This window comes from Aotus nancymaae, unplaced genomic scaffold, assembly GCF_030222135.1.
Source record: "Aotus nancymaae isolate 86718 unplaced genomic scaffold, 86718_ANA_hifiasm-v0.15.2.pri h1tg000036l, whole genome shotgun sequence".
Lineage (NCBI taxonomy): Eukaryota > Metazoa > Chordata > Mammalia > Primates > Aotidae > Aotus > Aotus nancymaae.
Window position 1 is genome coordinate 11,323,804 of NW_026988450.1, and position 144,179 is coordinate 11,467,982.

The following is a 144,179-nucleotide window of genomic DNA, read 5'->3' on the forward strand; positions in this document are numbered from 1 at the left end:
TCTCGTGGGTTTGCCCTGAGTCTCGCGAGAGCCAGCATCGCCCTGCCACTGGATGGGCTCCTGCTTCCCAGCCTCTCAGCGTCTCAGGGTCCCAGCGTCCCAGCGCCTCTATTCAACCAGCTCCTCTTGCCAGCTGGCCCTGTGCCACCGCCTCTCCCTTGCCCTCCAAATGCCTTTCTCCAAAGCCCTCTTAGATTGGTCTCACACTGCATGGATAAGACTGCATGGGCCTGGAGAAGATGGAGCCCTACGGGGTTACAGGATGCCAGAAAGAGCTGAGGACAGCCCTGGGTGGGGTACCTAACTCATGCAACCTCTTAGAGAACGCTTAGAAACCAGAAGTACGGTCAGAAGCTAACGGGACAACCACATATCCGTTAGGTTTTGTCAAGAAGACACTCCCATCCTGAGTGTATGACCTCAACAGCTGTGTTGTTTGCAAGTTGGAAAGAAAGAGGGTGCTACGGCTTTAGGATCATATTAAAGGTCATGAAGCCACTGAGTACTTTCCAGATTACAAGCATTTGTAGCGTGAAATGATGGATTCAGCAATGGCTGCTGAGAAAAGATGGGAAAATGCAGACACAGAGACAGGTCATAGTTTACACTTCCAGAAAATAAGTACATTTGTATTTAGTTGTTACTGAGGTTTGTTTGTGTCTGGTAATAAGTTCAGAATCTTTTATCTCATTAGGAAATCTGTCAGGCAACAAAGGTGTATGGGGAAACCATATGCTGTGCGAATTACCAAAGAAATCAAAAGCACAGTGCTTGAGATGCTTAAGCACTACCTGAAGGGATCAGGACATGCTCATAAAGTTTTTAAAGGACAGTTTACAAGCAGGATTTTTAAAGATTAGAAGATGTTTTCTATTTCTTGGAGCCTAAAGAGAAATGAAAAAAATGCAAATAACTAAATAATTCTCCCGAAAAAGTAAGCTGAGAATCAGCAGCTTACTCACATCTGGACTTACCTGTTAGAGGAGTGACTTAGAAGAAAGGCTTGGGATGAAGGGAAGGAGGCAGCCTCATACACCAGCTCTCGGCCCTGGAAATGGAGCAGGCACTGTCCTACCTTGTCTGTTTCTTCCATTTCACTTCCACCTGCCCACACACCTCCGGGAGTTAGAATTGCCTGTCTTCCATTTTTCCCCATTGCAGTCCACCATGAATAATATGTGGGGCTAAATTCCAGAAAACAACAATTCTGTGTTAAAAATTTTTCCAGGTCTTATCAGTGCTTTTATTTGAGGTTAAATGGCAGGGTCTTATTTTTCCTCTAATATCTCCAGTGTCTATTACAGTGTCTGCTACTTAAGTGCTCAGTCTTTAACTTGTAAATGGATCCATTATCTTCTATAGGTAGGTGAAGGTCCAATTTCATAATTTAGTTCTCAAAGCACCCAGTTTGATTCCTTCATCCTGTCTTTTATTGTTACCTCTCTCCACCTTCTTGTATATATTTAGAATCAGGCCATCTACCAAGTCTCTATTGGTTCTCCTGTCTCCCCCTCACACCTTTCCTCCAGTTAGTCTACACACATGAATCCCTTCTCCTCGCCTGCCCTCGCCAAACTTCAAGTCATATGTCACCTCCTCATGAAACCTTCTCTGATCACCTCTGCATATTCTTTGTTCTTTTTTGAACCCACAACGTGTGCGGTCCACATGGCTTCTACAAGATACTCTGAATTATAATTAGGTGTGTGTAAAGCAAGGATTGCATTTTCCTTAGCACCAATGCAGTAATTACACACATTAAGAATTCAATAGCATTTGTTTAATAAACACATGACACCGTGGCTTCCTGTCCCCCTCCCTGCTAAGAAAGAAATATCAGAATGTTAGCAGTCATGTGTAACTTACAGCAATAGAAAAGGAAGAAGAGAAACAAGTCAGATGGGGAGTTTAATGGCTGCACTTGGCTTTACCCACCTTTTCCATACCAGCCACAGCCATCCCTCACATAGCCTTCTCCTGTCCAACAGCCCCTGCACTGGTGGATACAGACACCTGCTGACCAGATATAAAATGCGCCCCAGGATATGCATCATATTAAAGACAACAACAAAGTTTATGGCAAGCACTAAGAGACAGTTTAGCTCAATAATAGTTTAGCTCATCCTAATGGGTTTTCTGATCCCAGGCAGCCTGCAAACCTGATTTTATTCTATCTTTTGCCTCTAAGTGAGCTCACCATTATTCCAGGAGGCATCTCAGTAAGCAACAATGCTTACACGCTTGCACTTAGGGACACCCAATAGTGGGAATATTCTTCAGAAATCTCAGAATTTCTAAAAAAAAAAAAAAAGGAATACATTGATTCGATGCATTTTTAAAAATATATTCTTCAGGAATTGTTTCTATTATTATATTGGGACATTTGTTGAGGATTTCTCATGGATTGAAATTGAAAGGCAAAGAATATATTACTACCAAAAAAAAAAATAAATTGCACTGGTCCTGACTGGAGGCTGGGTATGGAAATAACTGGAAGGTGTACACTGAGAAAACATCAGTGGTAACTAAATTGGGTTTTGTGGCGTAAGTGTATAAAGGAACATAAAAGAAGGCAGTGGTCCAATAGGGTGGTAGGAATAGAATTAAATTGGACTACTGCTAACTCACACTTATGTTCTGGATCACCTCCCACAAACCGACATCCTGTCCAAGAAAGAACTTGTTCATTGTGTAAGTGAATGAGAGTTTTAGTCCCTCAGTGACCCTCAAGTCTCCTTGTCACTTAATTCTGTACTCAATGTGCCGCTAGAAGAACCCTGCCCATTTCCTAACTGTGCAATTCAATCATACAGTAATTGTTGATTTTTTTAAGCAGTGAAAGAACCTTGTCTAAAACCTAGTTTAAACAAAGCTATTTGCATTTTAATATATTAATACTGGAACTAGATCAAATTCATTAGTCTATGGTTTATATGAATCAAAAGACCATCTATTTATCTGCTTGAGATTCTCTTGCTAGAGCGTTGTTATGTAGCTATGATATGATTCCAAACACTAATATTGCTCTGTGAATGATGTATGTTTTGCTGTTAAGAACTTGGAATGTATTCCCTCCTCCCTTTGAGAATGTGACCTCTTATCAGATCCCATATGTGAGAACTTGGAATGAAATCCCCCTTCTCCTCAGGACTACGACTTCAGACCTTATCAGATCTCACATATGAGTTATTGACCCTGAACCACTAATTAGATTTCACTTTCCACAGAAGTCTGCTTATATCCTAATTGAGCAACTTGACTTATTAAGTTTGAAGCCCACATCTATCCAGTGTGTTCCGGGTGAGGTTTCTTCATGTTATTCTCCCTCTCTTTAAGCATTGCAAACCTAAGAAAAAAGTTTTTCTTTGACCAGATACTATGTGATTCATGAAATCATATCATATCTTAATCATCTCCTTATTTTCACCATACAGACCAAGTGTTTTCAAGCAGAAACTCTGAAAGGTTCTGTTAATGTCATATATTTGCTTGGCGGCCAAAGGGCAGCTGAAAATCTGGCTGCGTGTGGGTTTAAGAGGTTTTTCGTACACACCAAGATGAAGCAAGTGGCCCAGGCATTGTCTCTGCTTGTCTTTGCAGCTCCATTATTATATATAAACAACAACAACGACTAATTTACAAAGGTACACAGGCAATTGAGGAGCTTCCTTTCATTCAGTCATCCGGCCCTAAGAGATACCTCTTTACTGTGGGCAATGAACAGGCCACAGATGAGGTCTAAATGCTAACTCTTCACAGGAGGCAAAAGCAATGAGTGTTGATATTTGGTCAACATAGGAAATCCACAATAGCAACAACTCCATTTATCTCCACAGTGTTTTCAACTCCTTATCTAAGTGTGTCATGGAAACTAAATATTCTTTCTATTCCCATTAAAGATAGGAAAAGCTAGGAATCCTTAATAATAAATGTTTTCAACTTGAGATTGGGGGTACATGTGCGGGTCTGTTACATGAGTATAAGGTGGGATGCTGAGTTTGGGATACAAATGATCCCGTCACCTAGGTGATGAGCACGGTACCTAACAGGAAGCTTTTCAGCCATTGTTCCCCTTCCTGCCTCCCCCTTCTTGTAGTCCCCAGTGTCTTTTGTTCCCATCTTTATGACTGTATATATGCAGCATTTAGCTCCTGCTTAGAAGTGAGGACATGCAGTATTTGCTTTTCTGTTTCAGCATCGATTTGCATAGGATAATGACCTCCAACTGCATCCATGTTTCTGCAAATAACATGATTTCTTTTTTTTTTTTAAACTTAACCCAGTAATTCTATAACATGTACAATATTTGGAATTAATTGATTAAAAAAGAGCTCACATCACCCATCCAGATTTCATGTTATTGCACAGGAAGTCCTGTGTGTTGTGAGGGGATGTGGGAGATTATTCCAGTCAGATCCAAGCAGAAAATAACACTTTCTGATCAAACAGGTGATCAGTGTTTCATCATTTATCATTGCATTGTAAAGAAGGCTGATGTCACTGCGGAGAAAGAAGCTGCTATAGAGAGCAGTGAGGCAGCCACAGGACAGAGAGAGGCAGAGAGCAGGGCGTCCAGGAGCCATTTTCATCAACAAGTCCGTGAGGCACCACCATCTCACAGAACATTCTGGAGGAAAGAAGTCTCCTGGAGAAATCTCCTGAAAAAGACTTAGGACTTCAAGAGTGCACTTTGGGGCAAGTACATAAGCAGAGACCAAAGAATTATCTGTGACAAGAAAGACATTATCACGAGGAAAAAAGCAGAATAGTTGGCTTGGAAGAGAACAATGTGCAGCACAAGGAAGGGACCCAGAGGAGGTGCATGTGTTCTCCTTGCCACGTGGCTCAGGGCTAATGACACTGCCTTCGTGAGGAAAGCTGCAGATGTGCATCCAAACCCACTGCATCTTCTTTAGTTTGTTGTTTGTAAATAATGGATATGACTTCCTTTACCAGTTCATGCATCAAAAATGGTCACGAAGCTCTGACTTTTTGAATGAAGCACTTGTACCTCCAAATATCCTCTTTCTCAATTTTTAAGAGACAGAGTCACTCTGTTACCCAGTCTGAAGTGCAGTGGTTCCATCATAGCTCACTGATGTCTCAGACTTTGCTCAAGTGATCCCCTCACCTCATCCTCCCAAGTAGCTAGGACTACAGGAATGTGCCACCATACCCAACCAATTTTATTTTATTTTATATAGAGATGGAGTTGCCCTATGCTGCCCAGGCTGGTCCCAAACTCCTGGCCTCAAGTGATCCTCCTGCTTCAGTCTCCCAAAGTGCCGGATTAATGTGCCTGGCACACTTACTCTTATTAACAGGAGGTTTAAGCACCCTCTTGGGGAGTCTTTCTCCCCAAGCTGTCCCCAGTCCCCTCTCCTGCCCCAGAGGACCTGCCCCTTCCTGTGAGTGCATTGCTTTGTCATGCCTTTCCCAAATAGTGAACTCCCAAGGTTTTACTCATCCTTCATGAATTGTTTCATCTTCCTTCAAGAATTCTGATATCCAGGCACCTATTCTAGGTTTATCCTTCCTAAGCAATGCAGTTACTTTTAATGCCTAGTGTGCAAAAAGAAAAAAAAGGGTTGAGGGGGTGAGAGACACCTCAAGTGGCTCGGCCTTGAGGACTGTGATATTTCTCTCCTGGTACTTGAGCATGTACCAATACAGTCATAGGCTGCAGAGAGTGATCCATGACTGTCTGTGCAGAGGGCTCTTGTGGAGCAGATGGGCCCTGGACTGATAATCCTTGCAAAAAGAAAACATGAGTGAGAAAGAAGAGAAGCAAGATAGTGGTTGTATCAGTGGGACCTTGGGCAGTCTTGATCCAGCAACCCAGGGCTCTTAGCCACTTGCACGTGGCAGCGCTTCCTTTATCCCTGACATGTGGGCCTGCCAACCATCACTAGGAGAGCACAGACCCACAAGGTTGGTCCCTGCCATGCTCATGACAGAATTAATACAGGTCATAAAAGGTGAGGTAATGAAAGAACCACAAACTTCCCCAGTCTTCAGGTCTTACTTAAGGTCATGAGTCTTTCATGTCTGCTGTTTTGTCATGTCACTATTAAAAATCAGAGAAAATTCACCGTTTGGTGTTCTGACTGAAGAATGAGAAGCTATAATTAGAGGTCATCCTTGTCAATCATCTTGGGTAGGAAATGAGATCTGGGAAGATAAAAGGGATTATGCCCTTTGGTGCAGTGGAGCCTGGGATGCTGATAGGCTAAAGACAGAAGTATGTACACTGTAAAGTTTCCAGGAAGAGTGCAGAATGGGTTGATGAGCTTTGGTCATCCAGGTAGCCTACCTACTTAAAAGTCTATCAACCCCGTGAGGGTAGAGATTGTGTCTGTCCCATTCATCCCTGTTACTGTTTCCTAGCACAGTACTCAATAAGCAGTTGTGGAATCAGTACTTCTGTAAACTACTAAAGCATAACTGTAGGGTAAAAGAGCTTTTCTAATGTTTTAGAGATTCCTACGGGCGATGGAGTAATAATAGCAAACACTTAGTCAAATGTATTCCCATGAGCACTAAAATAAAAACTAACATCTTAAGATTCACGTCTTGAGGTTAAAGATGAAGAAACTGAGGCCCAATGAAATTAAGTACATTGCCCAAGGCACACATTGCTGGGAGGACTCAGAGCCAGGATTTAAAGCAAGGAGTCTGGCTGTAATCTATGCCCTGAACCTCTATCTTGCCTGCCCATAGGACCGTATAACATGATGTGACTGCATGACTGTATTACCTGGAGTTAGACTGTGTCCAGAGAACAGTGTTACAAATATCGACTGGATTCATCTGAAGTACTGATCTGTATCTTCCCCAATTGTTACTCCACTGGGGATCTGGCTGCATTGAAATATTCCTTTTGTGACATCTCTCATTAGTCATGAATCTTTAATTTCTGCACCTACACCAGGCACATTCTCTTATAATACACCAGCTCCTGCTTAGAGGCACTCTTTGCCCTCCACTTGGTTGTGCTGAGGCACCCCTTTCACATTTCAGCTGGAGATGTGCCACAGCCACAACTTCCTGTTACTGGTTTTCCTGCCTCTCAAGGTGATGGGGGAACTGGTGATACTGGGGCAAGTTTTTTTTATAAAAACAGTATTGTGCAAGTCATAGGAAAGATCCTAAATGAATTCAAAATCTAAACAATTGTTCTTTCACCACAGACTCATTTAACATATTTTTCTTTCTGGTCCAAAGAAGTAGAAGATTTCCTTTGGCTAAACTAGAGGGAGTACAGAATTAAGAAATCCATATATCCATTAAAGAAATGCAAATCAATACCACAATGAGATACCATCCCACACCAGTCAGAATGGCTATTATTAAAAAGCCAAAAACAGATACTGACGAGGTTGTGGAGAAAAAGGAATGATTTTACACTGTTGGTGGAAGTGTATCTTAACCATTGTGGAAGACAGTGTGGCAATTCCTCAAAGACCTAGAGGTAGAAATACCATTTGACCCAGCAATCCCATTACTGGGTATATATCCAAAGGAATATAAATCATTCTATTATAAAGATACACATACATGTATGCGTGTTCATTGCAGCACTATTCACAATAGCAAAGACATAGAATCAACCTAAACATCCATCAATGATAGACTGGATAAAGAAAATGTGGTACATATACACCACAGAATACTATTCAGTCATAAAAAGGAATGAGATCATGTCCTCTGCAGGGACACAGATGGAGTCAGAAGCAATTATCCTCAGCAAACGCACACAGGAACGGAAAACCAAACACCACATGTTCTTACTTACAAGTGGGAGCTAAATGATGAGAACACATGGACACAAGGGTGAGGAACAACACACACGGGGGCCTGTGGGCACGTGGGGAGAACATCAGGAAGAACAGCTAACGGTTGTGGGGCTTCATAACTAGGTGATGCCATGATCTGTACAGCAAACCACCATGGCACACATTTACCTATGCAACAAACCTGCACTTCCTGCATACGTATCCCTGAACTTAAAAGTTGAAGAAAAGAAACCCCAGATATCAATTCTGTCATCTTATCTGGCCAGTTTTTAAAAGATAAGTTAGAAAGAAAAAAAATCTGGCTCAAACATTGTCTATCTCCTTTGAACTCGTTTCTACAATGCAATGATTCAATAATAAGCATGTATTTGACAAATACAAATGCATGTGATGGTAAACATAAATAAGACCTCCGAGGGTGGTACTGAAAATATGTGTTGTCTTGCCAAAGATGTGTAAGTTAGCAAAGGACTTAATAGTTTTCTCAGGGAAGCTGCGATAACAGAGGAACACAAGGCTGGAGCCAGAGGGTCGGAACTGCATTGAGAAATAACAAGTGTAATCAATATCCATAATACATAGTTTTTTGCAAGCACTACCAGTAATAACAGTTCTAATGTAGGTGAGATGTACTCTTCCTTGGAGTTAACTGCTCACCTGCTACTTGTTTTTCCAGCAGAGTGCCACTTAGGACATTACCTTATACTTGTATATATGAGAAAGCCAGCCACGGATGGTGGCTCACACCTGTAATCCCAGCAATTTGGAAGACTGGAGAGGGAGGATTACTTGAGGCCAGGAGTTCAAGACCAGCCTGGGCAACACAGTAATACCCTGTTCCTAAAAAAAACTTTTAAAAATGTAGCCAGGTGTGGTAACACATGACTATAGCCCCAGCCACTTGGGAAGCTGAGGTGAAGGATCTCTTGAACCCAGGCTGCCATGAGCTATGACTGTACCACTACACTCTAGTGTGGGAGATAAAGCAAGATACCAATTCTAAAAATAAAAACTCAAAAAAAGAGAAAACAATCTCCTTGTACACTAGAAGCATTAATTCCTCTTCCTGGGAAGACCAATTTACCCACAAGAACCGTGCTCACATTTCCTTTCTGTGGACTTAGAAAATAATCTTTGGAATTACAGGCTTCATACTTGCTTCCTCCCTGTTTTTCTTAAACTTCTTCCTGTTTCTGAGTATGTACGGGGCTGAGCTTGGCCATCACAACTACTGACTACACGACTACTCCTAAAGACGGAGGCAGTTCCCTTTCTGCAAAACCATCATAAAAGACTCCACTAGACTTGAGTGTAATTTTTTTTAAATAGAGTTCCGAATATTTTTCTTGAGTATCTGGAAGTATTTCATATGAAGATAATTTCCATAAGTAAGCAGAAAAATGAAAAAGAAATCATATATATTATAGTTTTATGTTAATAGATTATTTCATTAAATTGAGATTTGTTCAAAAAGCATTTGCAAGAAAATTTATTTAATATGACTAAAATTGCAAGGAGTCAGCTTTCATCCCAATCTTGTGCTATAATAATACAATAGATTTCCTATATGCCATAAAGAAGTATCTTCATGTTATAAAAGACAAAATGTTTTCATGCAATGTATAGACTTCGATCTGCATTTCTGAAAAGTCCTTTGGGCCAGATTCTAATATACTTTCACAGGAAAATTCCCATTGAGGCTGACTGAATTCCAGTATAATTTGAAAGCAATTAAAGTCCATCAAAGGAATGGCAGTACAGTTATCCTGGAAATGAATCCGATCCAAAGAGTGTAAAACAAGCTGGTCTATATCTCTGGAGTAGCTCTAAGAATTTTCTTAAGTTCTACCAACTCACTACAGCCACTGTTCCAGTGCAGGAAAAAGCTGTATCGCAGCCTCCACTCGAGTTTCAGAAATGGAAAAGTTTCTTCAAATTCAATAGCATCCTTTCCAAATGGGCATTCCTATATAACATGAAGAGCAAACCGCTAGTATGCTTTATTAAAACATGATCTAAATCTGACATAGCACAAGATTTCCAATTAAAACCTTTGCTTCTGTGTTGTTTTTGCTTCCTAAAAATGTTTGAAGGGTCAATCACGTCTCACCACCTCACATCCTCAGTGAGTGCCAGGTAAGAGTTTCATACAAAAGTACTACAGGAAAACAGCTTCACACAAAGGAAGGAAACATAAAAAAAAGGAAAGACCATTTCCTTGTACATATCCTTAGGTCTGCATTACGTAATTGGTGGATAATGCATCATCTTCTTCATAATACTTTATGACCCAAGATTATAAACTATATTTAATAGCCTGCTTTTCATCAATCAATATTTGCTATATTAATATGTTTTAACAGAAATAAGTGGACAGCATTATAAAGAAAATGAGGTTTTTCTGTGTGTCTATTTATACCTATGCCATCTTGGAGTTGTTTGTGAAGACTTAAAAATCATTAATTAGCACATTCTAATTATTTTTTTTAATTAGTTACAATATAGAAATAAAATTTTAAAGTAATTAACTCAGTAAGTTGATGACTAATATTAGGTTATGTCAACTTCATTTTCATATTAAGAAACATTCCCTTTTAAACTTTAAGCTATGAAAAAGCATGAGCCTACCCTTAATTATAATGATATGTTACAAAATGTTGAGAAATATGCTTACTCAATAGAAAATTCCAAAAAAGGACTGAGAGCCTGACATTTTGAGTAATGTACTATCTTAAATGACAGAAAATTACATCCAGGATAGCTGTGTGAAGATATCCACAGACCTGTTCCCCAGTGAAAAAAAAACTGTAACTCACAGAAATTAAAAAAAAAAAAAGTGTATGAAAACTTTCCTAAGGGTATACAGCAAATGGAGAAACATTTACTCAAGAAAATCTACTAAATCTCAGTAGGAATATTGAGAATATTTGATTTGAAATTTGAGCCACAAATTCACTGCCCCCCTTCTTCTACCCCAGTTTAGCATGATTAAAATTCCACTCTTTAGGAAGTATGATCAAGAAGATGGGATTCCCTCTTCCCTCAGCTCCCAGTCAAGGGATATCAATAGGTTGCAGAGACTAAATCTCCTGGGGCTATGAGAGAGAGGTCATGATCCCCTTTCCTTTATCCAGTCCCCACTAACGAAGCAGAAGTTCTAGGTCTAATCCTGCAAAAGGACCCAAATATAATTGAATCAGATGTGGGGCAATTTATGTCTCAAAACATTGCCAAAAACAATCAGCTAGCAATTAGTGGAACCTAAGAAGTAATACCAATGGAAGCAAAGAGCTCAGCAGAGAAATCAAGGACAGAGATAAAGGGAATCCTTAGCTTACCCTCATCCCAGAGTGACTTTGCAGAGCAGGCTAAGAATATTGGGACATTGATCACCCTGACCCTGACTAACCCATATGGTGGAGGATCCATACTGGGAGAGGCAAACTATGAAGATCCAAGATGGTAGATACTCAGAGCCCTATCTGCAGAGAATAATGTCATTTCATGAGAATTAAGCCACTATTCCAACCACATCTCTCAAGGGGTGGCTCAAAGATTTTGCCAAGGACAAGAGGCAAACAATAAAAAAGAGCACCAAAGCTCTATCCAAAAGAACTGACTTTATTAGTAATAGAGAATGGAACGTTTAAGTCCATGGGTGCTCTGGAAAACAATGAGGATTTCTGAGGCAAGTAATTAAGAAGAGGCTATTAGGTATAAGAGCAACAAGTTAAACTGTAGGCCAGGTAGTTTATCAGAGATAACTAAGGAAAGCTCCCCCTAGGGTCAGAATAAACCTTAAAGATTAGTCTCAAAACTAATCCTGCAGAAAAGCCCAAGTATTACCGAATCAGTTGTGCGTGATTCATGTCCCAAGGCATTGCCAAAAACAATAATTAGCTAACAACTAGTGAAACCTAACAGGTAGGTGTAATATCAGCAGAAGCAAAGAGGCAGAGAAATCAAGGAAAGAGAAAGAGAGAGCCCCATTACTGTCATCCCAGAGTGACCACACATGCCCAAGGCAGTGCTCTCTTGAGGAACCACATTATAGGGTTCACACTACAAGAGTAACAGACTCAATTAAAATAGTACAGCCAAGTCACTGAACAAATAAACAATCAAACAACAACAAAAGCCCCAGAGGGGTGGTATAAGATGGGGCAAAAATGAGCAGAATATCTGAGAAATATGAGACTCTATTAAGTGCATTAATATATGCATAATGGGAGTACCAGAAGAAAAGAAGAGAGAGAAAGAAGTGGAAATGAATATTCAAGGAAATAATGGCTCAAACATCTGAAATTTAGTTTTTTCTAAAAAAAGAGAAAAACATTTATCTACATACTCAAGAAGCTCAACAAATTCCAAGCAGAATAAACACAAACTCACACCCAGATACATCATAGTACAAATTCTGGGGAGAAAAAATTTTTTTTGAAAGCAGAAACAGAAAAAAGAATTTGTCTTATAGTAGGAAACCTCATTAAGCCTGAATGTCATAGCCCAAATGCTGGAAAAACAAAAACGGGAACTTTAACCAGGAGTTTTATATTTAGCAAAATTATCTCAAATATAGGTGAAATAAAGATAGTCCGTACAAACAAAAACTAAAGATTTGTTCATATCAGATTTGCCTTATATAAAAATATACTAAAAACTGGAGTATACTTTCACTCCAGTCACTTGACTGGAGCCAAGTGACCTCAGATACTAATTTGAATCCATTCCAAAAAAACAAAGGCTACTGGTAAATGTAATTGTGTAATTATAAAAGACAGTATAAATACATATTTCTTCCTTCTCTCAACTTATTTAAAGAGCAATTGTATAAAATATCATGTAATTGCACTATAGACCCAAAACATATACAAATGTGCCATATTTGAAATGACAACACAAAGGAGATGAATAAGAACAAAAAAGTACTGGAGTAAGAAATGACACCAGATGGTAACTCAAATTTACAGGACAAAATGAACAGAACCAGAAATGGTAAATTAAAACCTTACTAGAAGAAACTCTATAAATACAATTTGTTCTCCTTTCTTCACTTGCTTCTTTAATATACACACAATTATATAAAGTAAAAACCATAACAATGTATTGTTGGGCTTATAGCATGTACAGATGTAAAATGTTTAACAATAATCACACAAAAAGGGAGAAGAGAGTTCAGAGCTATTTACTAGTAACTAAATAACTCACTATAATAAAGTTATAAATATGAAATACTCTGATAAATTAACAAGCATATGATATGCACTTTAGCAACCACTAAGAAAATAAACTCAAAAAAGTGAAAAAAATCATTAAAGCAATTGAAATATACTAGAAAATGTTCACTTAATTCAAAAGAAAGCAATAGAGGAGGAATAGAGGAACGACAACAAAAAGACACAAGACACACAGGAAACAAAAAGTAAAATGGCAGACATAAATCCAGCTACGTCAACAATAGCATTAAATGCAAATGGGTTAAATCACCCAATTAACAGGCAGAGAGACCGTCAGGCTGGATTTCAAAAAAACAAAAAGAGCCAACTCTAAGCTGTCTACAGAAGACACATTTTAGATTCAATAATACAAATAAGTTGAAAGTGAAAAGACAGGAAAAGATACATCATACCAACAGCAACTATAAGAAAGCTGGAGTAGCTAAGCTGATCTCTAACAAAGTATAATAGATTAAAATAAAAAATGTTACTAGAGATATAGGAGGACAAAAGTCCCAAAGTTAATGTAGAAAAAAACTGACAGAATTGAAGACATCATTCAACAATATTCAGAGAATTCAATACACTACTTTCATAATAGACAGAAATAGGCAGATCAACAAGGAAACAGAAGACTTGAACAACACTATTTGCCAGCACTATAGACCTAACAGCCATCTACAGCACACATCATCCAACAACAGTACAATACATATTCTTAAGTACACATGAAATATTCTGCAGGATAAACCATATGCTAAGCCAGAAAGCAAGCCTCAATAACTTTAAGACTGAGATAATGTAAAGTGTGTTTTCTGACCACAAGAGAAAAAATTACAAATGAGTAACAAACTTGGGAATTCATAAATATGTGGAAATTAAACAATGCACTCCTAAATAACCATTGCATCAAAAAGTAATTACAAGGCAAAGTATTTTCTAATACTTTGAGATGAATGAAAACAAAAACATGGTATACCAAAACTTATTAGATACAGCTAAAGCAATGCTCAGAGGAAAATTTATAACAGTTAATGCCTTTATTCAAAACCAAATTCAAATCAATAACCTAACCTTCCACCTTGTGATACGGAAGGGACATAAACTAAATAGAAAGCAAGCAGAAGTTAGAAAATAATAAGATTAGAGAAGAGATTAATGACACAGAGATTAGAAACACAATAGAGAAAACCCAAAATTCCACTTTGGTTCCTTGAAAAGGTCAATAAAATTGACAACTCTTTTAGCTAAACTGACGAACCAAAAAAAAGAGTAGACTTGAATTATCTTAATTGGCAAACCTTCTGACAACAGTATTACTTTACACACCATAGGTACATTCGTTACCATGAATCAGAGGCACTTACATGTGTATAAGCACATGAAAAAGCATTTCACTCTAAATTAAATTTCAAGATCTATGAAATTTGTTAATTATTCCCTGCTTTTCCTTTTGGGAGACTCCTTCCCCAATTGCAGGGTTCATCACATAGGTTTTACTTTTCTGTCTTATCACACCATCAAAACAGATTTGGGATTAGTTGTTGTACTTTTGTTTACCGACAAACTACCTTTCAAATTCATTCCTACAAAAGCATCCTATAAACAGTATTCATATTCTGAATCTGAGGTAACTAGCTGTGGAATGAAAGGATTTTCCATATATAGAATATTAAGCCTCCACACAATCTCACCAATGAACACCATGATCTTAACCAAGTAGGTCATTTCAGTTTTTTCACTCAGAAAATATACAGTAAATAAATTCAAATTGCTTCAATATACAGACATAAGCACACACACACAAATTCTCTCACCCACACACACAAACCTGTGAAGGGTGAAATTTGAACAACTAGATGTTTTCCTGAAAGTCATTTAATTACTATTTGTTATCATATTTGTTTATGTGTGTATTTCAGGGGAAGATGAAAGGAGACTGCAAGAAGCAACAGGTTAGTCCAAGAACAATCCCTGACTGTTCAGCACCAGCCCAGTCAGGAGTGGAGAGGCTGGGGATCTGTGCAGTGCTTTGTTCCAGGAATGCCATATGAATAGCCCTCATTCATGGAAGGCTTCAGATCTAGTCTTTTGATGTTAATTAAAAATAAGGCTACTCCTGTGCAGCCAATGTTTGGCATATGAATGGTAACAGTGCTAGATGTAAATATTTTTGTCACAGTTTTGTAACCACACTTTGCCATTTCCTCACTGTTGGACACCAGAAACTATTATACACAAGGGAAGTATCCAGGACCTCTCTCCACTTTCAGAGGCATTCCCTGGTGCTGTCCCCATGTGATCCAGGGCTACCAATAGATCTCAACCTTTAGCAAGCCCCCACTTTTCCTCGCACTGCCTAGCCCTAGTCCTTTCCCTCACTGCCCAAGACTAGACAACGAACCTTCTTTGCTACCATTTCAGGGATATCTGGTGTGATTTTCATTTGTATTTAATGCTTCCATTATTACCACCTTTACTCAACACATCTAAAAACTCCGAACATATACTTATTCCACCTGTCTTCCATTTCTATAACTTATTCTGCATCACAAAATCCCTCCAAACTGGGACTATGTCATTGAAGTCATTCATTTTACAATTATAACAACAATCACATTTATTATTTGCTTTGTGCCAGGCACTCTACTGCTTTACATAAATGATCTCATTCTGTCACAACTAACTGCAACTAAGTATCTGCTTACATTTGCTAGTAGCACTTAAATAAGGATATTGTTGGTGATTTTTGAAAGAAATGTCTTAACATATCAAAGAAGTGGAATCAACAGAATAATATATTTTTAAGTCTTACAAAGTGTACAACACTAAAGTAATATAGGATACCATTAAATTTCTATTTATGGGAAGTAAAGCTATTCCTGGTACATGGTGCTGATCTTTTTATCCTATTTCTTATACCTTTCTCAAATTCCTATAAACCACAGCTTTGAATATGTCAAATAAATATAACTTGAACCATACATTCAGTTAAATCCTTTAACTATGTAGTAATATATAAAGTACTATGTTGCTGCATTCATGCCAAAAATGTTTTCCATGGCAATCCAGCCTAACAATAACTGTGGTATGGGTGCTGAAAAAAATGAGACATAATTTTACTCATCATTCACTTTGCGTTTTGAAGCTCAATGCTGTTCTTAATCAAAACTCTTATTTTATTATCAAGAATTACACTAGTCTCTAAAACGAGTGAATTTTCTGTTGGAAACAGGAAATGAAGAACTACTAACACTGGGAACGTGTTTTCCTTTCTCAGTATTAATACATGATATATATTCATATTAATAACAACTCTGGAAGCTAGTTTCATTCCCTCTACACATAAGCAATAAACAGCACGTGCAAATATGAATCCTAGCAGCAGTAATGTAGATATACAATATAGGGTTTCTTTGGAATACACAGCCATTTCTAATATTTCATTTCAGCAAGTGTATAGGCAACCATCACAGATGTCCATCAAGGCTGGATTAGATGAAGACAAACAATGCAGGCTTTGAGGATAAACTGAAGCTGCAGCTCAAAAGTTTCCTTTTCTCATCCACAGGCACCATAGGACCATTATCTTCCTCCTTTAGGCAAAAAGAATGAATCAATTATGTTACTGATATTCTTCCACAGCAGACTGAAAAGTCTTCTTACAGTACAAGAGATAGTAAAAACTAAAAATTTCATAAGAAAACATGGAAATTTCAAAAATTTCTTCATGCTCAAGTTTGTTATTTCTGCAATTTTTCCACAAAGTCTACCATAATTTTATTTCTATGGCAGAACCTATTAATGCAAAATTTCACATAAATAAATACTTTCAGCTGAAATAAATAATGCTTGAACTATTTTACAAACAAAAAAATTTGTACATCATGTCAAATAATAAATAAAAATAAAGCTTTAAGTTCCTGTCGTCATTTCAAGTATAATAATCACAGATGGATGGTAACTTAAGAGCACACAGATCCCTTACTCCTAATTCCCAAATGACTTACAATTCTGTTAAATAGATAAGTAATGCAGAACATATATATGACAATAGTACTTTTTTGAGATAACAAATAATGTGCTTCTCATAGAGGAAAACAACATCAGCTAAGATTTAATTCAATGATACTGAACTTTTTGACGTTGAACTAGCATTTGCAGCAATGGCAGTAGGAAACTGCCCGTCTCATTAGTTGCCTAAGGTAGGTAATAAATATCTATTAAAATTTAGAATGCATATACTTCTTGACCTGGAATTATACTTCTAAGAACTTACAATAGACACATAATTATCCAATCATACAAAGAGCCTAGTATAAGGATATTCACTGCAAAGAGAAACTGGCAACAAACTAAATGGCCTCCTTCTGGGCAATGTCCTTTGGAAAAAACAACAAAATAAATGGCCTCCTTTCCTTAATAAATTATATTACAATGGAATATTTCAGAATTATTCATATATAGTATGTACATATCTGTAGATTTACCTGCACACACATATATATACATATACATGTCTACATATGCATACATATAAACATAGATACATATATAGAATGTCTGGAACAATTTATTAGAAAATACTTATAATGCCGGGTGATACATTTCCAAACTATATACATATATATATATATATATATTTTTTTTTTCCTCCTACTCTTCCAGGACCAAACTACATTTCCAATATGATAGTCACAATAAAGTATTTTCAAATTTTTTCATTTTTTTAAATTGACAGATAAAATTGTAGATATTTATCATGTCAACAAAATGTTTTAAAATATATACACATTGTGCAAAGGCTAAATCAAGCTAATTAACATGTGTATTACCTCACATAGCTAAAAATCTACTCTTTCAGCACTTTTCAAGAAAATGACGTGAAACTGATGATCAAACTAGAAAATCACAGCAATTCAGATTTAATGGGGCCTACAGGTGACAATGCATGAATTTTCTGCAAAAGGAAACAACCTGGGGTCCAGTGTTTCCCAAGCTGTGTTCCATAAAACACTACAAGCTGGTTGAAAAAATGAATCCATGTTAAAAAACTATTGTATCAACTCTGTTAAACTATGGTTCTTTAATTCAAAACCATCTAAGAGGCTCTCATATGCTGATGTGCACTGCAAATCTCCAAAAAGAGAATATTACATCCAGAATTCTCCAGATATATGTGAACAGTCACCTCTTAATTTAACACACATTTTGGAGGACCAGTGCACTGCAGAACTCAATTGAAAAAGGTTAGTCTTAGAGTTTGAAATTTCATTATAAGATATAGCCAACCTCCTAAATATCAAGCTGCCACGGTCCAAAACATCAAATAAAAGATGGGTAGGCAAATACACAGTCATTCTAATCATATGAGGTCAGCTCTCAAGTCAAAGCAGATCCCTTTCAATATTTAGCATACATCCACAGTGCAACAGATGCACATACATGTTGGTGTCCTATCCATTTTTGAAACTCTCAGGGCATGATTCAGAGGGTTCTTGGTATATGCTGAATGAATTCTAATTTACCTATGCGTAGAATATCCTGGTGAATTTGCACACTCACTCAGCTAAAATCTCCCTCAGGGGAAACTCAACACCCTGTGCTATTGAGCTTTTCTTCCTTATATATTTTTCAAAGAAATGACACCTCCCTCCTGTGCCAAGGCTCTCTAAAGATGATCTTTAAAGTAGCTTTCCCAGCCTCAAAAATGTACACTTGATCTTATTGACTGCAAATACCAGATTAACTGAAAAAAAAAAAACTTTCAATCAATCACAACCTCGGGTTTGGATTTGGAATGAAGGATACCCTAGTCCAAATCCCACCTCTTCTACCCAATTTCTGTAAGATTTTAGGCAACTTACTTGCCTCTTCTGAGACTCAGATGATAATATCTACTTATTAGGGAACGTGTGGGACTGTAATGATGGCAGATATCATGTGCTGAGCATAGTACTAGGAGTAATAATTTTGGGTGATTTTAAAAACATCTCACTAGCTGAAAATTAAACTACAATACTGTGCCCCAACATAAATGTGAAGTATGGCCCATAATTTTCATAGAATGTGTCAGAAATTTACTTTTCAGTATTTTAGAGAAAGTTTTCATAGGATAAAGTCATGCTTGGTCTCATTTGTTCTGCATTCCTAAGCTCCAGCCATACACCTGACCCAAAGCACTCAGAAAATGTGTGTGTGCATGCATAAGAAAGTGAAAAATGACAGTAGCAATTGCTAATTCTATTTGTATCAAAATTATGCATGCATATAAAGACTTAAAGTTTTTAAATGTTATGAAACTATCTGTCGCTTGTCACCAATTTTCTTCTCCTTAACTTTTTTAGCTGATTATTTTAACACTAAAGAGCTAAATGGCATGATTGTATTGCTACCTTTCAATTTTCTGCTTCAGTATTATGTATCAATTTTTTCCTGTGCAGAATGAAGATTTGACCCTCTTTCCTCCTGTCAACATCATGCACACAGACATGCATGTGTGCAAACACACACACAACCACCCCAAATGAACCCTTCCCATCTTCCCATCACCCCATCCTCCAAATATGGCTATACAGTAAATTTAGTTGGATCAATATGCAGTTTCTATTACTGTAATAATGTAAAAGTATTCAGAGGAGAACTACATGTGTTAATTTTTCTTTCCTGCACAACATTTTGTTGTCTCTGGAATGATAAATACCTTGGGTTTTTCCACCTAAGTGTTCTGTGTGCTCATAACCAATTCAATGCACAAATACCTACCCATTGCCTAACTCTCCTCTCAAGAAGGCAAGAAGGGAAGATGTGAATTATCAACTTCACCGTTCCTGAAGAAAGCTCATCTAGAACCTTCTCACCTGCTAACATCTGGACTGACTGCCTGGTTTGCCTATGAACTCATTCCACTGCCATTCTGGGCATCCATTCATTCCTCTGGTTTTTCTGTTTTGCTGGCTCTCCTATTTCCTGGATCCCACATCTTTTTTCCTTGGCTTACTCCCTTTTGGTGTGGCATATCAAGTAGCTTCTGGGAAATAAATTTTTGATGGTTTTGATATCTAAAAATGACTACTGTACCCACACATTGGGTAAAACGTTTGACGAGGTGAGGATTTTGGTGGGTTATAATTTTCCCTCAGAGTTTTGAAGATCATGCTCACTGCTTTAGCTTCCAGTGTTGCTTTTGAGAAGTCTGATGTTAGAATTCCAGATTCCTTGATTTTGACCTGTTTGTTGTTTTAGTTTTTGCCACTCTGGAATTTCTCCCTCCATGTTCTGAAGTTTCACAATGATGGTGTCTTGGTGTGTGTTTTGATCTACTGTGCTGGGAATTCAGTGGGTTCTTTCATTTTGTAACTTATGCTCATGAGTTCTAGGGAAATGCTTTGGGTAATTTTGTTGCCTAATTCCTCTCCTCCACTTTCTCTGTTCTCTCTCTAGCTTATCATGTGGATGATGGACATCTTAGACTGGTTCTCTAATTTGCTTACATTATTGTATTTTTCATCAGTTTCCCTTTTACTCTAATTTCTGAGCAATTTCTTCAATTCTGCCTTTTGATTCTTCTGTAGAAGTTCTCATTCCTGCTATCATGTTTTCAGTTTACAAAAGCTCTTCGTTTTCTAAATATTCCTTTTCTTAATATCACCTTGTTTTTTTGTGGATGCAATTTATTTCCTTACCTCTCCAAATACATGAATGACAACGTTTTTACAGTTTTTCTCTTTTACAAAGTATTTATATCTTTTAACTCACCTTATTGTCTGTTTTGGGGTTCTTTCATTTATAGTTCTTCTTCAAATATCTTTAATTGTTCATATCTAGGACTGGCAAACAACCACAACAACAAAACCAGAGTGGAGGCTGAAGGCACAGTGGAGGCCTCTTTATTATACCCTCACCACCGGATGAGCCCACTGGTCCACTTCTGCAGAGAAGTCACCTGTGCTTGTGAGACCCTTCCCAGAAGACACTTCCAGCTTCATCTGGAGAATAGGCGCCTTTCTGCCAGTATATGGGAAGATTACATGAGGTCTGAGGATGTTATTTACTCACTCAATTGTGTCTATTTCCCCTAGTACTGAGTCTCTCTCTTCATTATCTCCAGAAGACAAATATCTCCAGTCCACCAAAGCTTTGGAGAGGACTCAGAGATAAGTGCTTCTCAAATAGCTTTCAACCAACACAGATGACTTCCGCTTCCTTTTACTCCACCTTCCAGATGATATCTGTTGCCAGCTATTCCTGGGAATTTGAGAGATTCTTTTATGTAAATGGGTTTGTTCCTCACATCTGCTAAATCTGTTACAAGACCATCTGCTTCCAGCTTCCAAACTATTGTGGCTGTTGTCTCCTCTCTTGCTTTCTGTATCCTTGTGAGTCAATGCACTTAAAAAGAATCTCTTTCCTGTTATTTTAATGCAGTCTGTGGTAGAAAAAAAATTAATTGCCTATCTTCAATTGATGGTCATTATTTGAAATAAAAGTTCATTTTTATGTCTTTGTGTATTTTCTAAAGTTCCTACAGTAACTATATTACTTAGTAATCAGAATATAAATTTATTTGGTAAAACAATCTAAAGAAGCAGCACTTTGAAAATATAAAGGTAAGGCTGAACTTCTCCCACTGGAATTTTCTCTAAATACTCATTTATTTACATTTAAATAATAAGGTAGCTTACTCATAAAGAGAAATTTTCTATTATACAGTGATCACTGTTCATAATGATGACCTCAAAGTATGGCCATGTCCTAAGGAGTTTTCTAAATAGTCAGCTATTTCAATATAATTATAGCAGATGCTATCTTTCACATGACTTTTTCTGAACCTTGAATTATCTTTTATGAAGAGGCCCAAGGGAGTGAGTGCAAAACAAATCACTACTGGAGAATTTCCTGAAAAGCTACCAAAAATAAAAAAGCACGTGTACACACACATCTTACTCCTCAGAGGCCCCTGCAGGTCACAGTGCAGATGTAAGTTCCAGTGATTTTGGCTCAGCTCATTGGTAACTCACCAAAGTGAGCTATCAATCTTTATCCCTCGTTAAGTAAAATAATTCAGTGTAAAATCTCCAAAATAGGGCCTTTTAAGAAACAGCAATATGCCAGAAATAAGAACTCTCTTCTTCAAAGGGGGCTCTTTCTCCTGTAAACAAGTGGAACACTTCCTCAGGCAGTTTGCACATGCTGCTCTGACCTGGAGTTAGCTGTGTGCCTGATTTACCCCTGACAACAGGCTGTGAGCTGTTTCAGGGGAGAGCTGACCTCTGGTTATGTTTATATTTTCACTTAGCCCCTAGAATACTGCCATACACCAAACAGAAGGTTAAAAATAAATGCCCTTCCATTACAAGCAAGGGCATATAGACACCTTCTTTTTCAACCTTCTCACTCATGACAGCATTAGGTCATGAGAAGAAAATAGAGAACGGACAAAGAGGAAGAGGTCAGGAGGATCAAACACTTTCGAGATCCAAAAGAGAAAAGAGAAACACGCCACTGGATTTGGAAATAGAAATCCAAGCATATCAGACATTTGTAAAAGGGTGCCAGATATCCCTGTTAATTATTTAACACTATTCTGGAGTACTAGATAACGTAATGAAATAAGAATTAAAATCAGAAAGAAGATAAAACTGTCACTATTGATGGATGTTATCAATGTCTATCGAGAAAACTCTAAATCAGTGGAAATCTTATTGAAAACTATCTAAAGGTTAATAAGCAAGCCATTATTTTATCAGTTAAATGAAAAACTGACCAATGGAAAAATACAATGGAAAAATCTATAACTAGTCAAAATCTATAATGATAATAATAGCAATTGCTCACATTTAATGCTAATCCTCTACAAAGCACCGTGATGCACATTTTACCATAGCTCATGAAATCCTTACAGCATCCCTGGGGGATTATAACTCAGTATATCCACTTCATGGATGAGGAAACTAGGGCTGAAAGAGAATCAACAGTTTGCCCAAGTTGTGGAGCAGCAAACAGAGGTGCTGTGTTCCCATCAAGCCATACTCCAGCTGACTCCAGAGCCCAAATATGCAACTTGGAGTAAATACTGTGAGAAGAGAGAATTATATGTATGGCAGATGTAAAAAACTTTAATAAGCATAGACACATGCATTTTTCCTTAATACACAGATTCAATATTGCAAGGAATTAATTCTCCTTAATCACTCTATAAATAAAATGCAAATTAAAAATCCTAATAGGATTCCTTTTCCTCTTTTCTATATTTTTGTCTTTCATTTTCTTTTTTTCAACCTCTCTTTATTTTGCTCTTTATTTCCATTCTCCTGATAAAAAGATTTTATGGTTTATCTGGAAAATTTACCATGTAAAAACAGCCAGAAAAATCCTGCACAAGACATTCGTAAATGTCTTCTGACCAAACACTGAAATATACACTAATGCCACCTACATTGTGGTTGATGCACATGAATAGACAGATTAATGGAACAGAATAGGGAAATCAGGAATAAAATCAAGTATTTAAAGAATGTGAAACAATGGAAGGAGCCATTTTTAATGAGATTGTCAAGGATGAAAAATTTTAAATATTCAACACTGGTGAGGGTGAAAGGTAGAGTCTGACACATAGCTACTGGGAACATAAACATACAGTTCTTGGGAAAAGCAATCTGCATATGTATTACAATAAAACTCTTTGACCCAGTAATGTCATTTCTAAGAAATTTTTAAGGAAATAGGTAAGTTAACCACAATATTATTGATTACAGCTCATCAAAGTTTGGTATATAGTTAAAAGCAATGTATGTAAAACCTTTTTTTTTTTTTTGAGACAGAGTCTCACTCTTTCACCAGGCACCAGGCTGGAGTGCAGTGGTGTGATCTCAGCTCACTGCAACCTCTACCTCCCAGATTCAAGCAATTCTCCTGACTCAGCCTCCCAAGTAGCGGGACTACAGACGCACACGCCACCACACCCAGATAATTTTTGTATTTTAGTAGAGACGGGTTTCACTATGTTGGCCAGGATGATCTCAATCTCTTGACCTCATAATCTGCCGGCCTCAGCTTCCCAAAGTGCTGGGATTATAGGCATGAGCCACCGTGCCCAGCCATAAAACCATTTTAAAAATAACTATTCAATGACATGAAAAGATATATCATCAAGCTGACTGAAAAACAGCATGCATAGCATAATCTCATAAGGAACATCACATATCTACATAAACACATGAGACACATATATAAAGAGACATCAGTGGACAACCATAAGGATAAAGGTAACATTTTTGAATTCCTACATTGTGAACAAAAAACAAATGTTAATTAAGCTCTTTAATTGCATTATCTCATTGTTACTGTCACAACCACCCTATGAGGTAAATACCATTATAGCCTTAAGTGATGAAACAAGAGACAGATATCAGTTAACCTATTCAAGATCACACAACTAATTACTGGTGGAGTCAGAATGGAACCTCGCCATCCCCCCTGAGCTCCAGGGCCTCCATATCCACCACAACTCCCAGTGCTGGGGATGCTATCACTAAGAGGAGAGTTTGAGAGATGTTTGCTGCTGCTCCATTTTATTCTACACTGTTTGAATATTCTACTATGAACATGTGCTATTGTGGAGACAAGGAAATAAAAAGCAAATAGAGAAGTCAAAGGTGACCTTTGCCATGGCCATTTCAATAGGCAGAAGGAGATGAACACATTTCAATAAACTGAAAAGTAAAAAGATGAGAAAGAGGTGCAGAGTATATTGAACGATTGATAAAAAATGGCAAAAATACCATCTATAAAACACCCAATCAACAGCGCAAGCATAAATCAGCATAACCCTTGTAGAGGGTACTTCAGCAATATGTTACCAAAATATGAAAACGTATGTGTTCTTTCTTCCCAGGAATGTCATTCCCAGGGATTTATCTACAAGAGATAAGAAAGCAACAATAAACAAAGTACATAATGTTCTGCACTTTGCTGTTATGAAACGTGGTGTAGTGAAGAGCCCAGCGTTGGGAGTGGGGCTCACTTGGGTCTGAATTCTTGCTCTGCACTTTATTGGCTGTGACCTTCAGCAAGTCACTCCATGCCTCTCAGCCTCAGTTTCTTTATCTCTAAAATGAAAATAAAAATAGGGGCCTCACAGGACTGTTGTGAGGATTAAATGAGACAAAATACAGCATCATGTCTGAAATATAAGAAAGCATTTGTTCTTTTTGTCTCATCACTCACTAATATGTGTAACTTAGAATGAATAAATAAGCTTTGATCAAAACTCAAGGATAAGTCATAGAAGTTTGTAATATTATAAAACACTAAACTTAGCTTTTAAAGTTATTCAGAAGTAAACCTGTGTTATGATACTTTGACACTTTCTCCATCTCAATAAGCACTAAACTAATTAGGAAAACTGTTTTACACACTACAGTGAGTCACATTTTTCTTCCTTCTTCTCTAATCCCTGGTGTGTTGTAAGGGTGATTGACTATCTAATTACTTCTTAATTGAATGCACATATTATACATTTTTCACTAGTTCAAGCTTAATGTTTTTACTCCAGAAATCAAAGTCAATGAAATTAAGTTGAATTGGGATTTGGGCAACTATTATAATGAGAGGAGGTTTGTATTATATCTAATTATAAGTAAATGTGTGTTTTAGCCTGATTTCCTATGGAAATATTTCAGGTACAGGAATGTTCCACACACAACCAATTTAGATGATTAATAACACTGTTATTCTTATTTACCATCCTTTATTCCTCGTTACATTGATTTTATTGCTAAGATTCACTAAATATAATCATTCTTTAAAGAAAAGATGTGCCTTTAGAGAACCATTGTTTGTACCCATACTAAAATCCAAATGAACATTCTTATCTGCAAAAAACTGCCTAAGTTTCTCTGCAACATAAAGGCTGTACGAATTTTCACAGGCTGCTAACAAAAGGAAAACAAAAATCTTGGAATGCTGCATATACAATCAGTTATATTCATGAAAAAATATTTATTTACAAAAAAACTAAAAATATTACCAACAAAATAGTATTCCAATTCAGTTAACACTCTACAGGTAGAATATCTCATAAAGATTTTTTTTCCCTTTGGGCATTATGCAGGAGAAAACAATGCTGAAGGAGATATTATCAGACAACAAAGGCTTATTGCTTCAGTTTTTTTCTAGGTATGTGGAGTAACCATCTGGAATAATTTAGTTGAAGATCTCTTCAGGCAAAAACTAGATTAAAGAACTTCTTGAGATACAATTCAACTCCATGCTCCTAAGATGTCTCTGAAAATATGTTCTCTGGACAAGCCCTAAAGACATTTATGAGTTTCTAATAAAACTCATAAAAGAATGAGCAATAAGAATTCAGAGCAATAAAAGCAGTAAGATCTCAGAAATTCTGAAGGGGTTTTAAGAAGCACTGAAATGGAGAACAGATCCATCTGAAACCAATGCAGTTTGATAGTTTTAACAATTAATTTATTACCTGGTGTTACCTGGTGGCAAACTTCTTGATTGGAGAAGCTTCCATATTATCCAACAAATATTTCATATTCTGGACATTACCTAGATTATTTTAGATAATCTCGGCATTATCTAGATTATTTTAGCTTTGTATCTAATGAAAACAAGTTTTAACTGCAACGTTTGAGTAAAACTGAAGTAGTCCAAAGGATGAGGCCAACCTATATGTACCAACATAAAAATATCCCAAAGACCTTTAGTTAAAGTGAAATTTTTTGTTCTTAGTATATTTTTGTTAAGAATATTTTAAAATAGCATGTTTCTCACCCTTCTGAGGGTTGTCAGTGTTTACCTTTCTCTTACATGGTTTCTTCTCTAACCAAAACTCCTACATTGAAATCTTAACCACTAAGGTGATGAGGTGAGGCCTTAGAGAGGTGATTAGATTGATCATGTGGGCAGAACCCTTGTGATTGGGATTACTGCCCTTATAAAAGAGACCCCAGAAAACTAGAGGGCCTCTTCTACCATGTGAGGACACAGTGAGAAGGCACCATTCTACAAACCAAGAAGGGGGCCCTCACCAGACAGCAAACCTGCTGGTGCCTCAATCTTGGACTTCCTAGCCTCTAGAACTGTGAGAAACAAATTTCTGTTGTTTAGATGTTAGTTTATGGCATTTTGTTATAGAAGCCCAAATGGAAGACATGTGACCCTTTCCCTTCTTCGGGAGATGGCTTCCATCCCAAATAAGGGGCTCAGGGTAAATTACTCTACACTATCATAATCCTTTCCTCACCCTTATGCAATTTCATTTCCATGCTGAGATTTTAAATTCTCTAGCTTTTGCTGTATGTAAGCAATCTGCTATACATGAGCATCAGAACCATAACCTATATGTAAATGAGACAAAAATATTAACAAGAAGGAAAATCAGGAGATGTCAGTAATTTTATCATGTTTCTGTGTTTCCTTGATAATTGCTAACACCTAGCTACATGTCAGTAAATCTAATGTAGATCAATGTTCCAGGGCCCATTTTTAAAAGACTTCATACTAAATAGCTCAGATATTTAAATCAAATGCCAATAATACTACCTTATTTTGTGAATGACGATAACAAACCACAACACTCCTTCCCATCAATCACATCACTCATACTGTGCTCAGATGTGGATTCAAAATCCTTCTCAACACTCTCCGGACAGCCGGTACCAATCAACCAGAGCTGGTATGCAAGTTTGAGGGCTGTATGCCATCTTGTCTTTTATTTTATTATTTTATATTATTTTGTATTTTATAAATCTTGCCATAACAGTCCTATGTAGAAGAGAGGGGAGATGTTCTCGCAACAATCAAGAGGCGATGATGCTAACTTTATGGGTTGTGATGACAAAGATGGAAACACATAGATGGCTTTGAGAGCTATCAGAAGCCAATCCTCAGAACTGGATGATAAATTGGAAATATGGGGTTAGGTAAAGAAGAGAAGTGTCATGCATGACTCAGGTTTCAAAGAAAACTGAAAGAGGCAGATCTGTGAAGGAAGACCATAAACTCAATCTTGTATATGTTGGGTTTGAGATGTCTTTGACACATCCAAAAGGCAAGTTCTACAGACAGTTGGTCATTCGACTCTAGGAGTAAATTGAGAGACCTAGTCCAGGAATGTAAATGAATCGTGTAGTTAGTGGTGACAAGCTGTGAGTATGGATGAGTTCACCTCCAGAGACAGCCCCAAAGGCTGAAACGTGAGGACTCCAACATTAAGTAGCCTCCCAAAAGGACATTCATGCAGCATGCAGAGGTTGAAAGGTGGTGCAGGTAGAAAGAAAACTGTGTATACAGACACCAAAATAAGAGTATGGCAAGAAGCCAGGCAGTTTCAGAAGATGCTGAGAGATCCAGTAAAATGAGCTCTGAAAATGCCCCTTAAAACTTACTACCCTTCAAAAAGTTATCATTTTTTGGTGAGAAAAAAAAATAAACATTCCTTTTGTCGCATCATTAAATAACAATAAAATATCTAAAATATGTAAAAGACAACATACGAACAGTCACACTTTCATAATTTCCAAATAATTCCAAGCTAAATCTGAAGTTCACAGAAGTAAATACTTTCATTTAATTGACAAATATTTATTTGTAAGATACCAGATGAGGCTCTAGATTGGTCAACTAGGTTTACTTCATTATTTTCAACCTAGAAGTTTTAAATTTCATCTTGTACTTTAATGCAATTACAATCATCTCCTTGAAAGCTAAAAGCTGTTCAGAATCAGAATTGACTGATAAAACAAAATAAATATCTGCCTAAATTTTTAAGGGCATTACTTTTAGATGACTATTTCCATCAGTTTCATTGGTTGCATGGTTTAATAGCTTTATATACTTGGGGAAGACAAAATTTCTGGGACTCAGTTTCTTTATTGATAAAATTTTCAAAAAGCAATGTCCATCTTGAAGAGCTGTTCTGAGGTGAAATGAGACATACATGAACCGCCTGTCATAGTGCTTGACACAGACGACTACAATTTATTAAAAACAAATTATTATTACTACTGGAGAGTTTCCACGAAGGGTTCATCAGGCTTTAACTCAAATATAAGATTTTAAAAATATATTTTAATTTATTCTTACTTCATGCTGTATGTAAGATAGCTTAACAAGATCTCAGGACACATCCAGGATCTGGCCTTCCATCCCTAAATAGCATGTGGAGGAGAGGCTGGGGCATCTGTGGGCTCTGGTCCCTATCAGTAGGCTCTATCATATTCCCTATTTCAGGTAGATCCAAGATCACAACGAATGCTTTGAATCATTCCAAAGCACTTACCAAAACATATTCTGCAGTCTCGTACTGTTCTCTGGTTAAATAAATTTGTGAAATGCTGCATACTATACCATACCCTCTTGGAGATTCACATAGAACCTTCATATTAAAGGTTCTCAGAAGCCTTGCATGAAGAAAACCTGTTTAATGCAGTATGTTACAAACTTATTTGACTCTACTACATACACATTTATAGTCTGGTGGAGTAAGTGAAACTAACACTGCTAGGTGCATTAGAAAACAAAAAATAATTAAAAAACTAAACTAACATGGTACTAAACTCAGAAAGCAAAGAAACATTAGTAAGGCCAGAAAAAGACTTCATGGAGGTAAACCCTGGTCTTCAAATATCAACAGCATTTAAATAGAGACCAGAGAGAAAAACATTGTAGACTTTAAGTTGGTAGATTTCTAGGAGAGATCTAAAAAAGGCAGAAAGCTAAAACAAATTGTCTAAGATTAGAGATATAAAAAAGAAAAATGAGATGCTTACAAACAGCAAGCTGAAGGTCAGGTAAAATTTTACTGAAAGAAAAGGATAATTTCCGTGATCGTCGCTACTCTTACACAGTCTAACATGAACTCTTTGTATCTACCTAGTAACAATCTAGTTTTTAACACAGGCTCAATTCCTTAATCTCTTATTTTAATCTGACTGAGGCAGATTTGTAGGCAATTTTCTGAGTTTTTTCCAATTAAAAAAATATTAATCTCAGTATAAATCCTATTTTGATTCTATTTTTCCTCTATTTTTAAGACTTTTAATCATAATGAAATGCTGACATAAAAGTTTTATTTGATACTATTGCTTCTATAATACCCTCTTTTATGAGGTACAGAAAATATAAAAACAAATTTATTCAATGCTTTTTTTAAAGTATCTCCTTATACTCCTGATAAAAGTATAGATCATTTCCAATTATTTCTGCACTTGGGTTTTTTCAGCATTTTTAGTAATTTCCACGGATAAATTTTTAAGCTTTATGTTTCCAGTTGGAGGTTTACTAACAAAACCTCATTTATAAAGAAGCATTCATTTCATTTTCCTCATTTACCTGCTGCCTGTTCTCTCTTTTCCATGAAAAAGTTAATAGAGACTTAGGAAAGCATAATCATCATAAAACCAGAGAACTATAATATCCAGTGCTCGAAGACACCTTGTGAGGTCTATTGGAACATTTTCCCAACCCCAGTCCAGGCAGGTTCCTACCTAAACCACCTAGGAACCCCAAGTTTAATGCCTCAGTCTTCCTTGAAAACTCACTCCAAGACTTAAACTACCTACCTACAGGAAGTCTTTCTTGTAGCCTCTAGAAATAAATTCTTCCTGAGCTAATCCAAAGCCTTTTGCTGATACTTAAAAGACATTTTTTTATGTCCGCTTCCACATTTTGAGCATCCATGAGGTAAAAGGCATGAAACACAAGTTTAGATGACAAACTGGTCATAGTGATTTCCTTATGGAAAAATATATTCTTTAGGTTTAAAATCATGAAATCTACTCTATTTAGGGTGTCAGAACATACTAACATTCAACATACGAGTTGGCTCATGACCACAAAGCATTCTTCCTCCCAAACACAATTGTGTTTGAATTCACAGTGGGAGGAAAAAATCATTCTAAAATTTTTATGTATGATAAATTATTAACATTTCTAAAACATAAAAAAGAAAAGAGACATTTTGAAGCAGGAATTATTCTCATTCAGTAATCTTGACGAGAGCTCACACAGCTCTTGTGTTTTTCATTAGCGGGTTAATTTTTATATCACATAATCAAAACGTAAAAGATATTTTGAGCATCCTTGGTGTTTTGGCATTTTACTGAAATCATTTTGAGATCTGGTAGGAAATCCATTCCAGTTGGAGGAAATTCTATGAGATATAATAAATAGAAAACAGCTGTATCTACAGAGCCTTCAATTCTCACCCTAATGCTGTGTACCATGTTAAATTATCAGAGTGAGGAGAGTCCAAGTTCTACTGGCTGAAAATATGGCTTTGAGCTTTCCATTTAATCTGGAAGGATAATAGCTTTCACCTACTTGATCATTCAGAGTCAACATTCTCACGTCCCCCGCACAAGCACCAGCTTCTCTATAATGCCTTATCCTTTTCTAACCTATAACTCTTTTAGGTTATCAAAGAAGACTGATATGAAATTGATACTAGCTACAGTTTTATTAAAGCTAAGAAGACAATATTACTAACTGCAAAAGTACAAGTAGGGAAGAGTTCGACAGAGTCAAGGATAATATCAAAGATCCCCCCAAAAAATAAAAGCAAGTTTGACAATGGGACTATTTGGAGATGCCTGCTGAATAACCCCATTTTTCTGGCATTGTTTCTTTCCTAATCTATTTAGGGCATACTTATTTGTCCACCGCTAAGGGGGAAACAAAGAGAAACTATTTAAAGAGCCATGTGACATTGCTTCTTATAGAAAATAATTCTAATTCCTTATAGTTACTGTAAACATGTATACAGCTTAACAATATGTAGGTCACAGGCAAGACACTCTTTGGGCAGTCAGAATAGCCTTTTAAAAATGGGCTAACACTTAATGAAATAAAAAGGCCAATAATCATATAATCACTTTGTTGGAAAAGTAGTACCAATGTCATGATAACAAAAGCAACAAGTAAACTGACCTTAAACTTGTCATATTATTTGTTCATTGTTATCAAAATACATTTAGTTCTCTGCATCATATAGAAAATTCAATGAGTACATGATCATTTAATATCCATAGGCCCCCATAAATCTGAACAAGCACCACTGAACCACAGAATTTCCAGCACCTGGGTGAGTTACATGCTAATTCTTTAAACAAGTGTAATACAAAATCATAGTTCATACTTCTGAAATGGTAATATAAAAAGTCACAGATTACTCATGGGAATAATAAGGCTTGGCTATCAAAGTCTTCCAGGTGCCCAGATATGTCATTTTTCAAAAATTTGTCATTTTAAGTCCAAAAACTAGTTATTTCAGTAAAACATAACTGAAATAAATGTGAATTATTTTAAACATTTTTTAGAGAACAACTAACTACCAGAGAAATGTCTTTTCCTTTTTAGTTCCAAGAGCTTAAATGAAACATTCATGCATTAAATTCAAAGTCTGACTGTCAAATCATTTCACTTTAATAAAAATTTGAATTACATGCCTTAGGGCATTATTAAATATCAAATAAAAAGTACACACACATAAGCCTGATTCCCAATATAAATTTTATATGGAACTCTGAGTAGATTTGTATTACACATTTCAAGATAAAAGGATAAGAAATGTATTCATAAAAAAATGAAATCAGAATTAGAGTCACCTTAGAATTCCTGTACCATTCTTAGGAATTTGGAAGCAAATTACCCCCTTTAAGAAATCTCAGCCACCAAGATGAGAAGACAAAAAGAACATAAATCCATCTTCCTTTTAAAAATAGTGCCTAAATGAACTCAAAATTTTGAAAAACTACACAATATTCAGCTATCATATAAAGAATATGAAGTATGTGAAATATGCAAAATCTCATAAACAACATTTCTCTCTCTCTCTGTGTGTGTGCATGTGTGTGTGTGTGTATGCATAAGAAAAAGAAAATAATAATAATTGCTATTTAGATATTTAGAGAATGGCAACTCTAGTCTAGGACCAGATACAAACCAAACATTCAAGGGAATAATATTCCTTCATTAAAAGTGTCATTTACAGTTATTGACATTCACAGGGAATATACTAATTAAACCTATACTGTAGAAATGCATAAATTCACGCTTCGCAACCCTCATCCCACCCCCGCTGCCTCTTGGCTTCTCCTCTGAATCCATCCTTCCCCTTCCCTCTGCTCCTATGCCATCTTCCCTGCTGCCCTCCCCCTCCTAGTTCCTGCCCCATTCATCATTAAATGATAAGAGCAAGTCATGGGTATACAGCAGCTCTAAATCGCCACCTCCTTCTTTCTTCCTTCCCATTGCAGCACAAAGAGTGCCGATCCTCTCAGCAAAAGCCAGTCTCCCTGTGTGCTTAGGATTTCATCCCTTTCAACTTTTTAGACTTCACTGCTCCAGCTCCTCCCAGAAGCAGCACCTTCAGCCTCTCTCCATCTACTTGCTCCTTCCCCACGCTCCAGTATATAGACAAGTTAAAAATCTGGAGACAATAGATGCCAGAGAGGATGTGGAGAAATAGGAACACTTTTACACTATTGATGGGAGTGTAAATTAGTTCAACCATTGTGGAAGACAGTGTGGCGATTCCTCAAGGACCTAGAAATAGAAATTCCATTTGACTCAGCAATCCCATTACTGGGTATATACCCAAAAGATTATAAATCGTTCTATTATAAAGACACATGCACATATATGTTCATTGAGGCACTGTTTACAATAGCAAAGACCTGGAACCAACCCAAATGTCTGTCAGTGATAGACTGGACAAAGAAAATGTGGCACATATACACCATGGAATACTATGCAGCCATAAAAAACGGTAAGTTTGTGTCCTTTGTAGGGGCATGGATGAATCTGGAAACCATCATTCTCAGCAAACTGACATAAGAACAGAAAACCAAACACCACATGTTCTCACTCATAGGTGGGTGTTGTACAGTGAGAACACACAGGCACAGGGAAGGGAACATCACACACTGGGGTCTGTTGGGAGGGGGGAGCTAGGGGAGGGACAGCAGAGGGTAGGGAAGTTGGGGAGGGATAACACTGGGAGAAACGCCTGATGTAAGTGACGGGGGGGATGGAGACAGCAAACCACATGGCACGTAGGTACCTATGCAACAATCCTGCAAGATCTGCACATGTACCCCAGAACTTAAAGTACAATTAAAGCAAAAAAAAAGATAGGAAAAAAAAGATTTCCTCAATCCTACCCACTCTCTGCTGCTGAGGCCTCCTGCCCCACCCCAGTCCAGCCCATCAAGGTGGCTGTGACCTGGAGTCTCCAGCTCCTGCTTTCCTATGGTCTTCGGCCTGCTGCAACTGCGTCCCTCCTTGATGTACCACTTGACCACCAGTGTAGCGACTCTCTTTAACCTCTGCCCATATCATGGTAAAGAAAAGGAGCTCTGCCAGTCAAGCTGCCTGGATCTTTCAGCTCTGCTGCTCAGTAACTGCATTACATTGGGCAGTGACCTAACTTCTCTCTGTCTTGCCTAACTTGTATGTAAAACCTCCCACAAGATTTCATGCACACTTAGTGAAGTCAGAACATTATATGAACATGTACATATACAATGTCTATGTCCAATACTCCCATATTTCAACCCATCCTGTTTTATGATCTCCACTCTTGAAATTCTAATGACTTTCATGACCAGAGTCCACTACTGGAGTTTGTGGTTGACAGGCATCTCTCACTCCCTGTGCTACAGCTCAACTCTTTATCTTCAACCAAACAGGGCCTCCCCACAGCCTTCCTACTGCCACTCAGTGGCATTCCATCTAGGGTTTCCAAAGCGTAAATCCCCGGAAGTTATCTTTCACACTTCCATCTCCCTCTATCCCTCATCTAATTCATCATTAGCTATAACCTGCAATTTCTATTTCATACACATCAGCTTCTCTCCACCTCCACTGCTCCTATTCTAGTGTCCAAGACTCCACGTCTATCACCTTGGTTACCCAGCAGACTTCTTCGTTTTTCCATTTTGTTTTATTTTGTTTGAGACAAGGTCTGACTCTGTCACCCAGGCTGGAGTACAGTGGTGCAATTTCAGCTGACTGCAGCCTCCACCTTCTGGGCTCAAGTGATCCTCCCATCTCAGCCTCCTGAATAGCTGGGACTACAAGTAGATGCCACCATGCCCAGCTAATTTTTAAATTGTCTACAGAGAAGAGATTTCACTGCTTCCCTAGGATCTATTCCAACAGATGCTTTCCCCTTGGGAAGCTGTGGTTTGCCAGTGATGTACAATGACCGATGTACTCTTTGGCAACTGACAAGGTAAAGAAATAATCCAATATATAGTCGTTTTTATATTTTATCTCTTCCACGTGTGTGATATTTTATTTTGTTAGATCCTTAAGAGTAAGGAATACATACAGTGAATTTGATATATTAAAATACATAGATTATGTTTCACCATATTCAGATGATTAATAAGTGCTTCTCACTTTATCAAATAAACAACGCTTCCATAGAACAAGTATTTCGATGCAGGCCAGATAGGCTCCCTACCCTGAGAAACAAGAGAATCAATTCTGCAGAAGACAAGTAGGGTCCGCAGTGAGGCTCACACGCTCCCCAAGCCCCTTCCTGTGTGCTCCTTGGTCACTGGGACATGACTGGTGCTGCTTCAAAGGGACAACACGGTAAGTTACTAAAGAGGTCCTTGCACGTCACTTTTTCTGGGTCTCAGGGTGTCTTTCCTTATGAAAGCCAGCAAAATTTGGAATTTAGGGCTACTCTGATAGGAAAATATAATCATAGTTTTTCTTTAATACTGCATAAAATTAAAATAACTACCTGACCTATAATTAACAGAGCTCAAGAATGTGTCATAAATTTTATCAAGATGAAGTACATGTGCTTTATTATTAAATTACCAGGATCACCATAAGTGTACCTTTGGTATGCTAGGTTTAAGTAGCTGTGTACCTAATTTTCCTTACGTAATCTGGACATACCCTCATAAAGACAGACTTGTTCCTGTCCTCTTTGGCTACTGAAATGCAGCTCTAATGACTCTGTCACTAAGAGGCTGAGTGGGTCGAAAGTTGTCTCCCAAAATCCCATCACAGCCTTCCACAAGTTCTGCCCCCTTAACATGCGTCCTCAGCCTTCGAAATTCTTCTATCTGAAAATAAAAGCAGAAGAAAATAGATTAATACATTAAAAAGATTGGAGTTTCGTAAAGGACATGCATAAAATATGTATAAATTACAATTTAAAAAGAGAAAATTAAAATTAAGCTTCAAAAAGAAAAAAAGCAGACTTCATTCTTCCAGACCTAAGACATTAGACAGGATACTTTCAAGAGATGACAGCAGAAGCAGACACATCAAGGTCTCTGAACAACTTGAACAGACACAGAAATCTGCTGCATTTGTTGATGTAAAAATGATACACACCTCTCTCAAAAAGGTCTTATGCCTATCTATAACATAGTAAGAGTGAACAAATGAATGTGTTCTTCTTTTTATTTTTTTTTTTGAGACGGAGTTTCGCTCTTGTTACCCAGGCTGGAGTGCAATGGCGTGATCTCAGCTCACTGCAACCTCCGCCTCCTGGGTTCAGGCAATTCTCCTGCCTCAGCCTCCTGAGTAGGTGGGATTACAGGCATGCGCCACCATGACCAGCTAATTTTTTGTATTTTTAGTAGAGACGGGGTTTCACCATGTTGACCAGGATGGTCTCAATCTCTTGACCTCGTGATCTACCCGCCTCGGCCTCCCAAAGTGCTGGATGAATGTGTTCTTAAATGCTTCCCAAGTATACTTTAATTAACAGATTCTTATGTTACTGTATGTAAACACTGATTAAATCTTAGATTTATTAGGTGGATTCAAGGTTTCCCTTCATCAAAAGACTTTTGCCACTTTTTCAGCCCTCTGGAGAGCATGGGTCTAAAAAATATCTATGATTTTCCAAAAGTCTGAGTCCAACTTCTGGTCTTCACAATACTGATTTTCAAGTTCATTTCCCTTTCTTGGGTGGCCTCTCCAGGTCCCATGGCTTCCCCACTATAACTGAAGAGGTTCTCAGAGTCCTCAGGGACCTTGCCCACAAGCCTCCCTGCAGTTTCTCTAAGAACCCAGAGCCTGCCAGACGTGACTCTCTGGGAAGTATTAATATTTAAGCAACAAGCAAAGGTGATGAGCATTCCCCAGGCTCATTCCCATCTATGAACTGATTTACCTATAGGGTTCATCATCTATTAATTCATTTAAGTACCACATAGTCACATGACACATTCTCCATTCCTTATACAGAAGAGGAAACTGAGACTGGAACAGTTTTAAAGTTTCCATATTAGCTAGTGGAGAAGTCTGACAATTCCAAGTCTATCTGCTCTATTCTCATTTCCACAGCCACCTCTTCAGGAAATCTAGTCAACTCAGTATAATCTATCTCCTGCATATATCCCAGGGTATTGAGCAAATGTGATTTAGGCAACATCAATCCACCAAAAGTTCACCATCTGTGTATCAAGGGATTATATCTACAAAGATCCTTAATTTGACCCAGCCATAGAATTCTGCCATTCATAAAGAGAAATGAAATGCAAGACAGCAACTAATTCAGGAGTTCCAGCAAAAGTCATGAAACACCTAGAGACTTAGGGGGCCCATGAAAGCCCTGAATGATACACAAATGTTTACATGTGAATTTTTCTCAGAAGAGGCTCCCTGACTCCAAGAGTCGAATCCCACAACATTCTAATTCAATACACTCATACACAGAGTTGGAGAAAAATTAAACGGCTAGTTCAATTAGAACCCGGGTCAGAAAGCCAGCTTCCTTTTTGCTGGTTTTTGGGGTTTTTTTTTCTCTGCACTCATATGCATGCAAAGAAAGATGACTTCAAATGTCTTATTTTTTCCATGTCCATGTCGCTGAACACTGATTGATTTCCCTTAATGAGATTAAGCCTGACCCAACTGGGATTGTCCTGTTTAGTTTTTTATAATATCTATATGTTGTATTTACATAGAGGAGCCAGTCAGAAAAGCAATCAGTTGTTTAATCTGCTTGATGGTTTTTCACTAGATCTTCTTCAGGTGTTAGAATGAAAATACGAGTAGCACCTACTGCTTGTTGCATCTGAAAAACTTCTAGAGCTGAAGATGCATGAGAATCTCTTATTATTTGCTTTCACCTTAAAGTTTTCCCTAAGTACAGAGTGAAAAGAAAACTGGTCAGTTTGAGAGAATCTTATGCTTTTTCAAAAAGAAGAATATAACAGTGACAGCACTGGACTCTGCACCCAAAGGCCAATTCCTGCCTGCTTTGCCACCTAAGACCCAAACGACCAAAGGACTTCACTTCTTCAAGCCTCAGTTTCCACATGTATATAACAGAGATGATAACAGTATTCACAAGGATAGTCTAAGAAATAAGAAAGAATATTCTTGAAAATCACTCAGCATAGTTCCAGGCCAATAGGAAGTGTCTGACAAATACTAGCATTTCTATTTCACAACTTCTTTTGAAGTCAAACCTTTAGCATTTTGAGATAAATATTTAGCTACAGTTTTATATGCAGAAAGTATTTATAATAAACCAAAAATTCACTGAGGAAATTTAAAGTCATCTCTCCTAGCATTTATTTTCCGTGTAATCATAATTAATACCTGCAACCTGAGCCTATGAGGCATGCACAGGTCACCGAGGAGCAATGTGGGCTAGAAACTTTACTGCCTCAACATATGAAAGACTCCATTTTTTATTGGCTTTGAAGATTATTTTAAAGCTGGGTTAATTTTATATTTATGCATTCTGAACTGGAGACAAACCTTTCAAGCCCCAGGCCTCACCCTGAAGCACATTCTGTGAAAACAACTTCTTCCAGAAGAGATGATCTGAATCAACAGCCAGCCAGTCCCAAATGACTACACTCTCAGAGAAAACTATTTCACAAGCAATGTTTTTCTCTGATCACAGCAGTGCTTTGAAGAATTCAAACATCAACAGAGATGGAGGGGAACATGTGTCTTTCTGAAGCGCCAATTTTCCTAAAGCAACCACCCCCAAAACCCTTTAGTCACTTCAAATGGTTTCAAGTGCATACTAAATCAGCCACACTGAAATGAGAGATTGTGATACATGAACAGAATAATATTTCGGGACAGAAATCTTTAACAAAACTCCAATGTCAGGGCCTTCCAGAAACCATTATTATCACATATATCTGCAGGTATAAGTGAATCCACCGTTAGTGCCATTCCACTTTAACATAGTATTGATTTTTAACCAATTTAAGAGAAAACTGAATGCGGGGCACTGACATTGAACATTTCATGGATAAGTCTCCGTCTTCTGAAGGTATTAGATTGAAAAGCCACTGTCCTTTGAACTGGAGATGCACTGCAATTGGTCTAAGACATTTATTCCAGTCTTCACTGCCTCGCAAACCAAATTATCCACTAGAAGTTCAGCTTTAAAACTGCTTCTTTACTAATGCATTCAAAGCGCTAATTTCCAGGGTTTGCAGTTTAGTGCTATGTAACTTTCAGGGGTCCCCAAGTTCTAATAGATTTTTTTTTTACTTACATTTCATGTGTCATCATGTTAAAAGAGAAATACAATACATAAAGGTCAGTATGCTCTCCCCAGCAACCCATCCGTGGCACTTATGTTTTCCCTGTCTTGACTGTAATGAACATGGGAGTGCAGATATCTTTTCAAGACACTGACTTCAACTCCTTTCAGTCTATATCCAGAAGACGAAATCCGCCAGACATGAAAACATAAGTATGGTATGAACTCACTCATATGTGGAATCTAAAATGGTCGAACTCTTAGAAGCAGAGAGAAGAATGGCAGCTGCCAAGAGCTGGCAGGAAGCAGAAATGGGGATGTAATGGTTAAAGGGTACAAAGTTGCAGTTATGCAAGATAAATAAGTCCTCGAGGTCTCCTATACCGCACGGTGCCTACAGTTAACAACACTGCATTGTATACTTTAAATTGCTAAGATGGTAGATCTTATGTTAAGTGTTCTTAGCCCACAAAATATTACAACAACAAAGGACATGGGAGGAAGATTTGGGAGGTGACAGATATTTTACGGTTTGATAAAACAGTTCTTTATAAAAGTGGTGCTTTCCTTTTCTTTTATTATCAATAACAATACAAGAGTAAGAATAATATGATTCCTTATGATACTAATCAAATTAATAAGTAAAAAGCAAATTGTACTTAAACACTCCATACATGTATACAGAGAGAGGTACAGACAAACACAGAGACAGGACTCTGCACCTTTCACATACTGCAGCCTTGTTCTTGCCTCATTTCTCTTTGACCCCATTATATAATGTTCATATAAAACCAATGCTTCCTCTTCCTTACTGACCTCTCATTTATGAACCAGCTCTCACTCTTCGTGACTCCTTAATCTGATCTTTTTAATTTTTTTGAGGCAGAGAGTAGGAAGAACACTCACTCCCCAGTAACACCGATGTCAACGGTCCTGATGCCATCCCCAGCCTCAAGGAACCCCAGCCCCAGACGGTGTCTGCTCTCATAACCTCAAGAGAGTTTTTGAGCCACACAGATTTAAACATACTCAAGAATTACAGATTAGAGAGCTCACAATCACAGGGAAAGTGCTGTCTATCACTAAAGACACTAAGAAAATACATATAAAAATCTCTACAAGCAATTTAAAATAACACATTTTAAGAAAGTGAAGAAACAGTCTCCCCAGAAAGAAGATCCTTGATTTATACTGTTCAGGATGGCAGCCACTAGGCCCACGTGGCCACCAAGCATTTGAAATGTGGCCTGTCCAATTTGAGATGTGCTGGAAGTGCAGAATACACACTGCAAGCCAAAGACTCAGTATAAAATAAGAATGGAAGAAATCTCATCATTGACTTTTTACCTTGACTACACGCTTAAATGATAGTATTTTACACATATTGGGTTAAATACACTATTTGAATTAGTTTCTTAACTTTATCTGTTTCTTTTGTTTTTTTTTTTTTTTTTTTTTGCCATGGCTACTAGAAAGTTTAATATGTGGATCACATCATGTTTCCACTGGATAGGACTCACCTAGCACTGCCATTCACACTCACCTTCAGGACCTCAGCATTCTCGGGTTAGAGCACTGATCTCAATTACATGTAGAGACGAATGCAGGTAGATACGAAACAGTGGTTCTCAAAGTATCCTCCCAGAATAAAAGTGTAAGTTGTCAGCAACTACCCCAGGCCTACAGAATCAGCAACTCAGGGGTGGAACCCGGCAATCCCTTTAACAAGCCCTCAGGGGATTCTGACACACGCTCAAGTCTGAGAACCACGGATGTCTTCCTCTGTTTTGTGCTGCTATAACAGAATAGCTGAAACTGGATAATTTATAAAGAACAGAAATGTATTTTCTCACAGTTCTGGAGGCTGGAAGCTCAAGATCAAAGCGTCTGGCATTCGGCGAGGGGATTCTTGATGCGTCCTCATGTGGCAGAAGGCAGGAGGGCAAGCGAGCCAACAAGGGAATGCTATGTGAAGCCTCTTTCTTAAGGGTCTTAATCCATTAACAAGGGAAGGGCCCTCATGGCCTAAACACCTCTTAATGGTCCCACCTTTTAATACATCACATTGGCAACACCTGAGTTTTGGAGGGGACGCGTTCAAACCATAGAGATGGGCATAGAAGAAAATCTACAACAAATGTTCCCAATCATTTGAAATTAGTTTCAAACATGACCATGCTGTGGCCCTACAGCAACCTGGACTTTAGGGAAACAGCTCCTCCAATTCCCTATGGAGCATGAAGACCTCTGAGAAAGGCCTGCTGCTTTGTGGGTGAGGTCAGACTTCCTCAGTTATCCAGGGCCAGATGTGCTCTAGATCCCATAGGCTGAGCACATGCCAGGCACTAACTCGGGCTGTCAGGATGTAAAGAGTCCTACTTTCCAACCCACAGGAAACATGGAATGCAGAAGGAATGAAGAGGAGGCAAGACTGAAGAAAAGAACATTTAAAACAGTTTTCAGTGTTCTAGAAGACATGTCATGTAACCACAGGGTGAATGAACAATAAGCACATTCACATTCCTTCATTTCACCGGTGTTACTTTGAGTTGAAAGAGAAAGGAAAAAACAAAGACATTTAACATGAGAATGTAGATAAGCTAAGAAAGAGATAAGCAGGAAGGGAATGCAGAAAAAGAAGGAAGAAAAGGTAGGAAAAGGAGAGTAAAACTTAATTATCAACCCATTTCTGTATGTGTACACACACACTTGCACAGATGCCACTATACCATAATATCCTGTTTTGTCAATTCTAAGATTAATACGCATTCACATTTTAATGACTCTGTGAAATCAGAATATGTCTTACAATTTCTGGTGTTAGATTTGCTAAAGTTTTGGTATTTGTATTCTGTTCTTGGAATCTCGTTTCCAAACACAACAATCCAGCTGAAAAAATTTTTTTTTTTTACTTTGGTAACCTAATGCTTAGACCATCATTTATATTAAAGTTATGTAATGGTGAAAATGTCCATAATCAACAAGTGGATAAAGAAACCGTGGTGTGTGTGTGTGTGTGTGAATACACACACACTCACATGATGGAATACTACTCAGCCATAAAGAGGAATAAACTGATAGCATTCGCAGCAACCTGGATGGAATTGGGAACTATTATTCTAAGTGAAGTAACTCAGGAATGGGAAACCAAACATTGTATGTTCTCCCTCATAAGCAGTAGCTAAGAGATGAGGATTCAAAGGCGTAAGAATGACAAAATAAACTTTAGGGACTCAGGGTGAAAGTGTGGGAAGGGGGTGAGGGATAAAAGATGACAAATTGGGTTCAGTGTATACTGCTCGGGTGATGGGTCCACCAAAATCTCACAAATCACCACTGAAGAACTTACTTGTGTAACCAAATACCACCTGTTCCCTAAAAACCTATGGAAATTTTGAAAAAAGTAATAAAAATAAGGTAATTTAATGATTAGAGATCATTTTTTAAAGAGAAAATTATACTCATTCAGATCCATCCAATTGTGTTTTATCTCCCTACATAAGGCATGCTGATCAGGAATAATATAAAAAATTCAGCTAAGAAGAGGCTTCCAGACCCATATTCTAGAATTCTTATTAATAGCACTCAAGACAATGTATGATGGGCTTAACAGTCCACACTATACTTCAGCTGAAGTCTACCCCCTGAATCACAGCTATTATGCATTTAATAGGAAACCATTATGATTAAGAACTTCTTCAATGTTACTAGTGCCAATATTATTATCCTACAGCAGGTGATACATGTCAAAATACCAATTCTTTCCATAATAATATTCAGCAGCTTAATTACATATATAAACTTTATGATATAGAAGGAAACAATGTTCTTTAATTGAATGCAAATTTGCAAATTTCTCAATATAATCAGCTAAGTGGAAACGCCACCTGTCATTCATTATTCCTTTTGCTATTTTATACGTCAAGCATCTCTCTCCTCCACTTCTCAATTTTTGAGACTTCTCGATTTTTCTTGGTCTAACTCATAGAATCACATCCTCTTCCTTTGACTCCTCTCACTTTTGTTGCCTTATTTGGACCTTTTCCATTTTTTGCTCTGCTTCCCGTGAAATTCTATGAGCAGCACCAAGTAAAACATTCAAGGACAGACTGATTTACATTCTTCTAAGATTATAATTTTTTTCTAAATCACTCTAAATTGCATTTTAATATACATAAATGTGTATCTTCGCGTGTCTACATTTTAACTCTGCTGCCCTCTGAACAGATGGTGTGATGGAGCTCCATGCTAATAGCACCTAAATCTTTTCCTTGAGAAGTACAACTAATCAAAAAGTCATCTATTTTCAAGGGCAGTTGAGATTATTCCTTCCAATATGCATTCCTCCAGCTTCGGCTTTCATGTAGGAAGATATGGTTTTACCTCCCAATAATCAGGGAGCATGACTTTAGTAGGTTAGAATTAGACTTTGCCACTGGCCTATTTCAAGGAAAAATACAAAGCTAGGTTCCCTTTGAAGCCAGAGAGCCTAAGGCACAATGATCTCTCTCTGGATCTTAACATAACACACTGGCCTGTATAGTAGTACAATATTATATATCTAGAGGATCAGTTAACACTCTCAATATAGATCAGCATTAAGATGGCAAATGCTGGCAATGGAATCCTTAAAGGAATTCTAGGTGGAAATGAGAATTTGGAGCACATAACAAGGCTACACCTTTCAATAAATTAAAATTTGCTGTGATTATAAAGAAAGAAAAATTTTTTGTGAGATGGAGTTTTGTTCCTGTTGCCCAGGCTGGAGTACAATGGCTCAATCTCGGCTCACTGCAATCTCCGCCACCCAGGTTCAAAGCAATTCTCCTGCCTTGGCCTTCCAAGCAGCTGGGATCACAAGAGCCCACCACCAGGCCCAGCTAATTTTTGTATTTTTTAGGAGAGACAGGGGTTTCACCACGTTGGCCAGGCTGGTCTAGAACTCCTGACCTCAGGTGATCTGTCCACCTCAGCTTCCCAAAGTACTCAGATTACAGGCAGGAACCACTGCACCCGGCGAAGAAAAAAATGTTCACTAAAAGATCTGATGTACTTTTAGGAAATTACCCCTCAATAAAGTAATGCTGAACAAATGTGACTATGGACATTCAGCTCATCTACTTCGTTCTCAAGTCTATAATCTCTCCTTGTGGCTAAATCCAGTTAATACTTTTTAGTCCTTAACTGAATGTGTGTGCAGAATCTGACACTCATGATCTCTCCACTCCTTCTTGAAACTCGCCTCTCCCATAGCTTCTCTAACCATCACATGAGTCTCCTGCGTTTTTCCACTTGTCAAGCCATTCTCTGGGGACACTCTTACAGTGTACACCCCTGGTTAGAGGCCACTCCCTCGTCCTCTGAAGGAGCTCCTCTTCTACACTAACTGCTTCACCCACCACTTGTATACCATACCCCTTTCTTGGATGTCTTAAAGGTATCTCAAACTCTCCATATTTGCAACCATAAACTTGGCATCTTCTCCGTGAAGGCTGCTCTTCCGTCTTGATTCCTTATCATGGTAGAAAGCAACAGCTTACATGTGCCAGTCAACCGAGCCAAATCCAGGGAGGTCCAGTGACAAGGGGGTCTTTCCTCCTCAAATCCTTCCTATGTCATCAGCCACAAGGTTCTGCTTCAACTTCCTTATTATTTCTAAAGTCACTCCCTTTCCTCTGTCTCACTGCCACATGATCCACATCTTCACACTGCAGCTACAGAGTATGTTTCTTGAATTCAAACTTGGTCATATCTCTCTCCTCCTTACGACATTCTTGTGATTCTCTGCCACCTTCAGGAGAAAACCCAAACCCCATGGCACAGCCCTGAGGCTCACTGATTCTCCACCACCTTCAGAAGAAAACCCAACCCCCGTGGCACAGCCCTGAGGCTCACTGAGGAAGGCGCCTGCTCCCCTCTCCGACCCCCTCACATCACAGGCTCTCCACGCTTACTGCAAGCGTTTCCAAAACGCACTCTGTGTTCTCTGGTCTCCCTGCCAGACACAAGCATACAGACACTTTTCCCCTATTGGCAATTCTCACAAATACTCAGGCAACATCTCCTTACTTGGCTTAGGGAAGACCTCTAGATAACTAACTCTCATCCAGACACCTTTCTTATGTGCCACCGCAAGACTATGTCCATACGTCCCACAGTGCTGGACTGGATTTTTCTTTTAATGTACACCTGTGCATCAGCTGGCCTTTCCCCCTAGATGGTGAATTCTTTTGGGAGTATCTTATTGATCTCCCCTTGTCAGTACTGATTACAGTAACTGGAACAGAGCAAATGTCAAATAATTGACAAATAAATGAAGGAATGCATGAATCAGTGAATAAGGTATCCAAATCAGTCTCAAAGGAGCAATTTCACATGCTAACAACTGCCTACGAGAAGGATAAAGAAATGGAAGCTAGAACTATGACATAATTACCTTACTATATCGATAAATTGCTTTTATTAACAGGGTCGATGACAAGTAAAGGCAAATGAATGTGTCCTAGTATCATAAAACATGCTGTATGTTAAGCCTCGGGGCTTTGAAATTTGGGTATCTATGATTTTGGGCTATCTGCAACACCAACAAAGAAATGTGTATGTATCCTTGAGTCAAATTGTAGGAAAATTAAATGTAGAAGGAAGTCTGATGTTTTACACATGTCATTCATAGAACGACAGCACCTGTATGACCCAAGGCCCCTGCACGGGTTGCAGTCCCTGAGTCTGACCTGGATGTGGTGGCTGGCAGTGACCACGGCCCTCACATGCCTGCAAATTCCAGATTCCTTCTCTGCTTCAGAAATACAAAGTCAGCAAGAGAAGTGACCTGGAGTGACCAGATGGCAAACAGGAGTGAATTACACGGGGTCCTACTAGTTTAGAAGAGTTTTAGGAAGGATACCTCAGGAAGTATCAGCCTCAGGAAAGTGTCCCAGAGTGTCTCCTCCCATCCTCACTACGTGACTTTTCTCTGTCCATATTCTTTTCTTGGGTGTCTCATTTGTTTTGTTATTCCGCTCTTTTTCTGATGCTAAGGATCCCTAAATCTGCACGTCAGGCCTCAGCTGCTGAAGTTCTTGTTATGTGTTTCCAACTGTCTGAGGGAAAGAAAACTCCTCCAACTGGGGATACAGAACATAACACAGGAAAAGGCAGAAACCTCTGTAACACTGCTGGGGACTTCCTAACAAGGCCTCATGTAGAAAGAAGGTCTCAAAGGAAGTGCAATGTTGAAAAGGGCACACCAAAAGGGGGCAGCAGTTAAGCACCCAGCACTGACATCACACATGACTGGCTGGAGCTCCAAATCTACCCTTACTGCCTGTTTCCTGCAGGCAAAGGTTTCTTAATTTCCCTAGGCCTCAATCACCTCATCTGAAACCTGGGAATGATAATAGAAGTCACCATATCATGGGATCGACTGTTCTATTCACAGATTATTTTCAATATGCCTACAAAACCTCTAGTGTTTCCTAAATCTTAACTTAAAAAAAAAAAAGAAAAAAAAAGAAAAAACACTTGACTATTCTCTAAACGTTGTCCCTAAATCCCTCCTTTGCTTTCCCATTCAATTTCTAGAAAGATGGTCTATATATGGTCCATGCTTATGCTTGGTCCCTCTACGTTCAGCTCAACACTCTACGGAAACATCTCCTTTGGGTTAATAATGGCCTAACTGGTGATTACAGCTCTTGTTCATGCATCTTGTTTGCAACAATGAGGCAAATCAGAAAAGAAAAGAAGGCCTTCACCATGGTAGGAGCCTAAAAGCAAACTGCTTGGATGGGCTAAAGTGTTTCCTTACCTGGAGAAACCAGAAACAGTGCAGTGGAAGGGATGGAGGAAGAATGGTATTGGAGAAGGGAAGCCAAAGGTCCGCCAGAGAGGAGGATATTAAAACCAGAATCAAGCAGTGAGCATGTCTGGCCAGGGAAAACATTAGGTATCAAAGGACAAGAACAAGTCAAGATCCAGAATTTAAGCCAGATGAAAGCCAGAAGTTCAGAGTCAAGGAACTCCAATCACCTGGGCCCATTTTTAAAAGGTGCTGTAGTTATTTGATGCTTGGGTGGGCAGCACTTGTCCTACTGAAATTCTCCACAGCATTTCTCGGTATTAACCCCCTCCTCCTCCACATCTTGGCAACCCTCCCTCCCTGTTCTTCTCAAGACCCTTGGTCCTCAGTTCCTAAGGAGGCATCATCTCCCCCATCCTCACTGCAGTGTCGCACTCAGCGGGGACTATCTTCTTGTCTTCCTACTCAGCGTAAGCTATGGTGCCAGGAATTGCTAGCTCATCTGATCACTGAATCTGTTTTCTTCTTCTTCTTGGGCATGAAGCTAGAATGCACTTCCCACCTTCCCCTGCAGTTAGGGTAGTCATGTGACCAGTTGTAGCCAGCAGAAAGTGAGTATAAGTGGAGCTCACTGTTTCCACCACTGGACCTCAAAAGATCCCTGTAGAGAACCTTCGTACTATTCTCACCGAGGGTGACTGTGGGAGGAAGGCAGTGCAGAAGGAAGCATTTCTTTCAACCTGGTTCCCTGAAAGACTACACAGAGAAAAGCCTTCACTGTGAACCAGAAACACATATGTTGGATTTTATATGACTATGAAATAAATTTCTACTGTGTTAAGTCACTGACATTTTGAGGTTCATCTGGTGTAGCAGCCATCATCTTCACCGTTAAGTCGCAAATCTAGATATCTTGAGTCCAAAACTCTAGGTTTAACATTAGACCCAAATTTCTAATTTCTTTCCTCTCCTTCACCAGACTGACTTCTAATATTTTGCAGGAATTATTCCCTACACCTCTTGGACTTGGTTGGGTTTCTTCCATATGTGTTTCCAGAGCACCTTATTTATTATCATTTTAATTGTCTAGTCATCTGCCTCTCCAACTCTATGGTGAACTTTTTGAGGGTAAAGACTGTGTTTTACTCTTGTCAACCTCTGTGTCCAGTTGGCATTCAGGAAGGGTTCCTTTGTGTCCTTCATTTTTAAATTAAAAGCAATGTGTATTTAGTGGTACTAAAAAAACCAGAACACTTGACCAGTGATAAGTGGTGTTGGCAGCATATACCCCTTTTGATGTGATGAGAAGAGCCCTTCACCGCCACAGTTGTTTTTCTCAAACCCGTATCCCAAGTCTAACCATGTGAAGCATAGTCTCCTATAAGAACAAATAGATGAATGACTTAATGTAGGAACTAGGATTTGTCATATAAAAATATGAAGGTTCAAAGGTGATATGATCAGAGTTCATAAGATAATAAGGGCTATGGGGAGGAGAGGCTGAGTGGGAAGATTTTTAAATCAATCCCTAGCAAAATGGAAATTAAGAGAAATTATTTAATGTTGGAAGAAAGATTTTTTTAATATTTAAGGACAAACTAAAGAAAGCTTTACTGAGAAGTAAGAAATAATGGGGAATATTTAAAAGCTACCAAAGAAAACTTGGTTTGCTGAGAGTATTTCCCAAGCCTTTTGAGTTCAATCATGAAAGGACAATATAGCTCTCTAGAATGTATCCATGCCTTAGAGAGATACCTGAAAGACAGGAGATATTTAAAGCCCCTTTTGTGATATCAAAATCATGGTTTAAATACGTTAGAATGATGCTGCCTCATGCTCCAGCAGCTAACATCCCAGTGACAATTCACTCGGGTGCTCCTACCCACTGCACAGTAGCATTTAGGGCACCTATGAAGAGCCCAAGGCTGGGAGTGGGTGACCAAAAGTGGAGCTAGAAAACATTCCAGAATTTTCCAGGGCATTCCTTCTGTGTCCTTCACCCCTACATATGCAGAATTTTCCTGTACACACCAAGGCAAAACTATTACAAAGCCTATGTGTGACTTATAGAAATAACCAGCATCCCCACTTTACTTCCAGACTTTCTCTTCTCCACACCTGGGGAAACTCACATAAAGAAATAACTAGACTAATCAAAAGTCTTCCTCCTTCAGTGATTTCTATTAACTCTCTAAAAACTAACTTTTGTAATACAGACCATAAATGAGTGTTAGGTTCTGTCCATCCTTGACCTTTCAATCACTTTCACTAGTTCAAGCCATTTAACTTTCATCTGGAAAGGTATGACTGATCTAAAGGGAGCTAAAACATAAACAGGCGTTTTCCTTTCTCAGAAACAATGTTTAACTCAGAACTTCACTCTGAAAGATTCAAAGTAGCACACTCACCTGTAGCTGGGATATAGTTAAAGGGTATCGGAATAATATCCAGGTGACACCTTCACTGCAAGGTGGGATGGTGAGAGAGCCTTCATACACCCAGTAATCCCGCAGCAGAGGGTCTATACGGCCACGTGGACGTGTCATGAAAAGGCAAGTGAGTCAGTAACAATCCTGATGACTCCAACAACAAGTTTCAAAATTACAAACTGTCCAAATGACACTTCAAAGATGGAAATCATTTTCAAATTAGAGCCCCACAATATTAAACTACTCATTGTAGAGAAAATAATGGATAAAAAACATGATGAATTCTCTATTATTTACAGTGATTTCTATCAATGGATTACAGTATATACCTGTCAAGTGTAAGCACTTTAGAAGCATATGTATATTTTGAGTTTTTTCACTTTAATAAAAGATTTACCTGATTGATTCATAATCTAATATTTATTGAATGTTTACAATGTGCCAGCAATTTACATTAATTTATTTAACCTTCACAACAAACCAGTGAGATAGGTAGTATTATTAATGTTATTTTTCAGATGGGGAATAATAACATCAGTAGTTTGCCTAAGGTCACTCAGCTAATAATCACCGGCCGTCAGGATTCGAACTTGGGACAGTCTAGTTTCATAACCTGTTATTTTTTTTTAAGAGACAGGGTCTGGCTCTGTCACCCAGGCTGCTGGAGTGCAGTGGTGTGATCATGAACCACTGCATCCTCAAACTGCTGGGCTCAAGCAATCATCTCACCTCAGCCTCCCAAGCAGGGACTATGGGTGCACACCACCACAGCCAGCATTTTTTTCCCTTTCTTTAGAGCGCGGTCTGGCTATGTTGCCCAAGCTAGCCTCAAACTCTTGGCCTCAAGCAATCCTCCCACATCAGTCTCCAAAAGTGTTGGGATTACATAGGTGAGGGCCACCACATCTGTCTGAAAGCCTGTATTTTTAACCATTCAGTTCTAGCTGCCTCTATATTACTTCTTCAACAGCAAAATATCAAAATCATATTACAATAGAACAAAATGAATCATTCTTATGAAATCCTTTAGCTCTGCATTAGAGGAATTTATGATTAAATATGATTAATAAATGTAGAAATTGGTTTGTTGTATAGCAATTAAATGCAGAAAACAGGAAATACAATGCATCGACCTATTTGGTTTTGTTTGAAACACTAAGAGACAACACATAATTTGGGCAGAGAAATGTGAAGACCAAAATTTTATATACCACAACCTTTAAATCACATTCTGAGTATTTTATGTATAATTGTTACCTGCACACATATACAATTAGAATGATACATAATAATAGTGTTACTGCAGAGAGGTAATCTTATAAAATTAGATACAAAGTTCATTTTGCTGTACAGATTATGAACTCTACTGAGCAATCTTAGAAGTACATCAGGGCTTTTTGTTTGTCTGAGCCAGAGTTTCACTTTGTCACCCAGGCTGGAGTGCAATCATGTGCTCTTGGCTCACTGCAACCTCCACCTCCCGGGTTCAAGCAATTCTCTTGCTTCAGCCTCCTGAGTAGCTGGGATTACAAAGGTGAGCCACCACACCAAGCCAGTTATTTTATTATACTGGTGCTTTACACAGAGGTAGCAATTTTTACAAATGACAATCCTAAGAAAGTTCTTGATGGATCAATGGAACTAGTGGCAAAGTGTCTCTTTATTACTTCAAAAGGTTTACTTCCACATTTAAAGTAATCTGGAAATGGCATCTGCTAAAGAGAATATAAATTGCAAATAAATTTTATTAACTAACAATATATAGTTTTATATAGTCTGCAGAAAACAAGACTATAGCCACAGTTAAAATTCATTTTAATGAATCAGATAATACTCACCTGGTAATAAAGTGTTAGGATTAAAGCAAGGTATTGTTTTGGACTTCCCCTGAAAAAGAAAAAAATATTTACCCAATGTTAATGTAATATTTCTAGATTTTAGAATTAAAAACGTATTAGAAAAAATGTAGAATAAAGTCTTTTATGAATGGCCTCATCAGGTCCCACAGATTTGTGGGTGTCTCCTTCTACCTACTCATTCGAGTAATATCGTCTGGTTCCTGCTCTGATTCTACTGCTATTTTCTTTGCTACCATAGTTCAATTCTCCCTGTAAGTCCTGGTGAGGAACCTACAATTGGTGCCCATCTGCCCCCACATCAGTTACTTTTTCTGCTCTGAGCACAATTCATACCAGAGATTTGGGCTAAATTCTTACTGTAAAATGCCTGAACCCTGGGCGGGGGATTTTCAAAATGGCTTTCCTCCTGCTTAATTTCACTGCAGCTCCTAACCTTTTTGGCATCACAACCTGGCTTCCAGCTTCCTGTTTTGTCCTATTTGGATTTGGTACTTCAGCTCTGGGATCTATGCTAGATGCTCTCCTCACCTGGAAAGGGAGATCTAAAACACATGGAAATATTCTGTTCCAATCAATGTTTATCAAAGCTAGATTTAAATTTCAAGGGAATCATTTGTACCCTTATTCAACAATTCACATTTAAGATCATCATTTTAAATCATGTCATTTAAATTGCCTAGACTTTAGAGGCAATTGGTCCTGTCAAGTGAATCAGATTTTTCTTAAAAGATTACTGTATTGGTAAGTCATAAAAGAATTGTGAAGTGACAGGGAAAAAAAGATTACTGTATTGATACAGACGTAACAGGGAAAGCTATCGCATAACCTCCAAGTCCCTTCCTGATTTGCTGGGACTATTTTACACGTTAAAGACTCTAGCTTACTTGCCTCCCCGATCCTCCTGAGTTCCATAGTGATTGGTGTCCTATTAGATGATATAATAAATTTTCTCAGCCCATTGCAATTATACAAACACAAGTCAAAACGTGCCCTCAACAGTCTTCTTATCAGCTTCTTTTGTCTGGACTGGGCTTCCCTTGGAAGCTGGGTTCATTAAAAATCTACTCAGGAGACCTTCAGTGAAGGTTCTGCCTGGTTCAGGATACCCTGGGCTGTGCCAGTATAAAGATAATCCAACTTGATTCCCAAATTGATCTTTCTTAGAAGTGAATTTGGGTCTCTGGATCTCCTGCAATCAAACAAGTTCAACTCCTGCTCTGTATCTCCAGCAGCCCTACAAGACTAGACTACTCCCGTCCCCAAGATCACTCACATTCAACTGACACTAAGCACGAGCCAAAAAGGAACTGTTTATAAGAGAGATTGGCATTGGCTTCCTAGCAATGCTGGGCCGTTTCATTGCAGGGGCATGTTGATCACCTTCTCTTGTATATTATCTTACCACATATGTGTACTTGTTTTCTTTTTAAAATTTATTTAACATAAATGCTTTGAAATATGATTCCCCAAATTTGTATTTGTTTCATTTATACAACCTTCCTATAGCATGCAGGTAGAAAAGGGTTAACCCAGCAGGCCTGAGTTGCTCAGACCCTGCACATCCCAGATCAAGGCCTGTCTTCAGGACTAACTTTTGGCTCCGGGGATATAACCTCTGAGTTCAGAATATTCTACCTGAAAAAGTGTTTCTGTGCACCTGCAGCCTTGGGCCATGCTGTATTTATGATGAACTGCTGTTGTTACATGCCTGAGGCCTTGAGACATACTGTACCGACTGGAACAGAGAAGCTGATGCTGACAGTGTGACTTACGGTGAAGTGGGCAGGGAGAGGGTTGCTGCTAGAGGTTGAGCAGCTGAGGTCAGTTACGTTGCTGGCATTTTGTGCTTACATGACTGACCCCTAACAAATCTCTGGACACCAAGGCTAGAGTGAGCTTCCGTAGCTGGCAACACTTCACACATGTTGTGACCCATCACTGCTAGGGGAATCAGGGGCATCCTCATGTGATTCCCCAGGGAGGCGACACCTGGAAGCTTGTGCCTGGCTTCCCCCGGACTTCATTCTCTGCGCCTTTTCCCTCTGCTTTTTGATCTGTTTCTTTTCACTGTAATAAACCATAACCACAAGGACAGCAGCTTTTCTGAGGTCTGTGAGTCCTTCTAACACAGCACTGAGCCCACAGGTGGTCACAGGGACCTCCTACAGAAGCAGCGTCTTTGTATTATTTTAAATAATGACTTACCTTATACTGAATATCCTGGAGGATTTCAGTCACAGCCTTCAAGCCAACATGCTCCTTTCCTATCTGAAAAATATAAAGCATAAACCACAACCACAGCATTTTTAAGTGTTTAGCTTAAACTCAAAAAAACGAACAGAACTTGGCTCCAGTTCATCTGAATGTCCTTTCTGAGGACTAATTAAATGGCCTTTTATTAATAACTAGGTCAATACCTACTAAAGGTAATTAAAGTTGTAATGGAAGCTAGTATAATAAAGTATTAGATATGTAAATGTCCAGAAACTCATTCTAAATTCTTCTTACTATGTATAGGAATCACTCACTTTGCTATATATATCAAATTATAAAATACTGTTATATAAAAATACCAAGGATATTTTTGAATTAAAACTACTCAGTACATGTTCAAACCCTTCCATGTTTAACTTTGGCATGTATAGATCACTGCTATAAAGATTTTAACAATATTGAAAAATTATATTAACTTACAAAGCAGATAGGTGATTTTGTTGTTAAATTCACCAAAATCAAGACCTTTCGTGATTACTACTAGACATAATAACTACCTTTCTATTCTTAAATAAATAAGAATATGCTTTTCATAGCCTTCTTTTTAAAAACATATCACTATATATTATTAGTGTATAAAATGCTCCCAAAAAATGAGACCAAAAAATTCTAATATTTAATATTCTTGACTTTGCCTTTAAAAACTTTAAGTGAAATCTGACCAATTTCCAATGGTCCATGATAATGGAGGAGAGTAATGGAGATCACTTAGAACCTCAAATAAGCAATCACTGCTTTTGTCAGCTTTTCTCCTTCCACATAGATACTTGGAGAACGACCTAAGAGAAGCCAGAGTAGCTGTCAATATGTTCACATTCTCTCTTTCTCTTGACGTTAACCACCTGTAAAACATGCCAGCTGAAAGAGCATCCGAAGGGACAGGAGAGAGATGAGAAATGCTCTACCTATGATAGCCCGTCAGCTCTAAACAATCAAGACATGAACTATTTTCCAAGCATGGACAAGTATTCCTGAGTTAGGCTCTAAAAACAGAAAATAAATTTTCTAAAGTTAAAAAAAATTAAAAACCTAATGCATATGTACCTGTGGATGCAGCAGAATTTTAGGCAGAAGTCATTACCCATTCTTCAGGAGAAATGGATCTCTCTTTGTCTTACTGGTTTAACCATCCTATAGCACTGGGAGGCCTACGTCTGCACTTGGGGTCTGTTTTCATCTCAGGCATCTCCTGTCGGGCTGTAAACTCTTTGAAGCATCCACATGTGAACACTAAGGCCACTCAATGTGGCAGCTGAGGAGCAGGCTCACTTTGCAAATGGACTGCCTGGATTCCAATCTTGACTCTGCCACCTCTTAGCTGTGTGACCTTAAGCAAGTGTATTTAACCTTTACATCCTTCCACTTCCTCATGGGGAGGATAAAAATGATAGGGTTGAAGATAAGATTAAATCAAACAAAGACTGTAGGGCTTGGGTCATCATAATTCACTTAATATCCATTATTAATCTTAATCTAGATGCCCTACAGCATCAAATATAGTTTTTCCATATAACAGCACTTAACGACTATTACTAGCTCCTTTTAACAATAAAGACTCTATTTTATGGGCAAAACTTTATATCCTGAAAACTCTATAACCTCTGTTCTTACTCCATCTCTTTCCTTTCCTTCCTTGTCAAATTTTTGTATGAAGAAATTATAACCAGTGAAAAGCAAGTACTGATGATAATCTCCACACCCCAACTGCTAAAATTGTGCAAGCAACTGTTCAGATAGCACAACCTGATACCAAGAGCCCACCACAAACCTTGAGAAGAACTCATTTCTCACCTCTCACCTTTGCCATCCTTCACCACCACCGGAAATGCAAACCACTTTGGTCTGTTCTCCTCGCCTGGCATCTCAGCCCTGAACCTCTCGTTTTTTTCACTTCTAACTCAATCTCTCCTTATCTTCCACTGCACTTTCCGGAACAGAACAACTCTGCATTTCTGCCAACCTCTCCCAACACCTCCCAATCTACCTGAACCCCTCGGGTCTGCCCAATGCCACAGCTTTTTTGCAGGCCTTTCTAGTGGACGTCGTGCAGTCCCCCAGGAAGACAGACTGAAAGCCACAGTCAGTGCGTTCCTGCTCTCTTCAGTGTGAATCTGACCCACGTGCCCGAGCCATCCTCCCGAGGGGACCATCCTCTGAGGCTACCATGCCCTCCTTCTCCCTTACTGACCCACTAGACCATCCCTCCCAAGCATCACCGCCTGCTGCCACCCTGGACGACTTCAGCATCCAGGGGGTGACCCACCTCCTCCCTGGCCTAAGTCTTCTCATCCCTCAGTCCGTGGCCTTCTGCCCCATTCACCTCAGCAAACCAACCCTGAGGGGACTCCTGGTATATGCTCTCATTCCGAAAACTTCAACTCTAAAAGATTGGCCTCTCTGACCAGATGCCCCAGGCCAGCCAGCTCTCCTGCTCTTTCCTCTCTCCCCTCCTCTGATCACCAGGAGCCAAGGCTTGCATGTCCTGTGGCTTCTTCTCCTTCCCCTTCTTGCCTAGACATGGGACTGGCTACACAGAATGAGATCTCTCCAACCACTCTCCATTCTTTAATCCTTTTACTTCCTACGTCATCTGCTCTGTGATGGATCAACACAACAACTTACTAGAACTCTCTACTCCTTTACCTGGATAAAGAACAACCCACCATACCCTGTCCTGTATGATCTGGGGTGTCCAATCCCAAGGGAGGTTCCCTCAGTGACTGCCAAGTCTATTATCAGCCCCTCCTGAGCTATTTCAAGACTCAATCCCATACCCAGGCTTTCTTTGCTCTATAAATAATTCTGCTTTGTGTGTCTCAGAGATAATAAACGTCTTCAGCATGAACTTTCTTAACATCCTGCCTTTCTCCAACTATGAATCGGCCCCATTTGTGCCCACCCTTTCCTCCTGGCCCTCTATTTTGGAGAAGGGGTGGGTTTCCTCCTATCTGAGATTAGTCCATCCACATAAGCTCTCCATCCCGTGCCCTCTTGCCTCCTCCAGGACTTTTCCACCTCAGTGACACCCTCTCTTACCAGTATTTTTAATCTCTATGTCTGCAATAGCTCTTATTCCTGGTGGGGGGGGGGGGGCGGAAAACACAGGCAGACCTCAGATCTCAAAAGATTCACTGGACATCATCGCTAGTTATTGCCCCATCTGTCCTTCCTTCCTTCAGCCAAGCTTCTTGGAAGGAAAATCTACTCAGTGTCTCCGACTTCCTCCCTCCCATTTCTCTCCTCCAGTCTAAGGGCTAGACCCCCTCCCCGCATGGATTTCAGCCCATCCTCCCTCCCTCCATTCCTTCCTTCCTTCATGAAATTTTGCTCTCAGTTCTGCAATTTTACTCTCTTCTGAGAATTTGCACACAGATAACCTGAATTTTTCCCCACAGAAACTTATAGAAAGTTAGAAAAAGTGTGTTTGCTAACCAGGCTTTTCCTTGCCTGCAATAATGCAGCTTGTTCTTGGAAATACTCGCATTAGTTCTAAGGGGCTGGGATTTCAGTCTGGGGCTCTACAAATCCAGGTCACCTGTTACATGCTAAGAATCAGGAAGTGAAAAAACTAAGTTATCAGACCTAATGCCGCCCACAAATATTTATTAACAGTTCCAAAGATGAAAATGACATGTTCCTTTCCCCTCTATATATGACTATGTGGTTATTTGTATTCTTATTTTTACTTTATCTTACTATTTTCTATTCTTGCTTTTAATAATGAGATAGTACCTTGTCTCAATTCCTCAGATTTGGATGCTTTATTAACTTTCCTGGGTTATGAGAGTAGTCTTTCATAATTGTTACTTCAATACACTAAAAATTATCAAAATATATTTGTATAATAAAAAGTTTTTCACTAATATTTTGTGATTTTTTTCTTTCTTTTTGTGATTTATATAATCCAGTTATAAAATACAAAGAATCTAAGTCCCTGCCTATGAGAAAGCCATGAAATAAACAGTCAGAAGAGGGCTCACTGAAAAATGTAAGGATTTCCTTTTAAATTCTGTGGCATGTGTCATATTTGCAAGACGCTTATTTAAAAATATTAAGAGTCTAATTTGGACGGCTACTTCCAAACATCAATAAAGAAATATCTAGGAGATATGTATTAAAAATTATTGCAATTAATTTTGACATATATGCCATAAAAAAACAAGTTTAAAGGGGCCCATTATGGAACTCTCTTTGGAAAATTAAGTTTCTGAAGAACACTGTGCTAACATGCTCTATTCCCAGATTACCCAAGAGGCAGCCCAGAGCCATGCAGAGCTGGAACTCTGCTTTCTGGTCCTGATGGCAGCTTTAGAGCTAAAATTTTCAGGCACTCTATCACCTCTAAATCTTTTATGATGTCAAATATATAATAAAACAAAATTTAGAAGCTTTGCCTTAAAAACTGGATTAAGTTTTTACCTCTGAAAGCACGTGGCCTGCTTCATATGTTTGGGTAAATTTATATACTATCCTTTGCCTACCACAGAGCTCAAATCTAAACGTTATATTGACTATATCTGCCAAGGTCTTTGCCAGTCTGATTTTTATCAGTGTTTTCCTTCAAGGAATTTCAAGTAATCTCAGAGTAAAATTGTTAATAAAGAAGGGGTGAAGTAATCTATTATTGATTTTTCGTAGATTTTTCTGTAAACCAGGTTCTAAAAGCATTTTCTGAAATCCTTTTTCATAAATAAAATAAACTCTACCTTCAGGAGACATTTCCTAAATCATTTCTTCAAAGACCTTGAATGCCACTCTGAAGAAAATTTATAATAAATAAAGGAACTATTTTCTACCAATGAATATGGCTGAACTTTCATGAACCATAAGGATCAAGTTGTCTATTTATATCAAGTGTTCTCTGTATGTGTGTAATTTCATCTGTAAGCAATAAAATTGAGAATAAAAAATATTTTACAAAACGATTAGAAATTAGCATCTCTAAACAACACAATAATCACAGCAGATGGTTTACCTGAACAAACAGAGCAATGATGGCGATTCCATGCGGCTTCCCCACAGCCTCATCAATGCTGCCAAACAGAGTGGAGTTCCAGTGGATCAGATGGAGCTGGGTGAGTGGCAACAGACAGACCACATCATTTAATGTGCAAAGATATAGCGATTTCTTCACTATTTCTATATGGTGTTTCACACAACAAGAGGATCACAAGTAGACACAAATAAAATACTGGCTTAATACAAGTTATCTGTATAAAGTCTTTCCTTCTTATCTCTGAACAGTAGCAGTGCTTAGTGGATCGCTGCCCCTTAAGTCCAGTTTTAGTCCTGATGTGGAGGAACACAACTACAGGGACTCACAGACTTCACATGGATTCAGTTATCTTTCCTTGGATGTCACCCTTCTCGATCTCAATAAAGCAAAACTTCAGGTCTGGGAACAAATACTAGAACTCATTCAAAGGATGATTACTTGCATAGCCAAATACTGCATCACCCAGTATTTCCATCAGGAAGTGTACAAAGTCAGTCTCTAGTTCTAATAAATACTTCAACTTTCTAAGAATATCCATAGACAGCAACCGAAAAAAAAAAAAATGCTGCACTTTTAAAGCCCTCGTAAAATAATGAATGCTGATGTAAACCTCTTAAAGAAGGCTATTTCCTGCACTGGAGATAAAATGTTATCTGTGAAGAAACGACGAACAATGCTCAGAGGCCTCCCTCACTCCTAGCCTCATAAAGCTTTGCAGCTTTCAAGTTTATCTAGAATATGCACTGCTCCTACAGCACTGATAAAACACTTGCAAGAAGCCAAATTCAATTCCTGATTAAAAATCAAATGTCCACTGAGGTTCTTAGTATAATAGGAGGTAGGTAAACCTTCTGCCTAGAATACAATCATCACTATAGCTTTTCATCAAGTTATAATTACTTACCACCTTACGACATTGCCTCATTTTAAAATTAGTTCTAACACCAAAAGACATAGCTAAAATTCAACCACTATCTATTTTAGCATCTATATTAAAATATCCAGAAAAATTATCATAAGAATTGCCACAAATTTGATTTTTCCACTGCTGAATTTATCCAAGTAGAATCTGAGATTATAAAACTGACCACTAGAGGGAGGTAAAAAAATCCTCTACCAATAACAGAACTGGTAACCTACAAAAAGACAGTACCCATGGCCCACCCAGCCAGGACAGGCTGTGGAAAACTCACAGAGACTGTGACCACCCAGTAAATGCAACTGAAAGGCACTGCTTTTAAGAAAACTATGTTCTATAATCTCTCAATAATAAAAGACAATTTTAATCTTTCCTTCTCTGGCTGCAACAACAGCATAGGAGTCCTGGTGGTAGAGGTAAGAACCGATTGTCTTAATTAAACCAACGAAGAAGGTCTAGGCCCAAGGTTGAAATAAATTTTTATTCCATGAATTACAAAATTCCCACTGACATTTTTCTTCCTTCTCACAGCAATATTTTGGGGCTTTAAAAATAATAATAATAAACCACAAAAGCATGGGTTTTTCTTTTTCCCCACTCCTCACAATTCAGCAACACCATCACTCACACCTGCTCTTCAAAAACTGCTGCACAATTTTTGTGTGTTAAAAAGCTGACGGTTCCCACTCCTTAAGTGCGTACTGTGGGTGTTGACTTTGTTTCAAAGAGTAAAGTATGGAAAGGGGATAAAGATAGTGACTTTACAGTGGATAAAACTAACAAACACTATCTGATCAAGGTCAACATCAATAGTGATTAGTCATGTTGATAGGGTGCACGTCACCTTACACGTGATGAAAATGGCACTTTACTGCTGCATTTTCTCCCAATGACCCATAACCCAATCTAGCCACAAGAAAAACATCTGACAAATCTCAGTGAGAGGCACTCCACAAAATACCTAACCAGTAAGTACTCCTCAAAACTGTCAAGGTCATCAGAAACAAGGAAAGCCTGGGGAAAAATGTCACAGCCAACAGAAGCCTAAGGAGACATGAGAACTAAATGTAATATGTGTTATAGGCGAGATCCCAGAACAGAAGAAGGGCATTAGGTAAACGCTAAGGAAATCTAAATAAAATGTGGATTAGTAACATATCAGTATTGGTCCATTAACTGTAACAAATGTAACCATGATAATGTAAAATGTTACTAATAAAAGAAACTGGTTTGGGGTATATGGGAATTTTCTGTACTGTCTTTATAAATTTTCTATAAATGTTAAACTGCTCCAAAAATATTCTTTTTAATAAAAAAGATAAGAAAAATTAAGAGAAATGCTTGCACTTCAGTCAACCCAAGCTAACAAGGATACAGAAAGTCGCTATGACCCCCACATGTCTAGCAAAATAACACGAAATGAAAGCAGCAACAGCAGCTCTCCCACGCATCCTTAACTCCACCTTCTGGGCCTTCAGTAATCACCGGAGTCTTGGAGGTTCCAGAGCAGGAGAGATTCTTCCCTCACAATAACAAGGGATCCAAGCTTTAAAAAACAAAGCTCTGTCTTGCTTCTGATAAACCTTTTTCTCTTTAAGGTCCTTTCTCTCATTTTCAGACCAAACAAATCATGACAGACCCCCTTTCCACACCAGTAGAGGTTGGCTAATTCAAGTACCAGGCAAATGTCCAACCCATTCTGGAACTGGGCCAACCTTCAGCTATAACCTAGCAGTGGTAACCTAGATGCATGGCCCACGGGCACAGCACTCTGCACCTGCGCTGCCTCTCAAGTTAGCTCACTCTGCTCCCCACGCGCCTTTCCTCTCCATCTGTATGAGTCTGCCAGGGCTGTCATCACAAAGTGGCACTCCCTGGGTGGCTTAAACAACAGACATTTATTTTCTCATGTTTCTGGAGGGTGGAAGTCTGCAAATCAAGGTGTGAGCAGGGCTGGTTCCTTTGGAGCCCCGTCTCCTTGGCTTGTAGATGGCCACCTTCTCCCTCTGTCTTCACATGGTCTTGCCTCTCTAGAAGTCTGTGTCCAAATTTCCTCTTCTTGTAAGGACACCAGTCATAGTGGATTAGGGCCGGCCTAATGGCCTCCGTTAACCTAATTAGCTCTGTAATGACCCTATGTCCAAATACGGTCACGGTCTGATGTACTGGGAACTGGCACTTCAACAGGAATTTGGCAGAGACACAAAGCTGCCCATGACACCACCTAACTCACCCTTTGCATTCTGCTCACCATAAGAAAGTCATTTCAAATCCAAAAAGCTTTAATTATTCATATTGACATCTGTTCTGCCACTGTCCCTTCTTTATTCCTATAATTTTATCATATTGTGCTTTGTATTAATTAGTGCAGGTTCTGTTCTGCAAAGCAAAGCCATAGAGGAAGGAAAATTATAAGTGCATGTGAAGGACTTACAGTACCTTGGTGGGTAGCTAGAGGGTACATAAGTCTGGCAATGACAAGAGGTGAGGCTAGAGAGGTAGAGGGGTCAGACTGCACAGAGCTTTAAATGTTAATTACCATAGCTGTATTCTGGAAAATACTAAATCAATATATTATTGCAGTGAATATTATTATTATGTATGCAGTCTGGAATCAAACTCCCCCATAAAAATCTCTTTCTTTCAAAGGTCTCTTTGATAGTACAGGAGCTGAATTGGAAGTAGCAGACATTGAAAGCTGGAATATAAGCTAGGAGGCTACCACAAAAATCCCAGCTAAAAAATTATGACAGAAATGCATGACAGTAAATCTTAAGCATCAGCTTGGCTAGGCTACTGGTACCCAACTGTTTGATCAAACACCAGTCTAGATGTTGCAGTGAAGGTGCTTTTTACATGTGATTAACATTTAAATAAACAGACTTTGAGTAAAGCTGAATGCCCTCCACCGTGAGTAGGCATCATACAATCAGTTAAAGGGCTTAGGATCACGGACTGAGGTCCCCCAAAAAGGAGAAGATATTCTGCCTCCAGAGCTCTGGATAAAAGTTGGCCTGAGTTTCCAGCCTTCGAACTCCAGCTGTAACATCAACTCTTGCATGAATTTCCAGCTTTCAGCCTACCTTTTGAATTTCAGATTTGCCAGCCCCCATAACCACATGATCCAATCCCTTAAATTAAATCCCAATCTCTTCTTTGTCCCTCTGTTTCTCTCTCTTCCTCCCTCCTCTCCCTCTCCCTGTGTCTCTGGAGAACCCTGACTAATACAGATCACGCAAACAAAAAGAGAAGTATGGCAGCCAATATAAGTTTGCATCTGAAGACGACTAATACCAATGGGAATAAAGATAAATGAGCCTAACAAAGTGACAACGTTTGATTTATTCTTCTAAGACAAAACATGGTCCCTTTGGGGAGGGGGATGAAGTGACAAAACAATCCTCTGATGATCAGAAATAACATATTAAACCTTCTACTTCTACTTATTTTTATCAAATGCCTTTTTATTTCAATTTGTCTATACGTCATAAAATATATAACATAAATACATATTAATGCATCAATATAATTTATTAACAAATATACACATATTACGGATACATGCTCCAAAGTTTGTTCTAACGCAATGGTTAAAGACATCTGGGGACAAACGGGTCTGAATAGAAAAGCATATGATGCTACAGATACAGCTTAGGAAATGATGAGGCAGCCCACAGTGCATCTTATGAACTGGCTTATTAAGGTCCAAGTAGACAGCTATTATCGGCAGAGAGGACTCACAAGACTCACTTCAAAGCCTAACAGCCCAGATATGCCCTGGGGTGTGTCTGGTCTATGGAGAGGGCAGGATACAGAGGCGGCAACCCTGTGCACTTCGCCAACTCCACTGATAAATTCTGAGAGGCAGTGTGCTCTCATAAAAGACCTCAGCTAGGAATCTCGTCTTAGATTCTTGTTTCAGTTCTGCAACTCTTTAGCTCTGTGAACTTCACTAGTCACTAACTTCTTTCAGCATCAGTCTCTCTCTAACATAGGAGACTGTATCTTAAAAGCTTGGATTATTCACGCCTTTCTCTGTCTTCCCATAGTACTCTTTTTCCTATATTCTTACCACGTTTTACTGTTATTAGCATTGGTTATATATAGCCAGCAAAGGCAGGTAAGCAGGATGATAGATTTTCACAATGAAGAGCAGCCAACTGGACTATAGTTCAGATCATGTATGTAAATGCCACTTATCATTTCTAAGGAGAGCAAGGGTTGGTGGTATTAGCACTGCATCTGTTGTTTAGAGGTAGATGGCCCACTGCATAGGGTCGCTTACTCCTCCAGGGTCCACTGGACTAAACATAGCCCCAGGCAGGACCCTGCCCCACAGGCCTTCCGGAGCCTACACCTGCTCTGCCTGGTAAACACCTGCACAGCAGGTGGCTGATAGGCTGCCTCTTGCAGCCTGAAACCAAAGCCTACTATGGCTACCAACAACAATAGCAGAATCCCTCCTGCAAAACGAATCTGCCTCCAGGCTCCCTTCAGCCATTCTCCTTCAAAAGGCAAAAGGCTTGGCCTCCTTCTACGCTTGGGCATGTCAGGGTAAAAGAAAGTGGTTTTCTTTAACAATCAAAACTGAGTCTTTCTTCACTTCTCATCACTCTTCCTCCCATCCCACCAACAGGAGGCAAGTGTTACAAAGACATAAAACAACCAAGATCCATTATTACTCTGGCAGCATGATCACCACTATGCCTTCTGTTAAAAAACCGGACCACAGGAAAACAAGCATAATGCATCCTTTTATAGCTTCAGGGAAAATCTTGGACTGAGCTTTTGCTACAGGACTCACAACTTCATAATCACCGCAACTGATTATGCTGTCTTACCATTAGCACCTGTGAAATGTTCAAAACGCTCATCTTAATGTACTTAATGCACAGAACAGATAAATTTGTCCAAAGTTATGAAACCATGACATGCCAATACCTTATCATCATTTGTCACTGAGAAAAATAAGCCTGAAGATTTCATGGCAGCTTAACAGAAAGGTATCTACAAGATAAATGAGGTTTATTATTAACATAAATAACACGACAGCAGTAAAGTACCAAAGAATGAATCATGAGGAATGGAAAAAGTAGTAAAAACTGAAAGGCAATTATGACTCACAAATTCCCTTTTCCCCAGCCCTGGGCACCCATACAAGTTCTGTGACATCTCCTATCTGCAAATGCAGGGACCTTTCCTTTCAGATTTCTTGCTATCTCAAGATGAATATTTCCAGAACCGACATCAACTCTCTTCAAAGGAGCTTCCCACCCACACACTCTTCATAGAACTCCCCCTCCCACCCCACCTGCCAAGCTTGAGACCTGGGACCCCTGCCCCTTTATCTCCAGAGCCATCTAGACCTCTCCTGGCCCCTGGCATTTACATTACAAAGCCCAACTAATCTCTTTTTAACACAACTTTCACCACATTTCCTCTGTTGAAAATTTCTGATTTCCTTTATTTCCTATCCATACCAGGCTTACATTTCTCCAACCATATCCTTCCCCACCCTAACTCTCCCCACATGCTCAAACCAAGCATGACCCCGACTCCTCACAACAGCCTCCCCATTCTCCTTATGCCCACTCACCTGGACGCCTTTCCCAAATCTGCCCTGACACCCACCCATATCCTACCTGTCCTCTAGGCCCTGATGGACATTTGATAGACAGATGGAAGTCTGGAGATGACAGAAATAAAAGGTGTGGGGAGGAGGGGGGGACAGTGGGAAGGGAGACAGACACTGAGAACTTCAACCAGCAGATAGGAAGGAAAAGGAAGAGAGAAAGAGGGGAGATAACCAGGATTTCCACCAAAATCATCGTATCAAAGGTGAGATAAATTCAGGGGTGTTTTGAGGGTTTGGCTTTTGAAAGAAATGGGGTCTGGTTCTGTCATTCAGGCTGGTGTGCAGTAGCAAAATCATACCTTGCCATAGCCTTGAACTCCTGGGCTCAGGCAATCCTCTTACCTCAGCCTCCAGAGGAGCTGGAATTATAGGTATGAGCCACAACTGAATTCAGATTTAGATAGGAGTGTAAAACCCACATCAGAACAATCAAACTAGTGCCCCATTGATGAGACGTGCAGAACTCCTGCTTTCTTGAGAAAGGGCTAAAAGTACAAGGAGCAGATACCCCTAGAGCAGGGGCGTTCAATCTTTTGGCTTCCCTGGGCCACACTGGAAGAAGAAGAACTGTCTTGGGCCACACATAAAATATACCAACACTAACGATAGCTGATGAGAAAAAAAGAATTGCAAGAAAATCTCATAATGTTTTAAGAAAGTTTACAAATTTGTGTTGGGCCACATTCAAAGCCATCCTGGGCTGCATGTGGCCCACGGACCACGGGTTGAACAAGCTTGCCCTAGAGAACTGTGACCTTGTAGAGTTGTTTCATTCATGGATTGATACAGTTTGGCTGTGTTCCCACCCAAATCTCATCTTGAATTGTAGCTCCCAAAATTCTCACACGTTGTGGGAGGGACCCTGTGGGAGATAACCAAATCATAGGGCAGTTTCCCCCATACTGTCCTCATGATAGTGAATAAATCTCACAAGATCTGATGATTTTATAAGGGGTTTCTTCTTTTGCTTGTCTCTCATTCTCTCTCTTGCCTGCCACCATGCAAGACGTGCCTTTCACCTTCCACTACGATTGTAAGGCCTCCTCAGCCACGTGGAACCAAGAGTCCATTAAACCTCTTTTTCTTTATAAATTACCCAGTGTTGGGTATGTTTTTACTAGCAGCATAAAATCAAACTAATACATGGTCTTGAGAGAAACCGATGCAGGGCCAAAGACTGAGTTTTGGAAAATGGTGAGACAACGAAAGAGGGACTATCAAATATGCAGGAAGAAACTCAGAAAATCCCCAGGTGCTGTTAAAAGAGAACAGACTTTCTAGAAGACAGTGTGGGCATCACTAGTATCAAGGAGACACTAGCAGCAAAGCTATGACAGCTGCAAAGAAACAAGGAAAAATGAGGATGGAAAGAGTCTTTGGACTGATTGCTTTTTAGTTACTGAGCTGGCAGTTTCAATACAGTGAAAGGCACAGAAGCAGAACGTAGAGACATGAGGATAAAACAAGTGGAGCAAGGTCAATCAGCCTATAAGGTGGGCAAGATTATCAGAAAACAGACATTAGAAGGCAGCTGAAACTACTGTTTTGCTAGTGAGCAAAGTTCACCCTTGACTTTTTAATATTATTCTTATCTATTTTCTTAACGGTTAAAAGTAAAGCCTGGAAGAAGTCACAGGCTGCTGTGAAGTTTCTATGAATAATACTTGATATAACCCATGAACTCAGATGTAACTGGACCTGAAAACCACTTTCTACCCAATCTATAGCCATTAAGAACTCCGAGCTAGGCCACTATAGAGTATAGATTCACAGAAGAAAAAAAATCATCAAGAGCAGATTTTCATTTCTGTGTCCTGATTTTGCTTAACTGCCTTCCTCAGCCCCAAAGAAACCCAACTATAGAAAAACTGTAGCAGGTCCCAATAGATTCTGAGTTCCAGAAGCCAAGTATCCCACTCACCCATGCTCTACCACACTCAAAACAACCCTTCTCAGAGCACTCAGAGGGGGCTATAAAACTTTAAAAAAGAAAAAAAAAGAGGGGGGTGGTGGAGTTATAGCTCAGCTGTTCTTATGATACTGGGAATTGAAAGAAAGAAGACAGAAAGAAGAAAGTAAGCACTGGAAAAAGAAGGAACAAGGGGAAAAGGAAATGGAAGTGAAACATCTGAGTCACAAAATGGATCATTAGATGACTGAAAAATAGTTAACAGAGAAAGCACCATGTCTCTCCATATCCACTCATAATTATATGAAGCAGCCCATTCATCAGCAGATAAATCAAGATTTAGTGTGTATTATTTTTGGATGCTGGTAAGCTTTAAGTCATCATTGTCAATGTATTATGCGGCTATTATTCAGAGAAGGACATTCAAGGTGTAGACAGATTTAACAGTGAAAAAGTACTGTAAAGTATGGAATGGAAAATAAGTTATTCCAAAAATTCCATCTCTGGCTATCACCTACTTGTTATGTCTGCCGAAACCTAACTATGTCTTGTCATATAGATAAGTAGAAGAGAAATAGGAGAATGTGACAGAGGGCTTCAGAGCAACTTCTCCCATGAAGATATTAATATCAAAAGGTATTTATAGTGTTCTTAGGGTTCAGAATCTTCAATTAAAAAGGCACTAGTCCTATGTAATTTATAAAAAGAAGATCTTATTTCAAAGCAGAATGACCCCCTCTTTAAATGTTGACTGGTTTCCTGCCTTCTAAGGAACAGGGCACCATTGGACTCTCCTCCCAAATATGATGCCTCCTTTATGAAATTCAAATAAAAGGTTGGGAAAAGCTTGTTGGTGTGGTTTTGCATCAAAGAAAAGAAAAACTGCATCATTTTTATGTTTTATATTTAACGTAAAATCAGAAGCAATTAAAACTGATTCTTCAACATTGGTTTCTTGATTTCCAGGAAATATCTTATATTTTTTTCCTTAAAAAAAAAAAAAAACCTGAATTGCAGGCTATAGTTGCAATTAAATTGCTATAACTTCCCTATACCGCATTTATTATTTTGCAAACTAAGGAGGGCAAAGTAAAGAGACTGTCAAGGGTCTCGTTAGGGAATGTAAGTCATTTACAGATTGGATCTATTCATTCTATACAATGAATCAGGCTGCAATCCTTCCCCCCCCACCTCCCCGCCCCGCTCATCCCTGAATGAGAGCCACGATGATGAAAGAATTCTGAAACAATGGTAGCATTCATCTCAACATTTATTGAGCACCGACAGTATCTAGGGTTTTAGTGTTCACTGCTCTGACACTGGAAATGCAAAGACCTCAAATCTTGTTGTAAAAAAATCCAGGATGCAAATAAATAAAAATATAAAATTTATAGCCTAATAGAAGAAAAAGATGACTGAAAAGGATTAGTGCACAATAAAAATGTTAGAGGATGCTGTGGTTATTTTTATTGATTTAATAAGCACTGATGTTACATTTTCTGCCAAGCACTGTTCTTCACAAATATTACCTCATTCCATCCTCATTAGCATCTTTGTAATGGTAGATTCTATGACCATCATCAACACCCCAATTTAATAAGAAGGAAATGGAGGGACGGAAGGTCAAGCAAGCTGCCCACAATTACACAGCAAATAAGTGACAGAGCCAGGCTACGGACACAGACAGTGTGGCTCAACCACCTATGTCACCTCCAATCCCAAGAGTGGGAGTTGGAGAAGACTGAACAGGGTAGAATGTACAGTGTGAGTGTTCACACAAAGCACGGAGGAATGGCAACGTTCTCTGCAGAGACAACAAAAACCAGGGAAAGGAAGGGAGAGTGTGCAACCCAAAACACTGCTAGCAAGCCAGCCGCACACCTGGTGTTAGTGAGCACTCTCCAGCTACTGGGAAAGCTACTTGAGCTGAGTCTCCTCTGTAAAACGGGGACCAGACTGTCTATCATGTGAGGCCATTACAAAGGCAACAGTCTGTGGAAAGTGCTGGTTAGAGCAGAATCCGAGTCGGAGAAGTGGGAGGTGGTGACAGAAAGGTCTGCAGCGCTGAAAGGTCTAGCACCTCAGCTTGGAAAACACAGGTGTGGTCACTTCGGCAGGACTGTCTTCTCACTATGCTGCCTGAACTCACCTATTTACTTTCTTACAGTCTAAAGATAACTAATAACACTTTCCATCATAGAAAGCCAGATCACCGCCATAGAGCCACAACTTCAAATGTCTCCAGAAGTGAGAACAGCAGAGCTGTGAAAAACTGGAGAACTGAGGCCATGCCTCCAAGTGTTGAAACTCCACGATTTAGAAAACACAGTGCCAGCTGGAGCCTTCCTTAAATCCAGCCCCAAGGCCCACCAGTCAGCATCCCTGCATACACATTATTAATATTCTAACACCAAGGTCACCCGCCTCCCAGAGAAAATAAAACCATCAGAAGGAATGGTCTCTGCTTCCTGCTGGGACCTCCTGCCAGTCTTTCCTCCCTCCTCCTCTTTTCCAGGAGTATATATCTGCTTCTTTCGGCCACTACCACTCAAGAATCTTTCATCCACCAGCTCTTTTCTGAGCCTTTAACCTCTCTCTCCTTAGCTCCTTCTCAACACCATTCAGATATGCATAGATTTTTCTCATCTTAAAAAAAAAAAAATCTTCCTTGACCTCACATACCCTCCTATTACTTTCTCTTCACAGCAAACTCTTTCAAAAACTTATATCCACTCCCATTACCACCTCCTCCCTGCCTTATTTCCTCTACAATCCACTCAAATCTGTCTATTGTCCCCATCAGTTTAGTGAAACTGCTCACAATGTTCACCACTAAATCACATTTTTGGCCCGGGAGACCAGATCACCTGCTCTGCAGCAGCCAATAGTCTTACCTGTCCGTCTCACATTGCCCCCTCTGGTGGGTTTCACAGTGACACACTCTCCCGGTCTCCTCCTCCTTCAGCAGCAGTTCCATCACTCCACTACTAGTTCTCTTCCCCTGACAGAGCTCCGCCCTCACACCTCTTCTCTTTGAGCATGTTTTTGTCGACTGTTCTTATCTACTCACATGTCTTCAATCATCACCTGGATGCCCATGACTCCAAAATCAGCATTTTAAATCACAATCTCTGTCCTAAGACTATATCCCTTTTTAAACTGCCCAGTGAAATATCTCTAGTGGAATATTTTAAATTTAGCATCTCACAGCTGGGTTCCCTCCACCGCCCCTGAGACTGTGTCTTTTTCTTCACTTCCCACCCCTGGTGATGGAGCCCAAGCCAGAAATCTCTTCCATCATCCCTTACAAACAATGAAGAGCTATGTCCTGCCATTTCCACCTCTCAAAAATCTCCCAAATGCATCCACCTGGCTGACTGCCATCACCAGTGCCTTAAGTTTCAAGATCCATAATCTATCGCTAGACTTATGCCCATCTCTTAACTGTCCCCATGCCTCCAAAGCTGGCTTCAATTCATTCTTTATCCTGTAATCATACACTGCACAACTCCTCATCAGGTGCTCCTTACTGTCCATGGGGTACAGTCCAACCTCCTTCGCACACAATGCACTCATTAGATAAATATATCTTTTTATAATCTTGGTGAATATAGTATATTTGGTTTATTATGTATTAACTATTTCAGCTGTGTTGGTGATAATCAGAATAATAAGCTCGTTTTAGTAATAAGCATGCATATACAACAATTTTAATTGGTTTTAAATTCAGCACTATTTCATTTCTGTTTTCATTTCTCTGTGAAATACCACTATCAATATTCACATTCCAACTTTACATAGCTAAAAGATTAATAACCTAGTTTTCAGAAAGAGTATTTTTTAAATTCAATAACAATTCAAAATATTAAAAAATTTACAATAAAATGCATCTATCAGAAAATGTTTTTAAACATCACTCTATTTTAATTCCCACTACACCTGGAAAGGTACTTGTCTGTTAACACTGTTTACTCAGAGTCTAATTGCAATTAAATAAAGCAAAAATCAGAACCTGTTTATTAGAAATAAGGGAAGGCATACAGTGTATAGGGAAGAGAATGGTAGTTGGTCCAAGTCTCAGCCATTAGCTAAATGACCTTGGGCAACTACTTAATGTCTCGTGACCTGATTATTCAGCTGAAAAACATACATAACACATCTACCTCTAAGGAGTATTTTAATAATGAAATAAGATATGGCATACGTCTGGCAAACAGATCGTCTTCATAAGCATTCCCACCATTCCCTGGGGATTACGGTAAAATGCATCTTCTATTAACTCCACGGCCATGAGAAAATGCAAAGAACACGAAACTTTCCAACAATATAAACACCCTAAAACTTCAAAATACTGTGAGAAAAGTAAATTTTGAGACACATGTAGCCAGAATTCTACAAAAAAATTCTCTGAAACGGAAGAATTTTTCTTGCTGTACAACTAAATGAAACTGCCCTAATCTGAAAGACAAACAGCCCTGTGAAAATCTACACCTATGCTTTTCCCACAAAGTACTTCCTTATTTATATAAGTTTTGTAATGTAATTTAAAATCATAACAAACTAATCCAACTCACTTGTTGCTCAAGGGAGTTGCACAAAGAACCATTCTTTAGCAAACTCATCAATAAACCACATTATTTCTAGTGCTAATTAAAGGGAATCATGCTTTGCTGTGATTTGTGTAAGACTCTCCTGTTAATACGATAGCAATGCTGTAAGCAATCAACTTATTTTAAAGGACATTCTAGAAAACTGACTTTTAACACACTAGTGACCTGAAATACAGAGCCCAAGTTCCCTTTCAATGTTGTAACAAGGTGAAGTGTCACTCTCCTTGATTGAGGTGGAACTAGTACCAAAACAGCTCGTGAGTTTTTATAAAAGGTCAATTAGGAACAGGAAAGGCATCAATGGGTGTGAACCAAAAAAGCGCAACAATTCAGATAGGAAATTTTACCTGTGTTTACACGGCAATGCACTTCAGTTCAGTAAAGCTCATACTGACCAGGGCGGGGGGGATTTTTCAAACAAGATTCTTACATTTTTTAACACAATCCAAAGTGAACAATCATCAATGGCCAAAGTGCTTTAAAAGTTCAGAGAGCAGATATGGGAGCAGCGGTTAGGCAGTGAGGGCTTCCCTCACACCCAGCGTTACCTAACCCTGAGCCTCCTTCTCCAGGACTGACAAGAGGCTCGACTTCCCAGCACTGCTCATTCTCCTGCTCTAGCAAGCAAATACACTGTACTACTCAATGTCTTTATCATCCTAGCCATCCAAACCATTCTCAAAAACCTATGTAAATTCGAATAATAGAAACAAAAGTATTTCTTCTAAAAGTTTGTATTATGAATAACACATGTGTGGGGGGTTTGGGGTTTGTTTTGTTTTGTTTTGTTTTGTTTTGAGACAGAGTCTTACTCTGTTGCTCAGGCTGGAATGCAGTGGCATGATCTCGACTCACTGTAACCTCCACATCTCCGGTTCAAGCACTTATTATGCCTCAGGCACCTCAGTAGATGAGATTACAGGTGTGTGCCATGTCTGGCTAATTTTTTTTTTTTTTTTTTTTTTTTGTATTTTCAGTAGAGATAGGGTTTCGCCATGTTGCTCAGGCTGGTCTTGAACTCCTGGCTTCAAGTGATTCACCTGCTTTGACCTCCCAAAATGCTGGGATTGCAGGTGTGAGCCACTGTGCCCAGCCACACATTTGTTTTAAACAGAAATATTATCTCTTAAAAAACTGTATTTGTGTATGTATACGTACTTACTAAGAAAGGCCCCTTAAAAATCCAAGTACCATCTTTGCTGTACATAACATAACTCAGAAGAAAATTTTACTTAGGTACAGTTATCATCTTTCCTTTTATATAAAAGTATTTGATATTTTTAATTAAATTCCTGTTAAGAATTTAAAAGGATAGAAATTGTAATAAAAACGCTGTTTCTGTGGGAAAAATAATAACCGCTGTACAATGGTGACTTCATGGCACATTTTTTTTTCTTTTAAGTTCTGGGATTCATGTACAGAACATGCAGGATTGTAACATAGGTATACATATGCCATGGCGATTTCTGCACCTATCAACCCATCATCTAGGTTTTAAGCCCCCATGCATTAGGTATTTGTCCTAATGCTCTCCCTCTCCTTCTCCACCCACTGACAGGCCCTGGTGTGTGGCATTCCCCTCTCTGTGTCCATATGTTCTCACTGTTCAACTCCCACTGAGTGAGAACATGCTTTGTTTGGTTTTCTGTTCCTGAGTTACTCTGCTGAGAATGATGGTTTCCAGCTTCATCCATGTCGCTGCAGAGAACATGATCTCATTCTTATTTATGGCTGCATAGTGTTCCATGGTGTATATATACCACATTTTCTTTAATCAGTCTATCATTGATGGGCATTTGGTTTGGTTCCATGTCTTTGCTATTGTAAATAGTGCTTCAATAAACAAACATGTGCATGTGTCTTTATAGCCGAATGATTTATATTCCTTTAGGTATATACCCAGTAATGTGATCGCTGTGTCAAATGGTATTTCTGGTTCTAGATCCTTGAGGAATTGCCACACTGTCCTCCACAATGGTTGAACTAATTTGTATTCCCACCAGCAGTGTAAAAGCATTCCTGTTTCTCCACAGCCTCACCAGCATCATTGTTTCTTGACTTTTTAATAATAGCCATTCTGACTGGTGTGAGATGGTATGTGACAATGGTTTTGATTTTCATGTCTCTAATGATCAGTGCTGTTGAGATTTTTTTCATGTTTGTTGGACGCATAAATGTCTTCTTTTGAAAAGTGTCTGTCCATATACTTTGCCCACTCTTTGATGGAGTTTTTGTTTTTTTTCTTGTAAATTTGTTTAAGTTCCTTGTAGATTCTGGATATTAGACCTTTGTCGGATAGGTAGATTGCAAAAATTTTCTCCCATTCTGTAGGCTGCCTGTTCACTCTGATCATAGTTTCTTTTGCTGTGCAGAAGCTCTTTAGTTTAATTAGATACCAATTGTCAATTTTGGCTTTTGTTGCAATTGCTTTGGGTGTTTTCATCATAAAATCTTTACCCGTGCCTATGTCCTGAATGGTATTGTCTAGATTTTCTTCTATAGGGATTTTATGGTTTTCAGTTTTACATTTAAGTCTTTAATTCAACTTCAGTTAATTTTGTATAAGCTGTAAGGAAAGGAGTCCAGTTTCAGTTTTCTGCATACGGCTAGCCAGATTTCCCAACACCATTTATTAAATAGAGAATCCTTGCCCCATTGCTTGTTTTCGTCAGGTTTGTCAAAGATCAGATGGTTGCAGGTGTGTGGTGTTATTTCTGAGGTATCTGTTCCGCTCCATCGGTCTATATGTCTGTTTGGTACCAGTACCATGCTGTTTTGGTTACTGTAGTCTGGTAGTACAGTTTGAAGTCAGGCAGTGTGATGCCTTCAGCTTTGTTCTTTTTGCTTAGGAACTGTCTTGGCTATACAGGCTCCTTTTTGGTTGCATATGAAATTTAAAGTAGTTTTCTCTAGTTCTGTGAAGAATGTCAATGGTAGTTTAATCGGAATAGCATTGTATCTATTAATTACTTTGGGCAGTACGGCCATTTTCACGATATTGATTCTTCCTATCCAACAGGATGAAATGTTTTTCCATTTGTTTGTGTCCTCTCTTATTTCCTTGCACAGTGGTTTGTAGTTCTCTTTGATTAATTTATGTATGTTGAACCAGTCTTGCATCCCAGAGATGAAGCTGACTTGATCGTGGTGGTTAAGTTTTTTGATGTGCTGCTGGGTTTGGTTTGTCCGTATTTTATTGAGGATTTTCACAGAAATGTTCATCAGGGATATCGGCCTGAAGTTTTCCTTTTTTGTTGTTGTGTCTCCACCAGGTTTTGGTATCAGGATGGTGTTGGCCTCATAAGATGAGTTAGGGAGGAGTCCCTCCTTTCAATTGTTTGGAAATGTTTCAGAAGGAATGGTACCAGCTCCTCTTTGTACCTCTGGTAGAATTCAGCCCTAAATTCGTCTGGTCCTGGGCTTTTTTTTTTTTTCCCTAGTTGGTAGGCTATTAATTACTGCCTCAATTTCAGAACTTGTTATTGGTCTATTCAGGGATTCAACTTCTTCCTGGTTTAGTCTTGGGAGGGTATACATGTCCGGCAATTTATTAAACACTGACTACATTTAGCTACCCTGAAACTAAAAGTCCAGGTACTTTTCAAACTAATATCAGAAGAAATATCTTGTGGAATAAAAAGTTACTTTTTCAGATAGTCATCTAATTGGTCTAATTGGATGTTCTTATTTTGGAACACAAAATTGACTGCTACCCATCATCCAGTTCCCTCTCCTATCCTCCATGCTACCAGAACCCCATCTGCATTTATACATCAGGAGGCTGAAAGCTTACAGAATATTAGACCTCCTGCTCAGTCCTACAGGGTAAATCTTGATTAAACTAGACAGTTACAGCCTTGTCATTTCCCATGAAATGACTGTTTTAAGATCCGGCAAATACAGAAATTCTGGTCAATTATACATAAGGGGAATTCTGCTGGAGGGTTGGGGTAAGAAGGACTTCTAGGAAAATGTTTCCTAATTCTTAAAAAGAGATTCATGAAACTGGTAGCAACATGGATTGGTGCAACCACTTTCTATTTGGCAGTAGCCACTAGAACTGAACTATGTCTAACCCATAACCTAGGCTCCAATTCTAGATATATGTTCACCAAAAGGCCAGAGTATTCAAAGAAGCTCTATTCTAACAGACTAGAGTTAAATGCAAGATAAATACCTATCAACAGCAGAAAAAAATAGATTGTGGAAAATTCACATAATACTAAACATAAAAATTAACAAATGAAAATTATACATCACACACAAATGACTCTCTAATCATGTTGAATGAAAAAAACATGTTGAATGAACAAAATAACACATACGGTATTTTCAACATATATACATTCTATATTTCCATCAGCAATGTATGAGTGTTGGCCAGGATGTAAAGAAACTGGAACCCTTATACATTGCTGGTGAAATTGTAAAATGGTACAGCCACTTTGGAAAATGGATGAGCAATTTCTAATACCTAAAACATAGGGTTACCATGTAACCCAACAATTCCACTCCTAGGAATATACCCAAGAGAAATGAAAACACATAACCATACAAAAACTTGCACACAAATGTTTGTAGCCACATTATCCATACCAGTGAAAAGGTAAAAAGCAAATATCCAACAACTGAAGAAGGGCTAAACAAAACATGGCATAGCCATCCATGCAACAAAATGCTCTCTAGCAACATGAAGGAATGAAGTACACACTAATACATGTTACAACATGAGTGAATGAACCATGATAACTTTATGTTAAGTGACAGAATCGGTCAGAAAATGTTGCATATTGTGTGATTCCATTTATATGAAATGTCCAGAACAGATAAATCTACAGAGGTAACAAGCAGATTACTGGTTATCTGGGGCTGAGAAGAGAGGGGACGCAGAATGACTGTTTCTTGTTGGGATGAGGAAAGTATTCTAAAATTAGATTATGGTGATGGTAGCACAACGTTGTTAATATAATAAAACCACTGACTACCATACTTTAAATGAGTAAATGTTATGGTAAATTATATCTCAATAAAGCTATTTTTTTAATGCAAGAGAGTAAAATCCCTCGCTTACATTTAACATTAATTCGTGAGGATGATGCTTAGAGGTAACATGGCCACCTGCAATCATGAGTAAACAAAGCAAACAGGAAAAGCTAAAATGCTGAAATAGCAGAAATACAGAAAGAAATTGGCCCTTGGAAATATGGCTGAACGGCCACATAAGCCAACACTGGCACCACCCTTCAGGAATTCCTGTAATGTGAGAGGAAATAGTTCCTATTATTTCTTAGTTGTATCTTCCATTGTTTGCCCTAAACCAATGCACTCATACAATGGAGAAATATGATGCTGAGCAAAAACACTCCATTAGTTACTTATATCAAATCCTTTAGATGTATGCCTAGCAAACATAAATAAATAAAATAAAATTTACATTGTGTATTTTCATTACAATCCAAATGTTAGCTTCTGATAGAAAGGTAATATTTCTTAAAAATAAAATTGTGTCCAAAGATAACTGAGCTTTTTGCTCTGATTTAGAGATTTTCATACAAAAAAATCTAAAAAGCATTTTCTATATCATTTTATAATATCCCCAAAAATAAAGACATGAAGAATCTAAACCAACTATGAATGACCATAAAATGTATTATCAGCTAAAGCAATATTAGTAGTCTAAACCTAATCCCCAATCTCTTATATTCACCTCAATATTTCCTAATAACTAAGCAGTAGATCTTTTCACTGATCTCCAAACAAACCATCAAAGCTCAGTAAGCTCTCTAGAGTCTTCTGTCCCCACAATGGTTCTAACACTCATTCTTTTTCTTTTTGTCAAACCCATCATCCCATTTCAGGTCATCTGAACATCAGATCTGGTTTTTAGCAATGATTTCCTAAAGGGCATCACCTCTTATGACCAAAGTAATGACTACACTTCACTTCATTAGAAGGAAGGGTTTGTAAGGGAAGTGATTTCTGCATATTTTTTTCACTAATATGTTATCCTAATACCTAACTGTCTAGAGCGCACACAGAAGGTGCTCAATAAATATTTAGTGAACAAATAAAAAGTTCACAACTGTGCAATGTTGAACAGTGAGGTTCCACTGTTCTTGGCTGAATAACACATATACATCATACATCTGACCAAAGCACAGCTTCTCTATGGAAACTCCATTCAAGAGCTTCCATTCTTTGCCCCCAGCCTACCATTCTAAATTTATCTCTAATTACTTAATTTCTAGATCCTCCAAACTCCAGCCAAAATAGACTATTATAAAACAGTTATATTTAATTTTATACATATATAGTATATATGTAAACATAGCTATATATATTGATATGCCATTAAATTGCTATAAAATGCTATGGAGAAAAACAAATTAAAGAAGGTGGACACAGGTTCCAAGTAGATTAAGGAAAGTTCAGGTTGGCTTCACAGATTATCTGGCATTTGAACAGAGATTCAAAGACGCTAAAGCAGCAAGCCATGAGGCTATCTGGGGTCAGGGCGGTGGGGAGGAAATCCTCTAGACAGAGAGCACAGCAAAGGCAAAGTCCTTAGGTGGAAGAAGGACGTCTCTGTCCTCTACATTCTCAGCACCTGTCACTATGCCTACAATCTTCTCATCTATTCTTCTGACCACCTTATGTATAGCCCACTATATGTATGCCAGGAACTAAAATTCTATTGGAAATCAAACCAAACTTTCAAATATGAAAATTCCTAGAATTTAGCTTTGAGTTTAGTTACATAAAAACCTCAACCACTCGCACATTCAGCATGACCGTATTTGACCTTGACAACTTTCTCCCAATTCCCTTTCCTGCCATGTCATTTAACAACACACAGGGCTCCAGTTCATGGATAATACTATGTACATGCTCACTGAATATTATTCTAAAAAATAACTTACCGTATTTGGTCAGTACAATTTCATATCTCTTAACTTTGTTACTCCAAAGAAGAAGGTTGGAAGAGAAGGGCGAAGTCATCTGCCGTTCTTTCAAATTTTTGCCCATAAAACTCAATATTTATTCAATAATGCATTCAAAATGCTCCCATAAAACTCAATATTTATTCAATAATGCATTCAAAATGCTTCTGAAATTAGACTAGAACAATCAAGTATAATTTTTCCTACAAGGAAGGCTCAAATTTAAATGGAATCAAGAAGCAAAAGTCTAGTTGTCCCAAGGCTTTTTAGCTCACTTCGAATCAGTAATGCCAGTAGGACAAATCCTAACAATCTAAAATAGAATTACGTAGTGCTTACACAATACTGGCTTTCACATCAAAGTCAAAGTTAAGTCTCTATTAAAATTTGGATGTGAGTAAGTGTAAAATATCCATGTAATCTGATGCATCTTCATTTGCAGCTTTCATACTCAATATTACTTATCTTTATTTTCTGCTATTATAAAAAATTTATAAAGATATGGAAAGTTATGAGAGCCTCCAGGTGCACTGATAGGATATGTACATTTACACTGAAAAATAAGATGAATGAGAAGGGTGTGACAGAAAGGGAGAGATTCCAGGACCATCAATTGATAACAGCAAGCTGTAGTGATTCCAAGGAGTGTAGATATCAAGACAAAATCCCTCAAAATGACACACCCAAAAGGGCAGGTTCTGCTGGTGTTACCTAGGAAACTCAGGCAGAGTCATATACTACCCTGTGAACATCAATACATTAAGATTATCAGATTTTAAATGGGGATAGAAATTCCAAAGCTGAATTCTTTCCCTTAAGAATACAAACCAACTCCAATTAGCAATAAATAAAAGCTAGAATCTACCAATCCTTAGTTTAAGTCACTCTTCTGTTGTGGGGAGAGAGATCAGCACTGTTCTGAGTAGACTCAAATTCTGTAAAGCATAGTATAGCTTCAAACATTTTAATCTCCTCACCCTACCTGGAGCTAAGGACATCTTTATAACTTTTCAAGGAACTGCAACCCCAACTACTACAGGTTGAGCATTCCAAATCCAAAAATCTCTACTCCAAAATATTCAAGTGAGTATTTCTTTTGAGTATCATCTTAGCACTCAAAACGTTTTAGATTTCGGAGCTTTCTAGAGTTCAGATTTTCAGATTTGGGATGCTGAACTAGTGAATATATTAATATATTGCAAATATTCCAAAATCTGAAAAAAAATCAAAATCCAAAATACTTCTGGTCCCAAGCATTCCAGATAAGGGATACTCAATCTATAATGTCCTTTAACTAATTTGAAAGTGGATGGAATTAAAAGCAACATAGCTGAGGGTGGTGGCTCATGCCTGTAATCCCAGCACTTTGGGAGGCTGAGGCAGGCAGATCATTTGAGGTCAAGAGTTCAAGAACAGCCTGGACAACATGGCAAAAACCCTATCTCCACAAAAAAAAAATCAAAAAAAATTAGCCATGCATGCATAGCCATGCCACACACCTATAGTCCCACCTATAGTCCCAGGAGACTGAGGAGGGAGGATGGCTTGAGCCCAGGAGGCGGAGGTGGTAGTGAACCAAGATCTCTTCACTGTACTCCAGTTTGAGTGACAGAGTGGGACCCTATCCCAAAAATAAATAAATAAATAAAAGCAATGTGGATAGTAATGAAAGTAACACTATCGTTAAAATAGTTAAAATTCATCATCTTCCTTCACAATGGTACCTCACTTTCTGACACCTTTTTTTTCTTATTAAGTATACCAGAACTATTCCAATAATTTCATTCCAAGGATATTCCATTTCTCAAGTTTCATTTCTCAGCATCCTTTTGGCTTTTTCCAAACACTCCTCAAGCTGAATCCATTTATTCTCAACTGCATCTCTCACGCCAGGTCTTCTTTTGCCATCCATGTCTTGTTTTCCCATTCGCATTTCACCACCCTAGGCCACTCGTTGACATCATCTACCTACTCAAAAGTGCTAGTGGTTAGCTGCCTCACGAAGGCAGCATCTCATTCTCAAGAAGGAGTTAGGCCCTCCTCAACTTGACTCCAGAACCCTCAGTGGTTACCTCTAGTGCCCTTTCCCATGGACCATGAGGAACCCAGCATTTCTGCCCTGCCTCATGCTACTTTCCCATCCTGAAATGGACTCCCCAGCCTTGTTTACCCAGCGAACTCCTACTCAGTCATCAAAGCCCAGCTCCAACATCCATTCCTTTCTAGATTATTCTCTGAGCCCAGAAAAAATCAGTTATTCTCTGACCTGTGTTCTTTGTATCCCATTCCCTAGGGCTTTCTTCATACATAGTAGCCACCGTAGCTTCTGAGTAGGCCTGCCACACCAAGGGAATGTGAACTGCTGGCCTGGATTCTCTCTCATGGTCATACCCTCAGCACCAGCCACAGAGGCAAATACATATCAGTGGCTTCCTGAGTGTGTTTTGAACTGACTTACATTGTCACTCATCCCTTTAATCACTATCCTTTCACATGTTTCTGTCCTACTTCCACCTCTCTAAACCAGACCGTAGAATCATTAAACACAAATTTTTTTTTACATTCTGTCTTTCTCACAGGGTTTGGCTTTAAACACAAGACACTTAAACACTTATTTTTTGAACAGTATATGCCCCTCTACCATCTCACCTCCCTAACAGACTCAAAACTCAGTGAACAGCCTCTGGAAGAGAAAGAGCTATCACAGAGCATCCATTGCAGCTCAGCTGAGGAGCAAGTGACAGACCATGGCCAACAGCACAGCCTTGATTCCGCTGTGACCCACGCCATTGCCTGTATGTAGACGCCTTTAATACAGTCAAGCTCTGGATCAGCTAGATTTGAAAACAGTAAGATTGAGAACACAGTTGAACAAACCACGTCAGAGCTGGTAAGCTAATCAGGAACAATGCCCACTGATAAAAATCTGTAATATTTGTTCTCCATAACAAGTTGGATAAGTGATATTTGTTTTTAAAACTCACTACAAAATATTTCCAGTGTTGTACAACCCAAATTTGAAAGAGGATTAGTGAGTTAAGCCCTGGACCAGGGTCACAGTCTTTGAAAAGTGAATCATCCAAAACCACCTTTCGTTATATCCATGGTTCAAACAGGATCAGCTCAGGCTAAGACAATAAATTGCACAAAAACCCACCCAAGTAAATTAGAAAAAAAAAAAATGAATAAACCCTGGATGATTCAAAATCTCTGCTCACCCTACCCTACCCCTAAATCCTTTTAGAAAGTAGAAAACTATGTTACTCTTAGATATAATGGAGCAAGCAAAAAGAGATGTACATAATCCCAGATGGCTAAAATGAACAAACCCGCAGTGAAAGGAAACGGGTTTCCTTTACTGATTCCCAGAGCTTTGTCCTCTTGCTAGTGTCTAGTGCCAATGAGCTTTAAAGGCTAAGTGGGAGAATTTGAGAGAGCCGTCAGTCTTACTAACGGGAATGCTGCTTCCCTATTCCTGATTTCTGTAAGGAGGGGTTTTCCCTGAACAAAGCTGGCTTTTCTCTCCACTCCTCAACCAACTCCTCCTCCTTTTTTCTGTTTCAACTCTTGTGAAATCTGAACTACTCTTTGGGAGCAGACTCATAAATCCTACCTGGAACACCCCCACTCCCCACCCTACCCTCCCCGCCCCTGCCTAATTCTGGGAGACACTCTTCTCTCGCATTAAGCTATGTCTCCAGTGTGGTTCTGTCCACAATAGAGGTGATGTTTTGTTCTCCATCTGATGATGACTCTAAGAATACCTTATTTCCTAATTTGTTCAGAACTCAGGCTAGGGAGAAGGTATCTCTCTGTTGGATCTCCTCTGAGAACTCACCAATTTATAGCTCCCAAGGAATATTCCTGGGAAATGCATTAACTCTGGAGCCAAATAAATTGGTTCCACCAAATAAACTCTATCATCCAGAGGTTTAAGCTGAGTTTAGAGAATTTACTTGCCTTTGGGTTCCCAAGTGAAGACATTAATTGATGAAAAAGGGTCTACCTTTCATTTGTCAGGTCTTAGAATAAATGTCTTCCTTCTGTACTTAATGTTTATATTCAACGACTTAAAATCAAGTTCTATTCATTTCTGGTTTCTTAAAGAAAAAAAACCATATTGCCCTATGGTACAACATTTACATCTAACATACCTGATAATGCTCTTAAATTATTTTTAGAAAGCACTTCAAGTGAGTATCAGGTTTTGTTTAACATTTTCCACCACTACATGAGAAATTCAGTGCAAGGTGCTTCCAACATCACAATTAATTTCTTTTTTTTTTTTTTTTTTTTTTTGAGACAGAGTTTCACTCTTGTTGCTCAAGCTGGAGAGCAATGGTGCAATCTCGGCTCACTACAACCTCTGCCTCCTGGGTTCAAGAGATTCTCCTGCCTCAGCCTCCCTAGTAGCTGGGATTATAGGCATGTGCTTGTACGCCCAGCTAATTTTTCATATTTTTTAGTAGAGATGGGTTTCACCATGTTGATCAAGCTGGTTTCGAACCCCTGACCTCAGGTGATCCACCGCCTCAGCCTCCCAAAGTGCTAGGATTATAGGCCTCAGCCACCACACCGAGCCTACACTATTAATTTTTACAGTCTCTCCCTGAGTCGTATAAGGTTAGGTAGAATTTTATTATCCTTATGCACTAATGAAGGAATTGAGGTTGAACAGTCAGAAAACAAATGTCATGGTGAACTGCAAACAAAATGCAGTCTCCCTGACTAAGAATTTACATTGCCAGAGCAGGCTGTTGCCTAGGGAATGAACCATGTCACAAAAAGCTTCAGCATCTCAGAGGGGTCACAGTATGCTGTTCTAGGCTTCCATAACAAATTTTTGTTGTGTGGAGCCCTACAAAGCTCAGAGAAAATACATTCAAGCACAGCAAAGCAGTAGCAGGGACGCAATTATCTTACTAACATCCCTGTGCCATTTTAAACTGTCACTCTTAAATACCAGGAAAAACAACAAAAGTAAAACATATGGTTTTTATACAGTTTAAAAACTTACAGAGTTAAAATCTCCTATCACCCTTTGACTCAATTAGAAGTTTTATCATACTGTTGCCCAATTATCTTTCTCAAGGCAGTATTTATTTCCCTTACAAAATAAAGTGATAACACAAATTTTTCTGGAAATGCATGCATAATCATCATAATAAAAAGATGTGTCAGGAAAAACGACCTGGAAATGTCATAACTGATTAGACTAATAAAAGACAATATGTTCAACTAAACAGGGAAGAAGTCTCAAACAAAAAAAAGACTTTACACTATTTTCTCCATTTATATCCTCTGCATTTCTTATTTAATAGTAACAAAAAGATTTTTTGTTTCATTTATTTATTTTTAATTTATTTTATTTACTTATTTATTTTTTGAGACATAGAATCTCATTCTGTCGCCCAGGCTGGACTGCAGTGGTGCAATATTGGCTCACTGCAACCTCCACCTCCTAGGTTCAAACGACTCTCGTGCCTTCGTCTCCCGAGTAGCTGGGACTACAGGCACCCACCACCACAACCAGCCAATTTTTGTATTTTTAGTAGAGACAGAGTTTCACCATTTTGGCCAAGCTAGTCTTGAACTCCTGCCCTCAGGTGATATGCCTGCCTCAGCCTCCCAAAGTGCTGGGATTACAGGTATGAGCCACTGCACCCAGCCCAAAAATCTTTTTGTATCCCCCTCAGGATGCTTTGACAAGATTTTTATCATCACAATCACAATCCCACTCCGATGTTCCATCTCTTCCTAAAAATAGGAAACACAGCAGGGTTTACTCTTTGCTGACCTCTGAGCTAATGTTTAGCTCTTTTTCATAGATAAGTTTTATAGACAGGTTGGGAGAGGTTTACTAGCTTGCCTAAGATTGCAGAGGTTAGATGTAAATCTAGATCTTTTTCAACTTTGGAGCCTAAACTCACCAACTACATCATTCATACTTCCTCCCACATTGCCACAGTCCTGAGGGAGGAAGCCACGGGGGTCCCAGGTTCTCTAGTGGCTCTTCAGAACCTACTCCTTCCTTAACTCTTCCCCATCAAGAACACTTCCTCCCCTGTATCTCACTGATTCTAATTTTGTTGGGTTACTGAAGTTAGTCTAGCCTACAACGATCCATGACTGGTTATACCTAGCACAATACCTTTCACATACTGGTTGATAAATATTTTGTGTGGTTGATAGTCATTCACATCTCAAACAACATATTTGCGTTCTAAGAAATGTCTTCAAAATCTTCCTCTAACTAGCTTCTGATGGCCTGAATTTGCATACTGCACAGGCAGCTTAGGGGAATGTGACAGACACACGGTTTTGCTTTCCATGGTTTCAGTTAACTGCGGTCCAAAAATATTAAATGGAAAATTGCAGAAATAAACAGTTCATACATTTTAAATTCTGGGTAGTGTGATGAAATCTCACACCACGCTGCTGCATCTCACCCAGGGTATGAATCCTGCCTCTGTCCAGCGTCTCCACACTGTGCATGCTCCCTGCCCATCAGCCACTTAAGAGTCCTCTCGGAGATCAGATTCAGTGTCATGGTACTGCAGTGCTCGTGGTTTAAGTAACCCTTATTTTACTTAACAATGTCTTAAAGTGTAAAAGTAGTGATGTTGGCATATTGTTATAACTTTATTATTGTTCTTGTTAATCTCTTACTGTGTCTAATACATAAATTAAGCTTTATGACAGACGTGTATGTACAGGAAAAAACCAAGTATTAATATCTGTAGGTTTGGTACTAGCTACAGTTTCAGGTACCTGTTGGGAGTCTTGAAATGTATCCTCCACAAAGAGGGGACTACTGTATCTTCTAAAGCAGCAGTCCCCAACCTTTTTGGCACCCGGGACCAGTTTTCGTGGAAGGCAATTTTTTCACAGCCTGGGGACATGGGATGGTTTTGGGATGAATCAAGCACATTACGTTTATTATACACTTATTTCTATTATTATTATATTGTACTACGTAAGGAAATAATTATACAACTCACCATAATGTAGAATCAGTGAGAGCCCTGAGCTTGTTTTTCTGCAACTAGATGGTCCCATCTGGGGGTGATGGGAGACAGTAATAGATGATCAGGCATTAGATTCTCATTAGGAGTGTGCAACATAGATCCCTCTCATGCACAGTTCACAACAGGGTTCATGCTCCTATGAGAATTTAATGCCACCACTGATCGGACAGAAGGCAGACTCAAGAGGTAATGCTCACTGGCCCACCAGTCACCTCCTGCTGTGCAGCCAGGTTCCTAACAGGCCAGGTACTAGTCCATGGCCCAGGGCTTGAGGACCCCTGTTCTAAAGACTTGCCCATTTAGAAAAAAAACAAATAGGAGACAAACCGCAAACTGCATTCAAACTTCCCCGCTGTCTGAAAACTGCATTGTCTGTTGTATTCATAGCTGTCTCCTTAGCACTTAGTCCAGGGCCTGAACATGAAATACTTTAGATGGATGGACGGATGGATGGATGGAAGGACAGACAGACAGATGGACGGATGGATGGATGGATGGATGGATAAACAAAAGAATGAATGGATGATTATGTGTTATTTAGATGGCCACCCCAGTTATGAACTATATATTCAAATCTCAGGCTATTTATCATCTGAAAATATATTGACAGGAAATGTATTTTCTATAGAATTTAGATCTTTCAGAGCCCAATTTAAAATATTTTCTACCTGCAGTATCTATAACCTTATCTGTACATCAATTATATATTATACTCATTTATAGGAACTAATTTTTAGTTTTTCTACAAATTTGCCTTCTATCATAAAATCAGCTGTAATATAAATGCTCTTTTTCAAATTTAGTTTGCCAAAACAACCTTTTGTACATCCTCAAACAACAACAAAGAATGAGCTACTAAAAGAAATACTAACAAATATAAAATCAAAAGTAGCTTCAAAGTGACTTCTCAAAGGTCAAGTTGGTCTTACACATTTCTGAGTGGGAATACAGTTAAAAGAACATTTGTTCAACATTGTAATTCATTTTCTACACAGTAAACTGTGAGGTTTCTGCATGAAATGTAAAAATAAATATGCTGAATCAAAGCAGAAACCATGATTTTTATGAAGTAAAATGCAAGCGTTCATTAGAATTCAGGAAACATAAAATTTTTTTGCTTTTTTTTCTGCAATCACAACTTCCGGAGAGGCCACTGCACAAGGCTCTAACTCCTTCATCTATGTATACACAGGCTCAATCTGCTAGCTCCTTGAGAGAGTCCAGGATACCAAATAATAATCATCATAATAATTATCATATTTAGAGACAAGTTGTTCCTTTTTTCTGGTCAAAATAATAAGACTTCCCAGGAAAGTTGAACATTCAAATTTCAAATCATTCCTTTAGTGTCAGTCCTAACTCCTCTTAATACAAACCTTTCTTTTTACTACCAAAGCAACCTCAATCCAAAGTATTAACTACAGCTACAAACGAAATCTCAAACTAGAGTTTATTTTCCTGGTAACTGGCTTTGGAAAGTGAAAAAAGCACTGCCTAGAGCAGAAGTCAGCTCATGGGCCATTTCTGAGGTTGTGGCCCTGAGCTAACCTCCCTCCTCCTCCTCCCCAGACCTCAGTGAGCAGCTCTGTAAAATGGGCAGGAGTAGGCTCTCTACTAAATCCACTGCCTCCCTTACCCCTGTTCTTGGAGGTAGCAGGGATTCCACCTTTGCAACACACCCCCTCCTCTGCTGTCACAAAGCCACTCAAACTTCACAGCCTGTAAGGCATAGATTTCTTCTATGTTATGTAAGAGTTTGGACTAGATGAACGCAAAATTTCCTTTTAAAACTCTATTTCTTTAGTGATGTATCTTGTATCCAATCTTCAGAATGTTCACTCACAAATAAAGTCATCCCATTCCATTTCTTTGGAAAATCAATGGAAGACCCTATTTTAGAAGAGGTTCAACAAACATGAAGCTCTAGTTGAGATGTTCCTCAAAGTAAAATAACTTGAAAGGTCATGATTTCACTATTATCCAGGCAAACTCTTCCTGGGATCTCCTTAGAATAGTAAAAATAAGTGGATAAAAATAAATCTTTCTGTGAGGTGAACATGTAAATGACTTGGGAAGCATCAACCTTAAAGACCATTCACTTAGTAAATTACTAAGAAAACACTAACTACCAAATGCTACCTGGAAAGCGAAGAAGAAATGTGGGCTATCTGGAGATCTGGTCCAGGGCCCAAATGTAGTATTAAGGATTAGCACTATATTATGAGATACAGTCTTCAGAATATTTTTGTTGGTCTATTTTGCAACCAAGGCCTAGACTCTTCACAATTAAAGCATCCTGCTCTGTACAGTAATATTTTTTTTTCTATTTAACTAATGCACTCAACTTTCTATTAACAGCTGGTATGTGGCACAATCATCACTAAGTCCTTCCAGAATACACAGAGCAATAGCTGCTCTTTAAACACAATATAAAGGAAGATAAGTGTCCAGCCTCAATATGGTTAGAACTCCTTCTTAGCAATTCACTCTTAAACCATAGACTTTTAGGCTCAAAAGGCAAGTCAGGCTCACCATATATGATCTCCTGCTAGTCTGTGGGCCAGATCAGTGCCTATCTCCGACAAAACTATCATTCACCTGTAGTGATGCAAGAAAAATTGAAATAATATATGTTTTTAAAAATCTAAATCTATTCAATTTATGGGTCCATGCCTTTGGCTATTAAAGATTCTCTCTTTATAAAACGATGAGGAGAGCAGAGAGTAATGTTCTTAATTGGAAAAATTAAAACGACACACTGTTGGTCTCCCCATCACTTTTTAAAAAATTTTTATTGATCCAGAATAAAATCTAACTGCCTGACAAGCTTTCTTCCCTGGAATTATGAGAGTAGCTATTCATGTGTAAAAATTCATCATAATTTACCAAATATCACACAGACCACAGAGCTAGGCCACTTTGAAGCAGCAAAGATCGCAGTGTCCACAGACAAATGACCCAAATAGAATACACAGCCAGAAAGTAGAATGTGAACCTGTGACCCTCAAGACCCAGGAGCCTGATATCTATAACAAAAGTTAATGTGAAGGGAATACACAGTTTCAGTGGAACGCTGAATGCATGGAGTGTAGCAGTGTGTTAGCAAAATGGCAAAAAAATTCATATAGCACTGAAGTTGGACTTCACAAGCTAAGACATCCAACAAAGTCCAAAGGAAATAAGGACCTTCCACAGCCACCAGAAGAACAAACACACGATAATTAATTTTAGTTGATCTCAAACTTGTCTTAAATCAAAAATCAAAAATAAATCAAAAATAACTCACATTAATGTCTTGACTGAATATCACAATGCAAAACACTCACACATTATGTAAAAGGATTCTAGCTGGAGCTGGGTGCAGTGGTGCACACCTGTAGTCCCAGCTACTCAGGAAGCTGAGGCAGGAGGATCCCTTGAGACCAGCTCAAATCTACCCTGGGAAACACAGTGAAACCCTTTCAGGTAACAGGAGGGAAAATGCAGCATGATTACATTTTTCTCTTGTTAAGGCACTGTCATTTAAGCATAAACCTGGAGTATTCACAATAGAATTCAGGTTTACCAGATGAGAGCATGGTAAGCAGTGTCAGATGGCTGCGGAAGGATGTGAGTTTCTGAAACCTACAGGTCTCAAGAAGGAAAAACACAAATGGCATGCCTTATACATCTTGCTTAGTGAAGAGCTGCAGTTTAAACTGTTTAGAGTACCAAATTGTGTTAATTTTTGAAATCCTGTCAGTGCTGACTACTGAGAGTATCAAAAATCTCTTTAGAGCTGTTGTTATATTTATAATTTCTAAAAGGTGAGGGAAGACAGGTAGATGAATTTCTGTTAAAAGCCCTTCCTGCCAGGCACGGTGGCTCACACCTGTAATCCCAGCACTTTGGAAGGCCGAGGTGGGTGGATGGCCTGAGGTCAGGAGTTCAAGACCAGCCTGGCCAACATGATGGAACCCCGTCTCTACTAAAAACACAAAAATTAGCAGGGCATGGTGGTGGATACCTATAATCCCAGCTACCCTGAAGGCTGAGGCACAGAATCACTTGAAACTGGGAGGCGGAGGCTGCAGTGAGCTGAGACCGAGCCACTGCACTCCAGTGTGGGCGACAGAGCAAGACTTCATCTCAAAAAAAAAAAAAAAGGCCATTCCTATGTGTTCCATGTAAGAGAGAGAGTATTTGCTTATCGTGTCTGTTTAACAAGTCAGCCATTTAATTTTCAATAATATCAACAAAAAAGAAATAGGTGCACGGATATGTGATTTTGAGAAAAAAACAGTCAGACTTAAAATGTAAGCAAAATATGGAAAGTGACCTCAAAAAAAAAAAAAACTGGAAAAAAAATCACGTACCCAAAAGGGTATCTGGTCTTACCCTCCACTGTGCTGCTGGCCACACCCTGTGCTTGAAGTGGTCCTTGGTGGCAGTTTAGGACCAGGGGACCTGTAGTAAGTTATCTACCTAACTCTGTATGAGCCAACTCATCCCCACTCCCAGGATATTCTTTCACATGGAAACTCTCTCTCCTCTCTCTTCCCACGCCACGAGAGCCCTCTCCTTCTCAAAACCCACCTCAGTTTTCATAGTCTCCACAAAAATAAATTGATAAACAAATAACCCTGGCTTGCAGAGATCTCCTTCGAATTCTGCACACCCACAGCATTTACGCACTCAATGGGATAGAGCACTAAGCACACATCGGATGACTGATTCAAGTATTTTCTCTGGGATTGGATCAGGGATAATCTGGATAAAAAAGAATATAAATATTATTCATTATGTATTTTGGAAAAATCATAGTCAGCAATTCCATTATCCTAAATATAAATACTTCTGCAGAAACAAAGCCTCACTACCAGGATTTAATCTTCATTGAAACAAACCGTCACCTGTGCTTAATGGACCAGAGCTGTTGAAACCCCACAAAGAAACCAGCCCAATCTGGACATTTGGCCTGGAAATGCTATCTGAGTACAGAGTAAAGAGCACAGCTCGCTAATTACACTTCCCATGGCTGTAAGTTCTGCAAGACACAAGCAAAACCATGGAATTCTCATCCAGAAGTTCTTGCCTCCCCATTTGCAGCTACCTCTCCCCAGAACTTTTGTTACTAGAGTCTGTCTTTGGGGGCTGAGATGAAATGCACTCAGTGGCTTTTCAAACCCAAAGAATGAGGCAGGGCAAAGTCCCTGACAGTCTAGGGTGGTCCTGCCCCTCACTTTGTGCCCCGCCACCCAGTGGCATTAACTGTCTTGGATTTTGTGTCTTCTTTCCTTTTTGAAGCCTTCTGGTGTGAATTTTTCCTTGTCAGGTTGGCTGACGATGGGACAGGAGCCAGAAGGGACACAGAAGCATCATAGGCAGTAGCAAGGAGAGGATGTCTACAAGCACCGAGCAAACAGCTCCTAGAGAGGTAAGTGCTGAAGGCCTTCACCATCAATGCCTCTGAGAAGATGCTTCTCCTTACTGTCCGCGTCACTGCACACCTCTTCCACTCTTCAGTATACTGGTTTGGGTTTTTTCCTCTCCAGCCTTAAAACACGGAACATTTCACTTCCAGGGTTCAGGTCTTTTTTTAATGAAAGAGATATCCTGAGCTTCCAGAGATATTTTTTTAATTATAATTAAAGTAATGCTGAGAAACACTTCAACAGAATCCTCTAAAATACATGTATTACTGACATAAAATTATACAGCCATGATTTCCAGCTACTGAAGTGGCACTGAATGTCATATCTGGTCATGAGCAATTTTATATTTAATATTAAGCCCATGCACAGTTGGGAATGTCAGAGAAAACACTGGCAGTCCAGCAACCCCCCAAAACATGCTCCTATATGCCACCGAGGGGCTATTTTCTGGGGCAAACTGAGGTTCCTTCTAGAAATATCATCAAGGCCTGGACTGAACCCAACATCCCCTCACTTTCAACTGTGCCTGGCACTGGGCAAGTGATGGGAGTAAAAAGGGGGTGAGAGGGAGCTCCGGTCCCCAGGAGCTCACAGGCAGTGAGAAAGACACTGTGGATACTAAATGGTACAACCCATGAGGCCAGCACTGTGGCAGCGACCTATTAAGTATACAGGGAGCACAGAGAGAGAGAAATGAATTCTGCCTAGGCAGGCAACTAGAAAAAATCCCACAGAAGACCTGAGATTTCAATCAGGTATCAAAGAAAGAGCAGGAGTTAAATAAGAACATAAGTCAGGGAGGGAATTCTTTGGACAAAAGAATCACTCTTGAAAAATCTCTTTCTCCCTCCCTCCGCCAGTGGTTTGGAGTAAATAAAACCAATCCACGATTTTAAACTAGCTAACCTAGACTTTTCATTACTGTTGTGGTTTCTCCAACGGTTGTTTGTCTTCAGCTCGTCACCTATTCATAACATCTATAAAAGTAAACTACTGAATCTGCAGAGGCAGAATTTTTACAAGACTAGTAACACTAGGGTGAAATTTAATACTGTAGATTGCCTTTCCGGTCACGTGCTCATGCGCACACACCAAGCCATGAGAGTAGACAGGAAGCTTCACATGCTGCGCTAGGCTTCCGTTGCATTAAGCACTTTGTAAATTTTAGCATAAACTGATAAAATTCAAGGGCTATGCATCTACTTTTAAACTAAACCATTTCAGTAAGTCACTGAATACTTTACTCAGAAAACAAGATTTTTACAAGCTGATTCGTTCGTCTTACCTCCATGGGAAAAGCTTTGAAATTAACCGTGTGCTCAGAACCACGCTGGTTTTCTCTTCCCCAGTGAAATCTCACTTCGTACAGTTCAAATTCATGCCCTTGAGGCAATGGTCCTCCCGAGAGAACTGAAAAGGAAAATAAATGTTATTGAGTTACATCACACATTTATTAGCTCAGCATAATAAACATCAGAAACTTTTTTTTTTCACCAAAATGCTCTCACAGGCTCTACAGATTAAATTCATAAAGCCAAATGAGAAATGTATCACAACTGTGAGGTGAATTTAAACTATTTAGGCTTGGCTGACATTCTTGTATTGGCCATTCAGACATAGTAGAAGTTCAAACACTCTGAAAAACTCGTAATGACATATATATTTAAATTTCCTGTGTGTTTTCAGTCTAGAAGTAGACAAGGAAAACAAATTCCTCCCTTAGAGACTTAAGCTTAGCACTGATCAAGAGACAAAAATATGGCTTGACTCTCTGACCAATAATATTCTGTAGCCGTATAAATAAATTAAATCACATTTGCAGATCATCCACTTGTACTAGTAGGCTTCCAATTTAGACAACAGGTGTGTGGACTAACAAAATTATCCATGAAGAGGATTGATCAGCACTAAGTTAATCAACAGTGAACTCACACTTTAATAGGTGATGGACATTCATTACCACAAACGACACTAAATAAAACTGCGATAAAATATTGACGATACTCAAAATATTAACATCAGTCCCACAGGACCATGTGTCTCTTTCTCACTGCTGGATATGATTAAGAACTTTATCCCCAACAAGGGCACACTAAAGGATGATGAAAAACACATTTGCATGAGAACCTGTCTTAAAGCAATAAAATTCTTTAGTTAAAACCTCCTGACAGCATATGTACCAACTTGAAATAAAGTTTCTTACAAACAAATGGTCAATTTCAGCACAAATAAAAGTTGTTTAACTCAGGTCATTTTTCCTCTAGCAACTCCCAATTCTGAACAGTATCAGCTAAGAATTTTATGTTATTTAGCTAACAAAATTCAACACCTTCCCTTTCCTAGAAGCAGACGTTTTGAAACAGATCATCCTTCACACTTGGGTTGCCTTTGAGGAGGACACAGAAGATTCCACACCTCTCTCGAGGAAGAGTTCTGTAATTCATCCTTACCCTAAAACTCAAAAGAGAAGAAGGCCAATTGGTGCAACAATATTTACTTGTTTAGTTGGTTCTTCATCTAAAGAACTGTTCCAAAAAGGATTTAAGGCTTCTTAGGTCAAGGTACATACAATAGAGTCAGACAGAATAAATTAGGAAGAAGAATAAAGAGAAACAAAGAAAGAGGCAGAAAATAGATGGAGAAATGAGGCTGTAAGACACAATGGAGGTCATGGAGTCCTTGCTAAACATACCCTACAAATCTGCTCCCAAGCTTTCTACAAGTTCAAATAACAAAGACAAGGAACATCTAGAGCAAGAAGTCACTTTAATTTTTTGAGTGGATACACGTCACATCAAGGGGAAGAGAAAGTGAGATTCGTGACCTTTAGGATAAGATTGCCCTGTATGATTTTAGATTTTAGTGTTTGTCCTCATGTCTGGTCTGATTTAGGTCACACAACAAATCCAAGGGGAGAGTATTACCATCAACTCCACAGACAGGGCAGAAGAGCGGTATGAGAGGGACTGAGTGTGACCTGCCACAGTCAGCCTCCGAGCAGGCTCCAGGACAGGGCCTGGAACTCGAATCTTCTGACCCATGTACCACGGGTGAGGCAGGAACAGGGAAAGCCAAATTTCCGTATCTGTGAGCATGAACTACAAAACAATGAATTATCTAAGTCTAGATTTATAAACTGAAGTTGCTCCTTGGAGAACTGCACTTCACCCTATTTCCCAGAACAATCTAAAACATTTTAATACATGGATCAGAAAGGTTTATAGATATTTAGATCCACAGTACAAGCTCATTTCACCTTCCTCTTCAATAAACATCCATTCTGTGGATTTAAGAATGTATGAAATGTTTCTAAATAACCTCATAACTCATTCCTTTCTCTTGGCTGTCCAAATTTGGTCTTAAGAAATACCAGGAAGGAGACCAGGAGTCTACCCACTGTGGACCCCAGCTCCCAAACCAAAAAGAAAAAATAAAATAAAATAAACTCTAGTCACCACCAACAACAGTGGGACCCAAGGCCTCAGTGGGTGAGCTCTACAATGCCACTTCTAAAACAAAGCGATAAAACTGTCCTAGAAAACGCTCAGCTCCACGTGGCTAAGGAAAGAGAAAGAGGAGTATCATGAAATGAAGCACATGTGAAATGGGAAAGAGGATTTTTAAAACTCCTTCCCCAAAACCCCTTTATCACATATACTCAGAACGCACACACACAAAGGCACATGGATGGTATTTCTAAAAACTGTTCTGTTACAGAGCAGTTTACTAATTGTACTAGTTAACAGCCATCTACCAGTACTGTCATATGGAAATAAATGATACCGCTTGTAGCTGGTCTTGACAGTGATTTCAGAGGACCATAAAGAGATCTATGCTTCAAAAATATACTCCCCACATGGCCAATGCTCAAAATTTCCTTCACGGCAATGAAGCCATTCACTTAAACTTGGAGACAGTTTAAATGAAACACCGTGGAAATTCAAACTGCACAGACCAGTGTTTTAATAGGAAGAACTTCAAAACCCAGGAGAGTTTACTCATCCTTCCAACTGGTATTTTTTTGGTCATCTACTACACGTACCAGGTACTGTGTTAAATATTTAGGATACATTGATTTTGACAAAACAGACAAAATTCCCTGGCCCTGTAGATCTTACATTCTATTAGGTTGAAGTGTAAATTCATATATTTATCAAGATCATATTTTTTCTGAGTCATATCTGGTTACTACGTGGCAGGTTTATTAACTGTGATGTCATGATACTCAATAAAACTACAATAAAATAGTTATATTCTATGGAGTGAAAGGAACACTGAGAAGGGAAGTGTTTTGCCCCAGCCTGGTTCTCCAGGGAGAGGTGACGAAGAGGAGGCTGTCAGCCAGGAATCAGGCTCTGGGGACCTTTCACTGTTGCTGCAGATGAATGATCCAAAGTTAAACCACACTAAATTCACATGGCCACACAATGCCATAAAAAATGACAAAATTCTGAATTCAGAGTTTTATGAGATTCCAGGCAAGAGCATTACCTGTTCATCCCCAAGAATGATTGTGCTTATGGACTGAAAATAAATAGCAGCTCTGTTTTATCCTTCTGGCAACATCCACTTCAGGCATTATTCTCCCTTTTAACTGCTTACATTTTTTTTTAGTAAAGAAACGAATCATATCAGAAGGGGTAGCCTTTTCCTACATTTATGAAAATCAAATTTTGCTGAGTACTATTGGGTCACTACATGGCAGGTGTATTAGTTATGATGTCATCTGGTTCAATAAAGTTACAATGAAAAAACATGAAACTCCTACTGATGACATGCTGAATTTTTTTAGCAAAGGAACTTGTGAAAAGAATATAAAACAAACTGATGTCATTGCCACAGCCTCCATTTTCTTTAATGCTCTTTAATAGACTTGGCAATTGCATTTATAAAACATAAAAAAGAGTTCCCTGAGGAAGCTTCTGCAAGATTTGAAAACCCCATAAAGATCTGATGTATATACATTTATCTAAATCTACCTAAGATTCTACAATCCTTTGCTGAAAACAAATTTACCAGATAATTCAAAGGCTAGTGCTCAAGCTTTATTCCTTCTCTTTTAATTTGACTTCAACACTAAGTTTTGAGACCAACTCGACGCCTAGACCTGTGCTGATTACTGAGTGCATAAGCAAGAAAGATCCAGCCTCAGTGTTGACCAGGCAGTCTCCGTGCTTAAGGGACTAAACTGAAGAGTCTATATAGAACACATCAAGAACGGGAAAGGGTAGCAGGAGGCCAACCAGTGAGGGACAAGCCAGTAACAAGCGCGAATCATCAAGTCCAAGAAGACGTTCCCAAGAAGATGCCAGCTCAGCTGAGTCTTGAATAAGCTGAGAGGTGAAAAGTGCGTGCAGAGTAGAGCAAGTAGCCTGAGAAAGGTTCTGAGACACGAAGCAGCTTAAGTGTGTTCTGGGAGGATAAAATCAGAAGTTAGCGAGTCAAAGGTGGGCATGAGGAGGAGACGAGCCTATGCTTAGGAGCTGAAGTTTCTCCTGCCCGGAACCATGGAGGGCTTTTAACCAGGGGACTAACGTGATCATATTTGCAGTATTTAAAATACTAGTTAATTTAAAGTATTTAAAGTATTATTTGTGCAGTATCTGCACAGATGACAGAATAACAAAAGGGAAGCCTAACCAGTTAGAAAGCTGCTATCATGCCCAGTCGCAGATGGTGAGGCCAGGAGATGGAGCCCGCAGAGCCACACCTCCGACACAGAGGAACCCCCACAGCAGAGGTCCCTGGTGTACCACCCGAAGAATCCAAAGGGTTCATTCTTATTTTACTTATTGTTTTTTATTTTATTTATTTATTTATTTTTGAGATGATGTCTGACTGTCACCCAGCCTGGAGCGCAGTGGTGCGATCTTGGCTCACTGCAACCTCTGCCTCCCGGGTTCAAGCGATTCTCCTGTTTCAGTCTCCCTAGTAGCGAGGATTGCAGGTGTGCCCCACCATGGCCGGCTAATTTTCGTATTTTTAGTAGAGACGAGGTTTTACCATGTTGACCAGACTGGTCTTGGACTCCTGACCTCAAGTGATCTGCCTGCCTCAGTCTCCCAAAATGCTGGGATTACAGGCATAAGGCACCATGCCCATCCCCAAAGGGTTCATAGAAAATTTTTAATGGGTTTAAAGACTTCATAACCTCAGAGAAACTTTGAAGGAATTCCAATTCTATCTCTAAAACTTCCCTCAAAATAGTATTAATTAGTTCTTTTTTAACATTTGAAGTCTTAAAAGCAAAAAATTTTCAATATTTTTAAAGTGTTTTTGGCTTTTAACCTATAGTTCTATTAAACATCTTCAGCTCTTAAGGGTAAAGATCACGACAATAGCACAGAGAGTAAGCCGGGCAAAGTGAAGCACGAGCAAAGCAATACAGATGACAGCAACTAACCAGTAATTCAAATGCAACAAAGTTAGCCAATAACAAAGACAGTCATTAATTCAGCCAGGTACAGCGGCTCACACCTGTAATCCCAGCACTAAGGGAGGCCAAGGCGGGAGAATCACTTGAGCCCAGGAGTTCATGACCAGCTTGGGTAATATAGCAAGACCCCTGTCTCTACTAAAAATTGAAAAATTAGCTGGGCATGGTGGCAGGCCTGTAGTCCCAGATACCAGAGAGGCTGAGGCGGGCGGATTACTTGAGCCTAGGACTTGGAGGCTGCAGCGAGCTATGACTGTACTCCAGCTTGGGCAACAGAATGAGACCCTGTCTATAAAAAGAAAAAGAAAAAAAAAGAAGGAAAAAGAAATTTCACCCTGACATTTCCTATAAATAAAAAAGAGCCTCTTCTTCAGTGAAAATAATTTTTAAGATATTTTTGACAATTTCATCTTTAAATCAGCATAGTTGCTAAGAAATATTGTAAAAAGTGGTCATGTTGGGGGGGAAAACTAGGATTAATAATCATCATCATCTATCCTAAAATTAGTATTGGGAATTGTAAGAGACCCAGAAGTAAAATCTTCTAATTAAAGTTTCTATAATAAGTTACAGCAAAGGGCACAAATGACCTATCCTTGATTAGCAATTTCTCCCATAACGATGGTCCATGAAAACTGTCATTACCCTTAAGACATCGCTTACAGTCAGCTGGAGTGACACCACTGCACAAGTGTGGGCAGCCTCACACATTTTCTCACTACCTCAGTATCAAACCACTCAAGCTAGAAATCTAGAATTTTTTTTTATGCTTACACTCCTCTTTATACCACTGCAAAGATGTTTAATTTGCCTGTGTACCTTAAATGTTAAGGTTCCTAAGGGACAGTAACCCATTTGTCCTACTGAGAAGCTAAATGATACATGTGGCAGCCTTAACAAAATTCTCCATACTCCAGGAGATAACAGGATCAATAGACTGGTCAGATCACCCGGAAATGTGATGCTTGCTTCGACTCCATGTTAGGAGGGAGGGACTCTGGTACCTTGAAATTTGCCCAGGGCAGAGGTAGAAACATAGTGACAGAATCTGAAACCGGGTCCAGCCATGGGGGCTCCATCCCAGCCATCTCTTCACTGATCCCTCCACTCCCCTGCTCCACATAACTAACCCACGAGATTCCACAGACTGCATCACAGAGTTCACTCCTGTGTCTTCCCTCCTTTTCCACTGATGCTGCAATGCCTACGGTTTTGGTTGAGTCTCTTGTACTGACCTTTAAACTGCCTCACACTCTCTCCCAGATCCCATCTCATTCAGTGCTGCCGGCCTGATTTTCTTTAAGCAATGTTCTAATTACGACTTTATCCTAAAAAAATTAAGGTTCTACTTTTTAGCCTCTGTGCAGGGTCCCTCATGAATTTGCTCCAGCATACCCTCTCTATTATATTTCCTGTTAACCCCCTTTATCATGAACAAATCTTCTCTTCCAGACATACTGAAGGATTAGCCTTTCCTTATACAACCTCTAGAACTTCCCATATCTGTATCCTTTTTGCAAGCTGTCCCTTCTTCCCACCCACCCCAGGGTCCTCATATCCAAATGCTATTCATCTTTCAAGGATTATTTCAAATGCTATTTCCTCCACAAAAAATCCTTCCCTAAGAATTTCCACCAAAAATAATCTCTCCCTGTAAAGCTATACTATATTCTATGACCTGCCATTGAATCCTCCTTGAGGGCAGGCTTTGGATCTGATTTATACTTACCTTATCCAAAGCATGTAACTGCTTGCAAAAGATGAAACCAAGGTTGCCAACCACACCCTGCAGGCCAGATGAAACCAGTGAACGTATATGTTTAGTTCACAGGTGCACATCTCCAGCTTCTCCTGACACATTAAACATCTGGCAAGTTAGGCCTGCTCTCTGCAGCCTGTCAGTTCCTGCAGTCCCCACCACCCCTATTGTCTTGTCTGCTGACAATGCAGATGAAGCAGAGGATCAGTAGCTATTTTCAATCTTTTGCTCTCCTGGTTGCTCTCATATATAGTAGTATATCTTCCTGGGTCTAAAAGTCAAGTGACTCTGTAACTGCCATCGCAAATAATCAATAAGTAAGTACTGAGGGATGGAGGACTGTCACGTGAGCAACAGCTGAAAGAACTAAGAATGTCTGAAAAGAAAAATGGCAACCACTTGTTATGATGACCGTAGTATTTGAAAGAACATCAATGTGGAAATATAATTATATTTGTTCTAAATAGGTCCAGAGACCTAAAAGAGAAACAATGACAGAGACCATAGAACTTTTTGACTTCTGGAATTGCTCAAAAGCAAAATGGATTTTCTTGTGAGAAATGGATTTCCTTCCCTGAGCTATTAAAGCTGAGGCTGCCCACCACCTGTCAGGGAGTCTGAGATGAGAGGCTGCACTGGTCCATGCCACTCAGAGAGCCTGTCACTGCGGCCCTTTTCCTAAGCTCCTCTGCTGTCTATGGGGAAACAGAACATTGAACAACAGAGCACAGAGTCTATACAGATGCACTGCTCAAGGGGTACATGCAGGAGAAGAGAGTTCAGGAGGAAACCTTGAGAAACCCTGTTATGTAAGCACACTGGAACATGAAGCACCAGCAGAGAAAAGGCAGTCAAAATCAGGAAGACATGTCAGGCAACTGTGTGGCCCAGAGACTGACAGGAGAGAGAACTTCCAGAAACTCCATTTCAAATGCAGCAGAGTTAAAGTTCAGTAAGAATATGAAAATGCCCATTGGATTTAGAGGATGATGAGTTCATCAGTGACTTTTGCTTGAGAAGTTCCAGCAGAGAGGGATGAAGGGAGGGCTCATGCCCCTGAAAAGCCTCAAATTTAAATTAAGGCTGTAACCCCAGATGGGATTATATATACGGGGGGACAATACCATTGTGATTATGTTAAAAGTTTTAGTTTGATAAGTCTAAGCATTCAAATTAAACTACAATTGTTCTAAACTTTTTTGGCAATTCTTTTTGATTTGTTAATATAAACAGAGCAAAATAAAAACTACTATAACCCAGGCCAAACATAGCCTCATTACGGCTGAAGTTTTAGCACAGTGGTATTGTGAAGTCAGCATTAATTTCTAAAAAGAACTGTGCTTCTTGTGTGGACTTTTTTTTAATTTACGAAGACAGTATGCTGTATTTCTAGGGGGTACCTCCAGTTACACAAGGAAGATTGCACTCAAACATTTATCTGCCCTCCCTTCTCATTTCTCACTAAATAAAAAGGGCATAATTTGCTGGAGCAAAATGAACAAGACCAGAGAACAACAGCAAAAAAGAAATGCCCAAAAAACTGGGCAGTGGTAGAAAGCAGACTGAAAGGTAGTGTAGTGATTCAGCAAAACAGACAAAGCTAAAAGCTAAATAACTACAGGAAGAAGGCCACAAGAGGCAGACAATTCCTACCACAGAACCCAGATGCTATGGTTTGAGTGCCTGCATCCCACTCCAAAGTCCATGTTGAAACTGAATCCCCAGTGCAACAGTATAAGATGTCTAAGAGGTCATCAGGTAAATGGGATGAGGGCTCTGCTCTAAGGATGGGACGAGACTCTTAAGGACTCCAGGGAGCCTATTTGACCCTCTGTCTCATACCATGTGAAAACACAGCACCGAAGCACCATGTACAGAGCAGAGGAAGAGCCCTCAACAGACACCAAATCTGTCAGCACCTTGATCTTGGACTTCTGAGCCTCCAGAACTATGAGAAATAAACTTCTATTATTTATAAATTACCCACTGCAAGGTATTTTTTTATAGCAGCCAAACAGACTAAGACACCAGGAAAGACTCAGGAGGTGGGAGCATTAGAGATACTACTGAATGTGGCAATGCAGAGTAGGAAACTGAAAACAGAAGAACAGATTTAAAGTTTTTAAAAGGAACAGTTAAACCTCATCACACATGGTCAGGCACGATGATGAGAACTCCAGCAGAAGATGAAAGGAATGTGGACATACTAAATGGTAATAGTCTCCTGTCTGTGCCAACAACCAGAAAGCTGGGGGCCAACTTGAGCCACCCCCAACCCCAAAAAACACAAACAGGAAATAAGCATACTCCAGATAAACTGATATAAGCTATGAAGACTCCACCAGCAACATGGACAGGTCCTTCCTTGATCATGGTACTGTGAAGCCCAACAGTCCTCAAACCCTGCCCAGGCGCACAGAGCTTCTGATCTGCAACTCAGTCTTAAATATGAAAAAAGAGTCAAAGATCACCGGACATTTGAGGAGAACCTCCAAAATAAAAGAGGGATACCAAAATAAATAGAAAAAGGAACCCAGAGTAAACAGAGACAGACAGGGATAGAAAAGAAGCAATACAGAAAAAAATGAAGAAAGATCGTACATTCATGAAATAAATACTGGATGTTCTGTTTTTTAAAAAAAATGTTTTTAATTGCAGCATAAGTTCAATGTTTTAGAAATTAAAAACAAGAAAGCAGGAAGTAAGAGTTCAATCAAAAGACTGAACAACTGTAAAAGGTATCGACAAAATTAAGAAACTGCATCAACTAACGGGCAAAACAACCAGCTAGCATCAAAATGGCAGGATCAAATTCACACATAACAATATTAACCTTAAATATAAATGGGCTAAATGCCCCCAATCAAAAGACACAGACTGGCAAATTGAATAAAAAGTCAAAAACCATCGGTATGCTGTATCCAGGAAATCCATCTCACATACGAGGATACACATAGGCTCAAAATAAAGGGATGGAGGAAGATCTACCAAGCAAATGGAGACCAAAAAAACCAGGAGTGGCAATGCTACTCTCTGATAAAATAGACTTTAAACCAACAAAGATCATAAAAGACAAAGAAGGGCATTACATAATGGTAAAAGAATCAATGCAACAAGAAGAGCTAATGATCCTAAATATATACACATCCAATACAGGAGCACCCAGATACATAAAGCAAGTTCTTAACGATCTACAAAGAGACTTAGACTCCCATACAATAATAGTGGGAGACTTTAACACTCCACTGTCAATATTAGACAGATCAAGAAGATAGAAAATTAACAAGGATATCCAGGACTTGAACTCAGATCTGGACCAAGCAACCTAAAAGACATATACAGAAATCTCCACCCCAAATCCACAGAATATACATTCTTCTCAGCACCACATCACACCTACTCTAAAATTGACCACATAATTGGAAGTAAATCACTCCTCAGCAAATGAAAAAGAACGGAAATCATAACAGTCTCTCAGACCACAGTGCAATCAAATTAGAACTCAGGATTAAGAAACTACCTGAGAACTGCACAACTTCATAGAAACTGAACAACTGGCTCTTGAATGTTGACTGGACAAACAACAAAATGAAGGCAGAAATAAAGATGCTCTTCGGAACCAACTAGAACGATGACACAATGTACCAGAATCTCTAGGACACATTTAAAGTAGTGTCTAGAGGAAATTTATAGCAACAAATGCCCACATGAGAAGCAAGGAAAGATCAAAAATCAACACCCTATCATCAAAATTGAAAGAGCTAGAGAAGCAAGATCAAAAAAACTCAAAAGCTAGCAGAAGACAAGAAATAACTAACATCAGAGCAGAACTAAAGGAGATAGAGACACAAAAAAACCTTCAAAAAATTAATAAATCCAGGAGCTGGTTTTTTGAAAAGATCGACAAAATAGACAGACTGCTAGTCAGATTAATAAAAAAGAAAAGAGAGAATAATCAAATAGATGCAATAAAAAACGATAAAGGGGATATCACCACCGATTCCACAGAAATACAAACTACCATCAGAGATTACTACAAACAACTCTATGCACATAAACCAGAAATGGATAAATGGAAGAAATTGATACATTCCTGGACACTTGCACCCTCCCAAGCCTAAACCAGAAAGAAGTCGAAGCCCTGAATAGACCAATAACAAGGTCTGAAGTTGAGGCAGCAATTAATAGCCTATCAACCAAAAAAAGCCCAGGTCCAGATGGGTTCACAGCCGAATTCTACCAGACATACAAAGAGGAGTTGGTACCACTCCTTCTGAAACTATTCCAATCCAAAAAGAGGGAATCCTTCCCAATTCATTTTATGAGACCAACATCATCCTGATACCAAAACCCGGCAGAGACTCAACAAAAAAAGAAAACTTCAGGCCAATATCCATGATGAACATAGGTGCAAAAATCTTCAATAAAATAATGGCAAGCCGATTGCAACAGCACATCAAAAAGCTTATCCATCACAATCAAGTAGGTTTCATCCCGGGATGCAAGGCTGGTTCAACATATGCAAGTCTATAAACATAATTCACCACATAAACAGAACCAAAGACAAAAACCACATGATTATCTAAATAGATTCAGAGAAGGCCTTCGACAAAATTCAACAGTCCTCTATGCTAAAAACTCTCAATAAACTAGGTATCGACACTATGGAATACTATGCAGCCATAAAAAAACAATGAGTTCGTGTCCTTTGTAGGGACATGGATGAATCTGGAAACCATCATTCTCAGCAAACTGATACAAGAACAGAAAAACAAACACCACATGTTCTTACTCATAGGCAGGTGTTGAACAATGAAAACACATGGACATAGAGAGGGGAGTATCACACACTGTGGTCTGTTGCGGGGGAAGAGGGGAGGGACAGCCAGGGGTAGGGAGGTTGGGGAGGCATAACATGGGGAGAAATGCCAGATATAGGTGACAGGGGAATGGAGGCAGCAAACCACACTGCCATGTATGTACCTGTGCAGCAATCCTGCATGTTGTGCACATGCACCCCAGAACCTAAAGTGCAATCAAATATAAAAATTTTTTTTAAAAAGTCAAAGTATAAGATACAGAAAATAAAAGAAATACATTCCAATCTATGGTTAAAAAAAAAGAACAATTAAAAATTGAGGAAATCTACTAGAAAGTAGAAGAGAAAGAGAAGAAAGTGGGAGTTACCAAAAGGGGGGGGAATAAAAATACAAAATCTATCAATAAAATAATATGAGAAATGTAAGAAAACTTCTGGTAAATGAAAGACACAATTATCTTGATTGAAAAAGACATACCAAGTGTCCAGCACACAGTGAAGAAACAATCTCACCAAGGCATATGGTTGTAACATTTCAAAACAACAGCAGTCAAGAGAACACTGAAAAAGGTTCCAGAAGGGAAAAAAGAGAAAAGACACATAGAGGGGGTTGAGAAGGGGCACTAGATCTTTCAACTGCAACAGTGGAAGCTGGAAGCAATACAGTCATGATGTCAAACATCAAACGATGTCAAGAATACTTCCAACCCAGACTGCTACTCCAGGCTAACTTCAATCAAGTGTAAAGTATAATAAAAACACTTATAGACACACAGGCATCAAAGCATGTAGCCCTCACTTGTCGCTTTTCAAGTTCTTGGAAGATTAACTGTAGAAGTGAATAAACCAAGAAATTCCCTGAGATGAGGGAGCAACTCCAAAAAAGAGCATGACATGGCATCCAGGAAACAATCCAATCCAACAGAAGAGACAAACACGGAGACTTCCCAGGCGTGAGGTCCAAGGAGCTGCAGGAGGAGGCTGTAAGGAGGACTGGGGAGCAGAAAGGAAGAGCACCCTTCACAGGGAAAAAGAAAGGATGAGGAGGAACGAGGGAGGGAAGGAGGACGACCTGTTGCACGTGAATGTCCTAAGAGAAGATCCGTCATATGTCAGTGAGTTTGGAAACGAAATTAGTGACAGATAAACAAAACAAAAAATTCAATTAATAAAATGCATTCACTCCAGGAAAATACAAAACATTGTTTAATAAGTGAGACAAAATATAATCTCAGCTGGAGACAATAGTTGTAGTTGTAATAATAAAAATGCTGAGTATTAATTTAAATAGAAATTAAATTAAGTGGACTCCAGGGAAATGAGGCATAAGAAATTACTTAATGGATAGAATGTACACTATTTGGGCGACAGTTACGCTAAAAGCCCAGACTCCACCACTATGCAATATATCCAAGTAACAAAACTGCACTGGCACACCCTAAATCTATACAGATTTTAAAAATTAATTTAAGTATACAGCGATAATAAGAGAGTGAAATCATAAGAAAGACAGGAGTAAGAAAACTGGCCTTGGCTGGGCGCTGTGGCTCATGCCTGTAATCCTAGCACTTTGGGAAGCCGAGGCAGATGGATCACCTAAGGTCAGGAGTTCGAGACCAGCCTGACCAACATGGTGAAACCCCACCGCTACCAAAAATACAAACACTAGCTGGGAGAGGTGGTAGGCGCCTGTAATCCCAGACACTCAAGAGACTGAGGCATGAGAATTTCTTGAACCCAGAAGGCAGAGATTGCAGTGAGCTGAGATGGCACCACTGTACTTCAGCCTGGATGACGGGTGATACACTGTCTCAAAGAAAAAAAAAAGGAAAACTGGCCTCATCTTTTATAGTAGAGGGTTCATACATAGCTTACATATCAAAGCATAAAAGCATTATTATAGTCTTACATTCTTGGAGATGACCACAGGAGAAACAGGAAGTTTCAAAGTACTTGTCACTAGGGAACAGCAGCCATAGGTGGGCAAGAGTAGGGTATAACCAGAGACAGAAAGAGTACTATTCAGTTATTTTAATTATGTTCATATTCCACTTCCATAAAGATAAAACCTTATTTAAATAAACAAATGACAGGGTATTTAGAGCTTACAAACTATTCCTCTGAGGAGCTTAAATATCCTTAGGGAAAAAACAACTACTCAAGACATGGTATTTTGGTTACTTGAGTTTGCAGAAATATTGGAAGGGAAGGAACAATAAAGAGGAAATTATTACAATGATAGAGAAGAGAAGGGGTATCTGAAGAAGGAAGGTCACCAGGGAGGCAGGAAGAAAAGGCTCTGGATCATGTGTACCCAAATCAGGCCTAGACAGAAATGCAGACAGTTCTTCAGTGGGCAGGAGTGGAAGGAGGAGGAAAAGAAAAGCACAAAATGCTAGTTGAGGAAGAAACACAGTTCATGGTGAGAGGGCCCAGATGTTGGTCCATGGTCTCTGTTTTAGAGTGAGGCAGAAGATGAAAGAAAATTGTGTTTGAGAAGGCAGTGGAAGAAAATGATAAATTCAATATGATGAAGTAAATCTGATCTCAGAGTAGGAGTGGGCACACACGGACGCAGTGGAATGTATGTACTCAGTCATTCCTCTCTCCTCCCACAACCCTTTGTAACACTTGCCACATCATGTGTACACCAGAACTTTAAAGAACTGGGTTTCCACTAGACTATGAATCCTCAAGAACTGCCTTATCCATTTGTATGCAACCAACACTCATCATAGCACCTGATACGAAATGTATTTTTGTTGTGTGGATATATAAATATTTATTTCTGGAAGTTCAAAGGCATCTCAACATATCAAAATACGTGTATTTCTTTAAATTGCTTTTTATATGCCAGAACAGTCAGTATTCAATAATTTTACAAACTCCTTTAAAAAATAATACATAATGACCCATCAAAGCTAAACCCACATCCCCCAAAAAATTGTAATTCAAGTTGAAATTTACATCTTAAACTAAGCCTAAGTACATATAAACCTAGAAACTCTTCTGGGCAATGCTCAAATGTTGACTAAACTCAGAACAGCGAGGAAGACTATGTGAATCTATGACTATCTCATGGATTCTAAATTAAAGCTTAGAAACATTTACAATGAATAAAATAAGTCCATAGTTGGAAATCAATCACTGCCTTGCTTAATAATAAAACTAAAGATTTTATAGTGTGAAATATCAGCTTTATCGATTTAGAATTAATTTTTGAGCACAGTCTCTATTTATCAAGTATGTCCTAATATTTCTACATACTTTAATTTTTCCCAAAAGATGGTTGTTATTCACCATGAAATGCATGCTATTAATGTTACTTTTTTAAAAAAATCTGATTTCCTCTTTCCTACAAGAAAGTCAAAAACTGATTTCCTTGGTAATTACTTAACACCTTTTCCAGAGAACATTTCAGATCCATCTCAAATAAGTTTGCAAGGGGTAGGGGAGGTTTCACAGGATGGAACTTAAATAAATGAATAAATAAATAAATAAAGAGGTTTGTTCACCATTTAAATCTCTGGCTGAGTTTAGAGGGTGCTTTTTATTGTTATCAGTTAAAATTATTTTGGGCATATTAATACAGTAGAGAAAATTCACCTGAGAAGTCTACCTGGAATGCCATGTCAATAAATTCTATTCTTTGGTTTCACAAAGTAGCAAGACAGAGAATTACGATAAGCTTAAATTTAGATAAGTGATTTAAGCTAATCAACAATTTTGGACAAAATTTGGATCCGTGCACCTGCATGTACCTGTCCTCTTATTTCACAAGGTATAAGACGATCAAACTAAGGTTGTTCCAGTAGCATCATAAGAAGCAACAACCAACTGATAATCTTCATCATTTCACACTTTTATTCTTTCAAAATTGTTTCAGAAGGTAATTCCCAAAAATGCTTTATATTATAGTTTAAAGGTATACTGAAAATAGAGACACGTCAGTTGCACCTTTTAAATTATATTAGTTAAATCATATTTCAATAACTCTATGCTGACTTCTAGTTTAAAAGAGCACATACACGTTTTCTAAGATACCTGATTTTGACTTCAGGATAACCTGAATGGTATGTCCATCGTTGGTGACTTCACAGTCTCGGCAGACCACATAATTTGGGGAGAGGCGGACATCCAGCAGTGAGGGGTCATACCTAGCCTCTCTCGAGTTTAGGTTAATAGGGGACTGGTACTCTCCATTAGCATCAGGAAACACCAGACCCCACTCAACACCTAAGGACAAAATGAAATAAATTAAAAACAGGTTAAAAAATAAGCTACAGTAAAATTTAACATGTAAAAACTAGTTTAAACACTAATGCTCCTTGACATTATGAAGAGAGTGATACCATCACTATAGAGATGAAATACGGTAAATCTGTGTGTTTTTGCATTCATTATTTGAATGATCTGATATTATCAAATACCACATACAAAATCCCGGACTAACAAAATATTATATTTGTATTTGTCAACAAAGACATAATAATTTATGACTCTAGGAAATCTGGGTCATCTTTAAGTGATTAGAAAAAAGAATACCAGAACAATTTCCTCTGCTCATTAGTTCAATTACCTTCAGCATTTGGGAAATAGCTGTAACTTTCAACATATTTAGTTACAGCTAAAAACCCTAACTCTCATGCTAGTGAATAAACGCCCTTATCAGAAACCCAAGTGCAGTATTTTAAAGTGTGCATATGTATACACCTACACACATACATATTCACATACTCTTTCCAAATCTTTTATAATTAATAGTATATATTCTATATTGGTTTCAACATATGTAGTAAACATCAGCACCAATGGTTGGCTCTGATAGGAGCCCTAGGTCTTCAGGAATACATTTAGGAATCTCAAGTTTTTCAGAAAGTCAGCCGCTTCTCGCCAAACCCAATGATTGAGTCTGAAATTTAGGACGTGTTTTAGAAAGACTTGAGCATTGCTAGAAGGCTTCACGAAAAGACCAGAGGCAGAAACACTTTGTCCCCAAAGTCTTCAAGCCAAAAACGAATTGTTACACTGTCTTCCTCAAGTGTTGAGTAAAAGGTCCCGCTGCTCTTCTTGGCTACAGAAGACAAAAGGTACAGCCACAGCTTGGAGGCTTGCCCGCCCTGCGGACCGCAGCAGGTGCGAACGCCAGCCCCGCGGAGGGCTCCCGGGAGCGAGCGCAGGCGGCGGGAGAACGCAGGCGGCGAGCGCGGCGAGCACGCCTCCCCGAAGGGCCTCCCGCCTCGAAACGCGCCAGGGGAGTGGAAAAGTGGCGGAGACCCCCGTGGGAAAGAGAGGACGTGCGGGTCGTCGGAGCGCGTGGCAGCGGCAGGACGCGAGTCCCACGCTCGGCGAGACGCTGCCACCGCCCCGGGACCCCGGACACCCTGACTCGCGGCCGCTTACCTTCCTCGTAGCCCCACTCCACACCCTCCTCTTCTTCCTCCTCATCGTCTTCCTTCTCGGGGAAGGCGACGGTATCTTCGATGAAGCTCAGGTCCGCCATGGGAAGGCCGCGGGGCCCCTCGGCGCTCTCGGCGGCGGTCCTGTGCCTCCGCGGGGCGCGGGGCTGGAGCGGGAGCGGAGCGCGCGTGGGGGAGTGTGAGCGCGCGTGAGCGGCAGTGCGGGTGCGAGCGCGCGTGCGGGTGTGAACCGCAGTGTGAGTGCGAGCCGCCGTGCGTTCGGGCCGAGTGTTGCGGAGGCCCGCGCGGGGAGCGCGTCCGGAGGCCCCGGCGGAGCGAGGGAGCGGCGGTGGTTCGGGGAGCGAGCGCCTGGCGAATTTAAAACCCGGCCGGGGCGTGTCTGGCACGCGAGGATCCGCCCCCTTCTCCGCGGCCGCTGGGGCCAGGGGAGCCGACAGCTAGAACGGGGCGACCGGTCCCAAGTCACGGAAACAGTCGACGCATCCCCGCCCGCCCTTCCCGCGGGGTCGCCCCGGCGCCGGCGACTCCTGCTGGGCCTCCCGCGCCTTCCTCCCAGAAGCCCGCAAGTCTCCCAAGGTCAGCCCCCGGGACCCCTGTGTGCCTGGCCTAGGCCAGGGGCTGCTCCCCTATTTATTTTCATCCGTACTCCAGGAAATACCAACAAGAAGGGGCTCCTGGAGGAGATGGACTGCCATGGGTAGGAGAAAGAAGAAGGCTGGGAGACCCCGTAACACAATAAAAAGAGGCTCTCCAGCCGAATCTGCTTAGTATCTTCTGAGTAGTTACTTTTTAAATTGTCAGTTCAGCACAGTGGAAACGAGTATGGAAATTTTTCCAAGAAACTTATAATTAATTCCTAAAAACGTTTAAGGAAAAATAAAAGAGTTGTAATCTAGTGAAGTAGATGTGATTTAGGGAATTTTTTTTTTCAGAAAATAATATTATTTCAAAGGCAGGGCTAACAGAAGGCAGTAGACAGAGCGTGTTCAGTGTTAGTTTCAGAGTCTGGGGCGCTGCTGCAGGCTCACCTGGCTGTGTACACAGCTCCGAGTCACCTAGTGAAATCGTGTAAACAATGAAGTGCACACATTGCATAACAAACAGGAACTCTTCTGATCCAAAGAGGTGGCATTGTTACCTCTTAAACATGCTTCCCAGTCTAGTGTTAACGGCCTCAGCCCTCTATTCCTGCACCTTTTAAAAGCCTTGGTCAGTAACCCCTAAGTAGGTTAACTCATATTTTTAGAAGATATATGTGCACAATAAACGCGGGTTAGGACCTTAAGTACAATTTATTTTTTATATGCTCTAGTCATATATGAAGGTGTCTATTTGCAGTTTGAATGTCCTGTTCCTAAATCACACCAACCTTATGAATGCATAATTCCTCAAATAAGGATGGAAATTATCCGTTTGGGAATTTTTAGTTTCTGTGCTCATATCCTTTACTGCCTGCTCAGCACCTCCACTTTTTTTAAAAGCCACTTCATAGACTTTTTAAAAAGCTAAAGCTATTACAAACTGTCCAGAAACCACACTGAGATGGAAAGAAGTGGGGGGAACCGTCAACTCACTCAATTCTGCAACTCTCTGGAAGGTTTAACCAAAAGATGGAAAACTACTGGCCAACTTTAGCTTGGAGGATAACCGGTGGATTTTAAGCATTCATATAATTTCTCTTTTCATTAACACAGAGACCAGAAAGTTGATCACACTATTCAGAGGACTGAACCAGTGTGAGAAACTAAATTCATTCTTCACTCACTGCATTGTGGCTGTTCTTGAGTGGACATTCGTTTGCATCTTTGCAAGCCTGGGACTGGCAGAGGCAGAAGCCTACCCCAAAGCCAGAGCTATGAAAAATAAGCACTACTGAAAATATTAACCACTTTTCACTGAAGGTCTCCTAAGAGGAACATTTATTTTTTCCTTCCTTGAAAACTCTTTTGTAATCTTCCATTTGTTTTAAGTTTCTTTAAAGAAGTATGTTCACAGGCTAATCAAATGCCACAGCTAATTAAGCCCATACAAAGGCTATGAAAGACTTGAATAATAAAAATCACTGCCACTCTGAGCTCATCAGCAGTGTCCACTCTCCTCTGTCCCCCAAATGTGCTTAAGTGTGACACTGTAGCTATGTGTAACCACCAACTGCATTTAAAGTATCAGTTGAATGATAAACTGTTTATCAAACCAGAGGACAATCACCATGGTAAAAAAAAAAAAACTGAATTTTTATGAATAAATAGTGTGCCATATTTACAAAAGTTAGGCTGAAAGATTTAATTGTTAGTGTTTACTTCTACAGTAAAAAGACAATTTTGCATATAGCCAGCAATGTATTACTATTCAAAATTGCAGTTGACTACTAGACAAACATACATTGACCCATATTTGCTCTTTCTGAATCGTTCAGGATCATTTATAGAATGTAACTCCTGTATGCAAGCCTAGGGTTCCCTGTCCTGCCACATATGAGCCATTCCTCTGGGCATCCCAATATTCAATTAACAGCCTTAATTGCTTTGAGACCGTGGGCTTCAGATTTTTGCTAATTAACAGCACCTTAAGACCTTCTCTTCTCAGGTCCCTGCACTATATTACCACCAAAGATGGAATTTCTATTTCTAGTTATTATTGTCTGTCACTAAAAAAATCTAAACACACAGATCAAAGATGTAGGCCAATTCTTCGGTTTACAAAATAGAACAAGCACATCTCAATTCAATGCCAGAGAATCTAAAAATATTCATACTCTATATTACGAACATAAATCCTCCACATATTTCTCTATAATTTTAATAGGCTTTCAGCCTAATATTATATTTGATCCCTTAAATTAACTTTATGTTGCTCGCTTTTGATGCTTGCATAACTAAGGCCAAACCATATTAGTAGAACAATTTTTTAAAACTAAGACCTATATAACTACCATTTGATACTGAGGGATTATAAATAGAAATATCTAAAAGGGACAAACTAATCTAGATGTCAGAGGAACCAAAGTACTAAGGCCGTGTCCCAGAGTCCAGAACCTAGACAGCCCTCTCCTCTCTTTCTCACTGCTTGTCTACCATACCAAGGCTTTCTTACTGTATTAGTGAGTCTAGGCCCTAGAGTCATCATAAATATGACCTCCTCTTATGTAAACCTTGTGCTCTGGGATCACCTCAAGGGTACAGCTCACATATGCATGTCACATGGCTCCTATACAAACTGTAATTCATGAACTTCAACAGTAATGAATTGTGTTCCTTCATGTGCGCTGCTCTGCACTAGGCACTATGGGAGAACCAAAAGTAAAAATACAAAACTGCTTCTTAAAGACTTCATGGTTCTCTGGGGGAGGAGAGGAGTAAATAGTTAACTATAATACAAGGCAACATGCAATATTAATATGTTAAATAGAAATGCAGGTACCACTACATCTAAGGAAGACGGGATTTTCATACTAATGGGAATGATTCAGAAAAGTTTCTTGGAAAAGATGGCATTTGAGGCAAACTGAAGGAAATGGGTAGAGTTTGGATGGGCAGTATGTGAGCAAATAACATTCCAGGCGTGATCAGTGACTCCGAATCACGGAAGTGCTTGTTGCAGATCCATTTATCTGCTCCCTTAAACACCTTCTGTGACTGCCAAAACCAATTCAGATACACTAAAAATATGCTCTTCTCTAGGCTTCTGTCTCAAGGAAGGCCCTTTGTCCTACGGTTGTTCAGTTCCTTAGGTCTAGTTTTTGTTTTGTCAGGAAAGACAGCAAAATTTTCTTCATTATCTATATTTTGACTTCTGAAGGTTTCAAACTAGTTGATAACAAAATTTAATTCTTTCTTTTAAATTACTTTTTTCAGCTGAATAATCTTTTATTTCACCTGCTTAAAGTTACATTTATAAGTCTCCTTTTTGTTTGACCTCTCTTGATCTTTTATCTTCAGAAACAAATGACTAGGGCTCCAATTAGTCATTGGAGATGACATCATTGTCTCTATCATTTGCTGCCCCTTCACTGCTTGGCCATGTGACTTCTTTGACCAGTTAAATATGAGTACAGGTAGCATGTGCCATTTCCTAGAAGAAAGATTTAGGCGTTATCAAAAGCAGACATAGTAGCCCATCAGGTAAAGGTGAGTTCAAGGGTAATTTTTATTTGCTCAAATGCTGTTTTTGCCTTTATCTTTTTTCAAAGAAAAATAAAGTACCTCTCTTGTCTGCAAAGAAACCAAACAGTCTAGAACAGTGCCCATATCTTCACCTTGGAAATTTCCTAGATGCCCTAACCCTAACTAGGGCCCTCACAACTTCATGGCAGAATGAAAAAGCCCTTATCCATAGAAAATCCCCAACTTCTCTAAGGAACATGGACCTCAGCTCTCTTCTCCTCTCTCAGACCATGCCAATTATGCCTGAGGCCCTACATCAATTCAGCATCAAACTGGCTTATGCTGAAATTGGGATGTTTAAGATAATTACATTGGTGACTCCTAAGTCATCAAAATCTCTAGGGCGCCTTCTGCCAAACAAAACCCCCTACCACAGAGACTAAAGTACCTCTTCTTAGTGCTTTCATGATGTGCTGTATAGGTCTCCAACCCTGAAGTTAAGATTATATTTTAAATATGTATTTTATGACCTTCTCCTCTAGGTAATGAGCTCCCAAAGAGCAAGGCCCTGGGCCCTGTGCGGGAAACAACAAAAAAAAAAATAAATAAAATACTGCTTTTGCTCTCAAGAAATTCACAGTTCTCTGGGGGAGGAGAGGAGTAAATAATTATAATTATTATAACTATAATACAAGTAGATAATTATAACTGTAATACAAGGCAATATGAAATATGTTAAATAGAAATGCAGGTACCTCTACATTTAAGGAAGATGGGATTTTCATACTTATGGGAATGATTTAGAAAAGTTTCTTGGAAAAGATGGCATTTGAGAAAAACTAAAGGAAATGGGCAGCACGTGAGCAAATAACATTCCAGGTGTGAACAATGATGCTGCTTTGTGTGCACATGGTAGGCACTTAGGAATTCACTTCCCGTGTCATCAGCCATACAGTGACCTGATTAGCCTGAATAAACATATTAGTGCAATAAAAATTATGGTTACTAAGGTGGAAGCTTTCAGGGTACAGTAGAGCCACAAAAAAGAGAGTGATCAAGTTTACCTGGTGGCAGGTGTGTCAACAGGGGCTTCATAAAGGAAGCGACATGGAAGCTGGGCCTTGGAAGATAAATAAGTGCTGCTTTCCCTCAGAAGGGAGAGGGGGAGGAGGTAAAAAAAAATTCCTCAAAGCATGATATAGACTGATAAGAAAAAAGAAGGAGAAAAAGAGAGAAAGGCATTCCAATAAAAGAAAAAACAAAAACTCACATATAGAAGCCAGTATGGGTTCACTTTTTTGATGAAGTTAATTTTCTTTTTTCCATGGTATTAATAGAAGAGCAAACGACGTATTGAAATAGTGTGTCTATGTTTGTTTTAGTGTTTTTTTAAACATGTTTCAAAACAGTAATGACATGAGATAAAATGCAAAGCAGATGGAATGAGTAAGTCAGTGCCCATTGTTGGCAGAACGGCAATACTGAAAATGTACTGGGCCCTTGCTGACTTTAAGAGAAAGTACAAGGGCCACGTTAGAATAGCCTCGAGGCCACACCTATACTTTCGTTCCCACAGCTCACTCTGCCCTACATCATGCTGTTGGCTGTCAAAGATGCTGCTACGCCTGTTAGGCAACACAGCAAACCAAATCACAGGAAAATAAAAACTTGAGCGCTGTGATCACCTCCAAAGACGGCTGCCGTAATTCCCACCCTCAGTAGGCATGTGCTGTTCATCCATTTACAGGGGAGACTATTTCCCCTTGAAGTTGAACCAGGGCTGCTTTTATGGCTTGTTTCCTCTCCATTGTGCTATGGTAGAGTGGCACTATGCCAGTTTAGGGCTGAACCTTTAAGAGAGCTGGCCAATTTCTCTTTGCTCTCAAACACCAGTCATCATGTAAGAAATCCTGAAACCACTATGCTGTGAGAAAGCCCAACCCACGCCAGCCACAGGGAGTGAGAAGACACGTGAAGGAGCATGGAGGTGCAGACCTGTGAGTTAAGCTCTCTCAGGTCCTCCAACCCAGTTTAGCCACCGGCTGAATGCAGCTGACACTATGTGGAGCAGATACATGTCCGTCAGAGTGCTGCCCGAATTCCTGGCCCACAGAATCATGAGAAATAATAAATCAGTGTTTTAAGCCACTAAGCTTTGGAGTGGCTTATTATGCAGCACAGATATTGAAAGCGACATTTACTATAAACCAAATACCATGCCAGACACTTCCCACAGAGTAATCTCTTTAATTCTCATAAGAGGCTCTATAATATGCTGTATTCAGATGAGAAAATGAAGGTTTAGACGTGTCCACCACCACAAACAGAGGCAGTGAGTAATCTGAGAGGTCTGTCTCACTCCAGAATCTGTGCTCCTGGCACCAAATCCTACTGCTTTCAGAGAGGGTGAATTCAGCCAGCACACTCTGTCTCCACTCTACACTGTTGGGGATCAAACACCAACTCACATGCACACTCCAGCCCAACTCACATGCACACTCCAGCCCAACTCACATGCACACTCCAGCCCAACTGCATTCTTCTCTGGGTAAACTGCAAGATATGCTGGACCAGTCTTGGTTGCTCTGGTTAGAAGGGTCCAACAAGGAGGAATAAAGAAGCTAGGTTAGAAAACTACAAGAGAAACTTTATTATTATTATTATTATTATTATTATTATTACTATTTGAAGCAGAGTCTTGCTCTGTTGCCCACGCTGGAGTACTGTGGTGCCATCTTGGCTCTCTTTCTGCAAACTTCACCTCCTGGGTTTTCCTGTTTCAGCCTCCTGAGTAGCTGGAATTACAGGTGCGTGCCATCACACCCAGCTAATTTTTCGTATTTTTAGTAGAGATGGGGTTTCACCATGTTGGCCCTGCTAGTCTCGAACTTCTGACCTCAGGTGATTCGCCTGCCTCAGCCTCCCAAAGTGCTGGGATTATCGGCGTGACACCATGCCCAGCCAACTTTCCTTTTTTTTGAGACGGAGTTTCGCTCTTGTTACCCAGGCTGGAGTGCAATAGCACGATCTCGGATCACCGCAACCTCCGCCTCCTGGGTTCAGGCAATTCTCCTGCCTCAGCCTCCTGAGTAGCTGGGATTACAGGCACGCGCCACCATGCCCAGCTAATTTTTTGTATTAGTAGAGACGGGGTTTCACCATGTTGACCAGGATGGTCTCGATCTCTTGACCTCATGATCCACCCGCCTCGGCCTCCCAAAGTGCTGGCATTACAGGCGTGAGCCACCGCGCCCAGCCGCCAACTTTCTTGTTTTGAGCAGCTTCTTATTAAAGAAAAATTTAGTGGAAAGTACAGGGTTTTCATACACCCCCTCACCCCACCCATTTCCCCATCATTAACATTAGTGTGATACATTTGTTACAATTGATATAACAAATATTGATATATTATTATTAACAGAAGTCCATAGCTTACATTAGAGATCACTGTTTGTGTTGTACTTTTTTTTTTTTTATACGGAGTCTCGCTCTGTCACCAGACTGGAGTGCAGTGGCATGATCTTGGCTCATTGCAATCTCCACCTCCCTGGTTCAAGCAATTCCCCCACATCAGCCTCCCAACTACCTGGGACTACAGGTGCACACCACCACACCTGGCTAATTTTTTGTATTTTGGTAGGGTCAGGGTTTCATTTTGTTGGCCACATCTGTAATCCCAGCACTTTGAGGATGCCAAGGCAGGTGGATCACAAGATCAAAGATCATCCTGTGTTGTACGTTCTCTGCATAGGTAGAGAAAAGCAAATCAGTGACTGGAATCTCATGTTGGAGAGATTTGCTCCTAAACTAGCCCCCCTGTCCAGCACACCTTTGTCCATCTCTGCATGCTGCAAGCCTGGCCTCTCCCCACTCCACCGTTGTGGCCCCTGTCGGTTTTAGCACATTCACTAGCTTTGCTGCCTTGAGTCTTGTGACTCCATGTCCACCACTTACCTTCAACCTCAGTACCTCAAGCTTGTACTACTCAGACCAACAACCCAGGATTTGATGTCTGTTGATGGGCTGCAGAGTCCTCTCTTACTGGGGGTTGATTTACCAATTATCTATTATATATTATGTGTGTCACGTGATTTAGTTCATTAATTTAGAATAATATGACAAAGATATTTTTATAGATGAAACTGAACCCCAGAGAAGTGTTTTTCCCATGATCACACAGCTAACAAATGGAGGAGTTAAGATTTGAACCTAGGTCTAAACAGCTCTAAAGCCAGAGATTCATAATCCTTTCCCACATCGCACCTTTTTAGGAGTCAGCTTTTAGTCACTATTGTGCCAAAAATCCCATTCAAAGTGTCATTAGTTATTCATCCATTCACATTTGCAACCAACTCTCCATGGGATATGAATAGTTAAGTGCCTGCTTAGCAATCTAAAAAGCTACTCCTCAAAAACAGAAAGCATTCAGGATGTTTTATGTTAAATATTTCTATTCCATAAAGAGTTTGTGTAATGAGGAGGAACCAGGGACACTAATGAAATACACAGGCAATAAACATTTCTAATGCTAATGGAGCACAGCATGTTTACATTATGATTGGAACCCCATTGATTAGACTTCACTGAATATTTCTTTTAGCATAATTATCAATGATGAAAGAGATAGTCAAGCTTGGTGCTGAGTACATGCTGAGCACTAAACAAGACTGAATACACTGCTTTCAACTCGTCCTCAATTATTTAAAGGGCATTAACACAAAATGATAGCTTGATATTTCCCACCTTGACAGTGGAGATAACAACAGAAAAATGTACTAAAACTACATCAGAGACTTAAGTGAGATAATTATCAGATATTAAGAATTATTTAAAGTGGACCTCTCCAAAATAAATCTAACTTCAAAAGTATGGGAGGAACGCTTATCTTATTAAATGTATTAATGTCATTAGCATAATATAGTACATTGAAAGGCAGAATAGCACACTGGTTTTGTCACTTAATAAGTTTTTATTTTGATCAAGTTATTTAACCTCTCTTTGCCTTAATTTCCTCATAAATTTAATGAGGACCATAATAGTACCAAACCAAAATAACTGTTGGGAGGATTAAATGAGTTAATATAGATAAAGCACTTGAACTAGAACAGTCAGTTCTACTAGAATGCTTGTTTTGAAAATGCAAATTTGTTCCAATGAAATTGATATATTAGGAAACAATTTGGGCACAATAAGACTTCCGTGCTTCATTTGTTGGAAACACAGAAAGCTGCAGCCAGTTGAACCGGGTCGTGCAGGGAATGCACAAAACGCATGCATGCACACACCCAAACGCCTGCCAACCGCCTCAGTTCACTGTATGTTCTGAGCTGTCTCCATCCTCATCAGGTGCTAGAACTTCCCGTCACATTTCAACTAACCCTCCTTCTACCTCTTCACAGAAACTCACAAGGTACAGCCTCTGATACTCACTTCCACAGGCAAGCATCAGGTCTTTTCCAAGTTAAAATGTACACTTATTTCAGCATTTACGCATTTCTTAACCATTGAACACGTGTAACAAACTACTGCCATTTTATTATGTTCCTTTGTTGTTGTTTGTAACGTGTCACAAGTGAGGTTTTTGACTGTTGTGCCCCTAAACCCATTTCCCCATAAACCCTGTCATTGTTATTGCTGATTTTGCATAGTGCAGTAGTTTTCAGGAGTATATGTTACATTATTATAGCAAAACTGACTGTCTCTGACAGGCATTAAAATAATGTAATTATTATTTTCATAGCTATTATAAGAAACTATTGGTATATATTACCTGTATATTTTCTTAGATCATTTCATCTTTGAGTTCATTTTTATTATCATGAGTTTGAGTACTGTCCATGTTATTATTATATTCATATTCAGGAATGTCTTTATGATTCACACATTTGTGAGGTTGCTCAAAGTGTATAAAATAATAGAAGAATCATGTGTCACTTAAGGATTTCAAACACATTGAGTGCCCTAGTAGCATAACTATATCCCTTTGAGACCACAGATAAAAATAGGACCTACTGGTAATCAGCAATAGCTTTAGGTACTTGACATCAAGCTGATCTGGTTTTAGACACCCACATGTATTTGGGACTAGTTATTCATAAGCCTCCTTAACTCATGATCACATAAATAGGGGACGATATTTATATTTCAAGAATGAAGGAGGTAGTCAGCGAGTCCGTCAGGGAGCTGAGGTCATGGGAAGAAGGCAAGAAGATCTTTTGGATGTGAGCTTTCTACACATTGAAGGACACAATGAGAATACAAACACTTAAGTCCTGGGATTCTTCTGGGCAGTCTGTCGGTACTATAATTGTACTGCTCTACCTAAGCTTTGCTGACTTCAGCGAGCTCAATCATACATTCATTCATCCAGGTGATATTTATTGATTAGGTTCTCTGGAAGACACTGTCCAAAAGGCTTGGGATACTATGATGAATAGAATTGGCCTTTGTGCTCAAGGAACATAGAACTTTGGAAATAGTATACCCACAATTGAAATGCCTAAGTTATAACCATGGGAAACAGGATTTAGAAATCATGTATAACCATTGGAAAAGATCCTATAGATGGGGGTGGGTGGGGCTTTTGGATTTCACGCAGAGCCATCAACAAGGAAAGCCTGATATACGGAAGCCCTAACCGTAAATCAAAAAACAAGCTTGTGTGCCTTTACTCTGAGAACTGCACACACATGTTGCTTCATCCACATTCATGCACTAAGACATTAGCATTCTCATCAACTAACAACCATAAAACAAATAAAAGTCAATATATATGAGGGTTCCTGAAAATTGTAAACAATTATGCAAATACAAATTAGTTTCACAACTAAGTTGCTGCTCAAATCACATGTCTAAAGCTAAACTCATTGCCAACTCACCCCACTTGCCCTCACACCTTGCTTTTCTTATGTTCTTTGTTCCAATTAGGGAAGCTACCGTTCATCCAGTCTGGAAAGCAGGGAATCAACCTGTACTACTTTCCCTCACAACTCCAGTGTTTCTCTCTAATTCACCCCTGTTAATTGCATTTCAAAACGTGTCTCTCAACCCCTGCCTTTGTTGTTATCCTCACAGTTACTGCCATAGTTTAAAATCTGCCCACTCTCAAGTAGATGAGTGCACCCACACTCCATCCTCTATTGCTCATCTGTGATATCAATGGTAGAGTTCACATCATGTCTCTTTCCTGCTGAAAAATCCCTGCTGATTTCCTACCGCAAGCGACATATAAGATCCCCTCCCCTGAGTACAGAATGCAAGGGCCTTAAAAAAGGATAGCTACACCTTTTTTAAGATAACCCAACTACAAAATATCCAAGGTTCTTTTCATGCCTACCATGCCTTTTTGCATAATAGTCCTTCTTTGACCCATTCCCTTTGCCTGGATGGGTTTGAGGAAGTGGGGATCATGGGGAATCCATGCAGGAAGACTCAATATTAATGAGTATGTGTCTCTTTTAGAGTAGAAACTGATCAGAAACCTATCTCATTTATCTCATTTCCAAGATCTAGTAGCCACTCAGTAAATTTATAAACTAATGACTTTAAGGCACCCTTTCTGTCTGTCTACAGGGTTGCAAAACAGATCAAAAACAATCAGTGGTTCACACCCCTGAAAGAATCACACCATCCTGGGAGGATCTCTTGGACAATGCCCAACTTGCTATTGAAAGGACACCCAAGCATCTCTTTTGCCTACTTCAAATGTCTATCCTGACTTTTCCTGACAGAAGAGATTTTGAAGATCCCTTAATTTTAAAGGCAGTGCTCAGAAAATTCATGTGATTTTCCCAAGTTTACACCCCTGTAGAAAGCCAAAACCAGATTCAGGTCCCTTTTTGATGCTTAGCATTTTTCTCACTCTCTGTAGAGCCATTCAGCATTTCCCAGTCTAGAAATTCCCAACCTTGTATTTTGGCAAAGTTCTATTCCCTTTTCTAACTGATGCTTTCTGGGTTTTCAAGGCTTATTCTGACAATACACTTTCTTGTATACTCTTTACTAGGACTCTATAAGAGTTCTCTTGTAATTAGTGAAGTTAACCTAGATGTTTGTAACACAATGTCAAATCCAAATACTTCCAATAATGATGATAGTAGTTTCACTATCTATTTTTCTAACAGTCTCATGTTTTACTAACATCTACAGAGCTGTGTCTTGCCCAGAAATAGAGAGTATTTTAATCTATACTAATTGTTTATATATATATATAGAGAGAGAGAGAGAGAGAGAGAGAAAGTCTTGCTCTGTCGCCCAGGCTGGAGTGCAATGACGTAATCTCAGCCGGGTGAGATGGCTCACACCTGTAATCCCAGCACTTTGGGAAGCCAAGGCTGGTGGATAACCTGAGATCAGGAGTTAATCTATACTAATTCTTAAAGTCACCGCAAGTGAATGAAATTAAATTATTGTAGTATGTGATTTCTGTTAGGAAAAAAAACTTAGCTCATTTTATGACCCAGAAAAGAAATCTCTCACAATGAAACTGACTTAAGCAAAAAGGTATTAGGGGAACAGTCTTATGGCAAGTTTAATGCTATTCCAAATTTTCAACATGATCCTGCAAATTCAACACAGATTATGAAAGGGCATCTTGTGGACCTCATTCCGATTTTCTGAGATCAGTAACTATAGTCTGTGTGAAAAATTAACACAATGGCCCCAAATCAGTGTGCTCTTCAGAAAAATTTCTTAAATGAATTAGAAGTGATTCTAAGCTGTGGGAGGTGGTGAAAGCCAAGAATCATAATTTTTAAAAGCTCTTCCAATGGACGTCAATATATAATAGGGCTAAGAGTCACTGGGCTAGAAATCACTGAACTAGATCGAGCAAACCTCAACTACACAATCCCACAAATGTTTCCCATTTCCCCAGAGATGTCACAAAACTTTAAAGGTTATTTAAATAAATTCAATGAGAATCTATAATCAGTCATAAAAAAACCACACTTCACACCCACGTAGGGCACGGGGTTAGGGCAGGTGCAGGGGTGAGCGCATCGGCACCGGGTACTGCTGGGCTTATTTACTCACTTAACCCTCAGAACCACTCTGTGATGTAAATGTCATTATTTCCATTTTAGTGATGAGGAAACTGAGGCTCAGAGAGTTTATCTGACTTTCTCAGTATATTAGAAAGAGGAAGTGGCAAAATTAGAATATGCACAAAATAGCTAGCTTCAAAGATGGGTGACTTCCATTACTCCAATCATAGAATGTTGTGACTCTAGGAACATGATGAACAATCAATAAATAGTTGCCAATTGATTGCTGACATGCTAAAATATATTTTTAAATGAATTTGACATTCAAAATGTTTCAGATGCCTGCTGATACACAGAGTAGAGGATGAGGATGCTAGCTCATATGACCTTATCATTTCTATTCTTGACTACTGCAATTGCCTCCCAACCTGTCTCCCTTCCTTGAAATTCTCTTTTCTTCATCCCAAAATCTCATGGTCTCAAAGCTCCCATGCCCTCCACCCAGGATCTACCTCAATTGGATTGAACCTACCTCTTATAGAAACCAAGGCCAGAAATTTACATAAACCAATAAACCTACCTCTTATATAAACCAATGCCAGAAACTATGTCCCCAGATATATTGTGTATTTTTAATTATGTGAATTGCACCATTGTCCCCTCAGCCCAAATGCGGAACACCTTTCACTCCTCTTCCCATTCTTCCCCTCCTCAGCTTACCTTCATCCCTCATTGCCTGCAAAGTACTGTTCAAAATATTTCTCCTTATGAAGCCTTTCCTGATTCCCATACTTTATAAGGCACTTGCTATTCTTGAAGCATTTGCTTCATAATCATTACTTATATGTCTTTCTCTGGCACCTGAGTATGTACTCCCCAAAGACAGTGACTATACTTTATTCATCCTTAAATCCCCAAGACCTATTAAGAGTCAGGCCCATAGTAGGCACTCAGCAAATGCTTATTGACTAATTTCACATAACTAGACCTTACTCTTTAAAAAAATAACTGGTAACAAATGTTTGGGATACTCTATATGTTTGACTCTGTAAAATGAAAATTCTGAGTCTACTGAGAATCATTTAGAAAGCTTTCAGGGCCAGGCACAGTGGCTCACACCTGTGATCCCAGCACTTTGGGAGGCCGAGGCACGTGGATCCCTTAATGTCAGGAGTTTGAGACCAGCCTGGCCAACATGGCAAAACCCTGTCTCTACTAAAAATACAAAAATTAGCTGGGCATGGTAGCACCTACCTTTAGTTCCAGCTACTTGGGAAGCTGAGGAAGGAGAATGACTTTAACCCATGAGGTGGAGGTTGCCGTGAGCCGAGATCACACCAGTGCACTCCAGCCTGGGCGACAGAGTAAGACTGTCTCAAAAAAAAGAAAAAGAAAAAAAAGCTTTCAGGCATAAAAATAACTGAAATATATTATTTCATATGCTGCCTATTTTGAAGTCTAAAGTCCTATTGTTATAGAGCATCTCTAAACCACAAAAGATCTGAATTCATTCTTTCTTATGAAAAGCATCAGTATAAAATTTTAATTTACATTGTGAAACTGTTTATATTTTATATTTTTAAACCATTAATTTTGTCCTCCTTGGGAACTGCTCTGGCTTGGATAACCTTCCCCTCTGTAAGGGAAGCCTGATGAGGACCTTGTGTTCCTGACTCACATACATATCCAAGCCGGTCTGTATTTGGAGTTGATAGAAACCTTGTGCCTTGGGGAGGACTGTGAGAAAATGGCCCTGCTGTGTTCCAGAACATCTTACCAGCAGGAAACTTTTGTTTCTTGGTTACACAAAAATAAAGAACTGTCTTTCTTTGTATCTATTGAAAAGAAACTTTTGTCTTCTTGGCTTCCAAGAATATCCAGGCCTGTCTCCTTTTCCAGTAGACTGAAATGCATTTCCACCTCCCACCCCCTTTTTTTCTTTTCATAACTGCTTTGGTACTAACAGATGATTGTTAAGAGACCAAACCAATTTGTGCAAAAAATGTGAGTTTCATAGCATAAGTTGGAAAAGGAATCCCTTGTGGATATAGATAGATAAATCCAATTGATAAGCACCAATGAAATCAGACCCTAATTAAAGTTTCCAAGGAGATATCCAGGCACATTCTAGTTAGTAAATTATGTGGTGTCTGTACATTAGATATAGATGTGTTTACCAAATCCTAGAATAATAAAATTAAGAAAACTCCTCTTGGAGAATAAAATATGTAATTTTAGGAAACATGAAAAGGTCTACTTTATGCAATTACTAAGCTTAGAAAAATTATGATATATGTTGACAAATTTAGAGTTTCAAGAAAGATTTAGATACATTCATGGGTTCAGTAGCCAGTGGATACATTGCAAAAGGAAAGCGTAAGGATATGTATGCCCCTGAGATCTAACACATTGGAAAATTGTGTCCCATCACTAAATGTACTTTATAATAATACAAGAATCGGAAACACCACCTTTGACTTATTCTTATGTTAATATTCACATACACTCAGTAAAATTTGTAAAATTACCACTGTTGAAAGCACTGGGACTTAGAAAACAGTAACCTAAAATATGACTCTTTGGCCTCCTGAGTACATTGAACTAAAGAAGACAGATGCCTCAGAAGCGGCCTCAAAAGGAATGCCCCTCTCCAACCTTCTTTTGTCCTTTTGTCTCTTGTCCCTCTTTCTCCCCCAAAGTGAGTCACAGAAACCAGAAATCCTCTTCCCCAAGGGGTTGCATAGAAAGTAGAACCCCTTTCCCCCAAAGCAACCATAAAATCTAGAAAGGGCTCTCTGTCTTCTCCATGGAAGATGCTCATTCCAGAGAGGTCCTGTCCCATACCCAAGAGAAAGAAATACTAAATAGAGAGGCCAAGAAGACTTGGAACAGAGAGGCTTTGCTGGGTTTCCCCGTCAATCTGTTCCCATCAAGTCATACCCTTGTGTCCAATCACATTTCTACACCATTCCCCATTTTTCATCGAACCCAAGCATAAAAATAGACGGTTTCCCTCAGATCTTTGGGTCTTCATTCTGAAAGCCCATGTTATATAAAACTTTGATTAATTTGTAATGCTTTTCTCTCATTCACCTATCTGTCTTTTGTAATAGGAGTATAGGCAGTGATGCTTATGATGGGTGAGGAAACATAATACCCTTTTTTAGCCTAAAACAGAAAAATGCACATAAACATTAGGAGCCCAATAATGACATAATGATGTGGAGTAAACATTGTATGAAGACTGAGAAAGTCAAGATCATTTGGAGTCGATTCAGAAAGTCTCAGCTTCACTCCACAAAGACCATTGTTTTACAATAATAAGAAATGTCCAAAGTATATATCCATTGTAAAGATAAGTATTTTGTTTGTCTAAACCCAAGATTTTTTCACTGTGGTCCTTGGGCCAGCAACATAGGCATCACCTGAGAAATGGTTAGAAATGCAAATTCCTAGTAAGCAGGTATGAAAGTGGCTTATGTATGTAAATAGGTTGCTATTGTTTACTTTTAAAGTTTAAGTTGTCTGGCTTCAGTTCACAGGGGTTAACAGTTGTCTTCAAATTAGGAAACATGGGGAAAAAAAGGAAAAAAATTGAAAACGTTATTTTGAAGACTTGTAGCCAAGAAAAAATAGAATTTGGTTCAAAATGTAGAAAATAATAAAAATGAAAAAAGCATTAGGCAGGACTAGAATCTAACAATAGGTGTACTATAGTTTTGAAAAGTAATTTTTCTCTCTCTGGTTTCCCATTTTTACTGAAGACAAATCATGGTAGGACTAGTTTGCTTTATCATACTTGTCCTAATTATTTGTATACAGTGCAGCAAGAATAATTTTTTTACATAGGGTTTTAAAGTGGCTTTGATGGAACTTTGTTCCACAGAAGGAACCTCAGGTAAGTCTTTTTTAAAGCTGAGCCCAGCCATGGATTTGTGCCATCAAGTATCTATGAGTTGGGTGAATTTCCTCTTCTCTTGAGGTTCCAAGATAAACCTTGGGCTTCTGGACCTGTCAGTAAGTGACATTCTTTACTAACCACAGGTCAGAAATCCTGTACATGAATTGTGTACACAAAATATGAGGCCAGTTTTTCCAAGGACTTTATTGGCTCCATAAGTCAAGTTGATTCCTTAAAGGAAAGCACATCATTCCAGTCAAAGCCTTGGTAAAATAACCACTTTCTCCTGTTGTGTCCTGTTACAAAAGAAAACAGATTCTTATTGCACTTATTGCCATAATTTAAGAATACTCACAAATAGTTTCCAAATTCTGAAGAAATCAGGTAGAGAGCAACAAATATGCTCCAAATTTTGTTCACAGGAGTTTACTAAATTGTTAAAAGCTATCGATAGCTCAAAAGAAAACTTTTTGAGACTCCAAAAAATAAAACAAAGGATCAGCAAACATTTTAAGCAAAAAGTCAAAAAGATTAGTTTAGTACATGCAGTTAATTCCTGTTCTGCTTTATATTCATGAACATTTTAGCTGTCCATGAGTTCTGAAATTTTCTTCTCTATTCTGATGTTACAATCTTCAAAGTTATCAGAAACCTGCATTCAAGAGCACCTGTTAGAGTTGTGTAGCTGATTATAAAACTGCCTTATAAAAAGACAACAAAACTAGACAACAATTTTCCATGGATGACAAAAGTTTTAGGGTAACTGTAGTCAAAGACACAATTGACAAGGGAATTTGTTACCTCTGTGGCATGCAATAATTTTAACGTAACAATTATGATTATTACTGATAATATACTCTAAGTTATATCAGAATTATAGGAGTTTCCCATAATTTGGGATTACATACCAATAACATATTTATACTGTATACTCAAAGAAAACACAACACCATTTCATATTTGACAATGCTGCCTGTATAATTTTTGTACCAAATAAGCTACATTATGTTATTTTTTTGGACATTAGGGAATCTAATATTTTAAAGGATTAATTAGGTCAGAATAAAAACAATTTATAATTTGATTTAGGAAATTTTGTCAAATATCAAAGGTTTTAAACATTTGATGTCACAAAATAGGATTACAGTCCATTGTAAAATAAGTCATTCATTTAACCAAAGTGATAACTCAAAGATTTTTTTTAAGAAAGATGAAAAACTTTATTTTTTGAGAGAGAAGAGTTAATTTTCCAAACAATATTAAAAACAGCATGAAGACAATTAAATTTGTTTTCCAAAATTTCGTAAACAATCTATAAAATTTTAATCTTGACCGTAAGGTATACCTTCCATAAGCCTTTTATAATTTTTATTAAGGAGTTGGTTAATGCTTAAAGAAAATCTTGTTAAGCTGACACAGGGGCCCATATGCTGGTCTTGCATCAGTGTGCCTTTGATATTAATGATTAATTTATAGAGAAACTAAACTTATTTTATCTTTCAAAATTGGCCCTTACAGTCTTACCAGCCTACCTCTTTCACAATAGTCCCTGTACCTTGAGGAGTTGAATATCTTTAATTTCTTGCCCTGTGTCTCAGGAATGCAGTTTATTTTGTTTGGCATATTCTACAGGGCCTGAAGATGAGGCCTTAAGATTTATCAATACTTGGTGTTCCTTTTACATCCAAGAGTCAAAGCCCTGTAACTCAATGTCACAAGGATTTTAAAAGCACATACCATGGATGAAATAACCTTAAATTTTTTTTATTTTTTTATCTTCCTAAGCAAACTTAAGCTTAATAATAATATGACAACTTGATCATATTAAAGTTTTGGGTTTTATTTATTTATTTATTTATTTTGCCAATATAAATCCTTCTATTGTGACTCACACTGACTGTTCATGGCATGCTTGGACTTTCTGGTTTGTCCTGAACATCCTTGCTTCTTAAACAACCAGTCATTTTATTTTAGGACTAAATTTATCATACAAGATTCTTTCTCGTATAAGAGTATTTCTCATTAAGCTTTCTTACCACAACAACCAAAAAATACCTCTTTTACTTTCTGATTCCTTTTACCTTGTTTAATACATAACCTTTAAATAAGCTTTGAATTAGATAAAACTTGTTTACCTTTTCTTAAAAAGGACACAGTTTTTTGTTTGTTTCTTTGTTTTTTGCTTTTTAGCAAGAATATTTTTCTGCTATATATTTATTGGAAATTACTCAATGTATTAGTCCGTTTTCATGCTGCTGATAAAGACATACCTGAGACAGGGCAATTTACAGAAGAAAGAGGTTTAATGGACTTACAGTTCCACATGACTGGGGAAGCCTCACAATCATGGTGGAAGGTAAGGAGGAGCAAGTCATGTCTCACACGCTTGGCAGCAGCCAAAGACAAAGAGCTCATGCAGGGAAACTCCCACTTTTAAAGACATCAGATCTCATCAGACTTATTCATTATCATGAGAACAGCACAGGAAAGACCTGCCCCCATGATTCAATTACTTCCCAACAGGTTCCTCCCATGACACATAGGAATTGTGGGAGTTACAATTCAAGATGAGACTTGGGTGGGGACACAGCCAAATCATATCACCCAAATAATGAAATATCTATTATTTAATTTAATGTAACCTTATATTCTAAATTATGACCAGTTTGTCTACTAGTATTTAGCCTATTATATTTACTTATTTTATTTTAATTGTTTACCTAGATTATTCAGGAAAACTGTGAGAGTCATGATTTAAAGTTATGAAACCACTATTGCATAATTATAACTGAGACAGTGAAAAAAAATTTGACCCAACTGACACCATCTTGCTCTTAACTTCCAGGCTGTTCTTCTTCATTCCTGGCATAGGCCAAACTAACTTTGGGGGGACCTTAGTTTATAATCTTGTAGCCTAAAGCTACAAGATTAGAAGTTTTGGTAATCTTACTAAATTTAAGATGTGGCTATTTTCATTAAACCAGTATCAATATCTTATTTATTAAAAATTACAAAAGAAAAAATTATTCTGTTTTGGGCCGGGTTTATAGTTTTGTAACCCCTGTGCCTAAATTTGACATTTTAAAGTATTTGGCAGAGATAAATATGAAATTGCTTGATTAATAAATGCCAGAAAAAAAGTATGTGGCAATTCTTAAGACATTTCTAATATTACTTTATCAATAATTTTAAAGCGAGCTTATTTATTAAAGATTTTACTTAAGTTACATACACTTGAAAAAGCATTTGACTAGTCTTTTCCTTTTTAGTATCTGATTTAAACATTTTTATTTTTTAAGCAATTAACTAGTACTCTTTTATACATTTGCAGTAAGGAAGCATTGTGGACACAACACATAAATACATAGGCATGCTGATAGAGGTACATTTTATAGATTCATAAAAACATTTTTTTCATTCTTAGACATTCAGATTCTTGATAACCTGTTTTACAACCCTGGGCAGTTGTCTGCTAAATAGCCTTAAATTTGCATATTAAAGGAAGCACCTCAGGTGAAAGTCAAATAGCAAAATTTACTTTACAAGGTGCAGAGAGAAAAAGTTTGATGTGCTAGAGGGAAACTAAAATTGATCTAATTGTGAATTAAACAGAAAATTATACAGGCCTTTTAAATGCACACACACACACACACACACACACACACACACACACACACACACACAGAGATCCTATAGCTTTTACTTCAGAACTTTTAGCCACGAGATAATTCAAATTTACCAGCTTGCAAAAAGAACTTGTTGGATCTAGGTTTTCATCTTAATAGAAAAATAGGGCCAGGTGCTATGGGTTACTCCTATAATCCTAGCACTTTGGGAGGCTGAGGCAGGCAGATCATGAGGTCAGGAGTTTGAGACCAGCCTGGCCAACATGGTGAAACCCCATCTCTACTAAAAATACAAAAATTAGCTGGATGTGGCGATGCATGCCTGTAATCCCAGCTACTTAAGAAGCAGGAGAATTGGTTGAACTCAGGAGAGGGAGGTTGCAGTGAGCTGAGATCGTGCCATTGCACTCCAGCCTGGGCAATAGAGCAAGACTGTCTTAAAAAAAAAAAAAAAAAAAAACAAGAAAAGAAAAATAACAGCAGATTTAGAGCAGGCAGAAAAGAAAAAGTAGAAAAAAAGAGGACTTAAAACTCTACAGTTTGCAAGTTGAACTTAGAGCTTTTTCCTTAATGTAAATGTGCACAAAGACCATATTATTTCCATTTTACATAATCTTTGGCAAGTAGAGGTGCCATAAAACCTACAGAGTGCTCAAAAGGGGGGTCATTCTCCTTGTTTTCTCCTCATTCTTAGATGGTTTCTCACTTCGATTTTCTTTTCTTTTTTTTTTCTTAAGGAGAAACTGAGCTATGGTCTAGGGTTTTTAATGTGGTTTATCAATATGTGCTGCTTGTGGGCAGGACCCCACAATGTGTCGCCATTGGGTAGTTTCCACCCTTTTAGGTGTCCCAGTTTCTACCTCCAAAGGTCTATGACCTTAGAGAGGGCTCAAAACGCCAGGTGGTTAGCCCTTATATGCGTTACTTGGATGAGCCATTTTTAAAATTAATTTTTGTTGGGGATTCCCTTACAGGGCGTATGCACGTCATAGCGGGGTCAACGTCGCAGACACTCCCATGAGGCCCCTGGTTACCTAGGGGAGCCTTTTGGCTGGGAGGAGCAAAGTGCCCTTTCTTTTCAGGGCTAAGAAAACTCAGTATGCATAATATATAAAAATAGCAGTTCTGTTCCTCATGCAAATACACACAGACAAACTCAATTAAGATTAAAAATTTGGGAGAAAAAGCAATAAAGTAAAAGCAAGTTTATTAAGAAAATAAAGGAATAAGCCGTGCACAGTGGCTCATGCCTGTAATCCCAGCACTTTGGGAGGCCGAGGTGGGCAGATCATGAGATCAGAAGTTTGAGACCAGCCTGGCCAATATAGTGGAACCCCATCTCTACTAAAAATATATGAATTAGCTGGGTGTGATGGTGCACACCTGTAGTTGTAGCTACTCAGGAGGCTGAGGCAGGAGAATTTCTTGAACCAGGGAGGCAAATGTTTCAGTTAGTTGAGATCATGCCACTGCACTCCAACCTGGGCAACAGAGCAAGACCCCATCTCAAAAAAAATAAATTAATTAAATAAAGTAATAAAAGAATGGCTACTCCATAGACAGAGCAGCCCATTTTTATGGATATTTCTTGATAAAATGCTAAACAAGGGGTGGATTATTCATGCCTCCTCTTTTTAGACCATATAGGGTAACTTCCTGACGTTGCCATGGCATTTGTAAACTGTCATGGTGCTGATGTGAGTATAGCACTGAGGACAAGGGGTCACCTTAATTGCCATCTTGGTTTTGGTGGGATGTGGCAAGCTTCTTTACTGCAATCTATTTTATCAGCAAGGTCTCTAAGACCTGTATCTTGTGCTGACCTATCTCATCTTGTGACTTAGAATGCCCGACCATCTTGAAATGCAGCTCAGTAGGTTTCAGCTTCATTTTATCCAGCCCCTACCAATGATGGAGTTGCTCTGGCTGAAACACCTCTGACATTTAGACCAGCTGTTGTTAATCTTAACTTTAGCCAAGACAAACCACAATTCAGTTACTTACCTAGGAATGAGTTTCAGGCTAAAGACTGCTCTCTACTATCCTAGAAGCAGGAACAAACAACTCATCTTCCCTGTTGGAAGTGAGCATAAACTCCATAAAGGAGTTACCTGCCTTTCATCATGGGCCCAAGGTATTTTCCTTTCTCATTCCTATAAAACATTATATAACTTCTGCTTGAACATTTTCAATGACACAGAAGCCACAAATCAAAACTTCTATTTATTTTTTTTCTTTCTTTCTTTTTTTTCTGTTGCCAAGGCTAAAGTGTTTTGCCATGATCTAGGCTCACTGCAACCTCCACCTCCCAGGTTCAAGTGATTCTCCTGCCTCAGCCTCCCAAGTAGCTGAGAATACAGGTGCACTCCACCCAGATAATTTTTAATTTTTTTAGTAGAGACAAGTTTTCACCATGTTGGCCAAGCTGGTCTCGAACTCCTGACCTCAAGTGATCCTCCCACCTCAGCCTCCCAAAGTGCTGGGATTAAAGGCTGGAGTCACTGTGCCCGGCCCAAAACTTCCATTTCTTAACAGGTTTTTCATATGTTAATATCTGCTTTGCTGTATCTTCTTCCCCCCACCTACCTCTACTCCCAAACCCATTTATCCTAGTTCTGACCTCTGGAACTACACAAAATAAGGACAGCCCTTTGCTTCATGATAGTTCTTTAGTATTTGATAACTTGGATCACTGTCCACAACACATCTCATCTTTGCCAGGCTGAAAATATTCCTGGTCCTATCGTGTGTCCACAAGTATGTGAAATCATTAATACGTGATTTCAAGAGCTTCTGCTCTCCTGGTTACACTCTGATAAACATTCTTCTCTTCATAATATATCTCATATAGGAAAAATGGTCCAAGTCTTACAAATAGACCAAAGTGATTCCTGGTGTCCTTTCAGTGGAGGACAGGACATTGTTAGCAGACCCTCTGGGATTCTCTAATTCCACAGGGCATGCGCTTTTGATTGCCTGTGATTGACTAGGTTATTTTACGACTCAGAAAATGGATAACAATGCAAATGTTTCCTGCCCATAGCGATGCAAGTGATTCCCTTGCATGACAATGCAAATGAATTTTGTCTAGCAGAGAATATAAATCTCTGTAAATCAAAATCTCATTTTAACTGGATTTTAATTAATGAGTTAAATAAAATATGTGCCACATTTATTTTATTTTTGTGATTTTTCCTAACCCTCAGGAAACAAGATTCCCAGAACGCAGTGGACCCTTCGTGCTTGCCTGGTGACTCTACCCATGGTAACTCAAGAGCTTTTTAATAACCTCATTAGCACTACTGACACTTTGAGTACAGAGTGAAACAAAATACTTAATTCTTTTCTTCACAGATGATACTGTAAGCCAAGTTTCTCATATGTTATGCCTTTTATTCTGTAACACTAATGCTAGATTTTTTAAATATTTATTTCTTTTAACTTTAGTGTTGAAAATGTGAGCTCATTATTCCAGTCTGAGGAAACAATTGTCATGTCGTTTACATCTTTATCAAAGAACAAACCAGAATTCAAAACTGCTCGGAACTCAGAGGCCTTTGGTAAGCAGAACCTGCTTCCACGGCCGGGATGGGGGAGAGAGAAGGGAGTGCAAGCGTTTCTCTGCAGAAGCACGATCCAGCCAAGGCTGATGCAGGTTTGTGGGAAACTTGCACAACTGGGGGATGAGGAGTCCTTTCCAGGAAGAACTGTAACCACAGGAGCAGTTACAAACTGGGCCTATTGATAACAGAATGTCTAAGTACCTTGCAGGTAAAACAGCCAAGACTGCAAGCCATATGGCTCAGGCTTGTGCAATTGGAAAGATTTGACCCCTGACGTCCAAGACCAGCAATGCCTTCCCACAGAACCAGGAAGACCAGGACACAACCAAAACCTGAACACCAGACCCCTTTCAAAAATGAGAGGTCTGTTGGCAGGAAGAAGGAAGATCCACGGCTAAAATCAGCGTCAACGTACCTTACCAAAAATAGTCATATTTGAAGCTCTCCAGTGAGAACTTACCACACCAAAATCCTTTACCTTGCCTTCTAATCCCTTAAAACTTGCCCGGACTCAAATTTGGGAGACAAGATTTCAGCCTTGCCTCTTGTGTCCTTACTGGTCAGCCTCTCAATAAATCCTTTCTTACCTCAAAAGCTGGTGCCATAGCACGGCTTCTAAGCACATCAAGCAGCAAGCCCATTTGCTCAATTTTTCTTTGTATAATGTTATACATACTTAGCTAAAATTAGTCTCCTCAAAAGAATATAAAATTAAGAATATAAAATTGCTAGAGCCTCTCTTGCAAGTTACCCTGTGAAAGTGAGGGGCTCTGGCTAGGCATGATGGCTCAAGTCTGTAATCCCAACACTTTGGGAGGCCGAGGCGGGTGGATCACAAGGTCAAGAGATCGAGACCATCCTAGCCAACATGGTGAAACCCCACCTCTACTACAAAAAAAATACAAAAATTAGCTGGGCATGGTGGCGTGTGCCTGTAGTCCCAGCTACTCAGGAGGCTGAGGCAGGAGAATTGCTTGAACCCAGGAGGCAGAGGTTGCAGTGAGCTGAGATTGTGCCACTGCACTCCAGCCTGGGCAACAGAGCCAGACTCTGTCTCAAAAAAAAAAAAAAGAAAAGAAAAGAAAAAGAAAATGAGGGGCCCTGAGCCTAAGCTTCTTTGGCTTCCCAGTTAAGTCTGTCTGAAGGTCTGCCAGTACAATGTCCTCGTTACCTGGGAGTGCTGATTCCCAGCCTATCTCACAATTTTTATGTCATTCATTTCTGTGACTCTCACCTTTTTACAAAAGGTATGTACAAGCTCCATGCACCTGCTTTTTGGGTGTGACCACTTATTTTTAATTATTATTATTATTCATCCCCATGGTTTCCTATATTATTCTTAGAGATCACTTGAGAAAATGATTATCTTAATTTCAACAGGATGAAGTTTTCAAAGTTGTTGACCTTATAAAAATCTACTCTCCATGCACCCATTTTTTGAAAATCATTGAAAAATTATTCCGAGCTTATTCTGCTTTCCCTTTTAGATGCCTCATTGATACAAAGATTCTTTGCTTAGTCAAACTCTACTCAGACTTCTGAATATTCTTTAGGTCCATCTGTGCACTTCCATGTAAAATCTAGTTTTAGCAAGACCCCTGCTAAATCCGTTTAGCCAGAATTCGCCTTACCCCTGAGGTTCCCTCTTAGTAATTTTTCTGTCTGCTGACCCCCACCCTGCTTCTTGGCTCTAAGGTCCCACTTGCTCATGCTGTGCTGGGAGTTGAGCCCAGTCTGTCTCCTTCACTGCACTACCCCATTGCTGCGCCCAATACCTATTGCAGTGGACCTGAATAAAGTCTGCATTACCGTGCTATAACAAGTGTCATTTCATAACTTTTTTTCTTTAACAATACCTATTTTCAGATGCCTGAAATTTATTTGGATTTCTTCCAGAGTAAAACAACAGATGTTGGTGCAGAGGTGGAGAAAAGAGAATGCTTATACACTGTTGGTAGAAATGTGGTTTTTTTGTTGTTGTTGTTTTTTTTTTTTTTTTTTTTTTTTGAGACGGAGTTTCGCTCTTGTTACCCAGGCTGGAGTGCAATGGTGCGATCTCGGATCACCGCAACCTCCGCCTCCTGGGTTCAGGCAATTCTCCTGCCTCAGCCTCCTGAGTAGCTAGGATTATAGGCACGCGCCACCATGCCCAGTTAATTTTTTGTATCTTTAGTAGAGACAGGGTTCCACCACGTTGACCAGGATGGTCTCTATCTCATGACCTTGTGATCCACCCGCCTCGGCCTCCCAAAGTGCTGGGGGTAGAAATGTTAAATCAGTATGACCTCTGTGGAAAAACAGTATGGAGATTTCTCAAGGAACTAAAAGTAGAACTGCATTCCACCCAGCAATCCCACTTATCTACCCAAAGGAAAACAAATCATTATATATAGAGACACCAACACTCGTATGTTTATTGCAGCACTGTTCACAGGAGCTAAGTCATGGAATCAACCTAAGTGTCCACCAGTGGTTAGCTGGATAAAGAAAATGGGCATGTGTATACCATGAAATTCTAGAAAGCCATAAAAAAGAATGAAATAATGCTTTTTACAGCAACAGGGATGGACCTGGAGGCCATTATCCTAAGTGAAATAACTCAGAAACAGAAAATCAAATACTGCGTGTTCTCACTTATAAGGAGAAGCTAAACAATGGTATACATGGATATAAAGATGAAAATAATAGATGCTTCAGACCCCAAAAGCGGGCAGAGCAGGAAGGGAGTGAGGGCTGGAAAATTACCTACTGTGTACCGTGCTCACTATTTGAGCAATGGGTATACTAAAATCTCAAACCTCACTATTATGCAATACACCCATGTGACAAACCTAGACATGTTCCACCTGAATCTAAAATAATATGTCTTAAAGATATACAATGGTATTAATTTTAAATATTATATGCATGGGTCATCACAGGAAAAGAGAGTACTCTAAAAGCAGTGAGATTTGAAATTTTATATACTATCTTAAAAAGGGAAGGGGAGGGAGACATAGGTCACTTAGAGAGTAAAGGATATTTAGGAAAGATAAGTGGGCATTAGAAGAAGAGATGGGAGATATGATCGTTTGGGACAAAGTTTTTCTGGTTTTAGTGTCAACTTCTCGTCTCCTCTGCTGTGAGAAGAGTCAATCTTCTCTGGTTAATAAAATTTCCTGGAGAGTGGATTTATGACAATTTAGCTTCTTTTGGAAGATCTGTCTTTAAGCAGATAAGGGGAGTTCAGAGAAAGCCTCTCCCTGAATTTGCTGTTTTTCAAGTGCCTTCAGATTACATTTCGGGGGGCACATCCTGAATTACTTGATAGTTACATATTGGAGTGGCATATTCTGGTCTACAAAGGGGAAAATACTTCAAAAAAAAAAAGAGAGAGAGATGCCTGGGCTTTGAGAAAGATTTGGAAATAATGATAAATCAAATATCTATTCATTTACTTTATAAGCATTTGTTGATCTTCTTCCTGTGCCAGACAATAAACAAATAATTGCATTGCAGGGTTAATAAACGCAAAGCTTACGTGCAAAGCACAGAGGCAGCCTAGAAGTGGGGTTGAGAGAGTAACGGGTTAGAATGTGGATAAATTGGTCAAGTGGGCTTTGGGGATTATTTCCATTAATTATTTAAAGAAGTTCTAAGATTTATTAATTATGTTACACTTAGCTTTGGAAAATATATTTGACCAATGCTTATATGGTGCTTAACTGCTGTGTGCTAGTCATTCTTCTAGGCATTCTATAATTGTTAATTCAATTAACAATCCAATGGGATAGTATTGTTATCATTCTCATTTTATAGATGAGAAAACTGAGTCTCTAAGAGATTTAGAAAGCATGATCCAGGGCTGGGTGCAGTGGCTCACACCTATAATCCCAGCACTTTGGGAGGCCAAGGTAGGTGGATAACCTGAGGTCAGGAGTTCGAGACCAGCCTGGCCAACATGGTGAAACCTTGTCTCTACTAAAAATACTAAAATTAGCCAAGCATTGTGGCATGTGCATAAATCCCAGCTACTTGGGAGGTTGAGGAAGGAGAATTGTTTGAACCCAGGAGGCAGAGCGTGCAGTGAGTCAAGACAGCACCACTGCACTCCAGCCTGAGCAACAGAGTGAGACTCCATCTCAAAAAAAAAAGAAAGAAAGAAAAGAAAAAGGAAGTATGATTCAGAAGGTAGGTGGTAGAAACAAGATTTAAACCTAGACACTCTAGTATCAGGTACCATGCTTTCACTGCTATGCTATGCTGCTAATAAGGGCTTGAGTTTTAACCTGATGTTTCTAGGGAAGTGCTTCTAGAACTTTAATATTCATGCAAATCCCTAAGGATCTTGTTAAAAAGCAGATTAGGTTTCAATGGTCTGGTTTGGGGTCTGATGTCCTGCATATCTAACAAGCTTCCAAGTGACACCTGGAATACCAGTGTTCCAAGGGACCACACTGAGTGTCCAGGATCTACTATAGTTTTGTGGGGTTTTTAAAATAAAATATGCTCATTCACAGATTTTTCTCTCCACGTCTATTCCTGTTCTTCTGGGAAAATTATGTACAAACTTCACATTCTCATCACCACCCTGAGTACTTGTGGCTCTAACCAACACACTGTAGCATCAGCATATATCTGTATTAAGAATGTGAATGGAGCAAGGGAGCAGATTGAGAAAGACTGGTTGAGGTTAGGGAAAGCAGGAAGTCAAGAGACTGGGGACAGAATCAGGGAAGCAGGAGAAAGAAAGAAGCCTAGGAGCAGAAACACCCAACTCTTTTGGGAAAACTGTGAGGATGTGTGTATGTGTGTGTGTACAACCCCTTCTGAATTGTTATTCCAAAACAGATCGACCACTTCCGTAAACTAAGTATTGTATACATACCTGTTTCTTAGTCCACTAAAAATGATTGCTATTAATAACATCTCTGAGGCCCTTGTGAATATCTGTGCATCATCCCTGGGCAGGTATTCATTTCTTCTATATGGATTACTGAAACTTAAATTACATTCTCCTTTGACTAAGAGACCTGACTTTTCCAGGGTGTCTCAGTTATTTTACAAACCACAGTTGCTTGAAAGTTTGATAAATGATTCTATAGTATCCTCATCTTGCCTATTAAATAGGTCCCCTCTCTGCTTCCAGGAGTAACGCAAGCCTTATCTCCATTCTTTGCCTACAAATAACTTCTCAAGCCTTTGCAGAGAGGAAGACATCTTATTTCCTTTGAGGAATTTGAGTCATGGATCACTCTCTCTAAGAAGCCATTGTAGGCTGGTGGGTTATTTCACAATTCATGGCAAATTTCATAAATTTGAATCAAAAAAGACAGTCCCAGCTCAGAAAAGCATTTTGATCTAAAAAATGATTGCTTTATATTTGCTCCAAATGTTACTGTGATAATATTATAGGAGCTAAGGCTCACAGGTGCTCACTTGGAGCCAGCCCTTACTCTAAGCACTTTACACGTATTAACTTCCTTGTGCCCAAGCATCGTCGGGACTGTTGCCCATGTATTCCTGATTGTTTGGCATTCTGAAACAGCTAACCATTTCTAGTCATTCCAAATAGGGACATGTGTTCTTTGATTCACAACTACGTCATTATTATCCAATATTTTATGTGTAAATGGAGGCACAGAGAGGTGAAGCAAATTGCCCAAGATCACACAGCTGGTAAATTTTAGAACCAGGACCTAAAACTGGGAAGTTGGGCAGAGCCAAGCTCTTAACCACCATGTTTTGTTGTTTCTCAAGAGTGAACTCCGTCATGAAACCAGAAAAAAGTCCTTATCAAAAAGAGAAATGGTGGATCTCATTACTATGTAAGCTGTGCTTTGAAACCAACAAAAGTAAAATGTTTAATGAGTCAGCCAAGAGTTTTAGTAGTCAGCTTCAGGAAAATGCAACCATTGTTTTTGCAAACACAGTAAGAGCAAAGGTACTATGTGCCTGGCCTCAGCCTCTGCCGGGAAGGAAGGGAACTAGGAGGAAGACCAGAGTCAAGTGGAAAACTAGAGGAGCTTCCCCATCTCTAAAGACAGCTTCATAAGGAATGAAGTGGCTGTATTTTGGTGGTTAGGATGGTTTCTATAAGACAGACAATGAGAGATGGGGATTTTAAGCTATAAGAGTTGGATATTTGAGATAGTGAAGGAGGCAAGGTCTGCTCTGGGTAATTTGCTAGGATGAAGCCTTTCCTGCATGTAAATCCTCTACCTCATTGTGGCCATTTCCTTCATAAACTCTTGAATTCCTGCCATGCTAGTAAGCAGTAGGCATTCAGTTAATATTGTTCAGAGACAGCTGGTTATAGGATTTTGCTTTAGTCACATTCAGTCAGTGGGAGGTAGGGAAACCAAGCCATGAACCCACAAAGGATAAAAATAGTGCTCGTCTTAGCCATCTTTTGCTGTGTAATAAATGACTCCACAATATGGGGGCTTAAACACATGTATCATCTCACAGTTTCTGTGGGTCAACAGTTTGGGCACAGCTTGGATGTCCACCCCTGACTCAGGGTCTCTCATGAAGGCTGTAGACAAGGTGTAGGCTTGTGCAAGGATCGATCTGCTTCCAAATTCAGACACAGCTGTCAGCAGCCTCGGTCCTCGGTGACTTCTACCTGGAGTCCTCAGTTCCTTTTCACATGGGTCTCTCCATAGTGTACCCCTCACAATAAAGCACCAGTTTCCCTTAGAGAGGAAGTGGGGGGTGATAAGCACCAAGACAAATCCTGAGTCTTTTTATGCCTTAATCTTGGAAGAGGCATCCCATCACCTCTCCCCATTCTATTGGCTGGAAGCAAGTCACAGAAGCTAGCCCATACTCAAGGGGCAAGGAGAGCCCAAGGGCATGGTTATTCTTGGGGCACCTTAGAGGCAAAGGAAGACAGAAGCAGGGGCAGAGATTTGATGAAGAAAAAGTCTCATCCAACTGTAGATTATGATGTTTGATACAAAACCCCTTTCTACATATGTAAGCCACAGTCTGTCAATTAAATTGTACAAATATACTGTAAAAACACAGACATTTATTCCTACAGGCACCATTTGTTGTCCAATATCTGCTAATGCTTGGCAGTTTTCCTTTCTGGATGCACCACATGACAGTAAGCATGCCAGGACAGGTGTCCTACTATTAGGTATGCTACTGGCATTTGGGCCATTTGTGTATATTGGGTGACTATTTATCATCTGTATTGGACGGTTTTAGAGTAAAGAGACACTCTAAAACTACCACAATCACAGGCTAACCAAAATGTGTAGTCACCCTCCTCTAAGTCGAGCCAATCTTCAAGGAGTCCCTTCTTCCTTCCCTCCTTTTTCTCTTCTTCAGCATCCATCTCACTCTGGTTGTTTTTCTTCCCTCATTTACTCCACTCTCTACTCTCCATACTTACCTTTGTCAGGTGGATAGATTGCAAGCATTTTCTCTCACTCTGTAGGTTTTCTGTTTGCTCTGATGATAGTTTCTTTTGCTATGCAGAAGCTCTTTAGTTTAATTGGATCCCATTTGTCAATTTTTGCTTTTGTTGCAATTGCTTTCGGCATTTTCATGATGAAATCTTTGCCAGTGCCTATGTCCTAAATGGTATTTTCTATATTTTCTTTTAGGGTTTTTATAGTATTTGGGTTTTACATTTAAGTCTTTATTCCATCTTAAGTTAATTTTTGTATAAGGTGTAAGGAAGGGGTCCAGTTTTAATTTTCTGTATATGGCTAGCCGGTTTTCCCAGCACCATTTATTAAACAGGGACTTCTTTCCCTATTGCTTGTTTTTGTCAGGTTTATCAAAGATCAGATAATTGTAGGTGTGTGGTCTTATTGCTGAGTTCTCTATTCTGTTCCATTGGTCTATGTGTCTGTTTTTGTACCAGTACCATGCTGTTTCGGTTACTGTAGCCTTGTAGTATAGTTTGAAGTCAGGTAGCATGATGCCTCCAGCTTTGTTCTTTTTGCTTCGGATATTCTTGGCTATTTGGGGTCTTTTTTTGGTTTCATATGTATTTCAAAATAGTTTTTTCTAATATTGAGAAGAATGTCAATGGTAGTTTAATGGGAAAAGCATTGAATCTATAAATTACTCTGAGTACTATGGACATTTTCATAATATTGATTCTTCCTATCCATGAGCATGGAATGAAAAACAAAATGTTAAAATCTGTTTTAATTACCACAACTAGAGATTAGCCAGATTGTTGTTAGATGGGTGAAATTAAGGAAACCACATACACAGACTGAGTTATTTGTTAAAATAATGCTGCTTCCTCATTGAAATGACTTGGTTTTCCATTTACTGATATTCTCCCATCTTTCTTGACAAATATCTGTTAACTCATTCTAACAAAGCATGTATATGAACAGAAGAATATTTTCTTAAAACTAAAAAGAAATTTCTTACAATCTTAATAGCAATCATTTCTGGATCCTACACAGAGAAGCAATCCACATAGAAAGTAACAGTTAAAGTTTTTTAATGATTTAGAGAAACCATATGTCTTTAACTGTTTAGTCATTCAGGAAAGATGAGCACAAAAGTGAATTTTCTCTTTTTTCTCAACCTATCTAAATTGAATTGGCAACAAATATAAACTCCATTTTTCAGAGCTATTACAGAGTGCATGTATAGTATCATCAAATACAGTCTAGACTGCTATTAGTTTTGCAGCAAATAAATGTTTCTATCATAAAGTCCTTATCAAGAAAATTAAATAAAAGGATTGATAACTAGTGGCTAATATTCTCTCATGAGCCGGCTTTTAAATGGGTCATGTTGTTCTTCACTTCACTGGAAACTGAAAATAGATGCTATATCAGCAATGTTTGTGAAAAATGGCACATTATCTGGAACCGTCTGGGGAGGAGAATAGCGTATTTATAAATTAAACGTCTAGTAGAACCATAAAGTTTTCAAATCTGACAGGAGCTTTATAGCTCATGTATTTCAAGCCCTTCATTTTCGATCTGAGGAAGCAGACATCCAGAAATATTAAAGGACCAAGTAAAACAACTATTTAGTATCATAATTATGAGTTCAGCAGTTAAAATCTCTATTTCAACTTAAGTACATTTCCTGTAATGTTTTCTGAATAAAGACAGTGCGGAAGAAAGCATTTATCCTTAAATTTTTTCTGTAATAAGTATCCTTTATAATTTTTCAGATTTCATCCCTTGATGAGTCTTAACTGTAATAAAACTCAGTGAATTAAAAACAGAGAAAAAAAAGACAGATAAACAATTTTTCCCCAAGTAGAATGAAAGTCGGCCTTTTCTCTCTACTGTCTTTTAAGAGACAGAGAAAGAAATCAGGGAAGGATTCTCTCTACCTGCTCGAAAGAGGACAATATTAGCCTCACTGTTACTGCCTTCCCAGAACCGAGGGACAGTCAAGCACACCCAGCCAAAAGCCAGGCTGCAAGAGAGACTTTTGAACAAGATCAGATTTTTCCCTACTGCCAGATTGTCTTTGACCTCTCAGCCACTCATCATTTAAATACATTACAGGTTGTATTTTGTGTATTTCGGGCTTGAAGAGGGCTGAAAGTGGAAGTTTTGTGCCTAGAACACATTAAATCAAGCTCCAATTCAGAACAACCTTTTTCCTCTCTCCTGCTTGCTGCTAAGGGCCGTTTTGAAAAACAAGAAAATGAACAGCTGGAAGGCTAAGTAATTAGTATTTTTTTTCTTTGTACTTGATCTCCTATATCTCAGCTCAAGGACATACAGGGAGACTCTGAGCTCTGCTAAATTAGTAGCTAGTGAAAGTCCCTTGATAAATTAAAAAGAAATGAATTAATATCAGTGCTTTGCAAGGTGAGGCCTGAAGCACCTCTCTGACAGAGATAGCTTAGGATGACCCAGTTATGATGATAATGAAAGCTGGATAGGATGAAGTCCTAACAGAATTTTAAAAATTAGAAGACTGTAGAAATGGTAACCCACTTATAAACAACAGGTAGCATTTATTGAGTACTAACTGTCTAGCAGACAATGTACTAAGCTATCTTCAAACATTATTTCATTTAGCCTCATGGCAACCCTAAGATATAAGTTCTATTACTATCTCCACTTTAGAGCTGATGAAACAGAAGCTGGGCAGGGTGAAGTAACCTGCCATAGGTCACACTGCTGCTGAGTAGTGGCATCAGGGATTTGCATCCACTGCAGTCTCACTCCAGAGCTCACCCTTTTCACTGCTGTGCTATCATTTTGATAAGAAAGACATTTATCAGGTCGGGCACGGTG

At 39.1% G+C, this 144,179-nt stretch overlaps 1 protein-coding gene across 2 annotated transcripts; it reads right to left on the minus strand.

Annotated features, from left to right (window-relative positions):
* Positions 1 to 15,792: 15,792 nt before the first annotated feature.
* CA8 (carbonic anhydrase 8) lies at positions 15,793 to 109,884 on the minus strand. 2 transcript variants are annotated; one of them, XM_012463735.3, is made up of 9 exons: positions 109,757 to 109,884; positions 108,398 to 108,589; positions 92,625 to 92,749; positions 58,863 to 58,958; positions 53,819 to 53,881; positions 51,593 to 51,641; positions 49,734 to 49,846; positions 35,954 to 36,123; positions 15,793 to 16,608 (listed from the first exon to the last, which is right to left on the minus strand). In XM_012463735.3, exons 1-8 carry the CDS (start codon positions 109,854 to 109,856, stop codon positions 35,989 to 35,991), a joined length of 873 nt encoding a protein of 290 aa, XP_012319158.1. In that variant the 5' UTR covers positions 109,857 to 109,884; the 3' UTR covers positions 15,793 to 16,608; positions 35,954 to 35,988. The 2 variants fall into 2 exon arrangements, with proteins under 2 accessions (XP_012319158.1, XP_064240292.1); XM_064384222.1 differs by lacking the exon at positions 15,793 to 16,608 and having other exon boundaries at positions 35,828 to 36,123.
* Between the last annotated feature and the right edge of the window lie 34,295 nt (positions 109,885 to 144,179).

Excerpts from the sequence above, each read along its gene's own strand:
- CA8 (XM_012463735.3), bottom strand. The coding sequence starts at position 109,856 with ATGGCGGACCTGAGCTTCATCGAAGATACCGTCGCCTTCCCCGAGAAG. Across the intron at positions 108,590-109,756 it reads GGAGTGGGGCTACGAGGAAG|GTGTTGAGTGGGGTCTGGTG; the intron begins GTAAGCGGCCGC and ends TTTTGTCCTTAG. Across the intron at positions 53,882-58,862 it reads TCATTGCTCTGTTTGTTCAG|ATAGGAAAGGAGCATGTTGG; the intron begins GTAAACCATCTG and ends TATATTTTTCAG.